This window comes from Falco peregrinus, chromosome 3 (assembly GCF_023634155.1).
Source record: "Falco peregrinus isolate bFalPer1 chromosome 3, bFalPer1.pri, whole genome shotgun sequence".
In the NCBI taxonomy this organism is placed as follows: domain Eukaryota; kingdom Metazoa; phylum Chordata; class Aves; order Falconiformes; family Falconidae; genus Falco; species Falco peregrinus.
This window is the reverse complement of record NC_073723.1, coordinates 19,270,952-19,414,612: the sequence shown is the minus strand read 5'-3', so window position 1 is coordinate 19,414,612 and position 143,661 is coordinate 19,270,952. Positions and strand designations below refer to the sequence as shown.

Sequence of the window (143,661 nt, the reverse complement as noted above, 5' to 3'; positions counted from 1 at the left end):
ATATTTTTTTAGTAAGCGTACGAAGGGAAATAATCAGTTTTGCTTGCGTATAACACAACCGCCCTGCTCTGAATCATAAGTACAGCATTGTTCAAAGGAACAGCTGGTACCAACTCCAAAAGTTTAAGCATTCCCCTCCAAACAAAAAGCTCCGTTGAGTCTGTTAGTCATCATCTCCCACAGGTATTGATTCAAGGCTACAGTTCTGCCTATTTCTGCCATGGCTAAAAAGATTAGTTGCGAGGTTTTCGGAAAGGAACATTTTCATGCACAAGCAAACATACAACTATTTCTTTCTTGTCTGCTAATCTCCATGATTATTGTACCTTTTTGAAACTTTTTTAACCACATACAGGGCAATCACACTTTAACTACAACAATGGAGCACTAAGTAGTTGTTTCTGCAGAAGTGGATTTACAAAGACAGTTTTGCCCTCAGGACCTTAAACTACCTCAACACACAACTTTGCTGTAAATCTGACTCAATTCTGCCAGCTTTTTCTACCAGGAAACACAAATGTAGGGGTAGGATCTGTTTAAAATATACTATCAGGAACTGAACTATTGCGCCAGACTTTCAAAGCAAGCTTCATACAGGTCGCCTCCTCATTTCCAGGAGTCCAGCTTTATTGCTCCCTCCAAGCCATGCCAGAGATGGGAGCTCTAAAAAGCACTTCAACCACTTTGGGGACTATGTTTAGATTGTGCTTTCAGCTAACCACCAAATGGTAAACACTGAACTTCTTTGGCAGTTTTCTAGGACATCTCCTTGACAGTCAATTTTCAAATAAAATTTGCATTCAGTTATAGTTCACATTGCCTTCGTTCATATCACAGCCCATCTTGCCCTGGGATATGCAGGTATTTCCCAAGATTCCTTTCAAGCAGAGCAGTTTAAATAAACATCTCTCCATAGCCTGTGGACTGGTGGTTTGAGCCTAGATACCAGAGTAATCTAACTCCTTCAATTCAGCACAGGAACCTCCAAGACTAGAAAGAAATCAAGTAGAAAATGAGGACTTAGATGCCAGGCATATGTGGCCTGGATTTGGTGTGACCAGAATACTTCATCTGTAGCTGAAAACCAGAAGCTGTAAGGGACTGGGAGCTTTAGGAAAAGATTTTGAGGTCTAGCCACCTTGCTGCAAATGGGATATTGCCTAGAGAAAGTGGAAGAAGAATTATTGCTGGTAGATATAGGAAAGTTGGGGATGCCCAAATCTTTTCAGTCAGGGAGTTTTATTTGTAGACTATGTCTGGACTTGAAAAAAAGTATCCTTAGGTCACTGCCGGTCCATCCTAATGTAAAATAACAGACAAATAAATGGAAAGAGGTTTCAAATGTGCATTTGTCACATGTCAGTCTCAGGATCATCCAGACCTTTTCTCCTCAGCGAGAAGAATACTCCTTCATTACCATGAGACCCAATATCAAGTGCTGCCTCTCTCACACTGTGGAGCATGGAGGTTTACTGCCTGGCCCTGCCACTGGGTAGCTCTGGGGATGGCTGCAGGACACCATGTCATTCAACACCACAGCACCACGACATAATCAGAGAAAACTCATCCCTGAATGCTGCATTTCTCTGACTCTTCAGCAGCCAGTACAAAACCTGTGTGTGGTTTCAAACACCATGCTGATCAGCATGGTACAGGCAGAGGAATAATGTGTGACTATCCTTCAAGGGGACTGAGTTTCCAAGGTCCACATCATCCTCACTGACCTCTCCTCTGAGAGACTCATGCCAGAGGCTGAGGATCATCACAGCTTAAGTTGTACCAACTATGAGCATGGTGATTCACAAGTGATAGAAAATGGGTTCAGACTTCCAAAGTCTGAGCATTCTGGGCCAGATCCAGGAAAATACTTATACACACGTTTACACCTTATTCACGTGGAATCAATGGGACAAAAAATGCTGTGTAAGTTAAAGCACATTTCACAACACGGGCAGAGTGTCTTGGAGGATCAGACTTTTACAGCCAAGCCTTGCTCCTGAAGTCACAGATGTACCTTACAGTAAGGAACAGAGCAAACACAGCATGATGGTAGGATCAGGGTCAAAATCTGGGGACAAAACCTCCAGGATAAGATGAAGGGACATGGAAACAATGTTGCTCCCACAGAGCTGGGGCCAAAGAGGGGTGATAGCCTATCATCCTCACCAGAAACACTTTTTGCTGTCTTCTGAAAATACAACAACCAACCATGGCTCCAGGAACTCACTTTTCCAAAATTACACACAAAGAATGAGGAAGCATCAGAACACCTTTGGTACTAATAGAGGCTAGCAATTAAAGCAAATGCAAAATTGCTACAAACCAATAAACCTGACTCTACCACATACAAGAATTAGACTTAGAATGCTAATTCTGTTGTCTAAGTCTTTCCTCTCAATGTTGAGAAATTTGCAACCTTCTAAAATATGTTACCTTAAAATAGGTCTAACCAAATTAGTCTGACTGAATCTGACTTTAGCTGAGTGCCTTTATATGAAAAATGAATGTGGAACAGTTTTATAAAACTAATCTGCAGATAACTGCAGTTCCTCTGGAGGACAATTTACTGGACATTTCAAGGAGGTTTAACCATTTGATCCAGATAATTTGATCTTTCGAGGAATGACAGTGCTAGAAGCTCTCTGAATGTCCTCCTCTGCCGTTAGGTGCAACTTGTGCTTCCTTTTACTCCAAGAAGACCCCGCTCTGTTCAAAGGTAAAGCTGCTATACAACTGCATTTATAACATGAAATTCAGAGACATAAGTTTAGTATGCCTATTACAATCAAAGAATAAACAAAATCTACCCAACAGTAATTCTGAGCTCTATTTGAAACCAGCTTCCAAAGCTTGCGCCTTGAAACACCAGCAGCAGAATATGAATTCATTTTATCTAAAATATAAAAGATTTATAACCACTGCAGTTATTTGGTGCAGCAAATCTTCACAATAAATTTATTTACAGCCATATTCAACTTACTAGTTATTCCAGTGCAAATCCAGAATACTTCCATGTTTTCATAGAAGTGGACGGAGATAAAAAATGGTAGGGTTTCTGTGGAAGTAATGTGGGTTTATACTGAAATAGCAAAGCAGAATCTGGTCTGGAGAACAAAATTCCCATCAAAATCTTTTTGACAAATTCAGAAGGGCTATAGTTTACATGTTGAGTATAGGTTGATCAGAAATGGTATAAGTGCTGAAGCAGTGGTAAGCAGAATCTTGGACTAATTTATCCTCCAGTGACTGCAAAAAAAAGGGTAATGTACATGTTGAGGAACACGAAGTAGAAACTAAACTGAGAGATGAAGAGAAAGCAAGCCATTCTGCTCTCTTGGCTGAAATTCCTCTTATTCTTCCGATGAGGAGCTATTGACTTCATTACAGAGACTGAGCCTTTTCTCATTCCGCACTGTTCAGCAGCGATGGTGGTATATGAAGGGAAACTGATGTCTAGCACAGTAAAAACAGCTTCATTGTCTCAGAGTCCCATTACTCTCCACGTATGAGAAGCAAGCAGAGGGTAGGACTTTCTGGCAGGGATTTCAGCTGCAAGAGCAACTCATCCACTGGGAGAAAAATAAAAGAATCCTATGTAAACCTTTATCAAGGGCAATACTTCCAAAAATGGGGGAGACCATCAAAATGTGAACATTTCTACTTATAAAGGGAGATCAGAAGGACAGAAAATTGGAAGAATATTGTGTAGTCTTACCAGTAATTCATTTCTTAAGGAGAAAGCTGGGTGAGCTCTCCCCCTTCCCTTCTCAGTCTCAACTATGCCTGGTTCTCTGGTTTAAAATTCAGTTCAGTGCCTCCCAGACAGGGAATATTTCCTCCCTTCTTTCTAGATTTCTCTGGTTTGCATTACCATTCAATAAATATATTACTAAATGTTATTTGCCTCTGTCCACAGCTTTTGAGTTGTTGCAGTGATCTTAAAGATATCACAAATTAAATTACTTCATCCCACTCTGAACTCATCAGGACACATTGGAGGAGAGAAAAATCGAGCAACCCTGTTGCATCTGGTACTCAGCGTTTATGCATTTCAGCAACACATGTTCCATTGTGCTAATACCCTTCTGGAAAAGCATCAGTGAAGAAGAAACTGTCTGGTTAACTGCAAGGACCAGTGCTGTTCTCCTAGCCAGCCTGCCTGTCAGCAGGGACTTTAATATACACAGACATGGTTTTGGTTTGGTGACCTTCATTTTTAGCAGGAACTTCTGAAGTCAGGCAAGGTAAATGACCAGAATCTGAAATGAAATCTAAGAAATGTATGCATTACTTGTATCCAAGATCAGAAGTGAATTCAAAGCAGGGTAGCTGGAAAAAAGGGATAGCCTCACAAAGGAGTGTATTTGTAGGGCTAAGTGTATCCTGCAGAAGCAAATAGAAAAAATCAATTTGGTATTTATTGTCAGCAGGCACTGAGGAGCAGCACTGACTGCTCACAAACCATGCAGCTGTTGAACTAACTCTAATGAGGCAGTTTGGGCATCAGATCACCCGCTAAATAACACCAAAAAAACCCCAAAAGTGTCCCCTGTAGCAACATTCCCTTACTGGGCTCGTGTTTCCACCACAGTGCAGCTACTCTGGGGCCAGGACCACATGAGCTGGCGGAAACACTCCTGACCAGGATGAGCATGAGTCTGAAAGCAGCATGAGCACATCAGAGAGGAACCCTCCCAAGCCAGTGATGGCAGGCCTAGGGGCAGGCAGCCACACGCCTCAGCTCTCACACACGGGGTGTCCCTACACGGGGACTCACAGGGCCAACTATGTGAAGGTGTAGGCATGGTCCTTTGGCTCTGACTTTGTCTTGAGCTCTCCCAATGGGCAGTGGCACTGGCAGCAACCCCACACAAAGAGCTCTGTCCCCTGAATCTACCCCGTAAAGGTGCTGACTGACACATCCTCCTGGCTGTAGACTGTGGAAATAGGAATCAGACCTCAGCACCCTTCCGGTGGCTTCTGAATCTTCCTGCTCCATGGGAAACACGTGCACTAGCAAGTGGTGAAAACTGCTAAAAATACATGGATATTAGAGTAGTGTTGGAAGCAAATCCACTGCTATAACCACCTGTGTATCTTCAGGGAAGTGTAGACGTCTATTCAGACTCTACCATTTCACCCAGCTTTCCAATAACTCATCCCAAGGCTGGGATGGGAATGTGAAATATGAAAATTATTATTGGAGAGCAATCTGAAATATTTGAAAACTAATAATTTTTCTTGGAATGGGCTTTCATGACATCTATGCAGATAGATTCACTGACTTAACAGAACTTCTCAGGAGTCTCAGGGACTGCATCAAGTGATCTCCCTGGCTAGGGCTCAGGTTTAAGAGACCAAGACCTTATTCCTGGTTCTCTGAGGGGACTCCATGTCTGACTGTACTCGCTGCCAAGTAATCTAATCAAGAAAAGAGATATGTACCTCTTTATTCAAACATTTTTTGACCAGCTGCGTAAGAGGACCACCTAATTTTAAAAGCAAGAAAAAAAACCAGAATCTGTAAAAATTAATATTTTTACCTATTTTCTACTTATAACCAACAAGGCTTTTAATACCACATGCTGAAATCTGACATTGGAATACCATTCCAGATTACCTCTAATTATGGGAAATAATTTATTGTCCAGATTGTCCATAAAAGTGACAATACATCTGGGCTGCAGCAAAAATTAAAGTTTTACCAACTGTGCCAACTTTTCATGAGTTAGATGACAGTGAGCAGCATTGTGCAGCCAGAAAGTGAGCAGGAAAGTGTTCATGGCCCCTCCAGAAAAAGGTGGTTACATAGGACGGAGAATCACAGCAAATATGTCCCCTGCAGTGCCCTCATGTTAGCTGCTTCTCTGCATTGGCTTTCCTTCGCTCAGCAGAGAGCTGCAAATACTAAAGAAAATCATGTCTTAGGAACTGACAGGAGTTTAGGGACACTGTGCAAAAAATGGAAACATCTGAGTGTGATAATTTTTTCTCTAATCTGCTAAAAAGATGCTTTGGAAAAACCAAGTGAGCAAAAAAAACCCACCTCAGCCAACAGAGTATAGGGTTTGCCAGAGGTGTCTCTGCCTGTTGGTTTGGTGGCTTATTTCTGACAGGACATATTGGCATCTCTCAAGGGTTTTATTGAGGCCTGATATTTATCCTCAGATAACACTGGGATCCTTTTCCTAGGACTAGCACCAAAAACCCAAGCTGTATAAATTAAAAGGGGGCCAGTGGGATTTTTTTTCTGCTATGTTCAGCTACATTTGTTTATTTCTGGGAGTCCATTCAAAACACAGTCGATAAGAGCATCTTACTTCATCCTATTGTTCTTCTCTTGTTTCCTCATCAAACAGAAGCTTTCTCTCCTTGCTTGAAAAGTCCTTCTAAACATTGTCATGTTCTGTCAACCCAATCCATTACTGCAAGGTCAACCAACACCCAGGCTTTGCCAATGGCAACAGCCCCATCACCCTTTTCTCCAGGAAACCCTTTAGTGAGCCAATGTAGAGGAATGAAGCTGGGTTAATTAACATTGATAACATACAGCTGTGGGCTGGCTTCAGGGGCGGCGGGTTGGCTGATGTAGACAAGGTGCAGCTGTGGGTGGTTCTGTTAAGTGGTTGGGCAGCCAATGGAGGGAGAGAAGCCAAGGAAGAAGCAAAGAGAAGATGTGCTCTGGATGAGGAGGGGCTAGGAGAAGGCAGCAGAGGGACTGGTATGAAGAATATGCTAGTATGTGATTATAAATAGACCTTGTTGTAGCTTGATAGTTTTGAGAGTGCTGTGACAAGCCAATATATTTAGCTGCTCAGAACCACTAGCCATAATGGTTCTATTTGTATGCAAAGGCGAGAAAAAGAATTTTGTACCATTTGGGCCATAAACTCTGTATCTTGCTTACTCTTCCACCCTGTCATCAAAGAGCAGGGAAAGTTTCCAATCAACATGTGTAACGCAACCCCCAGCAATCCCTCTAGCATGCACCCAGGAGCCCTTAACCTGGTAAGCAGAAGTGCAGAGAGCTGTGGAAAAGAAGTGCTATTTAAGCAGTGAGAGTCTTGTGCATCCTGTTGGGCTTACCTACCAATTTGTGTCCCAAACCCCAGGCCAGACACCTTGCTTGATCCAGCTATTACAATTAGTATTTTGGGCTGGAAAGCCTCTGTGACGGCATTTGACAGCACCAGCACAAGTAGACTTGCTTGACTGTGTATGGTTTAAATCCCAGACAGTAACTAAGTCTCAGCCACTCACCCGCTCCCCCCACAGGGGGATGGGGGAAAGAGTCAGAAGGGTAAAAGTGAGAAAACTCATGGGTTGAGATACAGACGGTTTAATAGGTAAAGCAAAAGCTGCACCTGCAAGAAAAGCAAGGAATTCATTCACCACTCACCATCGGCAGGCAGGTGTTCAGCCATCCCCAGGAAAGCAGGGCTCCATCATGTGTAATGGTTAATGTGGAAGACAAATGCTGTCGCTTTGAACATCCACCTCTTCTTCCTTCTTCCTCCAGCTTATATACTCAGCATGATGTTCAATGGTATGGAATATGGTATGGTTTGGCTAGTTTGGGTCAGCTGTCCTGGCTGTGTCCCCTCCCAGTTTCCCGTGCCCCTCCTGCCCTCTCTCTGGCAGGGCCCAAGAAACTGAAGAGCCTTTGTCTTAGTAAACATTACTTAGCAACAACTACAAGCATCAGTGTGTTATTAACATTGTTCTCACACCTAATCCAAAACACAGCAACAGGGCACTGCACCAGCTACTAAGAAAATTAACTTCATCCCAGCTGAAACCAGGACAGACCAAAATCTTAATGCACCATCAGAATACATAGGATCGTAATCTTACAGGAGACTTTGTGTTGGAAGGGACCTTAGCAGGTCCCTAACCCAACCTCCTGCTCAACGCAGGGACACTCATAAGACCAGAACAGGTCTTATACTGGTCTAAAGCACTAAAGCTCAGGGCTTTATCCAGTTGGGTCTTGAAAAAACCTCCCAGGATGGATATGGCACAACCTCTCCAGGCAACCGGCTCCTGTGCCTGACTGTCCTCATGCTTAAAATGTTTTCCCCTTATTCAAGTCCGAATCTCACTGTTTCAATTTCAGGGTGTGTTTAATCAGAATAAATATGGTATTGATATATAATTATTATTTGTAAGAATTAACATTAAGTAATGATGCAGGGCTTTTCACTCAGCCTTTCCCTCAAAACGGAAGTGGTAGATAAATTTGTATGCCCGTTTTAAAACTACACCAGCTGTTGTTTGTTTATTGTCTTGGGGAACAACTAGTATACATTCAAAGCTATTCTATAACTAGATATGATATCTTGTATTTCAATGTCCTTTACAGTTAAAAAGACCCCCCAAGCACTTAAACATATATCACATAACCCTGCATTAACTGGAGGTTGCTACTTTGGTAAAGCCTGGCAGCTGTTTAACCACAAACAGAAAATAAGGAAAAAAATAGTTCACGATAAGACATGGGAAGTATCGCAGGAATTTGGCTTATCCTTCTGTGGTGATGTTTCACTGGGAAGAGCCGTCGTCAGCGTTTCTTTCAGAAAAGGTTGTCTGGAAACAAACTCCTAATTGACTTCAGTACACCTAAATAGCAAAGCTCAGCAACTCCCAGTGATGTTACTAGAAACTCTTAGTTCCTTGGTCTGACTGAGAAGCAGACAAAATTGCTTAATTGCTTTTAGTTAATGAAATCTAGATTTCAAGACTTCATACAAAGCTCCTGTAATTCAAAATTTTCATTTACCGTTGTCAGTCCTGCCCACCATTGCACAACTCTAAACTAAACAGGGGCTACACAGCAAAGGAAAATGCAGTGAGACATGACATGCGTCTTGAACTGGGGCCTGAACTGATGTCCTTTACAATATGCCTCAGGATATCTTCATTGTCCAAGAGTAAAGAAGAACACGGCCCCACACTACCTTGAAGGCACTCACATGCCCTACACAGGGTCAGAGCTAAGATGTTTTAATCTGGTAATGACCCATCAGAAGCAAGGATTGCTCTTTGCCCATCTGCACAGCATGTTCAGGTGCTTGCCTTGGAAATGCTACTTTCCAGTGCTTGCTAAACTATGTGTCCCTACCTGTGCTAAAGGAAAAGAATAGGGACACCAGATGGTACAAACCTCAAGCTCTGGTTCACCTCCACAATATATTTGGATGAGTGACAACCACGAAGATGATGTTTTGCAGGGTTTTTTTTCTAGGATTGTTCAGTTTCACAGATTTTAGTTTACATTTTCCGGCAAACTGTTCAGCTGCAATTGAGCACATTGTAAACCAGAACAGATGATCTACAATTTGTCGGTACCTTTCTCTACTATGCCTAGCCAGTGTGCTGGAAGAGGAAATCAGTGTAATGCATTTGAGTGGTTTTATTTCTTCCTTTTAATGCACAATTTCTCACAATGAAGAAGACTGGGAAATAGAAGCAATTAACAACAGCTTTCATAATTAACACAGCAAATCAACCTGGTGACAGGATTAGCTGAGAGGCTCTGATGATTTTGCTTTGACATTCCAGGTTAATTTCTCTCCAAGGGTGGATTTTCTGTCTTCAGAGCAATTTGCAGCACTCATGAAATAATACAATAACCTCAGCATGTTGCCAATATCTTTCACAAGTGAACGCATGTTCCCCACCAAATGCATCAGCACCACTGAAGCAACTGTGAGAAAGAATCCATTGTCCATGGCAGAAGGACTTCTCTGACCCACCTTCAGGAGGCTGGGCCATCAATTACAGCAACAGAGTGGAGGAAAATTCAGGTTCTCCCACAACTCTTGCACCTGCGAGATGAGACCTCCCCGTGCTTGTTCAAGGTGCTTTGAGTCTCCTGCTATCACTGATGTGAAATGTTCACAAAAATCTTTGCCAAAATTCTCTGACTTCCTAAAGGACAAAATGCCACATGACATCTGTCAGACAAGCCAGTTTACTTTCATAAATACCAGGAAAGAGAAAATTCCTCAGCCGTTTGGGGTTTTTTCCTTCATTGGACAAAGCAAACTTGCAAACTTAGATTTTTGTGTCTGGGTGGCAAACATAGGCTTTTGAAGCCAGTAATGATAATTAGGATAAATGGATATGCTATATTAAGCACACAGTGGACAATGTTTCTTGCTGGGAAGACATGCACCAATCCAGCAGTGACATACAGAAACTGATTTCAGGGAAGTCCTGAACAGGTTTATCTCCCCACCCCACTACATCCTAGACTTGTTATCCTGAAAACAACCTGCGAACAGGAAAGTTGGTGACAAGGTAAGCATACAATGCCAGTAGCCTTTATAGGGACATTCGGGAGGAGTCCCAAATACTCATTACAGGGGTCAGAGATTTTTTTTCAAAACAGATTTTCAGGTAGGATAGAGAGAGATCCGCCAGAGCATTTGAATAGCAGATTTGTCCCTTCAGTTTAAAAACATTGCAGTTCTTTCCTGTCTCCCATAACTAATTTTTTCCTCCTCTCTGCTTGATGCAGACTAGTGTTTCACAAATAAAAAGTTCCTTAGTGCCAAAGTTAAATCTTATTATCAGAAAATCAGAAGAGAAATCTCAGTAGGCAAAAAGCTAATTCTGCTAATACCCCATGAATGAAATTTTAGCTGTCAATTAAAGCAGAAATGCTTCCTCTTCTTTTTAATGCTGGAGAGCAGAATTAATGCCACAGCCCAATTTCTATCATACAATGTAATAACACAATTATGAAGCTGAGAAAATCCTAAAACTTATTTTGCTTGGCCTCCAGCCTGACAATTTTCAGAACTGTGTGCAATGCATGGATATGTTTCCCATTAAAAAATTATTTGTTAAGCTCCATTCATTCAAGATGCAGGAAGAGACAATTCAATGGCTTATCAATTTCATCTGAACATCACTTTATTTTTCTGCTTGGCCTGCACTCACATTACAGTTTCCCTAGGTAGTTGCAACAGCCCATATTCAAAGTGTCTCATACCAGATGACAATGAATTATAGGACTGTCAAGTCTCTTGTGCCAAGCATGGGACTCCCACAGCTTCCCCTCCACAGCTGGGCTGTTCCATCAGACATTTTCTGTGCAGCATCATACCAAGCTGGCCCGGTCTGTGCCCTGCTAATCTGCTTCATCTAGCACAAACAGGGAGATCCAGCTCCAAGCCAAAACACCTGAAGATCAGTGCCCTCATGTGACTACACGTGCACTAGATCTCTGAGTTTCAGTTAGTAATGATCTAGGGCTCAGCCTGGTGCCATCAGAAATGCCCTGGGAGAGCCCACATGGCCTTCAGGCACCATTCCAGAACAGCCTGAGTCTCTTCTAGGACCATGTTTTGCAGATCCATCCAAATACGTTGACTGCTAAAGAAAGTATCTCACAAGTTACGAAACTGACCCCTGGCCTTTACCTTCACTTAATCCCACCAGGAGGGGTGGAGGACCAAAGCTTTTCAGCTGGAGAAGGAATCCAGCCTGCACCTGGCAGTGTTTTCCTTGCAGCAAAGTGTGAGATTCACTGCACCTCGTTGGACTGTATTTATACACACACAAAGAAAGAAAGAGAAAAGTAAAAAAAGAAAAAAGAAAAAGAAAAAAGGGAGCTTATGCTGTAAGTTAGTCACAGTCAGAGCTGGTTTGAGATTTGAAACACTTCAAGATTGAGGACTCTGTGCATCTGGGATACTACCTCCTTCCCCTTCTCTTTCCAAAAGATGGGGTCTTTTGGAAAATTAGAAATTAGATGTAGATTCATAATATAGTTAATATTGTGGGAATGTTGGAATATAAGGGTTGGGTCAGGCCTGTTTCCCAGTATTAGAAAAATATTTGAAGGAGAATTCATAAACAGAAAAATCTGTTCAATGAAGTGTATAGAAAATGAGTAATAATAAATCAGCTGCTGTATTTGAAATGGCTCATTTTTTTTTTCCTAAAAGTTGTTCAGTTTATCTCCATTTTCGCTGCTGTGCAGCCCCATTAGTGTGATTTTTGATTAAAGCTGCTTGTGGTATTTGTCTTGAGTCCAATGCTTCTAGTGTGGCCATTTATAGTACAACTTATTTTAACTGCCACAAGGACCCCAACACTAGTTTAAACCAACCAGACAGAAAGCTTGCAAGAGCTCATTAGCAAGGATTTTAATTGGCGAAGCAGGGTAGGTTGTGGGGAAAAGTTGCGATCAGGCTGCAGCACCAGGCATCAGGCACCTCCATGGGGCCAAGGCCATGTTGGGGTATCTGGCCACAGGTTGGGGTTCAGGACCAGGACCAGGACCAGTGAGGTAAACCAGGGCCAGACACAGCTCTGGAATGGCTGAGCAGGGCCACAGGGACTGGAATGGGCTACATGGGGCCCATGGCTGGGCAGGGCAGTGCTGTAGCAGAGCTGGAGGCTGGAGACCAACATCCTATAGCATTGCTGTAGGATCAGCCAATATCTAGGCCTCAGCAGAGATGCCTACACATAGGGATCTTGTGATAAGAAAGTGGCTGTGGAATACGAAATATCTCCAAACTGCTAGCAGAGGTGGTATTGGGCCAACAGTGGGCAGGCAGATAGAGACCTGGAGTAACTCCTCAAAGTATCTAGTGTCTTTCAGGAGCTGTGTATGAGCCTCTAGAGACAGCTCCTGACAACGTGCTTGGTTGAACAATTCGGTTCACCAAGCAGTGGGTGCCTAATTTAAGGTAAACTGGATCAGTTTCACAGAGCATACTGGCTCCTGGAGAAGGAATATCCCCTGAAAGCTAGAATGAGGTGACACCTGAGCTCAGCTGGACAATCAGGGTCACAGGAAAACGCGTTAATCAAAAGAAAACAGTACATGGCAATTCTGTTTAAGGAGGCCTGGTCTACCACGGAGGCGAGTGGACGTCAGAAAAGAGAGGATGTGAAGACAAGGCAGAAGCTGGACATGGTAGAACAGGTAGGCACAAGGCCCATGATGCTGGGCTGAAGGAGAAGAAACACCAGGGGGTATCCAAAGAATTTTACAAGTGGCAGCCAGAAGACTCCTGGAGCTGATATGAAGGCATAAAAGCTCTGGCACCAGAAGTCTAGGCTGTTATTTCTTTTTCCCCTTCTCCACCACTCCCATGGATTTTCCTGAATAAATCATAGTGGCGGCTTGCTGACTGCTCGGTACACAGCCACAGTCACGAATGATGTCTTGGTGTCTTTCATTAACTCTTTTAAGAAGGCAACGCTCTCCAAACATATTATGCAACCACAGACTGGTGGATGATACTTTCTAGCAGTTGTTTTTTGTTTCTCTTCTGGTTTGCATTTGGCCTAATTAATATTCAATCTGAGGAGTTCACTTTCCACTTACTCAGATAAATGCAGAATTCAGAGCAGAGCTTTTTGGATGCATCCAATGATCAACCTTCAAGTGCACATGTCCTGCTATCTCAGGTGAGAGATGGCTTGTGTGTCAATAGTGAGGGCGCTCAGGTGAGAGATGGCTCATGTGTTAATAGTGAGGGCGTGAAGTACCAGCACTTCTGAGTCCATTGTAAGGTGGGCTATGGACCATTTTTTGAAAGGAAGGATTCACTTTCCAAGGAAAGGCAAGGGAAAATCTGGGAATTTGGCCTCAATTCCCAGCTCTGCTGCACTACGGTGGGGATGGAGCTGCAGTTCTTCCATTTCTAGCACCTCAGTTTCTCTTCGCCCATACATGTCCATAGGCTAAGGTTCTCTGTGCCAGTTTTGCTATGTATTGCATTTAAATTCTCTAACAAAAGAAGAGTATTGGGGATTCAAGTTATGGGGGTTCCAGTGTGTCACTGGCTTGGAGGCTGAGGTAGCGGAGGGACACTACTGACATGAACGGAGGCAGAAGCCAAATATATTCTTTGGCCCAGAGTTGGAACAGTTCTTAGTGACTCTGTGTACCATAGCACCTAAGGATTAGGAAGCTGTGCCCAAGTGGGTGACTCAGATCACCAGAGTTGAGACCAAACTCTGGAGAGAAACAGCTACCCCAAAAAGCAGTTTAGAAATCCTGTACTTCAAGCAAGAATATGTCCAGATTTGGACACGAGGAAATGTTAGGCCTATCTAAAGACTGCCCTCCATGTTTTAGTCCTTGCTGAGCAGTCCTTGATGCAGGGTCAGCAACACAGTTGCTCTCAGATCCATGATACTGACCTGAGCAGACTTGCCACCTTGACACATGGATAACACCAGAAATCAGCCCCAGTGCTCCCTTCTCCCCTTCTGTATTCCATCACTCTGGGATGAGGGAAGCTCAGTTTTCGGTTTGCTCAAGCAGCAGGAAGATCCAAGTCCCAGGATCCCATCTCCTGGCAAACAACCAGCCAGCTCTTACAGGAACAGCAGGGCCACTTCCTCGCCCTCTGGAAAGCTGGGTTCAGTGTCACATAGGAGCTCAGAGGCTAGGCAAGAATCCAGCTCTTCAGGGTGGTATTTGACTGCACTGAACATTAGGCCACACTTTCTCTTTCTGACATGCCTTTATTTTCTCCCTCCACACTTTCCAAATTTTGCAGCTAATGAGCTGGGACCCTATAGACAATAGCCTTAGTCCCACACCATCTCAATTAACATTTTTCACCCGACGTACTGCATGTAAAAAGGATTCTGTGAAATAAATAAAAAATGATGGAGTAGAATCTTTTTCTGCTAGCTATCCCTATCCCAAGATGGATTAGTTTTCCTTTATTATGGGTCTTTTGTCAACCAGCCCAGAGAACTATAGCCTTATTACTGTGAGTTTAAATAATTATGTATGTCTACCCTAATAAAAGAAAACACGGTTTGAATTTTGTAACAGATGATCTTGAGGATTTCAAGCCTGCTATGTCACTGTAGTTGGCCATAACTGTCAAACTGACTACTTTTATTGTAAATTTAAATTATGAAAATCTCATTAAGTTCTGAGCTTTCACTGTGACACATGCATCATACAGATCTTATTTACTTGTTATTCACATTTCTGTGGTGCTAATCGTCAAAATATCCTCCTGATGAAAGACCATGCCATCATTCTGGGTAGGAAAGCATTGCAGTACCAGGAGAAACTTTAACAATCCAAACATACTTCCTAGGTTGGAGGAAAGAGAACGCCTCCTGCATCAGCCAAAAACTGGCAACATTATCGCCAAGCTGGTACTTCCTTCAGAGTTAAGAGGTCAGCTGTCACAGAGGCAGATTAGACTCTTCTTACTCTACTGAAATATGGGAAACTCATCTGCCAATGTCTGGACCAGGCTGGAAGATTAGTACCTTTAAAGTGATTTAATGACTACATCAGTCTATGGAAATTTCTGGACAAATAGGCAGTAGACATGCAACGCTGCGTCAAGCTAAGCATGCAGAGCTAAACCTAACACATTTGGGTTGAACCTACTGCTTTTAGCTGGGCCATTGTCAGGAGAAGAAAGTAATGGATGTGTGGATGTGAAAACTGGGATATTTTCAGAACTTTGGACGTACTTGTGAGCTGAGTAGAGACCTGAACTATTGTTGTTGAATCTCATTTCTCTTTGGTACTTTGTAATTGGGTGATTGCAAAGGTTTACAGTAACCAACATATTGTAGCACAATACAAGGCTATAAAATTGCTTTATTTTCCTGCCAGTTATGTGGTGAGAAATATATGGCTGACATGTCTTGCCACATAGGGGAAGAAAAATCATTTCCCAATTATCTTTGTATATTTTTGGCTAAGAAGTTTTCTCATGAGTCACAAATCATTTTCTCATGGCATCAGTAGCCTTATTACATATGCAACTAATTTTGTTCCATAATCTAAAGCAGCAACAAAATGAAAATTTCTGATATCTCTCCTGGCATTCAGTTATGAGAAGCTGTAATAATTTTTCCCTGTCTACAAATAGCAGTAGGTACAAAGGATCTCAAGAACAGGAATACCATTGTGCTTTCAGTTGGCAATAAGGAATATAATGAATGGCATATACAATGATCCTGACCTCAGTGCATCAGTCACCATTGACTATTTTCTTGTCAGAGCTCCAAAACAATGCCAGCTCAAAAAATCATTTTCATAGCACTCTTCTTTTACTTACTTATCACATGGAATTAATATTGGCCCCACCCTACTCTCAGTGAGATCAAGAGAGTTCAAAACTGGTTTCAACAAAAGAGAAAGATTCCTTTTTCATTTGCTGACCTTTGAAAAAGAGAGAATACCAGTAACCACATTAAATAAAAACCAATGTAAGTACTTGGCAATCAACAGCATTATAAATAAAAACTGTTTCATTTTGATGAACATTAGAAAACCTAAATGTAGTGATTCCTGCTTGTTTGTTTCTTCTTGATTTACCTACTTACCCCAAGAAGGGGTCTTGCTCTCCTTTGTGAGAGACTATTCACTGTGAAAATGGTGAGGCTTCCCATAACATACACATTTTCTGAAAGAAAACCACTTGAAAACGGAGCTTGTGTTGCTAGCTGCCTACTTTAATGTTGAAGTCTTTGTCCTGAGAGTGTCTTGAGTTGCTCTTTCTAGGGTCCAGTTGTTTTGAATCTTCCCTGCTGTAAAAAGATGTCTGATGCAGTCTAGATCTTATTTTTAAAAAACAGCCAGATTCCTGTCCACGACAAAAATGCTCCATAATGTCAAACCAATCACAGGTATGTTTAAGTTGGCATACTAAACCTTCAAAGATATATTATCTAGAGTTTTGAGACAAAGGTAAGTTATCCTACGAATCTCAGAAAACTTCCCACTGCAGCCCGCAAATGAAACAGCAGCATGACTATTTCACCACAGGCATGAAAATTACTCCAAAGATATAACTCATAACATGGACCTAAGTAGGAATAATTCACCTCAAGCCTTCCAAGCCTTCAAACATCTCCATACACTCTGCTTTCAGCAGAAATATTTGAGTGGATTAGGAATAAGTGTTTTCCTCTCTGCTTCTGAGATGCTACAGAAGGCTGGAGATATGACGTCTCAGATACTGTGTTCAGAGTGAAGAGCAGGCACCACCAAAGCCAGAGAGGAGCCCTGCCTTGTCAATTTGTACTACATTGTATAGGAGGCCACAACCTCTGCTGTCAACTTGTACATCCAGTACTTCTGTCAGCCTCTATACATTTTCGTGCATAAAAACTCACCCATAGGTCACACCAAGTGAGTTCTGCAGATTGACTTTCTTGCATGTCTGTCAGCACTGTTTTAGCAAGGATCAGTGATGGGTGATCAATGAGGTGCAGACTCTTTCCATAATCCCACCTGGGTTTATGCTGACCCAGCAATGGCACAGATGCCAGGCTGGTTGTGTGCAGTGAAGGCTTCTGCATGGCCATGGCTCTTGAGAAGAACTTGTCTCTTGCCTCTTTAAAAATGGAGGGGTTTTTCCTTTTCGCTTTTGGACACTGCTCTCCTTTGTACAGTATCTAGAGACTGCAAAGACAATCACCAGCACCATCAGTTCCTCTTGCTTTTTCTCCTGCCTGGGTTAGCAAAGCTGGTAGTGGGCACCTGCCAGCTGAGGACAGGAGCTGAGACAGTCCAGCTGCAAGGGAAGTGTTTTGCTGTAAGATCAGGCAAAAGCAGCCCCAGCACACTAGCTAGGACTCTGCCAGTACCCAGCTGTGCCAGACTGACTCCAATACCAAACAGATCTGCAGATCTAGGAGGGGATCATTAGGATTATGAACCTGATCCCAAAACCACTAATGACTTGCTTGGTTTTACTGGTGAGGAATCAGTCTGCCTATACTGCCACGACTGCCGAGTTCAGTTTCTTCTGCAAACTAGAATATTTTCATAAATAAAAAAAATGAAAAATTAACAGAGATGGGAGCCAGTTTTAAGGCAGGCATGCCCCAAAAGGAGAGTTCACTCTTGTCACTTAAAGGTATTTCAGCTCTGCCAGTCTGTTGCAAACCCCTGACTGCTCGGGATGCACCAAGCTCACCTGGCTTCCAGATACTGGTGAGCTTCAAGCAGGAGCATGTCGCAAATCAAACGGTTTTCTTGTCAAACATCCACCCAAGTCCATATCGTAGCACTTGCAGTCACTGATGGCTCAGCCTCAAGCAGTGGCAAAGCTGAGGGCCTGTTACATCTTAACCAGCTCACACTGACTAGCTTTAACTACCTCTTATAGATTGGTCTTACAGCTCTCCAATTGTACTTTTCCTGCCAAGATTGTTCGTTTCGGTGTTTTTCTTTCAAGCGTCTCAAGAGCACAGTTCATATGACTCCATATAAATCTCCGAATTTACAGCATGTCTAAGTTATACACAAAAATGGTCAGGAAATTATGCCTAATAGAAAACTGTCAGCAGCAGATTATGAGAGAAGTGTGTGGGACAGGTAACGATAAGGCAGGAGAGAAATACAAAGACCTGCAGGAAAACAAAAGAAGGAGCAGTAAGTCTGGGTACAGAGGCCAGATCACCAGTTAGTGTTTTTGCCAGCTTAATCAAATCAACTGGTGGTGTTATTTTTACAGCATTTCTCTATTGGCAAAAGTCCTAGCAATCTTACCAGCATAAAAACATTAGACCTTTCTTAGCTCCAGGAATTCAGGAAAATTGCACAAACCCTAAATACCTGTTTTGTTGGTTCAGTCTGCCTCTGGTTCCAAAATTTAGTAAATCAGCCACCCCATCCGTCCTTCCCTGATGCAGTGATAGGGTCTGGGTGTCAGCACCAGAAAAAGAGCAGGGGCTGTGTGAAGGCACTGTCTACTTCCTCCCTCTGACTGTTCCAGCACTCTTCAGTCTGAGTTTGCCCATGGGTGAGGACAACATGGCAGGTGAAATTGGGCATGGTGGACCCATGCCTGACCATAAGGTAGATGTGCCTGAGCCCCTGCCACCCCCTCTCTCCCTTTCCAGACTCTGCACCATTGGTTCCAGGACCAGCATGCTCCTCCTCTTCACTTGCCGTTCCCATCTGAGCTGATTTCTCTGTCCTGCCAAGATGGACAGAAAAGAAGGTTGGCTTTAATAACGTGGCAGAGAGGAAGAACAGAGGACCTATTTCTGGCAGTCTTTGACACCTTCTGCTTTTAACCTCGATAAGGGGTGAGCAGAAGAGAAGTGAGTGGCTGGGTTGCAAGGCTCTTGCTGAAGGAGCGCAGGAGGAAACCTGTCAGTGACAGAAGAGTAAGAAAGGGACAGATAGGAGCCTGGAATTTCAGAAAGCAAATCAAGAGGGACACAACAAACCACCAGTGCCAATAGTCAGTGCTTAAAAGTCCAGCTGCCTGCTCTCCTCCCATCCTGCCTTCTCGAGTCACTGATCATTAAGCCCAGCCATCCCAGAATGTTTTGGTCCCAGCCACCTCCAGTAAAATTAAGCCTATTTCTGAGCAGCATCATGTGCTAAGGGAAAGCACTGAGCAGTCTTGCTGGACCAGGACAAACTGTCACAGCTTTTTGCAGCCAAACTGATTGTGCAGCTCAGGCAGTGGTAAATCTTTGTTCCTCTAAAAAACACTTCTGTAGTCAGAAGACATTCAAGGCTGGGTTTTGGTAGACCTAGTGCGTGCATAAGATTAAGTCACACTCATGTGTTTAGCTATTTCTTTTTCCAAGTGAAAAAAAAAGAAAAAAAAGGGAGAAACCAGTTTTTAATAAAGTTTTTGTCCCAGCCTCCCCCAGTATCTAGCTCAGATTTGGTTTTCCAGGCAGGACATTTACTCAGCTGACCTTAAGCTAATCAGCAGTGTTTTGAAGTTAAAGCAGCCTTTGTAAGTGAGTCTTGTTGAGGACAGGTTTGGGTGGGGGGAGAAATGTTTAATCTTACACTTTTTCCACTCTGAAACCCAAAAAACGTCAGCTACTGTCTTTTTCCCTTCAGCTCTTTTTTCCTTTGCCTCTCTTTCCAAAGGACCAGGATAGAAGATCCAGATCCCCATCCCTCCGAGCTTTTGTTTCTAATAGGTTTCAAACACTCAGTGAAGAGCTGTGATTTTTTCCCTCCCTCCTCTCAGTCAGCTGAAACAGAAACCATGTTCTGCTGTCATCTGGCAGAAAAGAGCAGTGTCAGGGAGCCACAGAAAACAAGTCACCAGTAAAATGGACATGGAAAATGAAATATGCACTGCCCACAAAAGGAAACACTTTGGTTAATGGTCAAGGCTTGTCTTTGGCTTGCAGATATTTTAGCTATTAATATCTGAGATATTTAAGCCTTGAAAATTGGTTCTGAAATAGGGATCCCAGGTCTTAGTTTGAAGTCTCCAAGTATTTCCACCTCGAACTCAATGAATGGTGAATCAGGTCCTTAATACAACTACTACGAGGGAGAAAATACTGCCCTTCATTTAACGCTAATATACTTGACCCCACACACACTTTTCCCCAGCCGGTAAATTAGAGCTTTTATTTGGATTTGGGTCCCTCTAGTGGAAAAAGGAAGAAGCCCGAAGATCGCTGCAAAACTTGCATGCGGTGTGCTTCATTACAGATCTGCACAATTTGCAGCCGAAGGCTTTTCTGCACCTTTGCTTCACCATTTAACACCGGGTCATGCCGCAGCTTGATATAGACTAAGCTGTTAGGGTGATAGAAGCCAAATAGCAGTCCCCCATGCTCTGAGGGACATCACTCCTCCTGGCCTCCTCATCACCTTCGTACCAGGATATTCCACAGTTTTTCCATCATTCAGGTGTGCTGGGATGGAGCAGTCCCATGCAGCTGTACAGACTGGGAGACAGCTGTCTTGGGAGCAGCTTTGCAGAAGAAGACCCGGGGTCCTGATGGACACCAAGTGAACCCAAGTCAGCAGTGCACCCTTCCCAACTTCAGGCTGAGCTGTAGCAAGACTGAAGCCACCAGATCAAGGGAGAGATCATTCCCCTCTCTTCAGCGCTGGTGTAGCCACAGATGGAAAACTGTGGCCAGCTTTGGGCTTCCAAACACAATACAGACTGATGGACCAGGTTAAGTCCCACAGAGGGCCACCAAGGTGGTTGGGGGCTAGAGCACACAATGTAGGAGGAAAAGCTGAGCAGGACAGCCTTGTTCAGCCTGGAGAAGAAACAGCTCAGGGGAGATCTTACTGCTGTCTACATTTAATGGCAGGACACAAAGAAGGTGAAGTCCATCTCTTCTCAGAGGTGGATAGTAAAGACACAAGGCAATAGACATAAGCTAGAACAAGGGACATTCTGAAGAGAAGCAAGGAAAAACTATTTGACTGTGAGCAAAGTTCAGCAGTGGAAAAAGCACTCAGAAAGCGTGGGGAATCTCCAAAGCTGGAGATATTCAGGGCTTAATCAGACAAGGCCCTGGGCGATATGTCCTGATTTCAAAGTCAAGTCTGCTTTGAGCAGAAGGTTGGGCCAAGTGAAGTCTAGAAGGGTCTCCCAATCCAAATTTTTCTGTTTTGCATCTCTCATCCACTGAATCGCTCATCTGGGCCCTCGCTTTAGTGAAGATGATTTTGAAAAGGAGCAGTAACTGTATGAAAAATTAGCCAAACAGACCAGTGCAACACCTAAGATTGTGGAACAGAGCCAATATCTGGACCACTGCCAGTATGCATTTGTCCCACCTAACCCCAGGTACCTGCATTAGGAGTATGGCTATCTGATCCTGACCTATTCTGAATCATCCTCTATGTCTCCATCACTGAAGAAAGAAAGTCAAATGCAGAAGAATTCAGTGACACATTCTCATCAGCAATTCAGCAGCTCCAGAGAACAATCCCTATGTGCTTCAAATCAAGGCACACTGCTGTTTGGGCATGAAATAATCGAATTTGGGGTGGATGGAGGGAGGGAGTTACTGTTTTTCTCATTGCAGCCAGAGTGGCAAAATGGTTATATTCATTTGGAAAAAAAAAATGCTGGCAAACCTGCTTGACACAAGGGTGGTTTCTGTGTTTATTTTTTTTTTGCTGGTTATTTCTTCATTCTTCTTTATTTTATGACTACATGGTGTTGGTAGAAATTACAGGCCTGGTTTTGCTCCTGCTGAAATAAATGGAAAACTCACTGATTCGTCTACTGCCAAACTGAGATTTTTATGACCCAACACAGGCTGGCTTCCACAGCGGTCAGCCCAGCGCATGGACACCCTTTCTCCAGGACAAGGTAACGACTGTCCTCAACAGGAGGCTACACGGGTATTTCCTTTCTTAGGCAAGGGGTAAGCAAGGGACATACAACTGAGCAATCTCTGCCAAACCTTCCAAAAAATATTCAACCTGGAGCAGGAGGTCCCAGTGAAAAGTTGTGGCTCCAAGGGTTAAAACCCAACCAAGCTGTGAGCCAAAAGAAGTAATTGGTAACATTACTGTGTACAACACTGTGAGCTGCTCCACATTCCTCTGGGCAGCATTAGCACTGCCTTTGCAGGGCTGTGGAGCAAGCGTTGGGCAATCAATAGGAAAGCATACGGCACTAGGAGCATTCCTTCTGGTTGCAAGTTGTTCAAATACCATTTGAGGGTTACACTGGAACAGGAAAACTGCAGTATTTGACACAAGAATCTGCTTAGCTCCAGGCAGAAAGAGAAAAATGTTCTATCTCCCTCTTAGACCAAAACCACAAACCAGAAACTGACCAAAGAATATGGGAAGTGATGGGACAGGAGCTCCTTACCCAGGTCATCCTGAATCAGTGATGTGAGCTGATGACATACCCTTGAAAGAGAAGTTTTCTGCCATGGAATAAAAAAATGCCAGCGTGAATCAAATTAACACCACACACACACACACACCCCTCCCCCATCTGTTTTGGGGGTGGGAGAATACCCGTCTGACACTGCTGAGCAGCTGAGCACCTGCTTCCAGTGCATTTGCCGCACCAGACTAGCAGGTGAATTGCAGTCCTTCAAATCATAAAATTACCCAAAGCATCACACAGCTCCCTGAGCCATTATATTTGAGAGTTCAAAACAGTGTGAAAAGTGAAGAACTAAGAACAAAATGCATAGAGGAATCTCAGTTCCAAGGGTTTCCTTACCTATGTAATTAAGTGCCTTTAATACTACACATGTGTATCATGGCATGTGGAGAGTCCATAGCTGGTTAGGAGAGATGAGCCACCTTCCTTCCTCTACCCCAGTAATGTCCATGTCCAGTCACGTTTTCCTTCACGTGGACCCCAGGGAGAAGGGAAGGTGTCTCACACTGAGGGAGCACAAATGCTTGGCTGAGCATGCAGTTGAGTTTAAGCCCCCAAGTCCAGTAACACACAGCAGCCTCAGCAGACCTTTTCCACCTCTCTCTGCCTTGACTCAGGATGTGACTAAGCAACAGATTATGAAGACAGGAGAAATCATAGAAAGGATGAGAATAAAACACAGAAGCCAAGTATTAGGGGAACAGGTACCAGATCTTTGCATAAGCAAGTCTGTTGCCAAACACTTTACTGGACAGAGAAGCTGTGGTACACCTTGAGCACAGTCTCCCCATCCAAAGAGTTTGGATTTTAAGATAATTCTTCTGGCTAAAAGCTTGCCATGAGGCTCTGATCCCTTCAGCTCCATGGCAAGGGGTGTAAGACAGCACATGGACCTTGGTGGTAACTGCACCATGATACTGGTTTCGAACACTATTATGACCCCCAGTTAGAGAGGTGTGCCTGGGTGATGTCCATCTCTCTGATTTCTTGGCAGCTATATGTCCATGTGGTAGTTCTCCAACACACCTATTCCACAGCAGCCACCTTCTTGCTTACCTCCTGCCCACAATTAACGTACATCGGGTTCACACTGTAGACCCCTAGCTGATCAGGACAACTTTGCATCCTCGCTTGCAGGATATCTTCCCTGACAGGACTTTCCCAGCCCAAGGCTTTGATGTCTGGCAGAAACTGGTCCATCCCTCAACCTCTGCTAGTGCCTGTCTCTGTGGGATCTCCACACCAGTTGCGCTGCTTTTGCCCATGATGGTGAGTTATCTGGTAAGGCTCAGCAGTGTCTGCTCCTTTCAGGGGATTAATTCTCCTCTCTTCCCTATGCATGAGAGAGCAGCCAGCATGGCTGGGAGTGTCCCTGGCAAAAACCTCCTGGGTAAAGGAGCCGACTGGCATGCTGGAGCTGTGCAGTCAGTCCTTATGGCCCAGGGGTGCCGTCAGATAGGGTAAAGTATAAAGGAAACCTGTGTTTAACAGTGCCAGGTTCTGCCAAAGGGGTGCTGAGCCCAGGGGTCTGAGGCCGAGCTAAATACCCTGTTGCTTGCCCTGCGAGGGAACTGCTCACAGCTAACCCTTACTGACAGAGACACCACCTCCCAGGCAGCAAAAACCAAGATGCCATAGTGGGGAGCTGTGGAGATGTCTTAGCTAGGCTGGGACAGGGACTTCAACACTATCTGCCTGTTAGCAGGGAGCTCTTCTCTTCTATGCAGAGCTGTCTGCTACTCTGCCAGTGGGTTTTGGAAATAATCACCAACAATAGGGGTGTTTCAGGACTATTTTACACCAAGATCTACAAGCTGTGTCCAAAAGGTTATAAAATTTCATGTCTTTCATTCCTCTGTGTCTGCTAATTAGTAAAAACTGAAAGGTTGGGCTCTGCAGAGCCCTAACAAGCTCAGAGGGTTGGAAAAGCAGCAGATATTGAAATAAATAAAAAATTATACTTTCATCACATTTGGCTATAATTCTTAGGAACAAATAAAGACAAACCATGATGTTAAGATGACTTTACTGTGCAATTTTAGGTGCTTGCTCCCAATACTAAAAGTAAACACAATTGTCAGCAAAACAATTTCAAGAAAACTTTGATGTGAACAAAGCAGTACTTCACCCCCAAATTCAGCCTGGAATTGGCTGAAAGTTTCTTCCAAAAATCATGGTCCAAGGAAGCAGGAGAATGGATGAACTTCAGCTGAAGCATTTTAAGCTTTAAGGGGTTTCAAGTGAGAAAAGCAGGTCTTATAGTGGAAAAATATGTGTCGATAAAGGCATAGCAATTGCTACCAGCTCCACCTGTAATATGGTCCAATTAGTGTACCCTGCAGAGTCCATAGTAAAAAGTAAATTAGTGAGGCCAAGTGTTTCCATTATTATTTGCACTGATACTTGCCATGAGAACAGCAATGTTTCAACTATGAACAAAAGCATCTCTGCCACTACATATAAAACTTCCCTTTTCTCCCACATGTTAACATGGAGATTCACAGGCAACATGCCAAGAGGACCGGAGAAACTAAATTCACTGTATAAATAATTCAGGATCAAAACCACTGGTGGTAAATCTGGAAAGTCACCATCTGACCTACCATATGTGGTTACTATGGAAATAGCTTTCTCCTTTAACTTAATGTACTCAGTAGTGGGAACCATTTCCTTATGATTCACATGAATCTCTGGCACGTGCTCCACCGCTAAGTGCCAGTGAAAAGCTGTTTGTTGCAGTGATATTATAATACCTTGACAGGACTATAGGACTGAAAACTGCCACAAACTGGGTCTGAGCTAAGCAGAGTGAAGTTAGAATACCTGTCAGCACCAGCAGATCAGAAGAGGACCTGGCACCCAGTATTGCTATGTGGTCATGCTGAATGCCAGTGATATCAGTCCCAAATAAATAATAAAACCGTAGCTCACAATGAATAGGCACAGCTTGTTTCCAACCCAGAGATGAGGTTCGTGGCCACCTGCTTATAAAATGTGCTCTTGATTGGATTAAAAAGGGCAGGCTTGTGATTTGAAGGATTAAGCACAGTGTAAAGATCTGAGAACCCAGGACTTCTTACCTGCCCCAGCTACTGCTGCATTGGCCATGGAAGCCATTTCACCTGTCTATGACTGTAAAATTTAAATACTTACATATTCCTGTGTATACATCAAGGTGTTCTAACAGATTTGATAACCTGGTGATTCTAGCATCAGTCAGGAAGAAAAGAAAAAAGTCTTGAGATTAAATCTATTGCAGGGATAGGGGAAAGGAAACAAGGGTCAAGTACTGATATAATTCCCCAGAATTTTAGCAAAAACAAGAACACCACACTAGTGGTGTTAAAAATCAGCCCATTTTGAGTACTACTGGGAAGCAACATGGGAAACTGAAGAGGAAAGGAGGGAACAGAATGGGCAGGTTATTGTAACGTTAGTAGTTTTTCCAAAGCCTTCACTTCATCTATGAGCTAAATAGCATGTTTTGCTACATAGCAAAAAATATTTAAATTTGTGTAATGCCTCTGCAGTAGCAAATCAAAATTATTTTTTATATCCATGCACTCTGGCTTTACAAGGCTGCTAAAATGAAGCCACCTCTGTGATGAAGTGCAGCAGTTATTACACTCTATCCAAGGGCAGCAGCAGAGGATACTAATTTATTTAATATTTTTCAAATCAAAGCCATGTACAGCCCCTTGTTATTTACCAGTGCTCTGCAGAGCAGAGCCCCTTTCATGGGCCAGCAGAGATTCCCATCCTTTGCAAGGACTTAAAAATTCCTAGTCAGTTGTTACATGCTCAATAGGAGAAAGGTGCACAGCTCTTTAATTTGAAAGGGAAAGGGCAGGAAAGCTCTCCTCTAGGAATGCTGGGATCCATCAGGCCTTGAAAAGCAGTCCACGGGGCAATGGGCAGGCACACTCACTGCCTGTGGAAAGCAGAAAGGCACATCCAGCGGGCTCAGGAGCTCCCATTGCCTATATCTCTCTGTGGGTGACATAGCCTTCCCACTCCTTTTTGCAATACACGAGTCTGCAGTCAGATGTGGCAAATATGACCTTTGGAGAGTCATTGGGCATTTGGCACTGTGATAATTCCTGATTCACTCTGACTTCTTGCTGCACACACATCCACACACCCTTTCCTCTTTTTATCATGGAGCAAGAACAATGGCTTTCAAATACCACCAAGGCTGACAAAACAAAAAGTACAAAATATAAGTCCTTTTTGACATCTTGGGAACAACAGTGAGCACAACACTGGTGTAATTTAGGATACCATTTGTAACTCCAAATTAGTTATTTGATATCCACTGACATGGAAGAATCATCGTTTGTGGCAGCTGGGTCACACTGGTACGTACAAACACGATAGCCACTGTCTACACCCAGATATATTACAGACTGAGCCATTAAGATGCTCTAATCCTTTTGTAGACAGAACTCAAAAGTTTATTTACTTTTGGACTGATGTAACACTGAAATGTAGTCATCATTCAGGTACTCAGCCATCCCACTAGTCAAGTGATGCATGTTTCAGTGCTTCTGGCAGAGCTCATTAATGATTCACAGACACTAGCACAGGTTCCCACCACAGCTTCATGGAACAACGTGAAATGGCCAGCTGCACAGCTGCTGTGTTCAGTTTTAGGCCCTTCACTACAAGAAAGTCATTGAGGTGCTGAAGACTGTCCAGAGAAGGGCAGTGAAGCTGGAGAAGGATCTGGAGCGCAAGTCCCATGAGGAGCAGCTGAGGGAACTGGGGGTGTTTAGCCTGGATAAAAGGAGGTTGAGGGGGGACCTCACCGCTCCCTACAACTACCTGAGAGGGGCTGTAGGCAGGTGGATGTTGTCTCTTTTCCCAAGTAAAAAGTGATAGGATGAGCCGAAAAGGCCTTAGGTTGCACCAGGGGAGGTTTAGGTTGGATAATAGGAAAAATGTCTTCACCAAAAGGGCTGTCAAACATTGGAACAGGCTGCCCAGGGAGGCGGTTGAGTCACCATCCCTGGAGGTAGATGTGTAGACATGGAGTATAAGGGCATGGCTTAGTGGTGGACTTGGCAGTGCTAGGTTTACGGTTGGACTTTCCAATTTAAATGAAGATATGATTCCATACAGGCAGAAATACTCATCAAAAGTGCAAAGCTCGATGCCACTGTGTGGCTCCCTAGAGATAATTTTGCATAAAACCTTCCTCACTGGTATTTGAGACAGAGGTGGTGTTTGGATCCACCATCATTTCATTTTCTATGTGCAAGGAGGAGAGGACTAACAGCTGGGCAACCCTAACTCTCCCCAGCTTTTGTTTTGGGTTGGTGCCATCTGCCAGTGAAAGCACATCCCTGGGAAGCAAGCGACTTCAGACCTCCTTGTCCAGCCTCCCAGCTCTCCCCCGTCTCCTGTTCAGATGGTCTGGGTCTCTCCCTGCTGCGAGGGGCCCCGGTCAGCTGAAGGACAGAGGTGTGCTGTCAAAGGAATAGCAGGCAGTGCTGAGGCAAGGGGGGGAGCTGGCAATGCTCTCCTCCTTCCCAAGAGGAGGGCTGGGAACCTCAGGGTCAGGAGAACAGAACAGTCAGCAAAGCCATCCCTTTGCAACGCATCTGTAGGAGAAAAAAGTATCCTTTGCTGGAGGTGGGGTTTTTTAAAGCAACCAGTTGTGGAACCAGCTGTTTAACAGCTGGTTGCACTGCCTAATTTAGGCAGCCATGACCAGACAATTCTTGCAATCTTGCAAGAGGCTTCCACAGTTGACAAGCTCCTGCAGAGAAGCCTTACCTGGCCCAGATGTGGGTACAACTTTCTGGTCCTTCCAACAGCTGTTTGTAGAAATCCATGTCTAGCACATTGCAATGGGCGAGGACTCAACCTGATGTGAACTGTGAACCTCCAGATGAGAAGGTGTTGGGGGGCTGTAACTCTCAGGAATCAATACAGCTCTAGAATGACAGCAGCCCTGATTCTCCTTAGTTTTAATAAACACTGTTCGTTATTAGTTTATTTGTTCAGATGCCTCAGTTGTGGCCTAAATGGGGAGCAATACTGCCTTTTACAGTTATTGGGAGATTTAAGTACTCTTCAAGATCTTTCATGTCTAGATATGATGAACTGTAACATGCTTTTTTCCTAAATTCAAAATATTTTCCCCTAACAGCCAGATAGTCATGATAGAGATTAAAAAGCTAGCAAATGGGTCACTAGTTTTTTTACAGAGCCTGCCCCATCTCTGTACTACAGAGACCATCACCGTCTACAAATTTACATCCCATTACCCATGGCACCGATGTGCATTTTTCAGACTCGGGCAAATGGATTTTGATCACATCTGTTAAAACAGTATCAGCAAAACATGCATCAAGAAGTAACAAAAAGCCTTTCATTGTGGATAACAGTGACAAGAAAGCTTTTGATTTGGTGTCACCCCAGCATTGCCCTTTCCCAAAATGCAAGATATAACACACTCTTCTTTGGAGGCAGCATGCAGATTCCCTGCACCTATCCTCAAAACAACATTTATTAAGTGATAGCAAGGGTACTGTGTGCTATCGACATTTATTGGGCATTAGCCTGGCTGTAAGAGGCAATGCAGAGCTCACACTGTCAAGAGGGAGAGATCATGGCAGAGGACCCTGGAAAGGCACTTTGCTCTTCACCTCCACGCCTGGAGCAGCTCAGCTGCTCCACTCCCCCAGAGCAGCATAGGTGAAGGACAGTTCCAAAGTGCTGTCTAAATCTCCTAAAGGGAAAGGTGCCCCCTTCACACACATAGCAGCTGCAGTGGGGACAAGGCTCAGAGCTAGACCATCTGCAACTGCCTCGGTCTGGTCAGGTGCATTAAATGGCTGTTCTGCTCAATCAGTCATTACAAAGATATATAATTAGTCAAGTGAGCTGTGCAAATCTGAAGCTGTAAACTTGCAGCTATGTTTGTGCTAAGGTACAATAGGTCTGTAGTCATAGAAATAAAATTTTTAATTTTCTAGGGCAGGTAGTCACAGGTACTGCCTCAGGTACGTGGGTGTAATCTTGACCTCGGACATAGCCCTCAGCCTGAGCAGTACATCAAATCCAAGACTATAGAGACTCACCTGGCACCTGATAAGTCAGGCGCACCTCCCTGAGCCAAGGCAGCATGGCTGTCCTTGCACCTCAGACCCTCAAGCTCTGCCTTGCTAACTCACATGGCTCTGGGGTGCCTGTGTCTGGTCCTGCCTCGTCCTCCTGGTGCACTGGAGAGCACACAGGGAGTCCGACAGCAGCGCTTCCAGAGCTCATCAGCTGTGGCTCTGCACGGGGCACACACAGCTAACCTGCTTCCCAGATGGACTCAAACCCACAGACACCATCCCCAGGTTCACACAGCCCTGCTCTTGACATTAGTAAGTTCTACCAGTCCCGTCTCTCTGGTCCAGTTAACCACGAGCCACCTGAGCTCTCCATGAATGATGGAGCAGGAATGGCATTGCGCTACCTGGGCCGGGCAATCTGTCTCAGCACTTTGGATGCCAAAGACCTTTCCCTACCAGGCAGGCAGATAGACCTCTGGTAATTAAGTAATGAGCCCCAGCACCTTTCATTACCTTGCAATCAGGTACTATTATACTGACTCTCCTTACCTTCCTTAACTTTCATGTGAGAACCACTCATATACTTAATTCTGAAACTGATGGATGATCTTGAAATGGGCAAAGAATCTCAATTTCCTCACATGTGATTAGAATTATCGGGTCCAGACAGACCTGTGCTGCATATCTGAGAGCTCTGCATGTAACGCTCTGCCTTCCCACGTCCCACTGAGATTCAAAATCCATCTCAACATGTCCAAAATGTAAAAGACACAACTGAGCATTTTTGCACCATGTTTTAAGGTCTTTACAGCACCCAAAGCAAATATTTTAGTAAAAGAATGTGTCTGATTAGCAATTGTTGGTGTCAGGCAAAGTCTGAACTCACAGTTGTTGCTAGGTTATTTGTTTGCATGACCCTGTCCTCCCATTTCTGTAGAGGATGCACAAGAATTTGCATTATTAGGACAGCCAAATGTTTGCACTCTCACAAATAGACCAGTGAAAGATTATTTTGTTTTGCACAAAAAGATTCAGGCTTCATCCACTGAAAAAAGGGAAATCTTTGGCCCTCAACCCAATTCACAGACAAAAACATTTGTGCCTTCAGTTATCATGAACTAAACAGAAATAATTATTTGGCTTTTACATTGTTTTGTTTGTTTGTTCATTTCAATAAAACCAGGATTATTCCACATAAGTTTTTATTTTGACAATTAAGTGATTTCTTTTCAAGCAGTATTTCCAAAGGAATATTCCAACTGGCTTTAGCTGCTCATATTTTTGTCCAGTAAAGAAAGGGAAAATGTCAGTGCAAGAAACAAAAGCTGCGGAGTCATACAAGGATGAGCGATCATGAGGAGTGCATTTTACTTGGTTATTTCCAAAAATCTGTTCCTTAGTAAATAATAATTCTGAGTTCTTGTTAATCTACCGATCTCAAATAACATTTCTAGGAGAAGCCTTTTTCCTCAAAATAAAAATTCACTTCTTTCAGATTCTTTTCAGAAAAGGGATGTACATACACTTCACATGCAAAATTATTTCTAGCCACCCACACTAGCTTCAGTAACCACATATTCCAATTTCCATAACCCATTTTCTTCCCCACACTTTCTCCGCACTGAACTGTCAAATCCTTCGTTGCACTGTAATCTCTTTTTCCATACAATTTCCTTTCAAGAACCTCATTTATTTTCAGGTGCTATCAAATAAATAACCATTTTCTAAATTGATCATCAAAGCTAAAATCTGGGCTTGCTGCTGTTGTCATTCTACGTGTAGTTCAGTCACATACACACGCGTGCACAGACATGAAGAAAATCAGGAAAAGTCTGGCACTGAAATAAAAAAACTCAAAGGATTAAAGGAGCTATGGCCTTCGATTTTATGTACTCCTAAGGCTATATTAATGCTTGAAGCAGCAGAGACTCACTCTATTTCACAAAAAGAAGTAGTCAAGTTGCATGCTTCCATCTTACAGTTTCAGCCTACCCAAAACGCCATATCCAACAGAGTCCTGACCGTATTCATCCAGGTGACTCAAATCCCCATTTTCCTGTCTCCCGGGCTCACGCTGGCTTATGACATGCAGTTTGAGGTAGCTGATAATAAAATCCATGTGAGAAGTTATACAGACAGAGCATCATATATTACATGCAATATCACAATAAAAGACACAGTATACTCTACTGGAAACTGAATTATTCATTTTCTCATTTAACTTTTCTACCTCCATTCTTCAATATAAATGAAGATGCTATAGAATCCCTACTCCACTGCAGGCATACGAGTTGGTTCAGGAAGTTACAAGAGGGAACTGGAGAACGACAATTCCAAAAAGCAAAAATTGAAAAGGAGGATCCAGCCTTCACAGCAGCTGAACCCCCTTTAAAACAGTGGGTTTTTTCCAAAGTATCCTGGTTGTATGTAACTGCTACTGTTTACTTACTTTGACTTCAGGATTAGACTCTCCAGGTGCATTTGGCAAGCCTGTTCCAGAAGATCTGTCTGGATGTTCAGTCCAAGGGTACACTTACAGTAGCATCTGGTTGGAAAGATTTCATTAAGGTATTTTGGGGGCCAAAAAAAAAAAATCTGTTTTTGTCGTAATTTATAATTTTCAAACATCTGTTCATTCTGATAGCATTTGCCCTAGAAATTGAATGACACATTGTGAAGTTTATGTACCTCATTTTGCCCTTTTGGAATGGCAGTTTGGATTTTCTTTCTCCTGAAATGGACTTTCAAAACAAAATTCAGTTACAAAAGAATGAAATTAAGACCAAACATTTTGTCTTATTTATCTACTTTCCTGGAATTTCACTTACTTGGAAAGGGTAGTTTTTCCTTTCCAGTTGGGAATGGAAAATCAGAGTTTCCTTGAAACAGAAGATCTAGTCTCCACCCATACAATTTGCCATCAAATGTGCTTATAAATGCTAGGAAAGGATTTTCAGATAATCAAAACCATATCAAAAATTGCTCAGAGCTTCATCTGTGTTACGCAGAGGAAACAGTGTTGTGGTCACTGTGGTCAAAGTCCTACAGTGGACCATGTCGATCCAAATGGTAGGTCTTTTGCAGTGCCTTTCTCCATTAGCAGATCCCCAGATCAACCAACACATCCAAAAGTAACACCCAGTTTTCACAGTTAGACACCAAAGGATTGATTGCACCCAACAGTGGCAGAAGGGGATAGCAACTTCTGCAAATAGTTGGTATTGGTGAGTTTTAATGAAGGTTTGAACCAGAACACTAAAGAACCTCTCAAAGCAGAGTGGCTGGATTGTCCCTGGATCGGGAGACACTGGTCTGGTTTTGCTTTTATGTGATGAAACTCTGGCTTGTCTCAGGACACACTTAGGAAATTCACTCTTACCGGAACCTTGAAAGTATAATTGCTAGAGATATCACTTCTAAAACCAGATAGGATAGAAGGTTGGATCCATTGCATAAATAAGTGAATGAACTCGCTGACACCAATAGACTTCAGATCACACAGTGCCAAAACTCTGCGGTTTCAATCTTCCCTTTACTCAGTCGGTAAGGGGTTGTCCTACTAGATGACATATTCGGAATTTTTTTTCCCATCCCCAAATAATTACAAGGAAGATGAAAATTCTCCCCTGGGAGAAGATTAATGAGTGTGTAAGTACACAGGGAACTGAGGGGGTTGTTGCCACACCCAAAGCAAATGAGTCACAGGAGAAGGCTTTGAAGAATGTCCCATTTTATGAAAGAAAATTCCCACATTATTTTGGAGCGGTTTAGGACAAGAAAGAAGTACCTGTGATGTCACCAGGCCAGTTGGGTACTTCCAATTTGTGCTTGTGCTGCCAAGTATTCCTGGAGCGGTGGTTTAATTTTGGCTGTGTCACTACTGCTATGTCAGCTGTGCTGCTGCGAATGCAGCTCTCGTGTCGTTCCAGCTAGGCTGTCGCTGTCTTTCAAAATCCCCGTCATGTGTGACACTACAAATGGACAAGTCAGCAAGGTAATAGTTGCACTCATAAATTCTAATTGTGCATATGGGTAAGCTCAATAATGCATTACTACAGGTAGCAGTTGTTATGGGGCCAAGTCCAAGAGTAACAAAACTAAACAGCAGCCTGAATAAAATGAGCTTTTTGCAGACTCACGCTACCCAGATGTGTAAACATTTGCCTGCTCCCAACCTTGGCAGAGTGGCTGGATGAGGAAAGGCCGTCGGTGGGTACTTTGCCTGGGAGAATGGGTCTTCTGTCCTGGTGTGAATCCTCCTAACCCGGAGAAAAGCTTATTTCTCTGCAGTTCACTTCAGCAATTAAAAAAACGACCAAAAATTACCCCTTGTCATGTGATGTGCACAGAAATGCTCAAGTTTGCCAGCTCCTCATTTAAGCAGGATCAGGGTCGTTCTCTCTTGGTAGTTCCAGTAGATGGAGCAGCTCCCGGGGCTCTCCGCTGCAGCCATCTCCCTAGCTCTGGACTTTTCATCCTCCTGAGCTTTGCAAGCACACTGTGACAGTCCCTCAGGCCTCCAGGGGCATTTTGGAAGAAAAATGAGGAACAAACAGGTAGCATTCCTTCTGAAAGACCAATATATAATCAAGTCAAACATAAAATTACAAATTGAGAATTAGAAGCAGTGCTGGAAAGAAAGCAGTTTGCCAATGAAACCAAAGAGGAGCCATGTGGATGGAGGCACAGCCGCCCCATGGAAGAGTCCCCTTTCATCTACTTGATAGCTCTTTCCCTGCAGGGACATGTGAAAACTTAACCACTGGCCATGCAGTAAGCTGACACCCATTTTTTAGCTCACACAAATCATCTGACATCATTCAGCTCCCTGTTGGGTGAAATGGAGCCAGAGTACGAATCCCACAGAGGCAGGACCCCAAGACCCCATCCTAGCAGCTCACATTGCAGCCTGTCATTGATACAGGGGTCTGGACCAGCCAGACTAGCACTAAGCCAGGACCTGCTGTCCCACCTCCATGCCACAATGCAGACACAGCTCCTGGGGTCCCCCGGGGACAGATCTTCACCTTCCCAAGACTCCAGAATACAGACCATTTAATGATAGATAGCATGTTGCCATGTCCAGCTGAGCTGATCTAAGTGTCTGCGTGCACAGCCCACAGAGGGTGCTGTACACAGTTCAAGTTCGCTTTGCCTTCATTAATCTTTTCCAGCAGCAGACAGACTCCCAAGCAGCAGAAAACTGCCATATCAAACACAGGTCTCTTCCATTCTCTCACTGTACTGGGGAAACTGGTGTCCAGAAAGAAGGAACCAGAAGCAGCAGCCTCCAGCTCATTCCTCCCCTACAGTTAGTGGAAACAGAAGGTCGCACAAGGCAGAAACCACCACATGATAAGCCAAGAGCAAGAAAATATCCTGATGAGGAAAAGGTGGAAGATCTCACTAGGAACAGAAATATCAAATGCATAGCCACCAAAGCACGCTGAGGGTCAATCCACCGCTTATACACTGACCTTACACAAGTAAAGTCAACAGGTATTTCTCCATTGACTAAAATGTCAGTATAAACTCTTTCTAGCCTAAAGTGACCCATTTACGTGGCAGTAGTAGAGACAAATCTGACTGTGAATTTATCTGTTGGTGAAATGCAAAGATAGGAAAGCTATGCTTTAGCTATCTTCTGATGACTACGGGGCATGCTTGTCTGTAGGACATAAGTTGGCCCATTTTGGGTGACATGCACAACGTATAACTGGGAAAGATATGAAAAGCACACAAATAAGAAGCTAAACCAATTAAAGAAATTGTGATAGACCCATAATGTAATACAGGTAACCAACCAGATGATAGTGAAAATGTAACCATCCAACATACAAAAGGCAAACCAGAATGAGTGCTGTTGCAGCCAGACTGCTACGTAGCATGTTTTATTGACAGGATGGCTTGTTACTCACTGTGTCTCCTAAGTAAATGAACTAGAAGGGCAAACCCATTCTTGAACTGAGGCTGCGGTCAAAGATGACGAAGTGAGGCAGAGTGCCCTGGCTGCAGATGGCAAAGACTGTCAAACAATCAATATTAACATAGGAAGAGCCAGTCCTGACATAGTCAAAAGCTTATTATTGTCACTGACTGCAGGATTCTTCTTCTGCAGTCAGTGATTTTTCTGATTAGACTGGAGGGACAGTGGTTTTCCCTCTGGATAATTTCAAGGATATTTCCCCTGTCCCAGAATTTTAGTAGATTAAAATTCATGTCCTTGGGGAGACTACCAGAAGGTCTCTGGAGCTACAAGATGACAAATTCCTTCACTACTGCAGTCTGCTTCTAAACTGATCCTGGATGGACTTTCCTCTTGCTCTTCGCAAGTGCTCAAGGAGGCTCTTTCACAAGCTTCGATCAGGGCAACTCACTGATTTCATTTCCTGAGGAGAATTAGCTAGATCACCATTTTTAATTACTCTAAGTTTTTAGAGCAAAGAAAATGGTTTTAAATGAGTCAAAGCAAGTTCCATCACCCCTTCAGCACTGTGCACATTTCTCTCTACTCTGTAATCTCATCCTTGGAAATTCCAGCAAAAAAATCAAAGCAAAACTGAGAGTCCCAAGGAATAATGAAATAAAACAAAATATTCAGTGTTACATCCAGCACAACTTAGGAATTATTTAAAAACTAAAGTGGACCTTCTACAAAACCCTGAGGAAGTTTTACACTTTGTAGTGTCAGTAAAGCAGGAATAACCATCCTTTCCTCCACAGAAATTCAAAGAGCTATAAACACCTGCAATAAATCTAAGGCTTGTGACCACTTCTTAAATTGAATGTGTTGGAGGGGTTTTGTTGCAAATCCCAAGGTACTCTCAGTAATTATTATACTTTATTATACTACTTAAATAAGCTTTAAAATTTATATGCTGGACTAGATATATTAACTTCCATGGTAGCTGTAATCTAGTTGTGGTGGCTTGACCCTGGGTGGATGCCAGGTGGCCACCAAAACTGCTCTGTCACTGCCCTCCTCAACCGGACAGGGGAGAGAAAATATGGCAAAAGGCCCATGGGTCGAGGTGAGGACATGGAGATCACCCAGCAATTACTGTCACAGGCAAAACAGACCCGATTTGGGGGAAAACGGTTTAATTTATTTGTTTAGTTCAAATCAGAAAAACACCTTCTGGTCACCTCTCCCTTCTTGCTGAGCTTAACTTAATTCCCAGTTTCTCTGCCTCCCTGTTCCTCCCACGGGACACAGTCCCCCATGGGCTTCTCCAACGGGAGCCCTGCCCAGGGGCTGCAGTTCTTCACAGACTGCCCCGGCGTGGGGCCCTGCACGGGCTGCAGGTGGGGATCTGCTCCCCCGCCACCCTCCATGGGCTGAGGGGCACAGCCTGCCTCAGCGGGGGCTGCACCACGGGCTGGGGGGGAACCTCTGCTCCGGCGCCTGGGGCACCTCCTGCCTCCTGCGCTGACCTGGCGGTCGGCAGGGCTGTTCCTCTCACACAGCCTCACTCCTCTCTCCAGCTGGCACAGAGATTTCTTTCCCCCATCTTAATACACAATCCCAGAGGTGCTACCACCGTGGCTGATGGGCTTAGCCTTGGCCAGCGGCAGATCCATCTTGGAGCCGGCCTGGCATCAGCTCCACGGGACATGGGGGCAGCTTCTGGCATCTTCTCACAGAAGCCAAACCTGTAGCACCCTGATACCAAAACTTTGCCATGCAAGCCCACTACACCAGTAAAGACTTTACAAAAGAAAAAAAGTCAGTAGATTTATTTATGTGGCTTTACATTTAAATATAAGAGCCAATATTGATTGTTTTAGCCTTGGTATCAAGCCCTAGATTAAAAAGTCTGTGACAACAATTCCCTGATTTTCTAGGAGTGGTAAGAAAAAAGCTAAGTTCTTTTATGTGAATGGATAGCTGAAATAATAGCCACCTCCCGCCTGAACAGGGCACATGCCATCACCTAAAAGAGAAGCATGTACGAGAGGCAAAAGGTTTTACTTGCTGTTCTTCTGTGAACATGCATATTTTAAGCAGACAAACAGGGAGATGAAAGGAAACAGAAATGCAAAGGATACAACTTGAAAAAAACATCACCAGGATGACAAGGCAAAAGAGAAAGCAGAAGTGCTGGGGACAGGGCACACAGCTTGCAGAGAAAAGTCACTGCCTCTTGTCACCTGAGTCTTTCGAAGTTCAGAAAAAATGGATTTTGTACGTTGCTTAAAAATAAGCACCCCTGCCTGAGAAGGGGACTACATTCATTCCTCAGTTTCTCCTCTACACAAGAGCCCACCGCTGCTAGCCAACACATGCCTGGAGATGCCCACATGCAGGCAGGTCCACGTGAAGTCAGTGTGTCCCCAGAGGCAGAAGAATCCATACGCAAAGCTCAGACCATGAAGTCAAAACGTTTGCAGGCTCAGCACGCAATTCCTGTCAGCTCCCAGGGTGCTCAATATTAAACAGTCCTGCTGAAATCAATGGGTCTGCTCACATTTGCACTCTTATTCACAGCTCGTCTAGATGTTGCATGCTTGTGTTTTAATTTTAAAAGCAAAAAAAGCCATCATCGGTGTGTGGCTTCACATCACAGAAGTGTGATGTGAAGAGAAAGTGGTGTAAAAAGGAAGAGTTAGAGGAGCATACTGAAGTGTTAGTACAAGCGGGTATTGAAAAATACCAACAGCATGCTACCGTAAAACTTCAAGTCCAATGGCAGTAAAATGAAAGCAAATTTAATGTTCAAGTCAATTATTGTTCATTAAACATTGAGATCGTGATAGGACTTAGAAACTGACTGTGTTGGCCTTCACTAAGTTATCAGTCTGGGGGCTCCACCAGCACCGAATACCCCAATTTAAAGAAACATTGCAGGTCAAAAACCCTTGCAGACTGCACAGTCACTCTTGCAGAGAGACCTTGGCAACCCAGGAGATGCAACACTGAAGCAAAAGCAATCCTGTCTAAGAAGCCTCCCAGCTCATCTTTCTCTGACCTATTTGTGGAAATTCCCCAATGAAGGAAGCTCCACAAGCTCCCTGGGTAGCCTGTTTCACTGTTCTTGCAGGGGTCTTCCATCCAAATCAATTGCCTCTGCATGCTTTACAGCATCCCACATCAGCTGCAGTGTGTCATGATCCTATTAAACATGGATTTTGGCTGGTGTATGAGGCTTTATTTTTAATGTTATAGAAGTTAGCATGAAAAAAATTATCAGGTGAAACTGAGTAAATACACTGATTAGTTTTATTCTCCACTCCCTTTTATTTAAGAAGTTTTTGTTTATTAGCATATTAATGGAAGTATCTAATAATTTAGAAGGTTTGTCTGGAGAGTAACAGTTAATTTACTAACTTGTTCTGTTACTTCCATCTCTTGGGTGTCTATTTAATTGGAGTCACCATGGTGTCTCTCCTTCAACCCATACCTTACTTTGAAAGGTCATCCATAGCAGCGTAAGACCCCATGCAAACAGCTGTAAATCAGATGAAGAGGATATTAGTCTTCTCCTGTGCCAGCCAAAGGGACAAACAGACTACAGAGCCATATATAAGTCACATTTTTAGATTAAGCTATAGTTGTAATATACAAAGGAGTTCAGAGGGCTGGTCAAAAATTGTCCTAGAGCTGCTGTCCTGGATGAGAGAAATGATCCATCTAGCTCACTATCCTGTTTTTTTAGCACAGCAAGTCTCATGTACTTCAGAAGAAACCTTTTAAAATATCACACAATAGTCAGATACAGATTGAACTAAGATTTGCATTAAATCTCGGTGTTAAACCTGATCTTTAAAGATTGGATTATCCCAAAAAGAGCAAGTTTTAGTAAAAAACTGCTAAAACCTCAGAGAGAAAAGAAATGTAAAAATAGCTTTAATGTAGAAACTAATTTAGTAGTGATGGATAAAGACAGTATTAGAGGGAGATAGGTAGGCTCCAGCTGTCATCCTTTATGATCTCAGATTCAGATCCAAAGAAGCATTTGCATTACTAGCTGCTCTGTAGATACATAAACCTCAGTGAAATCAGCAGGATCTCAGCACACAGAGTCCAGTTCAGTATAATCATATAATCAGAATCACAGGACAGCTGATGTTGGAAGGAACCTCTGGGGCTCATCTGTCCAACCCTCCTGCTCAAGTGGGGCTACCTAGAGTCTTGTCCCTCTGGTTTCACTGAGATCTCTTCCCAGGGATGAAGCTTAATTATTCACGTGTACCTTTGTGTTTAAGAGCCTTCAGCAGATCCTAAGGGAGGATCCTAAGATGTTTAATTCCAAATCTTTACATTAGAACAGACAGTCTCAGCTGTGGTAATTCAGAGATTTTGGTGAGTCACCACACATGAATGACTGCAGGCATCTCTCCTGAGGAAAGGGTGTCAGCAACACTACACTGTACTAAGCTCTACTAGCTGACAGACACTTTCTGAAGCCAGATCAATGAGAGGTTCTCATTTCTACCTGCCCCTGAATACTAACCATCTGTGACAAAGATTGGAAATTAGAAGTACTGAACTTTTGGGGTGGAATTCAGCTCCAGATTCATAGGCAGAAACTTAGCTGTCCACTAGTAGTATAAACTCACATTGCAGTCAGCTCCAGGCCTTGATTTTGTTGAACAAAAATAACTGTCTAATGTTGTTTGATATGTTCTAGGGGATCCAGGATCTCCTGGATCCACACAGGGCTGGATGACATGGCACTGCGCCCATGAAATGTCCAGTTCCTCCCTGAGCAGCATCAGAGGTCAAGTGTGATCCCCTAAGCTGATATCTCAGAACGCCTTGGACCATGTCTATGCAGGTGGTCCTGTTTCAGTCACCTAACACAGGCACCTAGTGCCACCTGAGGTGCCTGTCTCCAGCTATAGTTCCAGAAGGGGACAGGTGCCCTTTAGCTGCTGCACTAAATTTGCCAGCCCCATGCAAGTGTGTCAAACACACTACAGCATCTCAAATAGCACTCAATGCATATATGTGGACAAATTATATCCCTTTATGGTCACTTGAGGAAAACAGCAGTTCACACTAACTACATAGTTTCTTTGGGATGACATGAATCGCATTTTGGACACATCTAATGCTATTTATTGGGTATAAAGAGGTTCTAGATGATGAGCTCAGATACAGACTTTACTGCTGCACGCATCTTCATCTGATCAGATAAGAAACGGTCCAAGGAGCACGCTTCCTCATATTACACAGTTTTTCCTAGGGCGTTTCATTCTCCCTATAAAAAACCAACAATGGTAATTTTTGCATAGCTGGTTTAAACTTTAATATACTTAATCATAAAGAAGTTTTTAATATCCCTCATTCAGCAGAATGCTTTCTTACCAGTAAAGAATACAGCAGCTCATTTCAGGAGTGGAAGTCTTCTATTTTTTCACAAAATATAACATGAAAATTTACTAAGTTAAGTTAAAATCGCAGGTGAAAGTTGGAATTACTAGATCCCTTAAACTGAAGAAATAGATAAAGGGATGGACAGATATAGAATTACGTGCCTCCTCACAGCCTCTGCCAATGAATATTCTATCCAATCAAAGTGAACACAAGCTTGATAGGATCAGGCAAAAAAATGAGCAGGGTGGCTAATTATTGAATGGAAGGTTGGCAGTGGAACAAATAATGGCATCTCATCACTAACTCATCAAAATGGGTAAGCCAATGTTGAACTGAAACTTGTGAATAAACAATTTAAGACACTTTAACAAATTCTATAGTTCAGGAAGTGAATTCATTGTTTATTGCAAGACCCACTTTTATGTCTTTGCGAATGGAAGGTGTTTTAAGAGGAACAGTTCTTCGGTCATTAAGAGTATCACGAAAGCAGTTCACACTATGCCTTCCTTGATTTAACTTTGGCACGGGCCGTTATATACTACAAATGAGTGTGTTTATGTATGCCTAAGGGGCAAGAGATTATTACCGAGGAGAATGGCAAGTTAATGATTGTTTAAATGTAATGAATAGCATTAATTTTACTAGGCAGAACAACAACAAAAAATAGAGAGATTCTTCTAAAATTTCTAAAGCAGGAAGATGCAAACTTATCATACCAAATTAAGCCAAACACAATTCCCTAAATATATGGAATCAAATAAGACTTTTGCTTGCAGTTTTCATATCAGATTATAGTCCACAAATTTCACTAGTGTATGGGAGTAGCGAAAGGTTTCTCAATGCATAGAAATGTACTGGTTTTAGCCATGTTCCTATAGAAAAATGGGAAATAATTTAATCGTTCCCAGAGAACTAGATTATCTAGTCCAAACCCCCCCTGCCATGGGGTGTCTCTCAGAGTCCCAGCAGCACATGCACAACCAGTTGCCACAGTTTAGCTAAGAGTGGCAATTTCCATGTAGTGACCAATTCCATCATCAACTGGACAGTGATGGGACCCAGCTGAAAAGGACCCAAGGGATATGGTGGACACCATCTGACTAAGCCAGCAATGTATTAGCACAGGGAAAAAAGGTAAGCTGCACTATTATGTTTGGAGCAGCAAGGCTCCCAATCAAAGGAAGTAATTATCCTGCTGTTGGGTGTTGGATTGCTGGGTCTGGTTTTTGGCCCCCCAACAGAAAAGGCATGGAGCTTAGGGAACAAGACCTAGGAGGAGATGCTGAGGGAGATGAGCTTGTTCAGTTTGATCAAAAGGAGTCTAAGGAATGAACTAACAGAGGTCAACAGCTACCGCATGAATAGTTACAAGGGTGACAGGCTTGGGACGATCAGGTTGGACTATGTTTCACAGTAGACAGCATGATGGGAGAATGCAGCCCAGAGAGATTGTGGCACCTCTGTCCTTGGAGGTTTTCAAGATTCAGACAGGCAAAGCCACAGCTGACCTAGACTACAGTTGTCCTGCTTTGAGAAGAAGCTTGGACTTCTTCTAGAAGTTCATGTTATCAACTTGCCTGTGACCCCTTGCTTCAGTGGCTGCACAGCCAGTTCATTCTTCCAGCCTGATCCTCTACCCAGATCAATAGTTGCCTGATGCCCATGGGGATGAGGGCAGGAGCACTAGTATCTCTGAAGGAAAAACCTCCCCGGATAGATCCAGGTTTCCCTCTGTACTGGGAAAGGTGGTAACAATTCTCTCTGCATCAACAGCTTCCCTAAATTAACATACACAGAAATAAAAGCCATACCACCCTTCTTAAGTCATTTGTCTCATTGGTTGCAAGTAATAGGAGCTTGTAATATTTGTTTGTTTTTTTTCAGGAAGAAAAAGCAGAGGAAGGACTAGCAACCAGAGAAATAGCTGTTCTGGCATCAGTGGGAAGGCACCCTATAGCTTCAGTCTTTTCAGCAAATTGGCCTTCCTAAGAAAGTGTACCTAGTGACAGCTTGAAATTACGTCTTTGAAAGGGAGAAGTAACTTTAAGTGACACGAGGACAAGAACAATTAAACACTGTTCTTGCCTCATTCACACTTGCAAAATGCTCACAGAAATAACTTTGCTCTTTCCCCTTCCTCATGTGAAATGTCTCCAGATGCATATTAAAGCACAGTGTTCTCACATGCCTGCTGCAAGACTCGGAGCAGAGAGCAGACAGTTTCCAGTGTTCAGAAAACCTTACCCTTTGGGTATCTGGCCCTTCTGATTTAGTGCTCCCTTAATCGATGCTCAAAAGTGAATGGAAAATGAGGCACATGGCATGTGCAGAGCTCACAGTGTGCCCCAGTTATTTTGTAGGTGCACACATTTCAGACCAGGTGATGATAAAAATCATCCAATCCAACTTGTAGCATTGCAAAAAAAATCAGGAATCTCCTCGCTGTTCCTGTGGCATGTCGGCCAGTGGAGCTCTGTGACAGCCCCTGCTTTCTTTTGAGTGTAGAAAGAGAAAGCACCAGCAATGCGCAATTACTGGAGAGTAGTAAGTGCTCTGTTCTTAATCTCCCCCATATGTACGAGAAAGTATAAAGGAAGCCGAGTAAAGAAAATGGGACACAGAGGACCATATTTTCAAAGTGCAGCTCTTAAGCTGTCACCCATTACAAGCCCCGTGCACATTAGACCCATTTATGTCACATTTGCACTTGCAGATTGAAGGCCCCTGGTGCAATAACTGTTCATTTTACACCAGCAGAGCACTGACACCTGAGGCCAACGCAGCTCTGAAAGGAGCAGAGGCAGCTCTGCAAAAGCTGGGTTTGCTTTCGCAATAATTAAACTAGACCCCACTCTCCATCAGACATGTGTATGAGAAGATCATCTGTGCATCAGAAAAACAACCCCTGCAGCTCTGGTGGGTCAGGTGGCTGCTGGGTCAGTAGGTTTTTCCCCTCCTGCAGCTGTGGCACATGCAGTGAAGAACAGGCAGCTGCATTGGAGGGGTGGGGAAGAAGCAGGACCGCCTCTCCTGGTGGCGAACATGAACAGTCCTAACATGAAGCTCCAGCAGCTGTTTCACAAGCTGCTGAGAAAGAATTACCACTATTCGCTACATAAGGTATTACAATAAAATGGCTTCAATTTCGGGAATCTTTAGTACATCAGGCTGTAATTCATGGCAGTTCAACTGCTACTGCATGTATGGCTGAGTGGTCCCTGCAAAAAGTGATGGGAGTCATGCCAACCATTTGAAAATAAGCCGGACACCAGAAGGGCTAGCTCTGCCCTATCCCAAAAAGCCATGGTGAAACATCTTCCTGCACAAATTCACATTTCAGACACAGAAAGTGACTGGGGAAAAAAAGAATGAGAGATTTCTATTCACAAACAAAAGAAAAAAAGTAACAATCATGATCAGATTTACCCCGTCTGTACATGTCCCAGATGGTAGAAGGCACAGCCTCTCTGTGTTACAGGAAAAAGTGCTTAGAGTACAGATATTTTTAGTTGAAAACTTATGCTATGGAAGTAATAGTCTTGGCCATATTTTGCCCATTAAGCTCAGTGAAGTGCTCTGGAATAAAGGAAATGAATGAGAGAATCCCTGGCCAGATTCCACCTTGGCTTCTATCTGCTGCAACCAACTTCACGGCTAATTCTTGTGCACCCCTCGCTTCTTCAGAGCATTTACTACGTAACTTTAAGTACATAATTATCACCCTTCCATTTAGGCATTAAACAAACACTCGAGTTTCGCTGGAGCAGGGCTCCTAGTAAGAAAGAATAATCATGGATATAGCAGTAGCCACCCAAATCAATACCTGATTCTTTGCAGCAGGGCCCCTTGCACGAAGGACTCCTGTTCAGGGGGAAACCAGGAGCACAGTTCGCTGAGACCTCACCAAGCTCTCAGGCACTGTGGTGCGATTCAGTTCACCTAAAGGCAAATACTTCCAATGCAGATGCTGACACCTGCTCATCACCTTCAACTCCTCTTACAGGAAGTAGAGAGAAATAATGTGTTCTTGAACTGCTCCTCACCTGATCTCTCTAGAGGTCTGTCTGGGGAATTCATCATACAACTCATTGAGCAGTATTCAGTTGACTATATAGGGGTCAGCTCAGGGTAGACACATTGTCTTTAGGTCATGAATTCTTCTACCTATCTGCAAAAGGCAGGGACTGTCCATCCCCACAGGCCCTTAAAGAGGAGCTGAGACCCAACCCAGCTGTGAGGGTCAATGAGGGGCCCTGGCCTGAGCCAGTAAAACTAGGGCTGTCACACTGCTTTCTGGGGAGCAACCTGAGCAAAAATCCCTGCCTCTCCATAAAATTCACTCTGAAATTCAAGAGAAGCCTGTGAACCCTGTTGCAAATGGGAGCTAATCCTGTCCCTGGATGTGCAAGGCAACTGCTCCACAAGAGAGCCCCCAGACAACAGCAGAGCCTGGGAGACACCTCTGACCCCTTGTACTGCCCACCCAGCACTGAGATGGAGACTCCCCTCCCCATCTCCTTTCCCCAGCCCTTGGCCCTGTGGCAGTCCCAGAAAACATCTCCCCTAGTCCAGTTTGATAGAGAAACAAGAGATGCCACCATGTGTCACAGCCCTGCATTTTGGTGTCCACAACCTGAGGAGGTGCTGGGATGGCCTTGTATCAGTAACTTCCCACAGAGGAGATAGGGAAAGGACACCTCGAGAGCACTGAGTCAGTAATGGTGATTTCAGTGACCTCCTCCTGAGGACACCCACACCTGAAGATAGCCCCTGAGACAGAGCGATGAACAACGCACCAGTGCCATTCATTAGTGGGGGTGCAGTGCCTGGTGCAATGCCCATGCCTGGAGAGAGGATGCAAAAGCCAGTCAAGAAAAGAACTGTTTAGCCATGGCTTTCCTACGGCACAAGGATTGCCTCTGTGTTTACCAGGGCTCCAGGCTGGAGATGAATGAGCCAGCTGTGCATATCCACAGCTTGGGTGGCAGCTCGACTGAAGGATGTGCCCCAATGGAAATTGCTTGACAGTCCTAAAAAGATGTATCTTTAATGTTGGCGATGCTGTGGTTTTAGTCCATCAAACTCTTGTTCAGCCCATACTTTCAGGTGAATTTATTCTATTCTAACTCTTGTACCTACCTCTATCTACTGAAGTTGTTTTATTCTAAGATGGTTTAACTTGCTTGCAGCTTCTGTCCCTGGAGTAAGACTTATATCTCCTTGGGTATGGTAAGATGCCCATTGTTAAAGTCAAAATGCTAACAGCTACGGCAGAGAACACTAGTCCTCTCTTCTCTTACGGTTGGAGAGCTGAGCTCCAAAGAGACCAGCTAGCCAATGTCACACATGAAGTCTATAGCAGCAGACATAATCCATTCCTCCCGAGCTTTATCCTTGCAGCATCCTAACTGGAACAAGGGCTGCCACCCAGCTGGCTTCTACTCGGCTTGCAAGGTTTTGTGGTTGATGGTGAAAGTGTTGAATTTCCTGGTGGGAGCTCTGATACCAGCTTGGGCTGCCTTGGAGTTATGGTGCTTTAATCAGATGTGGCTACACTGTGTCCACTAGAAACTGGTTTCTAGTGCGTCCCAGCCTGATTATAAGATTCTTCGTGAAGTCATGCTGAACACCCACAGTGCAGATTATTTAATAGCTGCTGGGTTTAGATGTAGTCTAGCTCAGAGGCTGCAGAGGTACTGTCCAAGATGTTCATGAAGTTCGTGCAGGGAAGCAGATACTGTGTTTTCCTCGGGTCAGTGCAGAATTCACTCCTCATCCCAAGCAGCTGCAAACAGAGGTGGTGAAAGGCTTCTGGAGACCAAGTGCTCCACTGACGACTTCCAGGTATTTCCCCAGTGAGCAGGGAGGCCCATATCAAGCATCAAGAGCACATGCAAACAGCTGCCATGGGAGGAAACCGCTCAAGTTATGAGGTTTGTTTTCAATTCTTTCCCCAAACTCAGCTCCATATGTTGCTACATTTTTCCAGCCTCTGCGAAGTGATTCATGTGGCATGTTGCCTAACACTGCACGAAGTGTGCCCATATGAGGCCTCGCGAGTGCATGGGAAGGCCTTGGCACTAAGGCAGGTCCCACCTCTGCAAGGGCAGGCAGGACTAACATCACTGCTCATGATGCTCCTGCCCTTCTTCAGCTAAATACGGGAATTCCACAGAGCTCCTGCACTTCCTAGCCTGCGGTGCCTCAGGGCAAACCCTGTTTTAAGTTCCCATCCCTTCTGCAGCTCTGGTCATGCTGTTGCATCCAGTTGAGGGAAGGCAGTGTAACTCTGGCAACGAACTCTGTCCTCTCAGTCATAAATGTCCTGCAAATAACCTTCTGGTGCCTTTGGCCCAGCACCATGCCTGATGCTCCCACATAGATCTTTTTGTCCAAGATTTACAGAGCAACATGACGTAAACAACATCTTCTATCCGGAAACGTAATTGCAAACTCTCAATTGATTTTGTGCCAAAAAGTTATACCATAAAACTCAAGCGGGCTATTAATGAGAAAGACGTTAGCGATAAAAACTCATATAAGTCTGCACATAAACATGAGCGAGCATTATGAGAGTGGGAGACGGGCATGCAAACCCTGCATGCTGTTTGCTCCGGGTGATTTTGCTAACGTTTTGAGCTCTGGTGTAATAACCCTTCACATAAATACTGCAAGACTCCACTACATAATCATTCCATCTTGAATGTCATCATCTGTACTTTCTCCCAGAATACAAGTGGTTTGGATAACCGGAGGGAATATTTGGGACTCAATTGCTCAGCCCCAGGTTCAATTGCTTTTACAGCAGCATGAGTGTATGTCGAAGGTATGTCAGCTTCAGGGGAGGCAGTCAGACTGAACGGATCTGATCCCCACTAACACCACATCCTGGAGGCTGGAGGGAGTGCAGTGCAAATCTGGCAGAATTTGCATCTAAGTTAAACCATGCCTGAGCTAGTAAAAATCTGTTTTCTGTGATGAGGTGACTGGCTCTTTTGACAAGGAGAGGGCAGTGGATGTTTTACCCCTTAACTTTTGCAAGGCTTTTGATGCAGTCTCCCATAGCATCCTTACCATCAGATTGCTGCAAAATGGGCTGGATAAGAGGACAATAAAGTGGTTGGAAACTTGGCTGTGCCACCAGGCTGAAGGAGGTGTGACCAGCAGTGCAAAGTCCAGCTGGCAGCCAAGAACTGGTGGAATCCCTCAGACCAGCCCTGGGACCAGTACTGCTCTCGGTCTCCCCTAATGGCCTGCATGACAGGACTGACTGCAGTCTCTGCACGGCTGCAGACACCAACTCAGGGGTGGAATATGCTGGAGGGCAGGCTGCTGTCCAGAGGGACCTGGAGAGGCTGGAAATTGGGCTGACTTGTGGATCTCACAGACAAAGGGCCCTTCCCCAAGGTGCAGGTTCCCACGTGATCCCCAAAGATCCTGCCCAAGTGCTTAAACACCCCTCATCCGAAGTCTTAACTGTCTCGTGTGCCAAAGTCCTTCCCTCCCAAGCACAACATCCGTCCTTCATCTCAGGCATTGGGAGTCTAAATAACTTTGAGGGTCTCAGGCTGAGATCCTTGACCTGAGGCCCCTTGGTTTCAACTGGCATGAGTGCTGAAATCAGGGCAGCCCTCCGTGGAGCAGGTGGAAGGATCGGGCCCTCACTGAACAGTTACAGAAAAAGAAAAAGAGTGAAAAAACATTGGGAAGAGGGAAATCAAGAGGCTATTCTGTACCTGCAAGCAACTCTGAGCCTCTCTATTTTCTCCCTCACCTGGGAAAGTAATTTTGGGCTTAAACTTGTAAGAAATGAGAGCTTCTTGCCTACTTGTTTTAACGGTGATGTCTAACATTCAGGCATTCCTAGCACTCACTCATCCTTTGCCTTGGCTGAAGCACTCAGCCTCTAAATAGCCTCAAAATTGACATGTAGCTCCATAGGCGACTTTCAGACCAGAAGTTTCCCTCACTTTTTGCATTTGCAAGGGTCAGTTTGGCAGGAGACAAAATGCCGTGTGCAGGCAGGTGGAGGTCATGGAGCCATCCAGCCTCAGCCTGGAAACCAAGGCTACCACTAAACCTGCCCTGCAGCCCTGCCGGTTGGTGTCTACCGTGGGGATGGAGTTGAGGCAGACAAGAAGAAATGAGAACCAGAGTCCTCATGCATCAGTGGAGCACCCAGCGCATGGCAGAAGAAAGGGCTGAGCCCTTCCCCACGACAGCTAGGAGCTGCTAGAAGAAAAAGGCTTCCCATAAGAGAATGCCACTCAACATCTCAGCGTTTCCCACCACCTGGGCAGACATCTGCAAATCCCAGCCTTGGGTTCCCATGCCCACCGTGAATTCCCAGATGAGAGCTGTGAGTTCACAGGAGAGCAGGTCAGCTAAAAACAAGGCTCGCAGGTACACAGTGATGCAGCATTTGACCTGTGGTGTTGAACGTGAAGACTTCTGTCTTGATGCATCCATCTGTAAAGGGGGACTACGATATTCACTCCCCTCCATAAAGCTCATGAGAGAACATGAGGCTTGATGTCAGGGAAGGCTACCCACATCACCCCACATCACCCCCACATATGAGGCAGTAGGTCCTGCTAAGGGAATGCGGGAGTTTTAGATGCTGAATCAAGATTAGGAGGAAGGAAAGTAAAGTCTCTCCCTTTGCCCTCTCCAGAATACAGCATTCGTTTGTTGGGGTTTTTTGTTCATTGGTGAATTCTCAGAGAAACTACCTGTTTAAGGCAACAAGCTGAGGCATTTAATTACAGTGATGACATTCATAATGTGACAGTTAAGCATCTGTTGGCTTTTATAGTATAATCTTTATTCTACACCAAGAAAAAAAATAAATCTTGGGGCTAATCTGTGTGAAGAACCCTGACCCCAGAGCCCAGGAACAGCAAATCCCTCTCTCCAGTAACTCAGATTTGTCCTCTTTGTACCACATATGGTTTGCATGATCTTCCACAGCTCTGAGAGTCCTGTAGGGTAAGTCAAACACAAAGGAAACCCTCATTACATATCACTTCTTTTTCCTCACATCTGGCGATTTAGGCCATATCGTAATGACAGCCTAATCCAAGGTTTTCCAAACTTCCTGTACAACTTGACATTCAAGTTGCTTCACTCAACCCCACCCACTGCTTGCACTGCCATGGGCTTTCTCATCTCAGCTTTTCTCAGCCTTTCAATGGGAAATGGTTAAAAGTGACGTGGTTCTGCAGATTAGCTGGAGCCCTTACAATGGTCTTACAAAGGGATCCAAGCACAGTTTAAGAACATTAAATGGGTGCCAAGAACAAACTGTATAGACAGCCATAGCTCTCAAATGTCCCTGTGTTTCCACCACACCCTCCTGCCCCTGTTGAATACTTTCAGAAAGAAGCTCTGAGAGGATAATAGTTGCAAAAGTCACCCAATGTACTGCACTGTGAGACTCCATGGATAACGTTTTCATGAAGCATCAAAATCTCCTGAAATCAGCTGCTTCACTGTGCAGGTAAGAGAAGTCGCAAACCAAGCAGAGAGCTGGCATAGACCTCCATCGTGTGGCTCGCCAGGCGTACCACGGAGCCCTGTCCACCAGCTATCAAGCTCTGCCTTGGAACCTGCCTGGTAAATGTTCACAACCTCTTGCTCTTCCAGACAGGTAGGATCTATGTGACTCCTGGCTCCAGGGCAGGGTGGCACAGCAGCTTCAGAAACACCAGTGGCAGTCCAGTATGGCACACCCCCGCTGTCTTCAGTCCCCACCTGAATAATTGGGTAGCAAGATAAGTGATTTGCCAAAAAAAAAAAATGAGGTAAGGTTATTTTTGCAGCCCAGGTTCTCCAAGGTCCTGTTCCAACACTTCATCTTCACTGTTAAGCTTCAAAGGAAGATAAAAAGTCACTAAACTCCACCAGCTCTATCCCTACACCACCACCACCATTACAGACATGCAAAAAGAGTATTGTCCTTTAATAAGCAATTTTCCCCTGACCAATTAAAAATACCTATTTGTGAGATACGTCTTCAAACCCAGGTATTTTTAGTATCTTCTAGAAGGATGTGCTCAAGCTGTAGTGTGATCTGAAAGTTTATAGAGCTGCAAACAAGAGAGATATCAAATCTGCTCCTCAAAATCAAGCAGCAAAAGACAACTGGGTTCACCACTGCTCCCTGGGACTGTGCATGGCTCGCAGGGGCCAGAATTTCACTCTCAGCAGCAGAACAGCTTAGCAAACATACCCTCTGGGAAACATGCACTGAAAAGTCCCAGTCAAAGTTCAGCTATTTTGGAATTGTTAATGTGAAAAATAATACTTTATTATAGGAAAAATCCTAGGGGACTTCCTCACACGCATTCATCACTCAGAGCAGCTACGAGGAGGTTATTCAAACTTTCCATCCTCACATTAATGGTAGCAGCACCTTGGAGTCCCAGCAAGAAGGAAAGCCAGCCTGCGGCGGGCACTCTGCACGTATACAATAGAGACGGTCTGTTCTCTAGGAGTTTACAATGAAGCAGATAGCAGAAATAAATAGATCAGCTTTGAAAGAGCAAGCAACATGGAAAGCATCAGGCAGAATTATAACACATTAAGCTGTGAATGCATGGAAATTGCTTTCTAATTGACATTTTTCTGAAACCCAAACTATACTGTTTGCCTTCAAGTGGACAGAGCAGTAGCGCGAAAACCCTCAATACATTCAGCACAAGCTCAACAGCTACCAATTAGCCCAAGCATTAACTGAACAGTTCAGGGGAAGAAAAAGGGCCAGAGCATCATGATCCCCACCATTATTGTGCTGATTAAAACCTCTATAAATTACGGTTAGGTCACCTGTAACAGTCTTCTTGCCTGCTGTTTAAAGTTTCTTTGCTGTTTTTCAGTTGTAAGAGAAAAATCTTCTGGTGGCATTAGAATTTTAAAAGATAAATCTTTCTTTTTCAGTAACGCACAAGAGGCTCTCCAGCTCACACATAACAGCAAAACAAAGCAGGTTTGGAGAACAGGCATCTGCTTTTATGCCATTTGCTCTACTGAGATGAGGCTTGCATTCACCTCCTGAGGTCAATGAGAGCTCTCAGATGGGTCTCACTTCACACAGCTTTATAAAGCAATGGTGTCTTCAGTCTTAGCTTTGAAAAAATCTGTATTGCTGAGTCCTGGATTCACTTCTGTCACACTGATTTCTATATCCACATGCAAAGCTTTGCATGCAAGTTCTCCAGCTCATGAAGAGCAGTTATGAAGACCTGGCTACAGACTGCGCCTGCACTCTCATCAGGAGAAGGCATCGTAAGAAAGAAGGGGGAGATGATTAGAGAAGAATCCACATCCCTCTATTTTATTTTGTAGATCTACAGAAAACAGAGGAAGAGGAGAAACTTGAAAGGAAAAGATCAATTTCAGAAGAAGAGGATATTTCTCGGAGAAAGAGTAGAGGTATTCAGGACGGCAGAAGGGAGTGAGAAGCGGGCATGCAGCACAGAGGACCAGGGTACCTCTCCTGAGCTGACTGCCCATCCCACAACAGGTCTATGAGGTGGCACGCAGTGCACTCCAGAGCATGTCCTGGGTGCTCCCCATGGGTACCAGCTGAGTATCCAAAGAACCATACCCAAGAGTGTTCCAGCAGTAGGAAGTCCAGAGTCAACATGCTTATTCTCAACACTCACTCTTTTCTACCTTGTAAATACATCCAGTCATGCCAGAAAAAGAGGTCCAACAAGGTGAATGTAACATGATCTGGGACTGCTCATCGAGGTGGTGGGTGTAATACTACCAGCTTGGTTCACTGGGAGAAGCCCATAAAATACAGACGAGGAAAATGATGTTGGGAGCTTATGGATTAGCATCCATTGCATTATTTCCAGAAGTGCTACACATTCACCACCATCACCAGATTTCAAAGGGAACTGACAGCTCTAAGTACTTTCTAAAAATCACAGCATAGGATTTTAACATGTTTTTCCCAATTCAAAGCATGTGAAGATCCCTCATCGTTACACGGTTGGGGAAGAGATTGCTACTTTTTTAATGTTTTGGCAGAAAAACAGAAATCTAGATTAAAAGATATAAATCAAGACTTTATTAGAAAAGAAAGTTTTCAGTATGAAACCCCCAAAACTGTTTCATTTTAGAGAAGCTGGTCACTAGGAAAGGGCATTGTTTTCTTTCTTTCTTTTTTTAAGCACATTAAAAATGGATGAAATTGAGCGCACAGCCCTCCAGCAGCTCCCAGCCTGCTCACCCTCTGGGGTTCAGTTGGAAAATTGTGCTTGGAAAACATCTACAAAAAATGTTGGCAACTGTATATCAGCTTTTCCCCAAAAGACCTAACAGGCTTTTATTATCCAAACAGATCAGATGGCTCGGAAAATCCACATCTGTACTGAGCTGCTGAATGGGAAATGAGATCAAAATGTGAAACTAAGAACTTCCGATAGCTCCTTCGTAAGTGACATTAAAACCAGGCAGAGGAGAAGAGGTTTGGCTCCTCCGTTCCCCCACATTCCCCCAGCTCCTGAAGCCCCAGCAGAAGGATGTTGTTAGTGACGGAGCAGCTCCCCACGGGCCTGGTGAGCCCCTTCCCAGCTGGTTGCACAGGGGAGGAATGAAGGGCTCTGGTTTCCGGGGGCCAGCCCTTGTGATGGCTTCAGCTACCAGCATTATGCTTGAACAGGCAAATCAATCCTTGCAGTCCAGAGAGAGAGAAAAATACAAATGAGGGCACTTTCCACCAGCGTTTTTTTAACCTGAGACAATACTTTTAATATAAGGCCTGTTTTCACCAATTTAGAGATGCCTTTTTTAAATACAATACGGGGGCTTATTAGAAGGAATGTTAAGATTCAAGTCAGCACACAAGTTTCTCTGCTTGTCGTCTTTCCCCCTCTGGACAACACAAAAAGGATTGCACACTTCCTTTTTTTTTGCTCTGGCAGTAACTGCTGCTGTTACTATTTTCCTCCCTCTCTGCTGATGCTGCCAGTTGAGCATGGAAAGACACCCGAATGGAGAAAATCAACAGGAGAAAAGGCTTTCGGAGTGAAGGTCGCCTTCCATCACTTAAAGTCACTAGGATTAGCTCATCTGAACTCCTATGGTGTTGGGAGATGTGGTGTTTGGAGGTTTTCCTTCAGTGATATGGTTCAAACTGAATGCCCCAAAATGTAACCAGAGACACTATTTCTGGGATACAAAAATGGATTAGAGATATGCAGCCTAGGGCAATAAAAATAATGTGAAGCAGGAGTAGTTTTTCTGTGCAAACAACGGACTATTCAGATGGAAAGCCTAATTAAAGAAATATAAAACTTATAACTAATCAGAGCCACATAATTATTCAGATGTGCAAAAGCCAAGACAGTCCTGAGATAAGATTTCTGTATAGTTCTCTGATGTGTAGCTGTGATAAAGCACCCAGACTGAATCATCACTTTATTCCCAGAGCCAGATAATGGGACGTACCACTGCACAAATATTTATCTTCACCCAGTTATCAGCATCAAAGTGAACAAACTCTTGATGCATTCTTCATCCCCCTCTCCTGGAGTCTGGGTTTTTTAGGGAATGTTAATAGCAACTGGCAGGCTCGCAGCCCAGCTATAGCAACAGTACAAATGTGGTACCTTGTACCTCACGCCAATGCCAGAGGGTGCTTGGGCAAAGAGGGAACATCTTGTAGGTGTAAAACTTGTCTATTAAAATCCAGGCAGACACATCCGACCCGCACCGTGGAGACAACAGACAGCATTTAATCAGGCTGGATCTGTATCTGGGCTGAGCTACACAAGGCTCCTCAGCCTTATCCATCCCCTTAGTGATCTAAAGATAAGCTGCATCAACCTACAAATTGTACTCCTGTGCTTTATACAGAAAACGTGGCTTTCCCATGACCTCGGTATTGTCTTTATATGACTTCTGGGCACGTAAGTTCAGAGAATAACCAGTGCATGGGGCTTTCCCATCATTCTATCTGAGAATCAGCTCTCGTCCCATTGGAGCCAACGAGATATTTGCCATTGTGCTTCACTGGGATTAGGATTTCAGGCAAAGTGCTTAGGAAAGTAGGCAGTAGTTTGGAAGAGAGGGAAAAAGTGTCATCTGGACAGCCCAGGACCTACCTGTTTACTGGCAATAAAGGAGAGCTGTAACTCTTGTGTTACAATCATAGCTGAAATTACTAAGCTCTGAGGGTAGAAACTGCTGTCCTTCATCTCACAAAACCTCAGTGTTTCCCCCTTTCTCCCATGCCCTATGCAGGTGCTGCAGGCTTCATACAGAGAGAATGCTACAGATGACACTTTGCTGATATGGTCACAATGAGCGGTGGTCCTCAGATGAAAATACCACTCGAGTTTCTGGTAGGACTCAGGTCAGGTGTAGCTGGAGCGGTGACGCCCTTCACACCCATCCACGTGTGTTTCCAGCACCCGGCACACTCAGATCCGCTTTCTCCAAACCTGCAAGGTGAGAACCTGCTAGTGGTGAACAAGTCAAGACTGGGCAGGAGCACTGCCAGGGATCCTCCTCAAACTTCTCACACACGTCCATGCACAGAAAACATTTCTTCTAACCCTGGCACACATCACTAGCTAAACCAACAGGAAATTCACTCTTAACCATCCTGTCGTTTCTTATCTTTAGCATCTGTTTCATCATCTTCTCCAGTTAATTTCTCTTCAGTAACCGATTCACAAAAATCCACTTTGACATCAGCTTTGATGTTTTGATTGTCCAAAGTTTAGATGAAATTCAGGAGCACCTTCTCAGCCTGCAAGATCCACTGCGGCACTCTCGGTGCTTTCCCTGTCTGTGTTGTGTCAGATGAAGGAAACCAAAGGTCTCACCACTGCCTGCACTTCTTACCAGCTGGTTCACTGGGTTTTTTTTCTGTAGCCTGGGTTTTTCATCATGGTTTGTTAGCTCAAGTGCAGGCTCACACTAAAGTGGTTACACAGTTTTCAAACGATGGTGAACCCATGCATGGCCAGCTTGGTGCCCAGGTGGAGAGAGCTTGCGTCCACCCACAACCTGCTGAGCAAGCATTGCTGCAACCCAAGGAAACCCCTCCCCGAACTCAGCTCTGACTTCAGCTGGGGCTTCTGGGCCTTCTCATAAGACACATATTTCTCCGTGTAAGATCCACTAGGATCACAAATGAAGGTGGGCTGGCTGCATTAGGCATCTGTTTTCCATTGCAATCAGGCTGTTTTGAAATCGCTTGTCTTTATTGCTGAAGCATTAGTGTGTTACCATCAGCTTCAATGGGAATGGCTATGCCAGAGAAGCAGATGAGGCAGTCCACCACCCTGCCCCCCTTTTTTTTTTTTTTTTAATTTCACAGCACACACAAATATTAACATATCATCCTGATAAAGCTTTGTTTATTGGCGCAGCGCCAACCCCTCTGCAATGCCTCCTGCTCAGCAGCCTAATCTCCTGAAGTTCGAGGGATGCAGTCCAAATCTCTTAGCAACATTAAATCTCATTCAATTAACTTTGTTGGGGGACAAAGTTATTTTGTTACCACCGTTTGCCAGTCTGCTGCGTAGAATATGCCATCCAGCAGCTAGGCCATTCACACTTGAGATACGGCCAGGAGATGCAGCAGGCTCCAGCGCAGGAGCTCTGGCTAGTCTGGGCGTCCTGAGCTGCAAAACAACCCATTAGCCAAAAACTCCACCAAGCCCTCCGAAAGGTCCACAGTGGCAACAGGTCTGAGCCACAGCCTGTGTTTTAATGCCTTCTATTGGTGCCATTTGTGGTCTGCACCCAGCAGAGACAGCTGCTCTAAGGCATCATTGCTCCCTCTTTGGATTCATGTGGCATCCCCAGCTTGAGAGATGCTGGTGCAGCAACCACCGAAGAGATGTACCAACACAGCGTGGCCCTGAATCTTGGCTGGTCAAGTGCCCTGCCCTCACAAAGCACATGAGTGTACGTCTCCATCTGGCACCACTCTATGAATCGAAGGCCATTATTGCCTCCAAGGGGTTTTATTTTGTACCCGTAACAAAACAGGAAAATGTAAGAGGATGTATTCCAGGTCCCCAAAGAAGAAAAGGAAACTACTACTGAACTCAGCTAGAAGACGTTGGGTGCTGTACCCTCTGGGAAGTGGTGGGCTAACATCGTAGGCCTCTCCTGTGTGTGATTTTACACAGTATTTATGCTTAGTTGCAACATGTGAATCTTTAATTACAAATATAAGACATTAAAGGGAAATAAGTTTCATCAAAATTCCTTTTCTTTCCAGAACTCGTCAAAAACAACCAAAGAAGCAGTAATTTGTTTTCACCACACAGCAGGTGGCATTATATCCTTCATTAAATCGTAGAGATATGACTAATATTAATCTTCATTTCTATCACCAGCCATCAAATCCAGTATCCATCACACCATTCTTAGGATACCATTTATTTTTAAATGTATTTCATTAATGCATTAAGACATAGGTAAAAGCAGTGAGTAGGACTTGAACAGAAAGTGACCTTTCTTCCCCCTCCCCTATGGACGGTAGATTCCAGCATTCCTCTGAAAAAACTGCACCAATATTATAGCATCGAGGAAATCATTAAGAAAATCTGCACTTATTTTTCATTCTGTTGCTGACCTCCAAAAACTGTTGCAAATAAATTCAACTGGTTGGGGAAAAGGATCCTTTATCTTCAAATGTTTTAATATTGAAAAGAGTAGCTCTGAAAGCAGGTAGTAATTTACAGTTCATAGCCAGCAAAATGCATGTCCAGGCCCTTATAAAGGTATATGCCTTTATCAGTTACCCCGCTGATGTGTCCCCTCTCTGCCTTTTCCAAGCTACCCTCTGCATTGCCACCCATCTATGGCAAATTCTAGTTCCCATCCCATCTGCTTAGACCTGGATGAAACACAGTTGTTGGCAGCATGATGTTAAATTTAATTGTGTCTTGTAATGTAAATGCACCCAGAGGTTGAAGCAACAGGCACATGGTTTTCATAAATCAAAGTTTATGTACAGTATCATTTTTTTCCCCCAGACACTCTCAGAGTGCAGGAAAATCAGTATTTTACAGGCAGCACATGAGTTCAGTTTAACCATCTCTGTTGAAAAATGTCACCATAGATTTGTCACCGAACCAGGGTGACATTTAAGGTGGCTACTGTGACAAAATATTTTGCACACTTTCTGGGGTTTTCAAGATTGGGGGGAAAAAAGAACATTTCCCCTTAGCTGTAGCAAAGACACATAGCCTAACCTGTAATTTAGCATGTTCTCCAGCAGCTAGCTTTGCAAATCCAGCTTTCCAAAACTTACAGGAGTTATTACTAGCATGGTCTTGCAACAAAACAGAAACCGGGAGCTACCCCAGCATGCAAGGAAAATCTATGTGCCGAGGATCTAAAGGGCAGGTCTCTTACTAAGAAGATGATATAAAATCTTGGCTAAGCCCTGGTAGGATAAAGGCTCCGATTTGTTTCTGTGAGCACTGTGGTGCTACTTTTGTATTTCTGATAATGGTACAGGTACATCCTTCTGTGAAAGGAGGAAAATTCCTACTGCCGCTGCTGAGATCCCGCTCAGTTTTATAAATATTTACCACAAGGCGTAGCAAGCCAAACTGAGCCTTCCTGCTGGGGTCAGAGATGGGCAGCAGAGTTCAGTCAATGGGTCTAGACTCAGGGGATCTGGCTGTGCCACAGGTTCTTTGCGTGGAGTCAGAAAAAGTGGCAAGAGCCCCACTGCTGGTATTGATTTTTATGAACGCTTGGCCACAGCCAAAGCTGCTGGAGAGCTTGATCTCCAGTTTCCCCAAGCCCCAGTATCCCACTGGTAAATTGGGATAACCATAGGGACTGATAATATGAGTGTGCTGTAAAGCTTATGAAGTTAATCTTCCAAGCACCCTGAGACCCTGGTATGGACAAAGCTACAGAAGTATTGCTATTTTTGAGCACGCACAGCCAAAGACCAGTAAACTGATCAAGTTCACCTTCAGAAAAGCGAATATTTTAATTTTCTCACATTAAACCTGCCCAGGGTAAACATGCTTCTATCCTCCTGCTGTTAAAATATGTTGCCATAAGTGTTTAGTGTAACATTTGACCTGTTTCTCTTGAATCTTCCTCGATTAAGGTCAAACAATTTGCACTTCAATAGTTTGGGGGCTGCGCTGCATTTTCTGGGGTTGGAAGATAGCTTAGCTGTAAAAACTTGCCGGGGGTTGTAAAATGGCATCATGAGGCTGAGGCAAGGAGTACTTTATAAACGAGTTTTGGAGGGAGAAAGTCATTATACTTGATTCCTCCCCCCCTAGGCTGTAAGCCTAAAAAATGATGGAGGTCTTCAAGGCTGTCTCCCTAAAACGGCTCTAAGACAAAGCTGCAGCAACTATTTGCCAGCTTTCTTATCCAACAGGTATAGCAGAGAGCCATCTGCGCAAAATGAAATGGCCTGGTTAGTAATACACTGGGGTGATATTGATTATATATGTTCAAAAAGGGACAGGAGAGGAATAGATGTGTGAGGACTGCCAGCCTCATGGACCAGGCCCACCATAAGGGACAGAGGAACCTACAGCAGCTAAGGGCTGTGTGCTCTTCCATCACCATATGGACCTTGGCACAGCAGACCCACTCTGGTCCCCTAGACCTTACCATCATAGAGAAGTTGCCACAAAGTCTTAATACTTGAAAGTCTAATGCCATGAAAATCTAGTATTTCCCCTCTGCACAGTGACACTTGAGGAACTGCATCATTTTTCCCAGATTCTCTCCTCCCCTTCCCGAAACACCTCTCAGCTTTGTTAACACACACCATTTAATAGGCATATTATTGTTTAAGTCCTCATAAACAGTACATCTATCCAGCAACAAGTAAAATAGCCAAGCCAGGCTGCCTGTTAACTTTCCAGCTCACCAGAGAGGTTGGAAATTGTACCACCAGCCCCTCTAGAACTGCCAAACAGCCCCATCAGTTCTGTTTGCGCCACCACTTTAAAGATGCTATATTCTAGTCCAAGGGACAGATAAAGACACGTTCTGAAATACATACTAAAGTACAGATAAATATACAAGCTGTCTCGGTGAATTAGTTACATGTGCAAATAGCTTCCTGGAAGAACAGGCTCAGTTTGACGGTTAAAATCTGATCCAAAATCCACAGGAATCACACACACACACAAAAAAAAAAAAAAAAATCCCCTACTTTGAACCAGGGGCTCTGAACCAGGTTTGGTTCATTGGGAACGGATAACACTGGATAAGACACCTGCTGGGCAGTCTTTGGTCACTAATCCACTCCAGTTGTCCACAAAGGCTTGCGACAGTTGTCACCCTTCATGCCAGGCTCAGCGGGGAGGTGAGAGATGAATGCCTGGGAAAGCCAAACCATTCACCCCCAACCTTGTTATCTTCTGGATGGGGTCTGGGCAAAGCCGCAGGGGAGCATAGGTGAAGTATGCATTGCCACTGGCCATGCAGTACCTGCCTCCCAACAGGAAGAAGAGAGTTTGGTCTCCAGCACTTTCAATCTGTGGATACACAAGGGGAGAGGAAAAAAAGGAAAACAGTCTTAAAAATTCCAAGGATTTCTATTCAAGTAGTATTACAAACTGATGGAAAATTTTTCTCAAAGAAAGCAACTTCCCCTAAGGAGAGAAGAGCATGATTTCTAAAGTGGATGCCCCCACAGTCCGAGCACTGAAGTCCTGTAAAAAGCTCCAGGGAGGGCTTTAGCCTGTTTGCTCCAGGACAAATCCCCTCGGTTTGTAGCAGGCATCCCACTTTAGTTAATACAGAAGCTGCTTTTCATTCCTCCTGCCAAAGCAGCCTGGCCTGCCCAGTCCCGCAGTGAGGTCATAACTCAGGGTTGATCACATCACAGCACGTTGCCATGGCGATGCTTGAACTGTCACAAAGGATGTACGCTGTGATTTCACAGCAGATGGGCTGTGAGGGAGGAAGCCCTCATTTAAATTTTAAAAATTGCTTTAGTAATTAGCAAGAGCAATAGAAAAAAACATTCAAAAGAAAAGAAAAATCCCCAAACTGCCACTCTCAGCAAAGGTTACAGGATTCACGTGGGATCTGCAGGCCATCCGCAGGGGAGGTCTGCCAAGCTGCTGCTCCAAGTTCACCCAGCTCTTGGGGTCACTGATGGGTCCAAAAAAGCCTGGGGCTCACCCAGCTGCAGGAGGCCCAGAGCATCGGTGGGCGAGCGAAGCCCCTCTGGGCATCAGAGCATTTCAAAGCACGCCAGCGCTGGGCCAGCTGCCCTTCGCAAGAACCTGGTCAGAATGAATGGCAGAGGCAGGCGGAGGTCCCGCAGACTTTATTAAGACATGAACTGCCCAACAGAATGGGAGATGTAATGGCCTGGTTTCAGAAATTTTTAACAAGGAGCTGGCTTGGGTACTTCCATGACCCCCTTTAACACAGCATGTGAGGAGCCTAGAGTCACATGGATGTCCACGCACTTGCATCCTCCCATGGACATGGTGAAATGTTACCTCTCAGAGATGAGAATGAAAGCCCTTGGTCTCCTAATTCTCACAGCCCCACAGCTCTGACCCCCACAGCAGTCTACGCTGGCCTTGCCCTGCATCCTCAGCATCCCTCTCAGAAAGCCATAACCCAATTCCACCTATTGCCCCTCCGCTTGGGAACCAAGATCAACAGCAAACGATGGAGGCAGAGCAGAAGGTGTTAAGCTTTCCAGATAGCCATGGTACAGCGCTGCTTCCTCCTCAGGCTTCTCCATCCCCAGCAGAGGTGACCTTGAGGAAGCAAAGCCTCAGGTCCCCATCCTTGCAGCCACCACGGCTTGTTGCAGAGATGCCGGCATCCCCTCTCTTGCCACAGCAGCTCTCTTCCACATCACAGCAGCTCAGCAACCTCAAGGCAGAATTAAATCTCTCTCCCCTCCGCCTGCAGCAGGCAATGCACGTGGTGTTTCAGAGACCTTGGGCTGAGTCCTCATATTTAATGGGGAGAGCAGACTTCAATGCAGCATGTTCCTCATTTGTTCAGTGACTAACTGTTGATCTCTCTAAGAATAAGCCAGATGGTTCCCGTGATAAGTGATCAGCTCTCCTGGAGTTTTTGAAACAGAAAAAGACAGATGCCTGCGTGCCTCTTGCCAGGACCCATCTTAAGCTCAGGCGACGAGTGCAAATGCTTAGGGAGGTTGTGTTCAGGGGATTCTCTCCATCCAGGCTTAGCAATTAATCTTCCCCATCAGCCCTGTGTCCTGAAGGGGAAGCATCTTGCCTTCTGACAGCTTCCCCCGGCTTAAGGGTGCTACAAATCATAAGGTCAGCCCTTATAATTGGATCAGACCTTGATATTGCTTTGCTCTTCCGCACATTTATATTAACATCTCATTTTGCAGACAGCGCATCTGATCAGTGCTTCCTACCTCAGCTTGCATTTACACACCCTGGCGACTGAGAACACTGGTAGGACTGACAAAGTGTTTTAACAAAGGAGAAAGCATGATTTGGGGCGCTGTTTTGCTGGGGTTAAAAAAGAACCACACACACACGCAGGTTGGGGAATGAGTGGCAAACACATGAGGCAAAAGAGCTTTGTTCCTTGGCCACTGGTCTGCACAAGGTGTGCTGACCACCAGCCAAGCACTGCTCTCTGCCTTCAGCACAGGCATCAAGATTTCCACAAGGGGCGGGGGGGGCGCAGGGGAAAGGAGCGGTGTTTATCTGCTGACTTCTTTTTAATTTGTTTTTACCTTGATTTCTATTGCTGACTCTCTAGAAACTCCACTGCTGAGTTGTCATTAAAAACATCAAGTGAGAGCTGGGGAATGGCCATACCTGTGCAGGGTAAGGAGAATGGGGTGGAAGAGGACTTAGCAGCAAGGTGTAAAATTAGCGATTGAAGCTGAGCTTGGTTCTCCCTGAAACCATCTTTAAGGCCACAGATTGGCTTGCCAGCCTAGGGCTGGTTCACACTACCTGGGAGAAGCAAATGCATCCCAAAGCTCACTGCCCACCCATGTGCTGCTGCATCCTGCAGGCAAAACTCCACTTGTTCTTACACTGTTAGGCCAGCGTGAAAATGGGCAAGACGTAGCCACACACTCAACAGAAAATGACTCTTCAGTTCCTTTATTCACATGCCTCTATTTTGGCTCTTAAAGGATGCACATTCCCTTCGAGCATATTTATGCAGTCTCTTCAGAGCGAAATTCTGAGCTGTACCTCCGAGAGAGGGAATCAGATCTGTAATGCTGACTCAGCCTGCAATTTCACAGGATTAAACAGTCAGAAAGAAACCATTAAGCTGAAAAAGATTGAAACGTATGTGACAATACATATGTCAGACACTCATCTCCTCATCATAAAAAAAAAATATCTATATCTCGGTACACAGTTCATTATCTCTGACCAAGGTATTATTTCACAGGCAAGCTTGCAACTTCATCTGAGGACTTTATGAGGCAGATGTCACTTTAAATCTAGAGAAAGTGCACAGAGGAAATGGAGAGGGCACTAGATTTAAAGCAAGCAAGTGCTCTGCCCTCACTTTCCTGGGAAATTGTGCATGCATGTTCACTGTGCTTTGTAATCAGTGTTGCTTCCATTGTATTATTAATTAAAAACAGAGAGGCTTTATGCAAAAGAAATTTAAAAATGCAGATTTCCTTTTTGCATATTCTGTAAGAGCCATTTCCATTTTGTTATGTTACCCTGCATCATTTTAATGTTAGATTTCTAAAACTGAGTTACACAACAAGACTTAGCATGAGTATTCACCTCACATTCATCACTGATACTTGTTTGCCTGATTTCCCAAGGAATCAAAGCTTTTGTAATTATAAACTCTAATCATAAACAGTTCTCCCATCCCCTCGTAAACTTTTGATCCTTTCACTTAACTTCAGTTAAATTTGACAGAATCAGAGCTAACCGACTAACCTCAAGTTTCCTAAAAGGCAGCATGTGGGTAGCGGTGCCACACAGACTGTTGGTCCCACTGCTCAAGATTCAGAGGAGGAATTTGATGACCGAGTTGAAAACCGTTCACAAAACAGACCTCCACGCACTATATTTTGCACTTCGATGTGGGAAAATGCAAAGTCGCACACAAGCAGGTATCCTTAGACTTACCTGCAGGGTCTGAGCAGCTTCTCTAGCAGTAACATTAAACACACTGTGTTCAAAAAGTTGTCCTTAGTTTGTTCCTTTAGGACAGCACTAGCAATCGCCACGATTTTAAACCCACATTCCCCTCACCTTAAATACAGTGAGTTATGCCCCATTTTTAATGTCCTTTCAGCTCCTTGTTTGTGTGACATCACCCAGGGTTTGGGGGAAGGCAGACGAGCCACACTAGGAGCCTTCCTTTGTGCAGGGATGGCTGTGACCTCAGGTTGGAACTCTCTTCGTGCCAACCCGGGCTTCAGGTCTGAAACCCCGGGCACGGCTCCCATTGACAGCCCTTTTTTGCACTTGAAAGGCAGTATTAGCTGCCGTATCACCCTATCCATCAAAGAGCCTTTCGCATTTGGCAAGGTAAAAGAAGTTAAAGAGGCCTTAAAGTAAAGTTGTCAATTAGGATGAGAGCAAGCAGATGATTTTTCGCCTGCTTTCCCGTTGATGCACCCTTTCAAGAACACTTTATATTCATAAGCACAGTAGTCTTATTTAAACTTTGGCTTTTCTCTTTTTCCAAATCATAGAAAAAGAATTTGAGACAGTAGGGAAAAAAAGTGTATCCTGGGGGGAAATATTTTTGCCTCCTAAAATATCTTTTTTTTTTTCCTCCCAGGCATTCAGAATTCAGAAATATTTCCAGAGCTGAACAGCTGCCGAACACTTAAACAAAATAAGAAAAAAGGCATTTCCACTTTTTTTTTAAAAACAAAAACAAAAAAAACCCACCAACCCTCTAGGGAGGAAAACCAGAGTTCAATGAGCATCCACAAGCTCTAATGGTCATCTACCGTGCCCCCAGCAAGCGCGGAGGGGATGGCTAGGCTTGTCCCTGATCGATCTAGCTTCGATCTAGAAAGAAGTGGGAAAGTTAGCAGGAATCTGGGAGCTGGTGGCAGCGAGGAAGGAGGAATCCATTCTGTTATCAAATACTCGCAGAGACGGTACTCAATCAGGCAGGCAGAAACACGCCTACTCAGAGAAGGGTATCCCTGCACAGAAATCTCTTGACACTGCTTTGACATATTTACGTTCTTCCTCGATTATTCACTTGCAATAACTTCGAGCTCCTCTTCTGACACTAATACCAGCCAGTCCCCAGCCCTCCACGGGGAAGGGAAAGAAAAATGTTCCCTGAGGAAGCTCTGCAGCCGGGATAGGGGCTGCAGCCCTGCGAGCCCCAGCGCCGGTGCTGCGGGGCAGGGCGAGAGCCGGAGCAAGCGGAGATTTAAAGCCTTGGGGGGTTTAAGTATACAATTAAAATACTAATTTAACGCGATCTAATCAAAGGTACGGCATGGTAGATAGCACACCCCTGGAGTTACAGTGAGATTACGCTACTCCTACGTCCTATTAGCCTGGACTTGTTGGAAGATGTGCTATCTAGAAGAAAGATACAATCGGTAATTTTTTTCTTTTAATTAATCCATTGAAGTAAACAGAAAATAGCCCGGGCCCTATCTGTCTGCATCTCTGTGGGAGAAAGGCAAAGAGGCGCAAGAGTTCAACGACAGTTTTAAACTGGGGGGACGGATCCCGGCGATGCAGCAGCGGAGCAGAGATTCCAGCAGCATCCCTCGGGAATACACACCACCTCCTGCAAAGCGATAAATAACCACCGCCTGAAGCCCCCCTAAAATCGGGTGGCTCGGAAAACCTCCGTGGCAAGGCGAGGATGGAGGAACGCTCCCCCACCGGCCCCGGTAACCCGCCGCGTCTCGGAGGGGGCAGCCTGGCGGCATAGCTTCGGCCAGCCCCCAGCATCCCACCACCCGCCCCACAGCGGGGGTCCGGCACCCCCGGCGGGGGTCTAACCTCGCCGTCCCTATAGCGGGGCTCCGGCCCCCGCCGTCCCTATAGCAGGGGGTACCCCCCCGCCACGCCAAGGTGGGGGTCCCGTCCCCACGTCCTAGAACGGAGGTGCAGCCTCTGCCATCCCCACGCGGGATCCCGGACCGAGGGTCCTTACCCCCCGCCCCAATGCCAACGGTCCGCACACCCCTGGCGCCGCCACGGCTCGCACCGCCCGGGGTGGGCGTGGGAGGCCCGCCGCGAACCCCCGGATCCGCCCGGGGGATGGGGGTGCCGGGGGGGGCGGGGGGCCGTGACGTTCCACCCGTGGAGCGGGACGGGGGGGGACACCAGAGATGCCACCGGCCGGGCCGGGCACGGACCGGCGGTGCCGCCGCACGGGCTGCGGAGCGCGCGGCGGAGCCCACGCGCGCGGCGCGCGGGGCGGGTGGCGGGGGGGGGGGGGGGGATGCGCGGCAGAGCCGCGGGGCTGAGCCGCGGGAGGCGCGGGGGGCCGGGCGCGAGGCGGCGGGGGGGCACGGCCCCGCTCGCAACTTTCCGCCGCGCCGAGGGACCCCGGCGGCCGCGCCGGCGGTGGTATCGTATGCAAATACGCACGCTGACGTCAGAGATCATGTGGGTTTTGGCGTAGATCCCCACCGATCGAGGGCTCTTTTTTTTTTTCCCTTTTTTTTTTCTCCTTTTTTTTTCCTCTACCCCCCCTCCTTTTTTTTTTTTTTTTTCCCGCGGCGGGGACGGGGCGGCGCGCGTGTGCGTGCGTGCGCGCGTGGCGGGGCGCGCGTGTCTCCCCGCGGGCCGGCGCGGCGCGGCGGGGGCGGGGGCGGGGGGCGCGGGGTCCCGCGGCCGCGGGCTGCCGCGGCGGAGCCCCGGTGCCGCTCCGCCCGGGACAGTCGGTGCCGCCGCCTTGGGCGCAGGTAGGAAACTTCCCAGGCGGGCTCCCCCCCCCCCCCCTCCCAACCCCAACCCCCCCCCGGACCCCGGCGGCGCGGCGCCCCCCTCCCCGGCCGCCCCCTCCCTGCACACGGGCACTCGCCGCCGCTCCCGCCCCGGCCGCTTCGCACCCAACTTTTCCTCCCGCAAAAACTGTCCGGTTCCCGGGACCCGGGAGGGGGGGGCGGGGGAGACCGCCGCGGGGTGGGAGCCGGGGGGGGGGGGGGAAGTGTTTGGGGTGGGCTTTTTAATTATTTTTAGCTATATTTTTAATTTTTTCGCCATGCAGCCTCCTTCCCCCGCGCCCTCCTCCCCGCTCCCCGCGCCGCCTCCCGATCGCAAGTTTGGGTGAAGGGGGGAAGGCAGGAGAAGGGGGGGGGGGGGGGGGAGGAAAAAACATGTCTACGTTTGTCTATGTCGACATCAGCAACACAAAATATGGCGTCCGCTTTCGACAGGGCGTTACGTAGAGGCGAGCAGGGCGATTTTGTCAGTGCGGTCTCTAAAAAGGAGCCGCTGGCTGGCAGGGCGGGGGGCAGCCGCCCCGGGGGGGCTGCAGGCGCGGGGGGGTCCGGGCGCCGCCGCCACGCGTGTCTCCGCGCCCGCGGCCGCACTTGGCAGCGCTTTCTGCTGGTTTAATTTTTGATTAATTGTTTTTTTCCCTGCCCCCCCCCCCCTCCGCCGCTGTGAGCCTCCCCGTGACGGCGGGGCCGTGGCGCGGGGGTCGCTGCCGGTGGCCGCGGAGCGCGGCGGGGCGGGGCGGAGCGGAGCGGCCGGCACCGAGCCCGGAGCGCGGCGGGGCAGAGCCGGGCGCCCGCTCCATCCCTCCCGCAGCCTCGGCGAAAGTCTCTGCCTGCCTCTGGCATTTGTGTTTTCCCCGGGATGGGGAGATTTGGGGAAGCTCGGCCTTTGGCATGTTGCATCCACTTTTTTTTTTTCTTTTCCCTTTTTTTTTTTAGGAGAGGTGACTTTCCCTTTTGTTTTAGCTGATTTCCAAAGCCATCACACAACCGTCTCCTTCTCCCCCCCCCCCCCCCTTCTCTCTCTCCCTCTGGGATGAGGGAGACAGCAAATGACAGAATTTTCTCCCCTCTTTGCTAGGAGTAAAACTTGGAAGTGGAGTTGGAATGTGCCTGCCTGACTTTGGGGTATCCCTTTGCCCAGCTCTTTCCCGAGCCCTTTTGTTCCCTTTTTCCTGGGATTCCCTCCTGTGGGAGACAGCTTGGTGGGAGGGCATGGCCCCGATGCCCTCCCGCTTTGGGCTGCCCAGGCACCTCTCTGATGGAGGCTCTCCATCCTCTCAGAGCAGGTGCTCCCATTAAATCCTGGGAGCTTGCAAGGACCCTGCCCTGCAGGGCAACTCGGCAAAAAGTTTTAGGCTGGAAGGTGGAGAGCAGAAAGGGGGGAAAGCATCCAAAGGAGAAGGAATTGGAGGGAAGAGGAGGGATCTTGCTGGGTGGGAAGGTGACTGGGTGGTCAGGATTGCTGGGTGTCAGCACCTCCTCCCAGCTGGGTGCTGGGTGGGCCGTGGGGAGCAGCAGGTGAGGGTGCTGGAGCCTGCGGTGCCTGGTGAGGCTGCAACTCTGGCAGCACAGGGGCTCCCTCGAGGGGGTCACAGCCGAAGGCTGTCTGCTAGGCAAAACTGGTCTTTCCTATTGGATTTTTTTGTCCCACGGGTGTCAAGGTCCCAGTTCAGGAAGGGATCGTAGCACATCCTTTAGTGGAGCAATGTTAGTCATCCCAAAAATAAACTTTCCAAATTGAGGCTGAGAACTAAAATGTCAAATGTCTCAACGTAATTCTTTTACAGCAAATGAGGGTAAATGGTTGCCGCTCTCTGATTTGTCATCCAGCTCACCTAAAATAATCCACATGTAGTTGGTCAATAAGTTGTCTTTTAAAAAAAAAACACCTCCAGATTAAACTTTGCATGGAGCTCGTCCCTTCTAGCCAGGGCTGGGATATTTGTGCAGGCACAGGTGTGACTAGCAGGGGTCTCATGGCTCTAGCAGAAACCTTTTGCATGTGGCCTTACTGGGAAATGCCATGTGAAGTAACACTGCTGTGTGTAGCTGTGGTTTTATTAGACCGGTAGAAGAGTAATTTTGTTGTTCAAGAGGTATCTGTGACCGGAGTGCTTTGCCAGTGTAATATATTCCTGTCCCGGTAAAGCCTTTTTAATGTAGATGTGGCTTCAGTCTGTTGTATGAACTCAACAGCTCTTTGAAACACAGAATTGCAAATTGATCTCCAGGTCAGGGAAAGCAAGGTACTGGCCAGCAGTTGGGGAGAATATAAATGCCCATGCATTTATATCCTTCTTAGCCCATGCATTTTTAAAGTTGTTGGCCAGTCCTTACTTTACTTCAGCAGCTGTGTGCATGTTTATCCCCTTCCAGCCTTCTGCAGAAATGAATGACCAAGAGCTGTCCTGTGTTCGTCCTCTCTTCTGATACCTGTGATGAACTCAGTGCTGGAAAGCGCTTAGAGATGTGTACAGCTCAGTTATCAGCCTGGACCCTGTGTGATTACTCACCTTTATAAAATGACATTTTTCTGCCTGCTCCCCCCCCAGAAGTTCTCCAGTTTCATCCCACTGGACATCTCTGCTGTCAGTGTTTGAAAGGAGCACGCTCCTTCCAACTGCTTTCTCTCCAAGTACCACTTTTTTTCCCCTTTTTACCCTGGTTACAGGGTACAACAATTTCTAGACAGTGTCTGTAAAATCAATAATCCATTGTATGAGGCAGCCCAAGTTGGCAGCATCATGTTTTGGTTCTTTTTGTTAGGGAGGCAAATTTTATTGTGTTTTTATTAAAAGTCAAAAAAAGAAAGCTAGCATTAAATATAGCAAAGTTACTTGCTGCTTTTTACATTTTCAAACCAGTTTCAAACTGCTGCAGGCTGGAACGAGAACACAGCAGGTTTTGCTCATCCTCGTACAAGGTGAAGATTTTAATGCCAGGCATGACATCACTGTATTTGCATGTGTGACATCTTTGGGTTTTACTCCTTTTAGCTTTGCTCTAACTCGGATGATCCTCAGCAATATTATTCGGAGTGTCTTCTGGTTGGGATGTTTTGACTCACGTATAGATTGTTTTCCTGTGCGTCCACTTAAGGAATGAAAACATCCACTGAAAATAAACCAAAATAGTATTTTGATTACAATTTGTTTAGAAATGGACAGTGGCACAACTGACTTCCTTGGGATTTTAGCATGGCTGTCAGGCTGCAGTTAAAGCTGCATTTGCTTTTTGTGTGGAGAGAGTGTAATTGTAGTTTTGGCTTTCATGTGTGAGGATAATTCAGCAAGTGTGTTCTTTCCTTAAAAGTTACTTGCAAACTGAGGTTGTAACATGCACAGCTGGATGTCGGTATCTATTCATATTGAAAGTAAGTAATAAACAAAAGGAGGCATTGAAATAATCTATAAAGGCATCAATTTAAAGCCATTAAAGTAATTGCTGGTCTTCTGTCAAGGTGTGTTTACATGTGTCACGTCAGCTGGAACTAATATTTGTGGTGTTAGTTTATTTTATCAACCCTTCAAGAACAGATGGGTCTGAAGTTTACTGCCATGGTATGGATCAGTCCTGGGGTAGCGATAAGTTTGGGTTTTTTCTGAAGAAGCCAGAAGAGCTGTTGATTTCCAGAACATTACAAATACTTTTCATACAGGGTAGTAGTTGAGAGTTTGGTTTGCAACGGTGTAGCAAAATGGGAATGAAATGAATTGGCCCTTGGAAGATGAAGGAAAGAGAGCTCAATTCCAGCCTTGCCATCCGGAGGCAGTTCAGACATTACCAACACCACCCCCCCCCCCCCCAAAAAAAAACCCCAAAAAACCCTGCCATGCTTTTGCAAATCAGGAGGGTGGGTTGTTTGATTGTTTTGTTTTAAGAAAGATGAACTTGGGGTTGTTTCAAGAAACTCTGTGGGACTGGATATAAGACAATGCGCTTGGCAAGCCTTTCACAGAACCATGGGGCCCAAAACCAGTTTCGGAAGTGAAACCTGAATTTTCCATAAGCTGAGTTCATGTAAGATGACCAGTATTGTGAGTCGGCTGGTGAAACCGGGAGATCCAGTCAAACTGAGGGAGATGTGTGAAATGATTTTGTGTATTTAGCACTGAACAAGCCTCAAATGGCTGTTTTTTGTTAGCGAGCAGAGGGAGGACGGCGCAGGCAAGCAGAGGAGGTTTTGGCATCGGTAACTGAGAGGGGACTTAAAGTCCCCTTGGTGTGGGGGTATTCTGGTAGCCGAGGACATGGGTTATGGTGCAGTATCCCCTTGAATTCGCGGATGAGATGGCATGTGCCCGAGCTGCCTGCAGCAGGCAATGCCCTGAGCGGGGCTGGCAGTGGGAAGGCTCATGTCGGCGCTTGGCAGAGGGGAGCACTTGCCATCTGGAGGGCTGACGGGGAAGGGAGGAAGGGTTGGGAAGCGAATGGGGAAGAAGGTGATCTGTAACGCCTGTGTGGTTAGAAATCGCACATCGGGAGTGGAGCGGGGGGGATTTCAGTGAGTTTTGACAACCTTTTCTGAATTGGCCTGGTGTGCAGGGTACATGCTGGGTGGTGAAAGCAGGGCGCGTGCAAGGAATGCAGTGTCACTCTGGCAACGAGCCTCCCCAGATACATCTACAGTTTATATCTTCTCCAGCTTGTGGCCCTCGAGCAGACTTGCCAGCCGAGACCTTATCTAGCGAAGCGAAGCTCGTTCACCACTTTCTTGCCTCTCAAATTAACTTTTGCAGACGTTTTGGGAGGAATTTGCAGATGCCCAGCCGGGCTGCCCCATAGACTGCAGATTAAGCAGGGTTGTGGTCCAGGCTCACCCCTGGGCTCAGTTGCCATCTACACCATTCACAAGCTCCAAAGTGATATAGGTCATCTCCATCTCGTGCTGCCCCTCATCTCACAGCCGGGGGAGACCTTCTGGCTGCCCACCTCCTGGGGCTCTGGCTCCAAGGGCAACCCCAGCATCCATAAGATCATAGAACTATAGGAGGGTTTGGGTTGAAAGATCATCTCATCCAACATCCCCTGTGATGGGCAGGAAATGGCTCAAATCCCCATCCAGCCTGACCATGAACACTACTAATGGTGGAGCATCCACAGCTTTGCTGGGCAACTTGTTCCAGTGGGTCACCACCCTCACTGTAAAAAATTTCTTCCTTAATGTCCAATCTTAACTACCCTCTTTAAAACTTTTGCCTCTTGTCCTATCACTACAGTAAATCACTACTTCTTACAGGGAAAAAGTAAGCATGTATGTATTTCAGACTACATAATATCTCATTACACAGGGTACCCAACACCTAGGAGTGCATGAGCGCTTTGGTGGGGTCAGCATCCTACGACCATGCCAAGAAATTGCTCCTTGGGTGAATTTTCTGGTTGTGACTTTATCCTCCCAACCCCGTGCGATGAGTTTGGTAAGTGGCATCAGCAAGAAATGCCCCTTTGCTGGTGTAACAGCCTTTCTGCTGGCAGGTTTTGCTAGTGCAGCTACCTCAGTGACGTGTCCTGCCCTGGCTGATTGAACCGCATGGTAAGTGTTAGCGGTACACACTGACATGAGATGTTCCCATGCAGAGATGTCTGTGTCATGTGCTTGTTCAGCTCTTGATGCCTGCACATCAACACCCCTCTCTGGGAAACCCTTTTTACTGCTTGAGTTAAGCCCCAGTTAAGCCCAGTCCTCCCTGCAGGAGCGGGTGTTGGAAGCTCTGGGGGACAGGAGCAGACGCATCCTGGCTGAGACACAAGTGGCTCTGTGCACGTCCTGGGGTTTTCTCCAGACAAGTGTTACCTGACCACAGCATAGTTCAGTTCGCTTGGGAGACTCCTCCACTTCCTGAAATTCAACCTCTCCTGGAAAAATGTGGCAAAGCTGAAAACAAAGTTACTTCCCTTGTGTTACTCCATTCGCTTTCCCCTTATCTGTGGGCTTGCATGGAAACAGTTTTGGTCAGAAGCAACTCTCTGTGGCACTCCCTCCTTTCTTAAGTGATATATATATAGATATAGATATATAGATATATATATGTAAAAGTATTATTTTTTAGCTTGCAGCATATTGATGGTGTGATTTACGGTGTGGTCCCAGTTGGCACCAACGGAGGGGATAATTAACTTCATGCGAGCCGTCAGAGAGGTGGGGTGGGAATTTCTCACAGTAGTTTCCATACCCCACCATGGCCCTGAAGTCTTAGTTTTCCTTGCCTCTCATTTTTCCCCATTCTTCCCGTCCTGACCTTATTTCCCCTCTTAAATGCTAAATATTTTTTTAAATCTGCAACCTCAAATTACCTGTTGATTTTGGCTTCTCTTTTGTCATTGTCTGTTGTTCCCACAATTTTCTAGTAAGTGTTAAAACTGCATATTTCACTCGCTGGAGCTTAAAAAAAGAAAAAAAGCACAAACAAGTGGAAAGGGATTTTCTTGTTTGTTTTGAGTCAAGAACCATAACTAAGGAAGCTTCAAGTTCAGGGTTATTTAACCTGTTGTCCGGTCTGATGAGTGGAGGAAGAAGTCCTGTGAGCAAAGCTGTATAGGGAAGAATGCATCTCCTTTCTTTTGAAGCAGAATCTTGTGGTTTGTGCGTTTTTTTTAAATAGCACCCAAAAAAAGCAGGTTCTGGGCTGCTGCTAAAGGCACCCTCAGAAGGGTTTAATAAAATGGCAGTGTTTTTCAAGAACTCTGTGCCCCTTCCCTTGCCTCCGATGTATGTGTTTCTTTTTCTCACCCTGCAAGCTTTGGATGTTTTTTTTTAATATCTCTCAACCTAATTTCATGCTTATTAGTTTCAGTTACTTTACGTTACACTTAGATAGCAGGAGTGGGAAAATACTTGTTCTTTTTAAAAATCTTATTTGCTGGAAGAAAATTCCAGAGTAAACAGTTGGAGGTAGTAAGTTTTGTTGGATTTCAAAGAGTGCTGGGACAGAGGCCCTGGGAAGCGATGTGGGGAGGTTTTGTGTCCTCTCCTGCAGGGAGAAGCCAGTACGAAGCAGACAGCGCCGGCATCTCCGAGCTTTGCTGCCGGGCTGGCGGAGTGCTGCTGATTCACTCTCACACGAAATAAAGGAAAGTCCTGATGGTTCTGGCCTGAAGTGTTTTTGAGGAGATGCCTTCCCCACCCGTCTTCCTGCCTCCCACCTCTAAAGCAAATATGTTTTGTTGTGGTTTTTTGGTTTTTTGTCAGCATCCTCTTCAGCACGAACTGTCAGGCACCGCAGGGAGTTTTTCCTTGTCTTTTGTCTCTCCAGAAACTGATTTATTTAAATGATATGCTAGGAGCACACTGCTGTTACAGGCTTTGGTGCTTGTCATCTGCTGAGCTTAGGTACAGTTTCTGTGAAAATTGGGGAAGATTGGGTTATGCCAGAGGATCATGGTCCCCCCAGAGCTGAGGTTTTTCTGCATTTTTCCAAAGATTCCCCTTCCTGGTCTTCTGAGAAGAGTGGTGTTTGGTTGGACCTCTTTATTTCCAAGTGACTGAAAGGCAAGGAAGTTGCTTGACTGCTCAGCTCCCTCCTGGGGAGAGCGCTTGGTGTTTTCCACCAACCTGGTGGTTGTTCGCACTGCTATCGCTGCTCCCACCTGTGGGACCACTGCACCAACACCCTCCTTTTGCTCAGCAAAAGGTGGTTACAGGTCCTTTATCACTCATTTATTTCATTGTCACTGTCCGGCATCCCCATGACATCGCTTGCAGCCTGTCACAAATGTGATGCTGCTTTTCATTACTGTCATGTAATGCATGGTACCAGGAGTCATCGTGACCTGGCAGCTGCAGAATTTTGAGATCTGTTCCTCATCTCTCAGGACTGGGCAGCCAGGTTGTTTTGAGAGCCGGAAACCCTTTTACCTGGGCTTTAACCGAAGGCACAGGTCTACCCAGCCTGTGCTCAGGTACAAGCATCTTGCCAGGAAGGCACCAGCTCCACTGTGTTACATTTTTGAGAGTTAGGTTTCATTTTATTTGAGAAGCTGGCAGTGATAAGATGCTGAAAAAGCCTTGTGTGGGGTTTTTGAACCAGGGAAAGTGCCTGGGGATGCTGTGTGGGAGCGCTAGCAAACACAGCAGAGCCCCCAGCACAATCATGCTGGATGGCTGTGTGCAGGGGTCAGTGGCTGCTGAGGACCTGCAAGATTTTGCCCAGCTGCTGCGAGTGGGAAGTTTCCAGGTGCAACTGGTGCTGAATAAATTCAGAGGACACTGCTGCCTTAGGAAACCTTTACTTCCCTCTGCCTATCTGGGATCATCCAGCACAAGGAAAGAGTAGGCTCCACACGTGGTTTAAAGCAATAGGAGGGACGAGGAAGAACAATGTCTTCGGAGAGAACTGTTTTCTTAACTGCTCTTTGCTTGGCATCTTCTGTTTCTTTAGAGTTAGAGCATCCTCACAATTTTACTGTTGCCTAAACAGTTTTTACAGAATGCCCCTCCTCTGCCTATCTGCTGGCATCTTGTCTGCCTGTCTTGCGGTTATGTTGAAGGGATGAGGTGATTTGGGAAATACTGCTCAGGGCAAACACAAGTTTCAAAATTCACAGTTAATCTGATACAGGGGAAAAAATGTTAGCTCTAAAGTATTTTGCTTTCAAGCCTAAATATACTTGAAGTGCCTTAAGTGGTGCTTGCTTGTCCTGTTATCCTCGATCTTAATCTTGCCTATAAGTACCTTATTTTCATGTTTTACCGTATTTTTCCATGTTCACTGTCTGTGTGACGGTCCAGGAGAAGTGTGCAAACACTCAGTGCATGTCTGAGCCAGGAGAGGAGTGTCACAAGGTATTATTTATGCCAAAAAGAGCTCATGCATAGGGATGATCTTAGCTCCGGCCCCATCACTTCTGCAGCAGCAGATCGGAGTGCCGAGTTGGTGGATTTAAAGTTAATCTCCTGAAATCTGAACTCCTTTTTGTTTGCTCTGCTCTTGTTTCTTGGCAAGCAGCGGATGGTCTTGTTCTCTCCGCAATCAAGAGCGGGTGCTTTCAGCCTCAGGGTCTGCAGCTCTGGGGAGCAGGGGGTGACCAGGCAGCAGCACACCCCTCGCCAGCTGGCCCCGATTCCCTGCTGAGCCCTCTACACCTTTCCCACAGCATTTCTAAGGGACTTAAATATGGTGTGGTGTTTGGTTTTTTTTTTTTAAATTAAGAAAAAAAGGGACAAACCTCTGTCTGCACCCTCTGCCCAGTTGGGGAGGAAGTACATTGTAAAGTGCGTGTTTTGCATTTTTGATTTCTTTGTAGTACCCTCTTCCTTGCCCTCTTCCCTCACCTGCCTGTTTCCACCCTGCCATCACTTTGGAGAGCTCTGTCTGCATCCCAGCAGGGAGCCTGCTGCGCTAGGGTGCTCGCAGGGCAGGGAAAGTTCCTTTCCATCCACAGGCAAAAGAGCTTTTGTGGTGCTTGGTGGAGTGAGGGACCTGCTTTGAAATGCGCTATTAAATCTGAAGCACCCCCTGAAATGTGAGCGAGGTGCTTTGAGAGGAGGGTATTGGATATTTAACATCAGCACTGCTGCATCCCAGTATTGGTGGTGATGTAAACAGTATGCAGTACTGTAGGGCAACGAGCTTGTGGCTCTTTGCAGGCTGTGTTACTCACAGAAGGTCACGGGCAGCAAGAGGGGATGGGGATTACCAGTGTCCCTGCCGTGCTTTTAACTTTTCTTTTTGATGTTTTGTGTGTGACGGCATGAGGTGTAGTTTGCTGCCTTTTGGAAACAGTGTACTTGCACAGGAAAGCTGCATTCGTACCTGAGCCTCCTCTCTGTATCGATTTCTTTCAGCCAGTGTTGGAATTTGATCACATTTTTCAGTTAGCTGCCCTGGACCCATTGCATCCTTTCCTGTTTCCCTCTCCCTGGCAGAAGCAGTACCCCACAGCCGGTGCAGCTCTCACAGGACCGCTCAGACTGGCTTGTGTTTTCGTCTAACCTGCTTCTGTTATTTTATTTTATTTTTGAATCTGCCTGTGTTTTGTTCATGCCACTGTAGATGGGGATTTTATTTGTTCCTTCTCGCTCTTGTCGTGACCTTTTTGCTGTACCTCAGGGTGGAGGCTGCTACCATGTGTCACTGTCATGTTGGGTTTGGTTTGTGCATCTAGGCACTGCCGTAGCATCCTCCAGAAGAGTTCCCACACCAAGCCTGTGGCACAGATCAGCCAGGAGACCCTTCTTGTGCTCAAATTTGTGATTGCTGGTCTGCACTACAGCAGAGAAGGTCTGTGATTTGTCACCATTTATTATTGGTCTTTTACATGTAGGTACTCATCTTGAAACACTCTTCACATTTTGCTGTGGCCGCTTGGCTTGGTTGGGGCTGCAGCTTGATTAATTTTTCGCTAGTGCATGAGTGGCCCTTGTCCCTTTGTTGTGTTTTAAAGTCAGTAAAAAGTACTCAGAAAGTTGGGAACAGCAAGTTTGACACATACTTAGTACTGAAACTTCTACAGTGTAGCTAGAGAAGGAAAAATACCAGGAATCTTACTACATTTTTTTCTTTTTTTTTTTTTTAATTTAAACTGGAAGCTATGTAGGAAGCTGATTAAGAAACATTTGAAGTTGGGTGGGTTTTTTTGGTCATGAAACTTCTTTTTTACTTGTCTGTGGTTTTAAAATATCCATTCTTAAATTATGTGAAATAAACGGTATGAGGGTGAGGCACAGGCCAATGCACATCTGGGTTTGGCAGGGTTCTTCATACATGAAGTTTCATCCTTAATGTGATTTAAATAGTTCAGGGTATTAAAGCCTTTAAATCAAGGTTTATAACGACTTTAAGATGCTCCCCACTTAAAGCATGAAGGAGTGTTACATGCTGTGGGTTTTAAAAGGAAGCACTATACATTAATTGCTAATTACGTACTTAATTATTAAGTTCAAATAGTGATATTGTTTTTCCAAGGCATGTTTGGCAAATGATGGTTTTTAATCAAATTACAGAATAAAATAATTACTTGAAATTTAACATCATAAACTTATTTTATAGGTATTAATACAGTGAGGATCTATTAAGGTCACCTTTGATCTGCATTGAAAGCAGGCAGGCAGAGTCTTGTTTGAAGGCAAGGAAAGCCAAGGACCAGTTTTGTTAAAACTAGAAGACGAACATCCCAGAAGGTGCTTGTTGGGAGCCCACTCTTCAGGTGAGAGCGGGGTGTTGATATAGAAGTTTTTTGTTTCTTCAGAGAGTATCTGCAGATAGATTAGTCAAATGGTAGTTAATGATTTAACAAAGGGCACAATGTTGCAGTTGCCTTTGACTCCGGCACTGCTTAACAACTCTGGATTGGAGGGTGGAATTAACACCGTAACTTTGAAATTAAGCTTTTCTTTTCCTTTTCTTCTTCCCAGTGAATGCCAGGCTTTTGACTGCCAGCTTTTAGCATCACGGCCTGAAGTGTAAACTTTTGCACTCTGTGCTAAGGACACGTACATAAAAGGTAGAGATTCAGGTTGCATCCAAACCCCACTTGGTTCATGAGCTTGCTGTTGAAGAAGAAGGGTCTGTGCTCTCCCTATCCACCTGAGGGTCTTCAGGGAGTCTCTGCTAGCAATCCTTGCTTTTTCTGCAGACCCCTGTCGGTTGTTGAGCAGAAAAAGCTTCATGTGTGACAAGCCAGATGTGATGTGAGCGGAAATCCGGGAGACCGATTATTTCTCGGGCCAGTGGGACCAATGCACACTGCTTTCCAGCGTGTTTGGCTCGTGAGATTGAATTCATGTGTGCCCCAGGAGAGGTGTCAGTAACCCCTCTCCACTTCTGGCAGTTGTGATGGGGATCTCTCTTCCACACCCTGTCTGTTTTCAGGGAGTGGTAGGAAGTTACTGTCTTCCAAGATTTTCCCTTCTGTCAAATGTGACAGACGTTAGCCAGCAAGTAAAAAAAAAAATTTAGTACTGGGGCTGGTAGACCCACAGACACACAGACACGGAGGCAGGCAGAAACTGACCTCACAGATCCCTTAAACGTCAGCAATACCAGCAGGAATAAAAAGAAGGAAGTGGAGTTTGGCGATGTCTGAACTTTTACCCAGTTCTTCTTGCTACCCCCCTTCATTTTGCCCCTGCCCAGGCTGGCAGGCTGCAGCCGCTGGGTGCCCATCCTCAGTAACACTCCCGGCAAGTGGGGTTACCGAAAGGCAATGTGCTTTCCCCGCTGCAAACGTAACGGGCGAGGTGATGTCAGTGCAGAGGTATGAAAGAGTAAGCACAGCAAAAATACCTTTTCTCCGGAGTCCTCAATGAAATCACAGGGGCTGGTTCTTTGAAGTTGGCTGCCTGATGATATTGTGTACTTAGCTTTCAGGGTACAGCTTTGAACAAGCAGCGGAGACCCTTAAAAGGCCCAAGCCCCCACTCTTTTTATCAGCATTTTTACATACGTGCAGCTACAGCGTGCACACATGCATTGCATGGTCCTGCCTGTGTGAGTATTTGGGACATTGCGCTCATCTTGAAGTAAGATGCAGCATGGATGTCTTTCCACCCCCACGGATATGCCCAGAGCATCGGGATGGTGGTTTCAGGCCATTTGCAGCAGTCTCCATCCCAGCTGGGTGACAGCAGTGGGGCAGGGGGAGCTGGGTGCGGTTCTGCTGGAGAGGGCCTGTGATCAGCTCCTGGGTGTTGCCGTGATGGGGAGGATTTGATAAAAGGATCAGGCTTTCCCTGGCATTATCACGTTCTAGTGAATGGGCAAACACTGCTCTTCTGGTCTTGCCTCTACCTCTGAGATCACCAGCAGCTGCTTCATTAACTATTAATGGCCTGCTCATTAATGCTGTAAAAGGCTAGGACCAATCTTGCAGATTTTCTGGACTCTTCCCCTGAAATATTTATGACTTGTTCACTGTGCAAAAGGGCAGGAGCAGCAGCAGAGAACATGCCTCCAAGTTTTGTTGAGCATTATTAAAGAGCTCATGAATATGAAGGAGCTGGCAACTTCTCTTTTTTTTTTTTTTTTTTTGGCTTTCCAAGCTAACGCTGCATGTCTGGCTGTAGGAGCCGAGCAGGCTGGTGGTTTGCTGAAGCATTGGTGGTTAAGTTGGTCCCCTGGTGAGCCGTTACTCCAGGCAACCCCCTGTAACACCTCAGATTTGTAAACAGACTTACCTAGTCTAGTGTCTGGTGCTCTGCCTTCTTAGCAGCATCTTGGCTGCTTCGCTGATGACCTGTAGTTCCTGTAGTGCTTTCCTTTGCATCACACTGTATGAGCACCAAGGCATAAATGCTACCTCCAGGGGAGGTTTTACTACTCTTGTTTAACAGCTGGGGAAACTGAGGCACAAAAGTTGAACAGTTTGCCTGGAGCCAAGCAATGGGAAACCAGCAGAAGATGGAAATGATTTTGCCCAGAACTGTAAGGCTACTTTTGATTAAAGTTTAGTTAGTATGAAAGAGGGTGACACACACCAAGCCTCATCTGAAGCCACTGCTACAGGTTGTTCCCATCCCATCCCAAACAGAGCTCCCTCGTGATCGCAGAGAGGAGCACTGAGTAGTGCTTTCCCTGGGAAGGTGCCAGTTATTTTTGCTCCCTTCAGTACCAAGAAGCAGCAGGAAAGCTATTATCTCCCCTCCACCCAGATTCTGGAGATAAAACTGTTCTTCCTGTCACTTATATTTACCAGCAATAAAGAGTCTGTCCACTAAATCGCTACTGTAGCTCGGCTGGTGGTGCTCCAAGCAGATTAAAATCTATTTTTCTTTCCCACAGCCATCTGCACAGCTAACACTAGTGTAAATACGTGTGGGAGTTTTGGTTTTTTTTGGTGAAGTAGAGAAATATGCTTTAAAGATAACAGGTATGACTCCAGGAGTCAGGACCGGTCTGTACAAAGTTTAACGTCTTTTCCATATGCAGCTAGCCTTTAGAGCTGAAAGGCTTCTGTGTGCTTGGAAGATGCAGGGTATATCAAGAATGGCCAGTCTTTGATGCTGTTTGAGCTTCAGGGCTCGCGGGTAGTGCCGGACTGGAGCCAGGCAGCAAAATAGATCCGTATCAGAAGCATTCTCTGGTACAACTTTCTCATTATTATTTCTCACAAGAGTGTGAATATTTTATCCCGCATCGTATCAAATTACAAGGGATGCTTGGTTTCTCTCCTGGAGCCATTCCTTGTAGTTGATGGAGCAAAGTTACGGTGGATGTAGGGTAGAATTTCAAAGTCCTGTTCTTCACCAAAGCAGCATTTAAGGGTTTATCTTAACAGCTTAATTTCATACTGCTAGGACAAGATGAAGAGCCTGCTCAGGTAGCCAGGTGGTTGCCACAGCGTAGTGCTAGAACATGGCCGTATTGTACCCTGTATGATTGCGGCAGGCCCTGGTGGGACTTCGTTGTCATCTCCGGGAATATCCCGGCAGCATGCTGAGTGCCATCTGCTTTTGCCCTCAAAACTAGCATGTCTCTGGGGAAGACTTCTGGGACTCTGCTGCTGCAAGAACAGCATCCAAATCTTGAGCGACTCTTGTCAGTCTTGATTGAAGCAGTTCCTCCAAAAGCTAGAGAAGGGGTGGATGGAGGAATCAAGTCCCTGTCCCTTGGCTGGTGTAGCTCTTCCAGAGCCAGCTGCAGTGGAGGCTGCAGAGCAGATCATCGTCATTTGTTTAGTTACCAGTGGTGCCGTTACCTCTCCATCTGTAGAGCTGCTCTCTTTCTCATGGAAGGTCTGCCCCCTCATCCCAGCAAGGGCATGAAGCTGCATCTGAGTTTTGGGAGCCCTTTCCTTGCTTGTTCCTTTGTAGTTAGGGGGAGTCTGCCCAAAACAGACCTTGTTCCTCCTCTCTGAGTATGGGATTGAATCACAGGTGAGGGATGTTGCTAAATCTCTGTTCCTGAGCAGAGGGAAGACCAGTGTAATTCAAAGTGCTGGGGGCTGTGTCTTACCTCTGCCATGTATTAATAATGTGAGAAAATACAGCGATAATTAACACCTTCAGTAAGTAGAAACTTGGTGTATCCTATGAAATAATTGGAAGAGGGAGGGGTTCTCTGTAGAAACACCAGCTTTCAGTTCTTAGTGTCATAACAGGAACTAAAAGAGCTGCTGGCAGCAGAGAAATTCCAGATGTGTTTTCTGCATGCTGCTCAGCTGTGGGTTACATTTCTCAAAAGCATGTCTGTTCGCACTCTTGGCCAGATTCCTGATTTCAACACTTGCGGACTAAGGACTGGACCATGCTTTGGAGGATGCTGCAACTCATTAATTTTTTCTTTTCTGCCAGTGTAGTCATGTCAAGATACAAATGATTGCTCACAGTTATGAATCGTGGTTTCTAAAGTCTAGCCTTTAAAGTGATGTCTTGGCATCTAAGTGATCAGTGGGGTGCCAGCAGTTCATTGGGAGTTGTGGGTCTCCATTTTTCATAGAAAACATCTGTTCGTTATCTATATCTGTGTTCGCCTTGTGTCCTCAGGGGTGGGGGGGTACCCAGGTTTGGTATTGTCAGCGTAAATTCTCATGTGTGTTTAGATTGGTGGGTGTTCCAGCTGGCAGCCTCTTTAGTTCATGGTAAATTCTGACTCAGGAAAGTGTTATCTAAGCCTAAAATTAAAAGGAAGAATGGGCAAAACTGGCCTTATAGCTATAGGTAGAAATGGAGGAACAGGTCAGCCAGCCAAATAAAATGCCTCCTGGTTGAGTCTGTCCTGGGGTGAAGCTGTCCGGCAAGAACTGCTAAACTTGGCCTTTTCAGAAGAGTTTAATCATCCTTTGAGCTGTGCTAGTTTCTCATTTTTGCCGCTGATGCTGTTGGTGCATTGTGCTTGCCTTGGCTTAAGGAGCGCAAATTCACCCTGTGACCACCATGCTTGTGTAGTTGGGTCCTTCTGCACTAACGTGACATGCTGGAGCCCCAGCCAGTGCTTAGCTGGACTTTGCATATCAATGGAAACTGTCCTGTTAGGCTTTTTAGAAAACCATTTCTTTCATGGCATCAGCACCTTGACTCTTACTTGACAGTGTCCGATGGTCCCCACCTCCAGCAGACGGAGCAGCTCTGTGTGGAGAGGCCCAGAGGCTGAATTCGGCATTACGACGCAGGTTTAATGTGTGCTGGGGAAGGCAGCTCACATTTCACCTTTTTCTGAAAACAGCTTGGGGTTAAGCCGTGCCTACACTACAGGCTTCTGCCGGCAAAGCTGTACTGGCCAAAAAGCATGGAGAGGTGTGACTGTCGTGACGCAGCCCTGAGGCTGCATGTGCTGGGGAAGCTGCCCCTTCTCCAGCCTGCGGAGGACTCGTCCTGGGCTCCTGGAGTCCTGCCTAGAGATGGGGCTTTGCTGCCATAGCCCTATCTGCCGTGCAGTGTTTTGGCAAGGTTATGTGGGTGTTCATCTGCTGCTGGAGTGCTTCGGGGGTCTTCGTTCCTGTACATTTTCAAAGGGGTGTTTTCAGATCCTCCTCAGTAAAACAGAGTTGGAAGGCCTATTTTAATGTCACGGGTCCTCTGTCATCGTCCGTTGCGGGGTGGTTCTGGTGTTCCTGCAACACTCCGGAGCGGGGCACGGTGGCTGTTATCCTAGCTATGTGCCGTCTAATGCTGGATAGTGTTGCAAGATCCAAAAATAAGAAGTGGGAAAATACACAGACAGAGGAAACAAGGCACAACTTTACCTCTTGGGCAGAGCAGTAATTCACCCTCTTCCTAGCACATTTTCATCCCCTGGGTGTCAAAAGATGGGTAACTCCATTGGGTTTTTACCACCTACTCTGTCTTTCCACACCAAGCTTTAATCCTTGGCTCCCCTCAAGAGCTGATGTAGCTACACTTCTGCTGCAGGTCCTTTGGTGAAATGCTACTCCTCTCTTCCTCCCCAGCCTTTTAGAGTTGCACATTTCTTTGCTTGAGAAAAACACCTCAAGGTGTACCCCCAGCCTCATTGGAGAGGCAGAGAAGAGAGCGGTTTATCGGTGCTTATTTAATCTCATCCCTCTTAAAATACAAGCATCTGGTATCTGCTTGCATATTTTCCATCCCAGCATTTGCAACACAGAAAAGTTTCATTAATAAGAATTACGTGTAGAAGTGCTGAGGAATGAAAATGGTTTGCACAGGGTGAAGTGGAGAATGAAAACCTCCTCTCCTGTAGCTTGGCTGGGACCAGACCCTCTTGCCTCTCCTTTTCCTCTAGTGCACTCGTGTCCCTGGGTTGTGCTTTGCTGCCTGAATAGCTCAGCTTCTCAGTACAGTACAGGACACACCAATTTCCAAATGGGTCCCCAAGGATGTGCCAGGTGAGAGCCACAGATGGCAAAGGCCACAGCAGACTTGCAAGTCTCTTATTTATCTGTTTGCTTGTATGTTTAAAGTTACTTATTGCCTTTGGCAAAACTAGTGCAATTGTTCGGTCTATTGGAGTTGCCCAATTAAGTCTCAAATCAGATAAAAGTCTATTGAGATGTGATTGTCAACAAGAAACCATCAAGATGGCCAACTTGGCCTCCATGAGGAACATGGGTTCTGACTTGCAACAAATATGTGGCAAGGCTTTGGTTTCAGCTTGGGTTTTCTCCCAGAATAAAAATGGGAAGTGTCTCATCTTTCATAGCAGTCTTTTACCTGTGCCCCCCACCCCACCCTCACCCCTCTTGGCATTTTTTCTTCCTGCAAAGGGGACCCTGAAAATTATTTTGGTAGAGCAGGGTCCAGTCAGGACAGAAACATGCTATGGAGGGGCCGAGCCTGAAATGTTACTGCTCTCCAGCAAGTTTCTTGTATCTGTATGTATCTATGTGCCAGTTCTCTTCATAACCATGGAGAGCAGGGATGCCTGGCTTCCCAGGGCATGAAGCGCTTCTGTTTAGCCTCTTCCAGTGGGTCACAGGTGATGGGACCTGTGTGTAATGTCCTTAATAACATCTTGATTCCCTGTTCCTCCTCTACCATGCTCTCCCTGCAGCTGGGAACTCACCATTACTGTAGGAAATCACACCAGCGTCCCAATGTTCAGGAACAACACTCTTTTTTTTTTTACCTGTTGATTGGGTGGGGTTTTTTTAGAGGCAAAATGCTGAAGGCAAAAAAGTCAATAAGCAAAGCATTTAGATGAACGTGCAGTCATTATAACTGATACCTGGGCGAAGGAATGCAAACAGGCCAGTCTGTGGCTTGATTCCTTCAGCTCCTGTCCCTCTCTTTTGTTTTTAATTGTGAGCACAGGAAGGGGCCAGTGTATGACCATATGCTTAGAAAATGCTGGTTACACATGTCTTCCAAACAATGTTGTCATAGTTAGATGTCACGTATGTGACACATTTTGTCACGCTGTGAATGTACCTGTGTGACTCTGTGTTTCCTTCTCTTGTTCTTTGTCACCAGTAGTAACAACTGTTTCCAGTCAACTTCTGCATCCATTCTCAATAAATGGGGAATGTGATTTCACATCATTCAGTGCCGGTGGGAAATTCATACCCTAGGAAATTTGCAAGGGTATTGCAGGGAAAATGTTAAGCACATGCTTAAGCGTTATTGCTGTTGATCAAATTAAGTTTTGCTCTTAAGCCTTAGGAGCTGTTGCTTCTTTCCCAGCGTTGATCTTAATGGAGGGTTCTGAAAGAAGGGGGATTGATCCCCACTTGCAAGACCCTGAAGATGGAAGTGCACCTTGAGGGAAGGAATAAGCAGCAGAAGTTGATGCTGATATTGCTGTGAACATTATCTTGGTCATAGCTTTTCATTTTCCGAAGATCCTTTCAGCATGATATAAAGATTCCTTCAGTTTTCAAAAGTTGGGTGGTTTTTTTCCTCCCCTTGTGATTTGTTTTCCCTTATTTTTCTTGTCATATAATCACCTTCGCAGTTTTAACAAGGTTTTGTTGTTAACACTACTTTGAGGCAGCGATATCTAGGCTAAAGAGGTTCGCACCTCTTTGGTGTGAGCAGGTTCTTGTGAACTCTGGGGAGGGAGGTCTTGTGACGAGAATGTGGAGGAGCAAGGGCTCAAGGCTCCTAGGTCCAGATCCAATCTCTGTGGCTTTCCCTCCTATGAGCTTTTGACAAATGGGAGATGAATGCAGACTCCATATAACCATCTTTAAGATAGATCTCCCTTGGGGAGAGTATGGGTTAATTAACATTTCAGAGGCGCTTTGAGTTCCTTTGATAGGTGTTACAGAAATGCAGAAGGGTTTTGGTTTTTTCTTGCTAGACGTAGGCTCTCTGAAGGACAGATTTTAATGATGTTGGTTTACCTCCTAAGAGCTTTTTTTCAAATGGAAGACTATTTAACTTCTCATGTATGTACCGATATGGTGGTTTACTGCCAGTTTAAGCCAAATAAAATATTCAGCTCCTGGACCAAGACTGGATTTGGTACCTTCACATCGTGAAAGCTCATGCTGATAATTTGCCAGTAGCCTCAGGGCTCTGATAGTAATTTGCCAGATGCTATACTGAACCTAATTTGCATGTGTATTTACATAAATGCTTTAATTAAAATTATATGCACCAACCTGAGATAGATGAGCAGCACTGTCTGCTGTCTGTTTACATTCCCTGACAATAAAACTCTGCCTCGGCTGCTTCTTGCCGATGGTACAACTTGACAGGGCTATTTGAGGTGTGGACTAGCAACTTGACAGATTTTTAGTCAGGCTGTGCTGCAAACTGCAGGGCAACCTTAAGCTTCCAGGACCAAACTCTGCCTTTATTTTAGCAGCAGATTTGAGCATCTTGCTTCTAGAGGTCAGATTTGGTCTGTGGATGCTCTAGATTTAGGGTAGTTTTGTGCAATCAGGGTTTTAGCTACTTACAGACAATGTCTGCTTTGTCACATATGCAAAATGTGAAACCCCACTGAGGACAGCAAAAAAACGTTTTAAATTCAGCTTCCACCAAGAATAAAATTTCTGAGCACTGTTCATCTTTGAACGGAGCATGACAGAGCCCCTTGTAGGGCAGAGAGCTCTAAATCAAAGGGATTTCGGGGCCCAAGGGCCCAAGTGGAGCCCTGGCTGTTTCACTGGGACGTGTGAGAGCTCATGGCGGAGTTTGGATGAAGGCAGTGGAGGCTCTGGCTGAGGCTTTCGCTTAGACCACACATTTGATCTGGAAAATGCAAGCATATGAATACAAATGGAATCCAAGCTGTGCACTTTGCTGTTGGACAGCGGAGGATGTTATGGTTGACGTTGCTGTACTGCTTCCCAGTTATTGGGAAGCTGTCATAAAGTGTTGCAAAGGAATCGATGGCAAAGTTATGACCAGTTTCACAGACCTCTCTGAAGATACATGAAGGACAGGCTAGAAGAGAGCCATAACTACCCTGCCTGGATTTGGAGGGTTACTGAGCTTTATTTAAAGGTGTTTACTTAGCTTACTCTATATGAGACACTTCAAAGCTGCTGCATACCTCACTGAGCAGAGGTTGTATATATGTTGGGGGTTGGACTAGATGACCTTTAAAGGTCCCTTCCAGCCCAAACTGTTGTATGATTCTGTACAAATCTGAGCATTTCCAGTCGCTTTCTCCAGTGACCTCTGACTATATTTGCCCACTGTCATTTCTGAATCCAGTGTGATAGAGTCCATTCCCTTTCAGCATAACCATACATTGACCTGTTTGCCTGATAGCTCTGTGGAAGAGGATAAATTGCCCCATGTATTACAACCTACTGTGGGACAGGTAGCCAAAACCTCTTCATTCAAGTCTGCATGCAAAAGCACAGGCACAAAAGCATCTACATTTGTTGCAAAGGGGCTTAAATATTTAAATTAGGAGGTCTTAGTAAGCAGGGTGAAACACATGTATGGAGTGAGTGACAGTACAGAGTGGTGTGGTGGAAAGGGGAGCTGGAGCCCATCCTGCACCCACGGGCGTTGCAGCCCCCGATGCTTGCAGGGGTGATGTGCTGCTGGGGCCACCGTTTGCCCAGCAGCTGGGTCAGCCGGGGGGTCGTAGCCAGGCAGCACTTGGTACTGCTGGGACATGGTGGTCTCCGTCGAGTCATGGGCATGGCAAAGCCAGATTGGCAGTCTTGTGAAGCCACAGCCTTGATTTAAGCTGAAATAACATAAATAAATCCAAACTATCAGTCTTGCTCTTGTCTCATCCATAATAAGAGTATGAAAACACTTCCCATATTAAATTCCTTATGGCGAGGGGCTGCTCTGATACTTGATAGGAAGGTGGGGAAGGCAACTGAAGGAAAGGAGCCCTTGTTTCTCCCTGGTGTGAGGGAGAGGAGGGGAAGGTACGTGCTAGTTACTCAGTGCTGCTTTTTAGGGTCACTAACTGGAGTGAGGAGTCTGGAGGAATAACAAGGAACTTCTCCACTAACAAAGGTTTTTCAGTGTGAGGGGAGCAGCTGAAGGAGAGGGCCTGGGATGTGGCACACAGAGGGAAAAACATTCCCCCAGGGAAAGTGTCCTGTTAGGGTGGGATATGTGCTTTTGTTAACATCTGCTCTGCAGTTGCCTCCTGCAGCAGGGAGGTGCATTGGCCGGTTGTCCCTGCTCAGGCTCCCACGTCCCTTGCTGCCATCCATGCCGCATCTCCCAGCCAGGCTGGCACCACCACCCGGCCCCTGGGGAAGGAGCAGTATGGCACAGGAGCCCTGGCAAGTTGGGGTTTGCAACCCACTTCAGCGCTGAAGCATCCACGAGGTTTGAATTCAGAGCAACACCCAAGGTGTTGGTACCGCTGTTGCTACTGAGTTTGGTACCTCTGGCTTTCCCAAGGTCACCTCTCGGTGTGCTTTGAGGTGGGAGAGCCAGCCAGGGAGGGGGTTCAGTGGGCAGCCCTGGGTTTGGAGAAGGTTGCTTTCAAAAGTCATTGTGTCTGTTCGATCTTAAAATTCACTGCTAATGCTTTAAGTGTAGCGAGTGCTGTAAGCTAGCCTTTAATCAGCCTGTGCGTATTTTAAGAATTGTGCCAACTGTTACTGCCTCAGAGATACCTGGAGATTTGGTCAGGAGAAGCCTGGCCTAGTTTTTTGGGGTAGCTAGCAATGCCTTTTCATTTCCCTATTTAACATGAGCCTCCCCGGTCTATTTTTCAAGGCATTTTCTTTGAAAGGTTGGAAAGCTCCAAGCAACCAGTTAATGCATGGGGGAAGAGAGAAGCCAGGGTGTAGTAGAAAAATAATTATTGCAATTAGAAGTATATTAAGAACTGCACTTCAGCCGTGGGTGGAGTACAGCATGGTGGGGTGCTGGAAGGAGGGTCACCCTTGGCCGAGGGGACCTCTGTCCCTGCCGCGGTGAGGGCAGTTCACTTGTCTGTGGCTCTTTGGTTATAGAGGTGTGATGCTGGAGGCAGCATCCATCAGCCTAGTGCAGGACTGGCGTGGTGTCCCTAATGAAGGCAAGGCTTACTTGGCTAAAATCTTGGCAATAAAATGCTGGGGTTTAATGATTTGCGTATCAGAAATCTGCTAGGCTGCAGGTTTTGTTTGTGTTGCACAACTGGTGTGGTGGAAACAGTTACTCATCTTTCCATCCCAGATCTTCAGACTGGGAAAATGGAATATAAAAAAGGATCTGTCCTGACGATTCTCTGGATCTTGAATGTGCCAGATGGGTGTCCCAGAGCCAGGAAAGAGATGCTGGGCTTAGTCAGACCCCTCTTGAGCTCTGACTTGGAAGTGCACATGCAAATGGCCCCGCTCACCATGTGCCCAAGTCCCTGTGAAATGAGGGCTGGCCAAAGCGAGTGCCTGGCTCCCAGCAGAAGCACACTTGCTAATCAGGCTCTTGGGCAATGTGGTGTTATTCTCAGCATCACATCACCACCAACATACGCAAAAAGCACCTCTCAGAAGTAAAAGCACTCCATCCTGGAAAAGCACTTGAGAGCCAGTTCATTACCTCTTTGCTTCCACCAAAAGTTAATTGCTTTTTTATTTTTTTATTTTTTCTGCTGTCATCTAGAGTTGCAAGTGAATTTTCTGAGTCACTCCTACTACAGACTGTCACCTGTTGGTAGGCATCCTCCTAGAAGTGTCCTTTCTCCATTTCCCACCTGTGTACAGATAAAGTTGGTATGAGACCTTCAAGATGTCTGCAACAAGTCATCTTCTCCTAAAACATGGTCCGACCTTTTGCCACACAAGGCCAGTTCTTATTTATTATTTCTGTTTCAGAGCACCTCAAGATACACATCGGGTTGACGAAATGACATAGAGCAAAGCCGGAGGCTGTGCCAAATAGTTCATAACTGTGGAGGAAAACTTGGCAGAGGGGCAGAGAAGGAGAGGGATGAATTAATGGTAAAACATCTGTGTGAGTGTTTTTAATGTGTTTGTCTCACGTTAGCTTTCTTATACGTTGTCAGCTAAGTTTTGTACACCTAATGGCAAAGACATTAAATAGTATTTAATAAAAATAGAAGCAGGGTATTTAGAAATCAATCCAGATGCTCTTTCACTGTTAATTAGACTTTATTATTAAAAAAAATCCTACCTTTTTGATTCGGAGTCACCCAACAAAACTAATTCTTGGCTCAGATGGATGTTTGACTTAAGTTCGAATGTTCTCTTTCTCTTCTTTTTAAACTAAAAAACCTTAGCTTTTAAAAAATGATATGGTATTTGCAGAATCAATAGAAAAGCTGACCCAGATAAAAGTGCGCAAAAATTGGTTTCATGCCCTAGAACTTTTCCTGCATGCTTTTTGATGCAAGGTATCTGATCCTTCAAAAAGGAGGTAACATACAGTGATCTCAGCAGCTTTGAAGAATTGTTCTGGAAGAATAACAAGGAACACTGGAGAAAGGGGTGTGCACATGTACCTTTTTTTCCCCCTCATTAAATACATTGTGAGATGGAAGAAATTAATGTCATGTTGCTGGTTATATGGAAGGACAGGATAAATTTTTTATGAAATCTGGTTTTGTCTGAGTTTTAAAGGGTGAAAGTGCATTTCTCCTGAACAGCTCTTCACAGTAGGATGCGAATTGCATTTTGTCTTCCCTGATTCAAACCTGCTTCTGCTGGAGCGAGGGGCAAGGTTGTATCCAAATAGTATCAGGATTTGCTCTCAGGAATGTAATTATGCCCTCCATCCTGAATCAGATAGAAAGCTGTAAAAAGTATCTGCTGCTACAGATGTATTCCAGTTTAAGCAGGATCCAAATCTTAATTTGATTCCACAACAGCGCTTAGATCTGAGGGAATCAGACATTCAGCGTCTGAACCTGTATTGCTTTGGCTTCCAAAACCATCCCAGGCTGCTCAGGGCTGTGGACCCGGAGGCATAACAGATCAGCCTCCAATGCAGGCATCCCTGCAGTGAAGGTGATGAATTGATAGGACAGATTTGTGGGACCGAAAGACTGGCCAGCTGTAAGGAGAAAGTTTCATTCCATCCCTTTGTCTTCACAGCCTTAAAAAAAAAAAAAAAAAGAAGAAAGTCTAGCTGGAGGGGAAGGATGGGCTCAAAGTTACTGATTCTTAACGGAATAAGCAGACGCAGTGCCCAGGCTGCGCTGGCTATCCCCAGGATAGGGAGAAAAGGCCACAAAAGCAACTTCTTTGTGGGGATTTCCACAAGCCTTTCCAGTCCTTGGGGTTGGATGCTGTTATTCAGTGCTTGGTGTATGCAGACTTGCGGCTGCGTTTGCTGGAGCACGGCGGGTACTGAAGTGCCAGCACTGGAGCAAGTGCAGCAGGCAGGCGGGTGCCCTGGGAGGTGCTTGCCTCAGGTGGGCTGCGCCGGGGGTCTGCAGCGAGGAGAGCAGCTGAAGCTCAACACTGAGCAGGACCATATAGCAACATGCAGTGGACTCCAGGCAACCTTTCCTGTGGTCGCTTTGTGGCTCCTTGAAAATAGCTGAAAATAAGTCACCTGGCACGAACGTAGGGGCGTCTGACCCAGGTGCATCTCAGTTAACTTCCCAGATACAGGCACATGGATGCTCTTACTGGAAATAAGAAACTCAACAACACCTAACAGTGCTGGTCTTCACGAGCGAATGAAGCACAGCCACAGTTATTTGAAAGGAGCAAAGTGATTTCTTGATTTATATTTACACCCTGTGCTCATTTCATTTCTTGTACCACTTTTGCACTGACGGCTGCTGTGTTTGGCAGGAATTTGCAAACACATCAGTGCTTGCAGCCAAAAGCAGGAATGGTGTAAACAGCTGGAAAAGGGAAACCCCTTCCTCTTGTATTTATTTTTATAACAGCAAAATGTAGTTGCTGGCTGACCTGGATCAGTCTTGTCTTTTTTTTTTTTTTTTTTTTTTACCTTTTAAGCTTGGTTGGGTTTTTTTCTCCGTTTCAGCTTGGGGGTTGAGGGAAACAAAAGAGGGAATGAATTAAGAGCAGGAGAAGAGTGTCTGCTGCTGGGCTGTGTCGTGTGGTGGGGAAATCAGGCTGAAACTGGAGAGACCGGGCCAAACCCAGCAGCAGCACTGGGAGGCTTTAAATTGTGTCACTGACAGCGGATCTAGGTGGTGCAAGTAGCTAGCGATGTTTATGGCTGCAGTTCAGGTTAAATAGTGTGCACACATGAAGTGGTGCTGCTGGGCTGCTGCTCACATCACTTGCCCTACCTGCCTGCATGGTACCTCTTAGAGGCAGTCTCCAATGATGACCCCCCATCCTTTCCAAAGTGGCACATGAGTTTAGGCTGTGGGGACTGATGTGGGTTAGCACGTTTTTGTACTGTTTGATTAATTTCTGTCTTTCTCTGTGTTGTTTTTTTCCTCTGTAGCACTGCTGTTGTGAGCTTAGGCGTTTGGGAGTGGGGTGGGGGGAGAGGAAGGACAATGTGATTCTTGGCTGTGTCCCCAGTGTACAACATACACCACGTCTCTTCAGCAAACTTGTATGATGACACCTGTGTGGATCTGAATGCAGGGACTGCAACGCTACAGGCTTGGGGAAGTGACTGGAAAACTGCCTGGTGGAAAAGGACCTGGGGGTGCTGGCTGACGGCCGGCTGGGCATGAGCCAGCTGTGTGCCCAGGTGGCCCAGAAGGCCAACAGCATCCTGGTTTGTATCTGAAACAGTGTGGCCAGCAGGACCAGGGCAGTGACTGTCCCCCTGTACTTGGCACTGGTGAGGCTGCGCCTTGAATGCTGTGTTCAGTGTTTGGCCCCTCACTTCAAGAGGGACACTGATGTGGTGGAGCATGTCCAGAGACAGGCAATGGAGCTGGGGAAGGGTCTGGAGCACAAGTCTGATGAGGAGCGGCTGAGGGAACTGAAGTGGTTTAGCCTGGAGAGCAGACCTTATCGCTCCCTACTACCTGAGAGGGACTGTAGGCAGGTGGGGGTCGATCTCTTCTCCCAGGTTACAAGTGATGGGATGAAACAGCCTCAGGTTGCACCAGGGGAGATTCAGGTTGGATATTAGAAAAAAATTCTTCACCAAAAGGGTAGTCAAGCATTGGAACAGGCTGCCTAGGGAGGTGGTTGAGTCACCATCCCTGGAGGTTAGGGACATGGTTTAGTGGTGGACTTGGCAGTGCTAGGTTAGCGGATGATCTTAAAGGTCTTTTCCAACCTAAATGATTTTATGATCTGTGACTGGACATCCCCTGGTGTTGAAAATTAGTTAGCAGATGACCAGTCTGCAGGTCAGTTGTTTAAAAATAAAATAAAAGTTATTGCTGTACATATGTTGGGCAGCAGAAGCATCCTACAACAGTGCTACTGTAGCAACTGCTGTGTTGGAAAACAGTTATCAATCATGGTTCTGGCAGAGGAGTGTCTGACAACTGTTTTCCAACATGTTTATTACTGTGGGCAAATAGGTAACTAACCAGAGGGTGACAGTCTGAAATGCAAGGTTTAAGAGGAATAATGTGAAATAGTTAACTCTTTTAAAAGCCAAATAAATTAATGATGAACTTTCTGTCGGCCAGAACCCTGCAGGACATCGCTTGCTCTCTGGTTGAATTTTCTTAGGCGATCAAACATTCTTCTTGCTTTAAAGCTCTTGCTGCCAATTTAAAATAGTATACGAGACTGGGATTTCTCACCCTTCAAGAAAACACTTTGATTTGTTGAAGGAAGGTAGGAACGGTTAAGGAGGTAGGAAAGAAAGTGATACACCTTTCTCTGTGCTGACATCCACAGCTGGGGGATGTGTTGAGAAGTAAATATAATCTACTTTGAGCAATGCTTTCCCATTCTCTTTCATTTTGGTTCGGTGCTCTGGTTCCTAATCAATTAGACGTAATGAATGGAAGTGAGGTGCAGCAAGGCTGTACAAACTCAGCAGAGATGCAGGGGATCATCCCTCCACGCTGGGGCCCTTGGGGTTAATGATTGTTTGCATATTTTTTAAGAAAGTGTTGAGATGCGACGTGGCAGAGGGTTGCTGTCCATCTGTCCACTGCCAGGGAAGCCAGGACCCTCACGAGCCCCTGCCTCACCCTGCAGCCAAGGCCAGCCACGGCTGCTGCCGGCAGCCAAACCACGGTCTTCTTACTGGCTTCAAGCACAACTATGGATGGGCACATCTTGGTCCCGAGCAGCCTGTGGCCGAGAGGTCGGAGCTGTCCCCTGGGAGGGGGTGGTTGGGTGAAGGTGGCCTTGGTGGCTGCCCAGGCTGTCTGGCTCAGCTGCCCACTGCCCTGAAGCATCACTCTCATGCTTCTCCCTGGTGAGATGTAAGAAGATTTATTCCATCCTGATAGAGAGCATGTTTTCTGAAATCTTCTAAAGCTCTAAGGATGGGGGAATAGTTTCTTTGACAGTGCTGCCATAACTGTGAAAATCTACCTAAACCTACAGAACTTTTTCCTTTTTTTTTTTTCCCAAGACAGCTTACTTCCTTTTTGCTCTTATTTACTTTTATTTTGTTGTTATTTGCTCTTTGCTTCTTTATGCTTCTGAATAGTTCCAAAAGCAGGTGGTAACGTAAAGAAGGCATTGCAAAAAGGGGTTGGGTCCATTCCCGTGGTTTATAGAAGTTTTCCTGGGGGAAGCAAGGGCTGGAGAGCCACAGCATGCTGTAGCCCTTGAGTGATTCCCTGGGACACCTTCTGCTCACAGGTGCCTACAAATGGTGCAGCGTGGATTAAGACCTCATGCGAGCAATTGTCACACTGCTGAGATGAAGAAAAGAACCCTTGACAGGAGCCTCCTACACTGTGCTTTCCAGGTTGGGGCCGGTGGTTTTCCTGGGAAGTGCCAGAGCTGCTGGCAGCAGCTGCTGCGGGGTAGAAATATCCATCCGCATTTCAGCTTCATTCAAAAGGCTGGAGAAAGGTGGCTGAGAGCCATGTGGGGTAGGGATAAGACTGCTGGGGATGGATATCCCAGGGCCTGTCTGAGCATCACAGCGTGCATGTGCTTATGCAGAGATCTCAGAGCACTTCAGGGGTTTTTAGTGCCTTTTTCATCACTATTCAGGTATTTGATGGAAACTCTGGAGTGTGCTTTATGCGTTTATCTTGGGGATGGGGGCAGGAATGGGATAATTTTATTAGCTTTATAAGATGTTGAAGTGAAGGATGCTCACAATGAGCGTGTTACTCCCTTGCACTGAAGTCTGCCAGGTTCAATGAACGTTTATTGAGGACCACCCCAGCAGCCAGGAGGTGTTGGGGTGCTTGGGATCCATCAGGATCACTGGGAATTTCAGCGTGTGGAGACAGACAACTTTCAGGAACACTTGCATCTGCTAGTCACACGGCAAGAACAGTCTGCAATCTACAGGCTGGAACCACCCCATTTCCAACAGAGCTGTGCATATTTAATTCAACAGAAGCATTTCTAGCCTAGTGTTAGAAGTAATTCAGATCACTAAGGTGGCGGTTTTGTCATGGTAGTTTTTAGGGAAATCTAGATTTATAAGCTAGACTGAAAAATTAATAAATGCCTAGTACGGTACAAACACCAGGGGGTGAGGGGTGGGGACATGGTGGGCGGCTGTCAGTGCCCCAGCCTGCACCCCAGCCTCATCGTACCCCTGCCCTGCTGAGCCAGCAGCAGAGGACGGCAGCATCCTGGGGCTTGTTAGCTTGATGAAGAAGGTTTGCCCTGACCTGTTGCCTGTGCCACCAAATTTTGGGCATTGGGGCTGGCGGGCTGTGGGGATGGGTCGCCAGCAGTGCCAAGGTTGGGTACCAAAGCCTAGCGGGGCTGCAGAGGGTTGGCATGACCATGGTGATGCTTTTGGCTGACCACAGGGTTTAAGCCACCGAGTTGGCATCTTTCAGGAAAAGAAATAGGGAGGAGTTTGGGGTTTTATTTTTCTTTATCTCAAACACAGCTGGGGAAAGAAAGCAAGTGCTTTCAGGGCTCCCAACTCCACTTCTCTCTGTAAAATGTTCCTTTGCAAAATCGATCATTTCTGTAGGTTGAGAGAGTCTCAAAGGAACTTTTCTGTAAGGCATCAACAAAGTACTGTTATTTCTCTTCCCTGCCCTAACAGCAGCTCGAGATTTACATTTCAGCTCACTAAAGATATCTCAACAATCTGTTTTTTGTGAGAAATTCCATGGCAGACAAAGGAAACTAATCCCATTTTCAGGTGGTTAGCGCTGTAGTGTTTGGGTTGCAGGAGCAGCGCGGAGCTCTGGTGTTTATCAAGTTACATACTTTAAAAGGGTAATTTAAAAATATTTGTGTTTGCTTTGTTTTGTTTTGCCATAAGATGTTACTTTTTTCGGAAGGCATCTAGAATAATGAAGCAGCTGGTGGCTGAGTCTCCTGCTTGGTGTGCAGAGAATGAAGGATGGCTGGGGTAGCTGAAGTTTACCCTCTGCCTTCTGTGGGCTGCATGTATGTACATACGTGTATGTACGTACACGTATGTACACACACACACACACACTGTGAACTAGGCAATGTGTGGTAACTCGTAAACCACCATCACCTGTTTTGTACGTGTACTCACTGGGACACGGCGCAGGAGCCGGCAGACACGGATCTCCCTGGCTCTTGTCCGTGACTGCAGGGGTGTTTCCATGGCATGGCTCATGTAGGTAAGGAGATGATGCCAGTGTGAATGCCCTCCTGTGGAGTGGGGAGGTCTGTCTGAGTTTGCCTGATAGCGGAGTAGTGTTGCATTTCAGGGAAATGATGCTTTCATGCCAAGGAGAGCTGCTTTCCCTGCCTTGAGCTGGATTGGGGTAAGCGTGCCCCTGTGGGAGGCTGCTCAAGAGCTGCTCACACAGGGATGCTCAGGATGAACAAACTTGGGCAAGAGTTTTCTTTTCATTAGTAATTACCTACCTGTTGCAAAAGATTTGACGTTTCTGCCTGAAATGTGGTTGTGACTTCATTTCACTATTGCCTGACTCCAGGTTTTCAAAAGCAGTAGCAGATCTCCCAGAACCGTAACATTGTTTAAAATATCTGAAATATGTATGTATATCTATGTATATACATATATTACCAACTCGTTTGTGAGCTGTTATGTTAAACCCAAATCGTATTCTCGTAGCCACAAGGAGTAGAAACTTTTTGCATGCTTTCTGAGGAGGATTGTGCGATACAAGTACAACAGCAAGGGACTGGATTTAATAACCCTAGAGATTTCTTCCCGCTTTATGTTTCCAAAAGCGGGGATCCTCACAGAAACTTCACCAGCTGGGTCTTTAGGAAAAGCACCAAAAATTGTGAGGCTCATTATACAGTCCTAAGAAGTGACAGCACCATACATATGTATTTATTTTAATTAACTTTCTAAGCAGAGGTTAGAGGGGAAAGACAAGGCTGGGTTGCACTATAGGCGACTCTGTTGTTCTTTAGAAGTGTTTTATTCATAGGGGTGATTTTGGTCCTGTTGGCAAGATGTAGGGTCGCTTGTGTGTGTGTTGGACACAGCACTGGAAAGGCAAGGTTTCAGATAGTGGTTTTGGTGTAAGATAACTGAACTAAGCCCATTAAATGCAGAAACAGCTCAGCCCCAGGCTTGCAGCCTGCTATAGGTGAATGGAGGATTTGACCCAGAAGAGGGAGGGAGGGCAGCAGAAGGTGGCCTGCTGAGTCCAAAAGTGGTGGAGGTGTAAGTAGCACAAAATCTGTGGCTGTCCTGTATGTTTATTTCTCTTCTACAATTCAGTGAAACTGGCATTTTTTTGCCTTACTCTGAGATGGAGCAAAGCAGGAAGCAACTTCCCTTTTATCTATGAATAAACATGCAGTTTTCTATTCTAAGCTCTTAAAAAATGGTTCTGGTTGTGTAAGAGCTCCTGGCCTCCCAGCTCTTTCAGTAGCCATGATGCTCTTTCAGGAAATCAAGTCATGTATTCCTTTGAAAAGAGCCAAAAAAAAATTAATATTCTTCCTAACCTGCTGGGAAGGAGCAAAAGATTCCGAGTGATTTCTGTTGGGTTTGCCATCTGACCTTCCTCTGGCCAGATCACAAGAGCCTGAAGTTTCAAACTCAAATACTTCAGCTTGAACTGAAAATGCAGGTTGTGCTTTTGGTGCTGCTGAAGCAATCAACAAGCTTCTGCCTCTTCTTTGGAGAAGACTAGCAGGGTGTTTTGCTGTGTGTATTTCTTTTACTCAGGAGTGGTGCCATGACTATTTATTTTCTCTTTACCTCTTCTTTGCAGACCTGCAGGCATGGTGTTTCTCAGGTGTGCACACAGCCACTGCCAAACGGGAAATTCTTTATATCAGTTCTGTTGTTGCAGCTGCTAAAGCTAAACCTTCCTCTCCCATTTCTTTTGGGGAAAAAAATAAAAAAGCAAAATTAAGGAAAGCCAACTTTAGCTTTGGGACGCAGCAGGTGAGCCCCTTTAAGGAGGAGAAAGGCAATTTGGATGGCATTTTGTTGAAGTTCCCAGTAGCCAAACAGAGCTTGTTATGGTACGTGTCAGCTGCAGCAGATGTTCTGTGGGTATTTCCAGCCCGAACCGCAGCCGCAGTATCTTAGGACATCAGTGTGTGAGGGCTCTCCACTGTCTGCCTGGCTTAAGAAATGTGGATTTTTTTATTTTTTTCCCCCAAGAGGCCCCCAAGGTTTGTTGTGTTACTGTAATGGGTCTGGAGGACCAAATCATTCAAATTCTGCTTCTGTCAGTGGTGGTCAGTGGAAAAGGGAATTGCTGCAATTCCTGTCAGTCAGCATTCCCGGGTGCTGGTGAAAAAAACTAAATTACCAGTCAGATAGTGGAAGGGATGGCTGCTATTTTCTCCTTTTTTTTTCCTTCCCTCTGACTTACATAGCTTTTCCTCTTTTGTAGGTATTAAAAGTTCTGCTCTCCGTCAGAGGGGTATAAGTACTGAGACTCCCAGGATGTAAGAAATACAGTGCTGTGAGTAGCATTTTTCTTTTCTATTTTCCTTTAAATGAGAAACCCAAGCTTGCTCAAACAGAAGGAAGACTTTTTTTTTTTTTTTACAGACACTTTAAGAAATGTTTACAACAAGCAAATCCCGTCTTTTGGAACCAGTTGTGTGCCTTTGGCACCTCTTCGCAACCCACAAAATAAAGTCAGCATTGTATTACCACATAGGCTGAATAATTATCTCACTGCAGATATGAACCACATGAATGCATTTAACTGAGAATATGGTCAGCAGAATGGATCATTAGCACCATCTGAAGCTTGTTTGTTGTTTCCAAGCTTTACCAGCCATTGAGAGACAAAAATCTTGCTGGAGAGTTGAGGCAAGGCATCAGGAAGAAAGCCTGTGTCTTTTCAAAGGGGGGAAGAGCACAGATTGGCTGTGTGGTTATTTTTGTGCCTGTGCACAGCATCCCACCCCTTGTTATCAAAACAGAAAACTATCCAATATTTAGCTCTTCCCTGATAAAATAACTTTGGAGGAACTTTTATGCCACAGGAGACCCCTGAGTGCTTGGGTCCCTCCCTAGCTCCAAAGCAGCTTAGCCAGGACCTGTTTTTTACATAAATATATGCATAAAAAAAAGCCTATATATTTAAGGAGCAGCTTCACTATGGCTTTTTCCTCTGCTGCTGAAGGGCCAGGGCTGAGGTTTCCCAACAGCTGGGGCTGGTTTGCAGCTCTCCAGGTGGACCAGCTGGGGCTGCACTGGCCTGACCTGGGCAAGCCCTGTCTGGAGCTCTTGGCTACATGCCCGGTACGGCGTGGGCTCCTGGGGCAGCTCCTCTGGGCTGGCTAACAGGGCTGATATTTGGACTGGAGGTTTGGATGCCGTTGCTCTGGGCTTCGCTGCTTTTCTGTAAGTAAGTTTTCTTAGCAGGGGGGGTTCAATAAGGGTGTGGGTTTTTTGAGATTTTTAAAATCAGCCCAACTCCTGTCCCATTTTTACCCTGTTCTGCGGTGATGGAAATCTATGGTTACTTGGAAATCAGCAGAGTTTTGTTTCCATTTTTATTTCAGTGGCTTGCAGCCTGTTTTCTGTTACAGCAACACAAATCTATTTGGGTTAGAGGAGAATAAAACCCCAAATTGAAATCAGCCTGAAAAAAGAAAGGGCTGTGTTGTTGTTAACAGGAAAGCAACTGAGTCCACCAGTGTTTGGTAAAGACATGGTAGAAATTCCTTCATAAATCCCTAACAAGTACTGAGGAACTGGTAACCAAAAAAAGACTGAACAGGGAATCCTGCTTTTAGCCTTTTGTGAAGGATACTGGCAATGAGTGCAGTTACTGGGAGAAAAAGGAAAAATTCTGGCAATATTTTGTATTGATCCTCCTTCAGTAAGGTCTGTAGTTCGTATTCTCCCTTCAAATTGCCAGCATTTTCTCTTAACTCCTTGGTATTTAACCTGTCACGTGAGAGCTGCTTAATCAAGCTGTGGGGTTTATTTTTTGTCGGTTGCTTACAAAGTATGGGGTGGGCTCTGGCCTCTTTTTTTACAGCTGTGTTGGCTCTGGACTGGTGGAAAGAGTAGATACTTACTTAGATGAAGAAAATTCAGCAGAAAGATGCTGTGACTACCTTTTGCTTCTCTCAAAGCATATCCATACACTAGAAGTGCTCTTTGCTCATCTGGAAAGTAAAGTTTGCTGGTTTGTCTGTTAAGCAGGCACCATTGAAATTCGGGAAGTGCTTCTGGGGTCCTGTCCTGGTCCTGGCTGGGACAGAGTTGGTTTTCTTCTTGGTGGCTGTTGCAGTGCCGTGTTTGGGCTTTGGTGTGAGAGCAGTGTTGATTAACACACTGATGGTTTTGGTTGTTGTTGGGTGATGTTTATACTGGGCCAAGGACTCTTAAGTTTCTGGGGCCCTGCCAGCGAGAGGGCTGGAGGGGCACGGGAAACTGGGAGGGGACATGGCTGGGACAGCTGACCTGAACTAGCCAAAGGGGTATTCCGTACCATTGACTGTTATGCTGGGTATATAAGCTGGGGGAAGAAGGAAAGGGGGGAATGTTTGGTGTTATGGGGTTTGTCTTCCCGAATAACCATTATATTATAATATAATAATAACCAAGCAATAACCTGCTTTCCTGGGGATGGCCAAGCACCTGCCTGCCGATGGCAAGTGCTGAATGAATTCCTTGCTTTGCTTTGCTTGTAGGCACAGCTTTTGCTTTATCTATTAAACTGTCTGTATCTCAACCCACGAATTTTCTCACTTTTACCTTTTGGATTCTCTCCCCCATCCCACTGTGGGGGGAGTGAGCGAGCGGCTGCGCGGGGCTTGGTGGCCAGCCAGGGTTAAACCGTGACAGGTCCCAATGAATCTGTGTGCTAATGCACCACTGTGGTGGTTGCTTCCAAAAAAAGGAATGAAGAAGAGGGACCTGCGCCTGCTCTTCAAATGTGGACTGCTAGTCCCAGGTAGAAGTTGTCTGTGTTGTTAAGTCAAAGTAAAGCAGCAATGCTGAGGGCTGCATGCTGTCTGCGGGTGCCTCTGATGTATCGTAGCTGTGTTATAAGGGGGTGAGAGGGAAGGGTGCCCAGGTAACTTGTGTACAGCTCTGAAATAATTGCAGCAAGGTGTAGTTGTTGCTCAGCAGTGAAAGGAGACTGTAAATTCCCCTTTACCTGTCTCCTACTACACTGGCTGTGTGGCAGCAGCCTGGGTGTGGAACGGGGAGTGCGAGGTGGCTGCAGCGGGGCAGTGCTAGCTGAGGAACTGGTCCTCCTCAGAAGCTCAGGGAGAAACCAGAGCTGGAAGAGCTTGATTCCTGTACATCTGTTCTCTGTATCCTCTTCGAATATTGTCCTGCAGAATGTTTTGGGATCAAGTGTTCAGCATGAGATTTAATGGAGAGAGGGGAAAGGAGGTTTGTTTGCCATTTCCCTTTGTCCCTTGGCCCCCCAGCACCCAAAGGCGGAATGTGCCTGTGGCTGCTCCCAGAGGTGCCGTCCCCAGCAAGAAGCAGCAGTGCGGGATGCAGCAGCAGTGCGGGATGGCTCTGCCTGATGCCCATGCAGAGGGAACCTAGACTAAGTGCTGATACACTGCATGATGAGCGTTCAGGGATGTTTGTTTGGGGAGCTCCTGTCGCTTCCAGTGGGCTTGGGGACATTGGTGAGCGAGAAGAGGCAGGGCAGGGAGCTGTGAACGGTGGTTGCTTCACCTCTTTGGCTTTAATCGACCTCCCCTTTGTAAGACAGCATCTCTGTTCTGCTATTTAAAAGCAGTGCCAACTGTTTTTATGGGCAGGATCCCCCTGATGGAGTTTTCTTCTCTGGGCGCCCAGGGCAGGTGCAGTGTTGGGCTGTGGAGGCACTGCAGGTCTGGCAGGAGAGCACGGAGGGCAGAGAAGCACTTCTCATGTGTTGGAAAAACTTGGGGAAAAGTAACTTGGAAAAACTTAAGTCGTTTACATCAAGGCTTCTGGATGCGCAGCTATGGAGGAGATCACTTGTGGTGGTGCATTGTTCCCTACCACATTAGGTTTAGATGAGGTTGGGAACTTCAGGCTGGTTTTTTTGTTACTTGGCACTTGAGCAGTGAATTTGCAAATGTTTCCCGTCAAAGCAAAGAAAGGCTTTGACAGTAGTGTGTCCTGTGAGCACCAGCACTGTGTACAGCAGTGGCTTTGCAAAATGCAGCAGCGGTGCTGCTTCCTTGTCCTTACATGGGACAGGAGGCTGGGCTCCAGCTGGGGAGCTCAGAGGCTGAAATCATTGCTTGTACTTGTCACCAGAAAAGCCACCTCTCTGAACTGTGAGCTCCTCACAAAATCAGTACACACTTCCCCTGTGCTTGGTCAGGTGACTGTCCAGAAATGTTAGACAGACCCCCTTTTATTTTTAAAAAAGATGGTGGAGGCAGGAAGACTGCTAGAACTGAGGATTAGAGATGTGGAGGAGAAGCTGGTTGGAGAGCAGGAGAAACTTAGTCAGGATAGATGAGGCTTAGCCAAAGGCCTCCGCTGCTCCCTCTGTCTCAGGCCTGGAAGCCAGGCTTAGGCTTTGGATCATGCTGGTGGCTCCCAGCTGGGAAGGGGTGACGAGATTTCTTCCATATGACTGCAAACTCTTAGTTCATCCCACAGCTGGAGGGGGGATGAGGGCAGGTTTTCCCAAGTGCTTATCACTTCTTGGGTTTTGGTAAGGATGGGGTTGCTGCCGCCTGGCTCTCCAGCAGCTCCAGTGTGGTATTCCTTCAGGACCTTGCTCCATAGACAGGAGTTAATGGCACCGGAAGAGGTGAAAGCAGGTTTTGTTTTGTTCTTCTTATTTTTGGTAGTGCCTCTTCTTCCTTTTCTTTTCCGTTAAGCATGATGTCACAAATGACATCAGTCCAATAACTGCTTGTGGTTGTCATAGTCACAGCCTGTGACACCCAAACAAAGCAGCAGGAAACTGAAGCTGGCATACAAATGCTGTAATATTCATCACATTCCTTGTGCTTAATAACTGTGGGGTTAAGTATTTATTTTCCTTCGGGGGGGCGGGTGTGGGGTGTGGGGTGTGAAGGAAGGGGGGTTAAAAGCACAAAACCAAGTCATTGAGGGGAAGGAAGGTGGTCCCCAATCCATCCGAACAACACAGCTGCATTTCTCCCTCCTGGTCCTCTTCGCCCCAGCCACTGTTACTCTGGACCTCAGCTGCTTGACTCCCTCCTGCAGCAGCTCCCATCGTTGCAGACCGTATGGTGATGCTGTGGCATGGATGAAGGGAGACGTCCCGCTGCCTCTAACCCAAGCTGTGTTCCAAGGCAAAAGCCGCCCAAGGGCTGGCAGCAAGTGATGGCAGCAGCTCTGGGGCGGCTGGCTTTGCTGGGTGGCTAAGGTTGCCATCCTCATAGTGCATGGACAGAGAGTGTAGAAGGGTTTTTTTCAGCTTGGTTGGGGATGAGATATGATTGGGAAGGGTGTTGGGGGGCTTTTTGCTTTTTTTATTTATTTAAATCTGTAAAATAAGCTATTCTGGGTGAGTGGCAAGCTGGTTTGCCCTTACAAGGTTTAATTCCACTCCTTTGGAGTTTTGCACAGTTGGTTTGATGGAAGGCACCTGCTGCAAGAAATAATTCCAGTAATGTAAAAAAAAAGTATTTTTTTACAGAAATAGACCTAGTGTGAGCACCACATTTGAGAGATAAGCGCTGGAGGTGGGTGGTCGGGGCTTGCTGGGAAGAAGCTGCCTAAGCCCCTTGCCATCACAGGCGCGTGGGGAGCTGCCATCCTTGTGCCCCTCGCCAAAACCTCCCCTTGCCCAGCACAGTCCTCCTTGGTACATCCCTGTGGGGGCACAGGCTCCAAGCGCTCCAGTGTGGCCTCCCCAAAATATTTGGGCACGTGATTCCTGGGCTGGGCCTGGATAACTCCCCATCCCTGCTGGAGCGAGGGACCCACGGAGGGCAGAGCCGGCAGTGAGCGCTGCCTGGCTCGGGGGCTGCGGGTTTGGGTGCTTGCAGGGGGTGCTCATTATATAATAGCTGGTGGTTGATTAATATGCTGTGAGTCAGAAACGCCAGGGTATTTTAGCTTTCTCTAGTTGCTATGGCAACATTATTTTAACAAATAGCTTTTTAATATTTAATTAAAACTCAGCTTTTGGCAAGCTGGAGTAAGAACTATTACAATTACTACTACAAAGGTTTAGCAGTGAAGTGTATTTCAGAGCCACGTATTTTTTTGGTTGGGTTTTTTTCCTCACCCCTCCGCCCCGACTGTCAGCTTCCAAAAAATAAAGGGGGGGGGGGGGATCACTAATCTATTAATTGTCAGAAACATATGCTTGTTCCCAAGACACAAAGCAAATGTAATGTAAATCTGCAGTTACTCTTCGCAACTGAAGGTTGTCGCTTCTTTATAGTGCCAAGCCAGCTCTGTAAGGACGGAGCGGTATGATGGCATTTATTAATCGGTGCTTTGTCACTGGTGTTCCTTCTCTACCTTTGCCTCCTGGATGAGATCATTCCCATTTTGTTTGCTTCGTGTTCCCTCTGTGTCAGGTTGGATGCTTTCCCCTCGCCAGCTTGTAGAGGAGGCTGGTGCTGTGTCCGGATCAGGCTCTGGACTGGTTCCTAGTCTTTTTTTAGGTGAGTTCCTCTGCTCCCTGATACCAAATGATTCTGCAGTGGAGACAAATGAACGGAGAACTCGGTCTCCAGAGAAAAATAAATATTTAACAGCTCTCTTTGTAAATACCCTTTATTTATAGAACAGTTGCAGGTTCTATCATGCTTGGTAAATGGGGATGCTTTTTATGCAAGAATTCTGCCTTGAGGGACTTGGTGGATACTTAATGTCATCCGTGATATAATAATGAAATAAATGTGTTGCTCTCCTGGGATTCCCTCCCAGTCCCTCTTTTCTGTGATTAACTTCAGTATTGCACACTTTGTCTCTATGCACATCGCATTCCTTATTATTGTACTGAAACCTTATTTGGAAGTTAACACCTTTATTTCCTGAGGGGAAGGGAAGGTTGTTGAGTGTTTTGACTTATGCAGAGGAGCCTGAGACTATATGTACCTCTGTCACATATCGCCATGGTGTCTTGCCAGGTTGTTGGGATTGACACGCTCAGCCCCTCGCTGTCCCGGAGGCTGGGGTGGTGCTGATATCCCATCTTGTACATGGGGGAAGGCACACCTGGGGAGATGGACTGAGACGTGTTTCATGCCAGCTGTCTGTAAGTCAAGCGGCTATTCTGTAGTAGCTGTCTAACCATTTCTGGCATCAGTTGAGAGACTGAGCTGTTTGAAGACTGTTTCACCCTGCTTTAGGACAAATGTTGGAGGCAGGTCACAGGTATAATCCTCAGAGCTGTCTGTCTCTTCCCAGTCACTCTGAGCCATAAACTAGATGGGGAAAATTAGGCAAGAGAAGTGCCATCCTGCGCCAAAGATCTTCTATACCCATTTCTGTAGGTGGTCTGTAATGGCATTTCAAGCTGGAGGATGTTCTCACTCATTACACTGCTCTGGTCACACAGTGTTGCATCCCTCTTCCAAAGCGGCACAGCTGATCTGTGCTGAACGTTGCTCACCAGTGAGCATCCAGGGTTAAACCGCTCAAAAGGAGATGCAAACCCGGTCCCTAAGCATGTAAGCTAAGGTGCAAATGATTTGCCTGAGCTCTCCTAGCAAGCCAGGAAGAGAACTAAGGCTTTCCTTCCTATTATGCTGAAGGTGTGCTGTTGCAACTGAAATTACAGTGATAAGGTTATTGCTGCAGTAATATTGCAAACAGTATGTGTGTGTTAGGGAGTTCTTTAAAGCATCCTTCTGAGTTGCATCACATACTTCTTAGTATGCTAAGTCTTTTGATCCCTGTTTAAACCCCGCTGACAGCAACCTCAAGGAGGCCAAAGGTGATCCCTGGATGTGGTGGGAGCTATGATGGGAGCAGGGTCTCTGGCTGGACAGTGGCAACTGCAGAGCAGCACATGCTCACAGCTACCCATGTCAGCTGCTGGTTCCTGAAAGTTCTGGGAAGGAATCCTTTCTGTTTCCTACCAGCAAGGAACTAAAACGTACTGCAAAAAATCAATTTTGCCTGGTTGCATAACAAACATGGGTCTCCGTGAGGCTTGCAAGGCAGCAGCCAGGACAGGCTTTGCAGACGGGTGGCGGGAGGTCCTGCTGTGCTGGAGGGGCAGTGCGGAGGGACAGGCGGTGACTGTTGTGGGGGAAGCTGACAAGCAGATGGATGGAGCTGGCATTGCCGGTGGAGCGGAGGAGGTGAGTGCTGCTGTGTTATTGAATGCGATCAGGCAACTGCAGAGGGACAAGGGGGGCTGAGAGGTTTGAACCAAATGCCCTGACCATGGGGAGCCTGCAGAACCATTCCCTGGGAGGAGGTGGGATGGGTTTGGTGAAGGTGGCTAGCAGGGGGTCTGAGCAGCAATAGTTTTGAATATCATAGGGTGGAGGATTAAGTAGCTGAAATGGGGATGTGGTGAGAAGGCAGAGCGATAATGTTTCTACCTGGAATTTTCATTATGCAGCCAAATTTTAGGAAGAACACAGAGAAAAATGCTGCAGGATAACAGTCCTCCTTGGGCTATGTGCTAGGTTGTGAACAGAAATGCCCCCAGGTTACAGGTGAGAGAGATGTGGCCGATGGCCAAAATACGGATAGTAGAGCAGATGGGAAAACAGGGAAGGTCAGGAGCACCACCGTCCTGGAGCGGAGGTGGCATGGAGGCGAGCAGCAGGCCGTTGGGGAGGGATGGCAGTGCCAGGAGCCTGTGTGGTGGAGCAGACCCAGCAGCAAGCAATTTGGGGAATCCCTGATGCTTATTGCTCCCAAGTGCTGTGATGGGTGGCAGGTCTGGATGGTCGGATCTGCCCTGGAAAATGTTCCCAAGGAGGGAAATCAGGTTAGTCAGGAGGGAAAAAAGTAGAGGACAAGAGGCTGTATTTTCATTTGGGTAGATGATAACACTGGAGTTGTACTAGAAAAGCTGAAATGTGATTTGCCAGGGGCAATAAAAGCTCCTGTCTGCAAACAAAGACTGGTGTAAAAGATTTTACATACTGGGTCCTTGGCTCAGCCTCAGCTACTCAGCCTCTCTGTATGGGTGTAATGTGCTATATAGATTTTCAGTTCATAGCAATCTGGGACTGGCAAGTCGTCTGGAGAGGCACAACATGCACTCTGGCAGGTCTGACTTTCCCCACCCCTGAGGATAAGGGTGGATCCAAGCTGGCAAAACGCACTGCATGGGAGTGAAAGGCACATCTCTCCCCAGTGAGTGCTCAGAGATAGTGCAGTAACGAGGACACTCAAAAATGAAGCCCAAGGGCGCTTTTTTTTTTTTTTTTTCATGATGGTTTGGGATCTGTGCATGCACCTTCTGTTGCAAGTCAGTGATCTGTCGCAAATCTCCATGTAACTGGAGTATGGGGTCTCTTCCCCTCACTCAAACCCTCACTCCTTACTTACGCTTAGAGCTAACCCAGGCATTGCTAGCTTTTCTCTTTGATGGTCCCAGTTGATTAAAAACATGCACTGCTACTTCTGTGTCTGCCTGGTAAGAAAGAACATCAAGGGATGGGATAGTCAGGTGAATTAAGAGGAAGAGAGACTGGAAGTGACAAAAGTGGCAGTGAATTTTCCTGGAGTTTTTCCATCTTCACCTGTCCCAGACCTTTCTGTTAACTTCTGCTGCTGTTGGTAGTTTTTAGTAGTGCCTTCCCAGTGCCTGCTCGCTTGCTGGGGTGTCTGTTGGACATCAGGAGGTTGACATACTTGAAGCAGGAGCACTTGAACCTGCAAGTAGTCTGCTCATGTATTGGAGATTATGCTCCTGTCTCCTCACCCAGCAAATGCAGTGTGTGGGGGGGTATATCACGTGCTTTGCATCACAAATAGTTTCACACAATGCAACCGTGATATTTGCATGAGTAATGTGTGCTTAGTCTCAGTTTTACTGTTTGGTGGAGTTAGGGTAGAGCATTGTAAGGCACCGAGCGCTGTAGTGGTCTCTGAGTTGTCTGGGTTTTTCACTGTCAACATTAGTCATGACTCAGGTATAAACAATCTGGCATGTTTCCTGTCTGCACTTCTCCAAGTACGGTCTTCTGCTTGCACACCTCAAACCAGACTGTAACTGTGTTTGCCATGCTCTGAAATCCAGCCAGGCTTGCTACGGATGAATCAAACCCCGCAGCGCTCAGGGCGGCTGGGTTTGATGCTGCCGTGAGTGTGTGTAGGAAGGATGAGGAGTGAATACGGTGCTCAGGATTTACTATAGGAGGAGGCTCAAGTCCCATTAGGGTGGGGAATGGTCTGGCATTTATTATTATTTGTTATGACATGATAAGAAAATATATTTTATATTTGTGTAATAATCACTAGATAGTTATATAAATAGTTATGCATTCATTATCATAAATATGAAGAGGAACTGCATGGCTGGGGGGGGGGTTAGCTCTGTTGTAAAGTATTCGGTGGATTGCCATCTCGATGTAACCTTGCTCTCCAGTGGTTTTGTCTTAAGTAATAGAGCCCACTGAGTGGCCACGGGCAGGTCATCCCTTTGATCTTGGAGGAGTGCAAAGGAGGAGCAACTTTCTTCTTTGTTCTTGCTTCTGCTGGAGTCAGTAGCAAAATTTCAGAGGACTTCAACAAGCTAGGATCAGCCTCTCTGCAAATACTCCCAAGGTACTTGGAGAAAGCACTTGCAAATAGGTGCAAAGCAGCTCATATGTGCCTGTGGTGCGGAAGGGAGCGCACCCTTAATAGGTGTTGCTTCATTATGAACACGTTCCCATTCCTTTTGGGGTGTGTTACCAAAAGGAAGAAACTTGGGCAGTGATAGTGTGATGTGTAATGCTGCAACAGGCAGCGCTAAGTTTTGGGCCGTTAGTATAAAAAGTGGCACAGCTTCTGTAAGAGAAGATCCAAAAGTGCCTTTACTGTCAGTGAAAACCTGAAGGCCATATTTCACGGGTGTCGTGAGGATCTCTGACCATCTCTTTCCAGCCAAGTTGGGCTGAGTAATTGTGTCATTTGGGTGAACTCCTGACTGCATACGTTAGCCTCGTGCTAGCCCTGACCACCAGAGGTGGCTGTGAAATCAGAGGTATGCCCAGCGTGTGAAAAGTGGTGTAAAGCTTCCAGAGCTTGCCATTAATGTACATCACGTTTGGGGATCCTGGAGAGGGGGGTTGAGTGTCAGAAACAGGGCAGGCTGGGGATCAGGTTTGCATCCCCAGCATGCGGGGTGTGCACTGCCGTCCCCTTGGGCTGCCCATGCCACCACTGTGGGCACATCTCCCACCCCAGCAGGGAATTGCTCCAATGTGTCCTTAAGCCTGAGACCAACCAGATGGAAAAGTATCCTGTGCTCAGCCCCTGAGGTGGCCCCAGCACCACACTGCAGTCGTGGTGTATCTGGTCCATGCAGAGCTGTGCACTCAGGGACATGATAGATAGAGGGGAGGGAGATGGTGACCTCCAAACAGCTGCTGTGGTGGCAGTGGGGAAGGGAAGAGTGTGTTAGCTGCCCTTGGTTTTGGGAGAGGGGTAGGTGGCTCCAAAAGAGCCTTTAAATAGCAAAGCAAGTAGCAAGGAATTTGGAGGGTTTCATAAGCTAGTTGCAAAAGGAATAAATGTGGAAAAAAGAAAAAATCTCATTTGTGAGGGTGGGGAGTTTCTAGGCTGCAGCTCTGAGCAGCATCCCTGGGTTAGGAGTGCTGCGTAGCACAGCACTTGCAGGCGATGGAGCCATGTGATCCTTGCAGTATGTTGGCTTGCTTCAGCCTCGTGGAGGCTTGGCTCCATACCTGCCTAGCACTGCTCTGCTGGTTTGTACGTGCACTCCTCACCCAGAGGTGCCATGTCTGTGGGAGGGGGCTTACTGTGCCACCACCAGTGGCTGGGGCTTCCCAGTTAGCAAATATAAAAAAACCCCAACTAGTAGGTTTAGCTGGTGAATTACCCCTGCAAATCGCCATCTCTGCATCTGACACCTGGCTTCTGCAACATGTCACTTTGTGTTCCAGCAAATATACGCTGTGCCCATCAGGTCTCTGGCCAGTCATAGCTATGTGTTGAAGCTGTTGCTTCTCCTAAAAACCTCAGGCTATTTACTGTGCTCTGGGATATGTCAGTGGGATGGGGCACTGGGCTCAGGTGTCGTGTCCTCTTCTGTGGCTGCCTGAAACATATGCCTGTAAATTTAGCAGTGGTAACATCAATGTAATGAGCTCTGAGTGCTGTGTGGCAGCGTTAGTGTGACAGCTGCTGGAAAATTGCAGCATCCCTTTCCAAGACCCCTTCCCAACACCCTGAGCACCAAGGTGATGCCATGCCAACCACCCACTGGCTATTAAAGCCTCCCTTAAAGTGTGCTGCTTTTGTGCTGCTTCCAAACCCCAGAATTTTGCAATAAATGATGATTTCAAAATGCATCAGTTCTTGCCCCATGCGGTGCATGTCTGTGGCCTTGCCTGCTCCCAGTGTCGTGTCCGCTCAGGTGGAGGCTCCTGGGAGCATTGAGCGTGACAGCGTGCTCAGGTTCTGTGCTGTTGTCATGGCTGACCAGCACCAGGTGTGTTTTGGGGGAGAAATGACCCTCTTTTGTGCAGCACCATCAGTTGCTATCAGTCAACTCGCTTTGCTTTTCAGGAGGCTCCAGCAGGATTAATCTGGCTGGCACTGTCCAACACTGCTTGGTGCCTGTGCTCTTCCTTGAGACCTCTAAAAGGAGGGACAGTCCCCAGTGTCACCTCTCAGGAAATACTTGATGTTCAAAGAGTTCATATAATTAGCTGTACTTTTCTTCGTGGATACCACCTAATCTACTTGAGTGAATGAGCCATCTATCCATTCCGTTTGCTTCAGCAAGACCGGCTGGGGCATTATGTACAGACCTCGGTGTGTGTTTTGCTGCTTTCCCTGGCTCTTCCTGCCGGTGGGAGCCTCGGCTGGGATGGCAGTGCAGACCCAGATAACATCATAACTGGCATATTTGCTGGGGAAAAAAGCACTCAAGACCTAACAAGAAGCTTAATATTCTCAAGTTGCTGTAAGAACTGTGTCACGCTAGTGACTGTGTCAGACACCTGTATGAAATGTGTACCATTTTTTTCCAGGATACTGAACTCCTAGGGTCCCATTAAATTGTTTGGAAATTCAGGTACTGGACACATCTGAAAATTAGTCTGTGGCTGCTTTACAAAGCCTGGATTTTATTCCAGGCAATTGGAAGGTCAGGGAAGGGGCTTTATATTCCTGTAAGTGAATTTGGTGGATTTTTTTTCTTATTTAGTCAAAAAGATGACTGATAGCATTGCTAGATTCATGCACGCTGCCAGCCTGTGCATCCTTTCCTCTGTGGGTTACTGGGGGTGACTGGTGTTCCTCTGCTGCTCCTTATCCCTTTATCCAAGACCCCCTTCAGCAGAAGCTGGGTGCCAGGTTGCTCTGTGCGCCTTCACCACAGCAGTGGATAACCCAAGGTGAGCCACGTTCCATAAGAAGTCCGGGGTGGTGGTCCCCCCTTTGCAAAGGTTGACGTCATTCTGGTGGGCACCACTCGCTCTTTGCCCTCTGCAGGGCAGGAGCATGCCCAGCCCTTTGCCTGAAGGGGTTGAACAAAATCTGTCTGACTGCACGAGTTGAAATTTGTTCGGTTTAACCTTAAAACAAATTTGCCTGCAAGGGGCTATTGTCAAGAGACAGTAATGCTTGGTGTTGCTTGTTGTTCCTGAGCCACTGATTGTAGAGCATCTAGCTTATTGCAAAATTGCTATTTTTATCATAGCATAAAATGGTTAGTAGAGAGTTTTGAAGCGTATGTGTTGACTCATGGAGACAGCAATATTTAACACTTTTTTTTTTTTTCTTTTTTTTACGTTCAAAGCAATTTACAGCTAATAATCCTCCTAACTCCCCTTTGTATAGGGAAATAGTGTTTGAACTCTTTGGGACAGATATTGGGGCTTGTTTGGTTTTGCAGCGCTGAAGTTGTGATTGGGGAAAAACTGATGATCTGGGAGAATCCTGCCTAGTAATAATACAGAGAAACCACTTTACATGAATAGCTCAAAAATGCTGGAGAAGGTATTGGGATTGGGATGTTTCTAGTGCTAACAGTTAAACCATATCCTGTCTTTCTCAAATTTATGAGAAGCAGTTTTATCTGTCTCCAGAGGTTTTCTTTTGTTGTTTAAAGTTCCATAAATCTACATGGGAGATCTTAAAATTGGATGAGAACTGTGTGACTGAGGCCCTTCTGAGTTAAATTGTAACTTGAAGCATAAGAAAATAAAGGTTCTCTTGGCGTGTTGCATTAGTGGGATATATTTGAACCAGTGTGTTGCATGTCATTAAACATATGGTGAATCACATCTGACATACATGCCAAAAAGACTCTTGAGATAATGGGACCAAAATGTCGTGCAGTAACAATGTTCACATAACAGAGTAATTTCCTGGAATATAATCCCCAGGGAATGTAAAATTAAATTTGAAAATGTATCCCCATCTCTATCTTGCCCCTTGTAAAGTAAAACCACTGGAAATTGTTAACTCCTTGGTTGTTCTTACGGCAACTTGTGAATATTAAGCTTTTTGTTGGGTCTTGAGTGCTTTTTTGCCTACCCCAACTTCACCTGCCCAAGGACAAAGTGAATCCATGCATCATTCATCTGTAGCATCGCTACACTCGTGCTGCCTGTGATGGAGGTTCCCCATAGAGACAGGGATGTCTTCTGCTTTGTTCTTTGTGTCTGCCACTGTTCTTCAGGCCTTCAGGTTTCCTGAAAGAGTGACCACTTTGGGTAATACCACTGCCGTGTGTAATGTGATGGGCAGAAAAAGATTTTCTGGGCTTGTTTGGGGTTTATAGGACGTACTCAACTAAAAGGCATTGTGTGTAGTTAAGCGTATTTTGTGCAGTTAAGTATATAGTGGATCGGTGCTGGCACAAACAGTGGTGTTCTCCAGGGATCTTTTACACCTTAAGAGAAAGTATAACCTGGTCCAATTATGGTGACCTGAAACTGCGGTAATTAAACTTAAGATGTTACTAAGGCTGTAGGGTAGGGATTTCGGAAAGCTAGCTTCCAAACCTGCTCCATCTGTCCTTAGTCTGAGCTTTAAACATAGACTTTAACTTCTAGCTATTCTTCCTTAACTTCCACTGTGTTAGTCAAGCAGCTTAATTCACTGGGAACTCTTACAGGCTCTGGTGTGTTTACACAGTCCTTATTAAATTAGATTGGAACAAGCACTGTGGAATTTGAAAGAAAAGCAGAATGTGGATTCGTGATCTTTCTTTGTTTTGTAGCCTTTTTGAAGGAGGAGGCTTGGGGTGCCTTTGTTTATGTGTAGATAGAAATCGCTAGCAAAACAGAGCAAAAAATGTGGTTTATCATTGCTGCCTCGGCCAACATGCTGAATTGAGATGGGCATTCCTGTAGGTTGGGCTAAAATTGGGTGGGAACGAGGGGACGTTGCAGCTCCTGTGCGTTTGGCATGGGAGAGGAAATCCTGGAGCGCTGACCAGGGCTCTGCTGGTGGAGGGAAGGTGGGAAGTTTTTTTGTATTTATTCTCCTCTTCCCTTCTGTCCAAGCCCTTGTAGCCCTTTGCTGTTGCCTGTTCCTTTCTCTCCCCCTTGTCAGCATCCCAACACCTGCTGTTTTCATCATCTGCCTACAGATCACCCTTCTTCCCCTCAGGAAAACCCTCTGCTATTATCCATGTGCGAGTGCACACACACACACACAAAATAAACTTATGGTCCCACCAGGATAAATATTCTGTTAAAATCACACATGTAACATCATCAAAGCTCTGGTTTAAGCAGGGCAGATGGAAAATGCCCTGCTGACCTAATGCCCATTAAAAAAAATTATCTGTAGCTGGTGTCAATGGGCTGCTTTCTTCTTTTCCTTTCTTTCTCTTTCTTATCATTTCTGTGCTTTCTCTTCAGAAGAACTTCAGTGCTGCATTAAAGAGGTTACAGGTGCTTTTCATCTTTACCTTTTTTTTTTTTTTTTAATCCGCAATTTTACTTCTTCCCAGCAAGCCTCAGGGTTTTTTGTTGTTTTTTATTTTAAAGCAATTGATTCATAGCTCTCCTACCTGCTGGGAAAGATTGACCCTCTATTGAGCATCTTCAGACAGCCCTTCTTTTGAGTCACTCGGGACTGGAAGCGAGCAGAGGGCCAAGGCTGAAAGGTGTTTCTTTCCTAGTGCTGTTTGCACCCTAAGGAAACAGCGATGTATGCACTGTTTTTGTATAGCTTCATATACATCATGTGTGTATATGCCCCCATCTTGAAATGGGGTTATCCAAGGAGGAAAGGCTTTTTTTTTTTTCCCCACTAATATCCTCTTGATTTTTTACTTCAGATCTGAGTGAAATCTCATTGCACTTGGCCCCCCTCCCATAGTATGTTTTTGGTGGGTTTCTGCTGTGTGGTTTTGGGGCTGGTGATGGTGGTTTTGTTTTCTCAAACCTCAGGTAGTGCTTTGGGTCCTCTGAACCATGAGGCGTGGATCCTATCTGAAGCCCCTTCCAGTGGGTTAAATAATTTGTGGTTCCGCTCCCACTTTGTTGCCCTGGTCTTCCCCTGCATGTCAGGGGCAGGAGACACAGGGCAAGCAGCAGTGCTGAGCCACCATGCTAAGTGAACAGGGAAGGGCGCCTTCCACATCGCTTCACTGCAAGCTTGATGGACCACAGGGGCTTTCCCATTGTTCAGCATTTGAAGCCCTGAGAAGATAACCTCAGGGCAGGCTGGAAGAGGTTCATGGTGGATTTTTTTTGGTGGGTTTTTTGTTGTTGTTGTTTTGTTTTCGGTGCCTGCCATCTGATACCAACGCTAAATTGTTTCGCCCTTCAAAGGAACAAACTCGACGTGCTGGGTTGGCTGTTCTTCGTCCTTTCTAAAGGATGAATCAGCCAGCACCGAATTTCCTCAGCAGAGTCTTCTGCTTTTATGCATTGGTCTGAAAACACTGACCTCAGCAGTTAGGCTGATTTATTCCACAAAAGGAGTAAAATCTGTCTGTCCTTGTTTGACTTGAGTTTTGAAGGAATAAGATTGAGAATTAAAAGCAAATGAAGATAAGAAAACAAGAGAGACCCTTTTTTTAACTTGCTTTCCTATACATAATATTGAGGCTCCTTTCTCACTCACTCGTGCATCAGCTAAACCAAGTTCCATGGACATCACCCTTGAACTCTTTTTATTTAGTGCCACCTTTCATCGTTAGGAAATGGCTAGAGATGCCGCGTTTGAACCTTGGCAAGTGACAGAGACCAGCAAAGATTTAGACACTGCCCCTGCTCTGAAGATGAATCAAACACGGGGTGACCCGTCCTGTCTTGTCTCTCCCGTCCCTTCTTGCCCAGGGCTGGTTTGAATGCAGCTCGCCGATGTGAGCCACCAGTATTTGGAGAGGAGGGGTTTGGGAGCCGATTGCAGCAGCCGGATCCAATTTCTCAGCAGCGTTGTATGCAATTGGCCTGTGTTTCATCATATTTGCTTTATTTTAATAAGTGTTACGAGAGGACTGCTCAGTGACTGAGTAAGGATTTTCCATTACAGGCTCTGCAGCTTTTTCCACGCTCCCTGGCTCTTCCCCGCTCTTGCGGTACCACGCGCTGGATAACTTTGCTTTAGAAATTATTTTTTTGTAATTTTTTTTTCCCCAAAATGAAAGCAGAGGCCCATGGACTGCATGAGCAGGATGGGATGTTAAGGCTTTCTTGCTCCCTCTCTTTCTCGCCTCTGACTTATTTTTTTAACCCTTTAATTTACTGCTGTGAGGCCACAGGAGACAGCAGGGGAACTGAGTGTATTGGGTAATACTGGGTCTGATTCCTCCCCAAGGCAGGAGCAGCCCTCCTCTGCAGGAACTGCTTCTCAGGAGCATTTCTAGAGGCCACACAAATCAGGAGCTATGTGAGCAGCTTGTCTGGTTTCTTCTGCCCAAGCTTCCTTCACGCCCTAAACACTTGGTGGGGTTGGAAGAGCCAGAAGGCATTGGAGGAGAAGCAGATTACCTCCACGGTGCAAAGAAATCATGAAGATGAGGAATTTGGGGGAGGAAAGACAAAAGTAATTCTAGAATTCCATTGTTTTTTTCTGGCTTTTGTTTTTCCTTGGTTCCTCTTTCAGGTGAGGAGCATGCACTAAGTCTTGATCTAGTTTCCTGAATATCACAGGAGTTGCTTCAGGAAACATTCATCATCACATGTTTCCATGTCAGCAGGCAGCTGGCCTGCTAGAACTGAAGTTCTACACAGAAATGTGTGTTTTGCCAATGCTTTTGTTGGGAAAGAGGCCTGAAGCCCAGGCTGAATTTGAGAGAGGTGATGGCTGATGAATGTTCCTCTGAGATATGATTTCAGGTCTCTGCCCTCTCCAGCCTTACTGATGCGACTATTCTCTCTCCCCTTCCTCCCTTCTTATTTGGATTTTGTGGTCAGGAGACTACAGATAATAGCATCAGCTCTTTCTGTGGAACGTGGGTTTTCCTAAACCTCTGAAACTGTTGTGCAACTAAACTTTCACATAAAGCCGCAGGAGAAATTACCCAGACTGGAGCGGTCCAGGCTTATCGTGGTGCTTAAGGCAGAGTCTTGCAGGTGATAAGACAGGAGGGAATGCTGCTGGGAAGAGGGGAAGGGGTGCGAAATCCTTGGAAGCTGGCTTGTGTGTCAGTTTTGGATCCCAGTTAGTTACACAAAGGGTTTGACTACGTGGCTAGGCAAGCTTGAGAGCCTAGCCCATGTTTAGTTGGTGCCGCAGCAATAGCGGCTTGGTCCTAGCAGGACATCAGGCACAGCATCCAGCGATGGCTAGCGGAGGTGGGGGGGGGGAGCTGGTGAGCACCCTGCCTGCCTGCCCTCCATACTGGCTGGGGCTGCCCATGGCAGTGGTGACCCCAGCATGGTTGTCCTGCCAGTGCTGGGAGCAACACGAGCTTCTGCCTGTCCTCCAAAAGGAGATGTCCCCCAGCGAGCATCCCGCTGTTAGATGTAGAGACCATCTGAGAACATGGCCCTGTTGCCTTAATTCCACTCCTGTCTAGTACAGAAAACAATTTGGGGACTACAAAGGTAATTTTCCGTGCTGTTTAGGAAACAAAATACGTTGACTGTGCTTTACAAAGCAAGCAAACCAACCAACCTGCAAATGACCGAGCAGCTGGTTGACAGTTGGAGCTAAGATGCATTCCTCGGCAGTGAGGCGGTGGGAGTGCTGCCGTTCCCCAGTGCCTCTGCTTCCCTGGGGTGACAGGGTTGCCAGGCTGAAGCCGACAGCCAGAGCTTTTCAGCAGGCTCTTTCCCTGCCTTCCTTTGCTGTGCAGCGAAGTCCGTGTAGAACAGCAGGCTGGGTGCTGGTGGGTTGCCATGGAAAGAGCTGCCACATCACACGGAGTTCATAGTGGGGTGTTTGGTGGCTTTTTCATTTTGAGAGAGAAATTTTCACTGTAAAACTGGGAGATGTAAACGCTGTAAACTGGGAGATGAACTAAATTAATGCAAGCCGGTCACAAAATCAGTGGTTCTTGAAATTATATCATTAAGGATCTTTTTTTTTTTTTTTCCTCCTCTTCCCTTGGAAGGAGAACACATGTGTTTTGGCAAACAAATATTGAATATTAGTGTAATGCCGGATTTTGATGACTGGTTGGTTGGAGCCTGTTTTGCAGTGCAGGGGAGAGAGTAGGAAGGAGGAGATTTTGCTGGAGCGGGTGGGAGCGAGCGTAAGCCCTGGGCACGCTGCTGCAGACCTGGTCCTGGCCTCCCAGAAACTGAAGGAGAAGAAACCCCGTTTAAAATAATCATAATAAAAAACATCTAAAAAAAATAAAAAGGATTTAGATAAATACCCTTCAGTGAGAAAATGTTTTAAGGAGCAATTCTCCTCTTTTTCTGCATTTCTCAAGTATTGCTCAAGCATCATTGTTACAGTTTGTTCATCTGGACATGCTATGAAGTAGCCCTGGGGGAATCCAGGCACCAGAGAGACAAAGAAGCCGATGCCTGCGATGACTCGGCCCCGCATGGGGAATAGGGACTACGCCTGGATGAAAATGCATGGGAGGAGATGGGAGGAGGCAACCACCAAAGCATACTTTGTCATGCTTTAAGGTGTTCTAATGGCAAATGCTTCTGCTGGTAAGAAATAAATGAATGGGAGGTTTCGCCAATTCGTTTGTTTGTTTGTTTGTTTGTTTTCCTTGGCTGTTTATTCTTCAGCATAGTAATAATCTGGGTGAAACGTGGTCCCTTTGTGGTTTGGGAATGTAAGGGGTGTTCCAGGCAGGCACCAAAGCGTCAAGGCTTTGGATGGTCCAGATCAAACTCAGTTTTGGAAGTAGGAACTGGTTTGTTCTGCATCCCTTGATGTTTAAGAATAGAAGTGGAAGAAACAAAACGTGTGCTTCTTTGTGGCACGCTCTGTGGCAGAAGCCTGCAAAGGCACGGCTTGTGCTGGACTGATTGTATTTATGAGTGTGTCAGTTAATTATTTTTTTTTTAATAACTGGTTTCAGAAGACCCGATTAGGTATTTCCAAAGATTCCTTTCACTCTTTTCCACTGCGTGTTTCCAAAAGAAGCATTGTTTCTTTTGATTTGGGATATTTAATCATTTGTGCGATCCAGTAATCTTCTCCTCTTTGTATTTCCCGGGTAAAATGAAAACGCAGACATTCGCATCCTGCTACATCCCACTCCTTTTCCAGTGTCATTGTGTCAGGGTGTACTCGCCCTCAGTCCCCTGCCACCCGTATCAGCATCCTTTCCCAGAGCTCCTGGGTGCTGGCAGCTCCTATCCTGGCCCGGGGACCCTCATTGCAATGGCCAGATGAGGGAAAGGTGGGACAGGCTGGGTTCAAAGCAGTGCCCCAGAGCTGTTGTGCTGAAATAAATTATATATATATATATATACACAGAGGCTGGCAGATTAAACACAGTGGGGAAACATGGCACAAAGGAATCACATGTTGTTAGATCAGATCTATCTGCAAAGTTTCTGGCCTCCTGAGGACGAGAATATACCTGGAAATTGGAGAGCCTTATATTCAGGTGGTCTTTTAGTATCCAGGTAGCAAAAGTCCTGCGAGGAGGCTGAGGGCAGAGCTCCGGCAGTCACTCAGACCCATCTCTGCTGCAAGTCCAGTTAGAGTTCGCAGGAATGAAAGCCCCAAAAAGCAGTGACTGCTCCCCTCTGTCCTGCGGGGCCTGACATGGGAAAGAGTTTGTGTTGGGGAGGGGGACGGTGTTTGGGCTGGTGGGTGGCAGTTGTCGGGGAGCGTTTCTAACTCAGCTATGGAAACCCAACTCTGTGTGACAAGGGGGAAGGATTGCATTGTGTGTCCAACTTCTGGCACGAACAAAGGTCCTTTGTGGCCATGCCAAATTCTCCCAACAGCAAAACTGTTAGTGTGCACAGAGGGCAGCCGCTCTGCCCTGTGACTAATCGCAGCAGCAGCAGCAGCAGCGGGTGCTGCTGGGAGGAAGAGGAAGCTCCTTGGATCCCGTGATCCCCAGGGGCAAAATGCATTTGTTTGCCTGCCTAATTAATGCCTGTAGGGATGCTTAATAAACTATGCACACCCACCCGAAATCTCAGCATACCGCGTGGCAAGGCGGGCCTTTTCCCTATAAGCCAGTGTAGTTTTGAAAGCCTTTCTAACTCTTCCTTTTTTTTTTTTTTTTTTTTTTTTAATTTAAAAATTCTATGTATAGTCTATGATCTTCCTATGGAACATAAGTACTTGATTAGGAGCATATTTGTTGGATGACAGAAGAAATTAGAACAGTGTTACTTTGTGAATAACTTCAGCTCCAAGCAACTGTTAATTTTGAGCTTCAGATGGTGTAGACATCTGGAACATAAGTGATGTTTCAGCTGGCTTCTGGTTTCCAATGATGGGCAATAGCTGGTGGCTTTTGGTCTTGTATTAGATGTCTTAAATGCACAGTCAGCTGGGGGAAGTGACCTGCAGTGAAGGGAAAGCATGCAAATGTTTTAGAGGACCTTGCTATTCATTGTCTCTCTGCCTCTTCTGCTGAACATGTGGTAGGTCTTCTGTCACACAGTTTATAGGATTATACTAAAGCAAAGTGTTTTGTATGGGCTTGAGGTCTGGGTTCTTACTAGGAGAAGGAGAAATAATTAAATATGCTTTGCAAACAAAGTACCGAGATAAAATTTGAAGGCAGTAAGGGGAAAATGATGTGTGCAGGTGATCTAAGTGGGAATTGCAGGAGATGAAGTACAGCAGATGTAATAAAACAACTTCAACAGGCACAGCATGTGATTAGGATGATGGAAAACAGAGTAGCTAAGCATCTTTTAGAGGGTCATTTTCAGTGTTTGACCTCAGAGCTGACAGAGGAACTGATGAAAGGATAATGTGAAGTATGCTAGGAACACTCAGCTTGCATTACCAGCTATAGGAAAAAAATACATCTTGGACTGAAAGAGGTGTGGATCAACTCTTCTGGGGCCTCCAGAGCCAGAGAGAGAAGAAAACAGCTGTATTGATGGTGCCCACAGACTTTGGATGAGATGGGGTTGTCATGAGAAGGTCTTCATTGCACAGGAACCATCTCTAAACTACTGGATTTTTGCAGAATTTAGGCCAAAAAATGGAAGGGGGAAGAGTTCTTGAACTGTAGGGTTCAAGCAAGGGAAGATGGAGGGAATTGGTGCAGCTCTGCTTGTGATGTGTTCTGCTGCAGCTGCAGAGGAGGGTAGCTTTTAGCTTGTGTAAGGGTAGAGAAGCTTTGGCACTGTGGGAAGCAGACGGGCTTTTTTGCTGCATACGTGCACCTGGCCCGATGAGTGATTTCTGGGGGAAGGCAGATAGTTCAGACCTTTGATCTTCAGACTTTTGCTTCCTCCCATGAGCCTGCTGGTGAGAGTTGTGGTGGCAGTGTGACTTGGGTGCTTGTTTGTTGAGACCTCATCTAAGAGTACCAGTTCCTTTTGCAGGGGCTGTTAAATATTTTTCGGCTCGTGAGGCAGGAGGATAACCTGAGTTTAGCGGAGGATGGAGCAGTAGCCTGTAGCACAGAAAACCTGGATGCAGTTTCCAGCACTGGTGAAGATCTTGGGTAAGGCGTAATTTTTGCACTGTCGCTACCCCATGCCTTTTGGTGGCAGCAAGCTGTAAATTGACTTGGCCGTGTAACGAAGCCTCAGCCACGCTCTCTTCATGCCTTAATTGCCCGTCTGAGCAACAGGGATAATATGAGCGCCTTAATTCACAGGCCTGCTGTGAGGATAGATGTCTTAACAGCTGTAAAGCCTCTTGAATACTGGGCTAGTGGGATCCTCTGATCACCAGAGGTCGTTAACTAAGGCGGACTTCTACATGAGGGGAAAGGACCCAGAAAAGATACCTATTTTATGTCGTTGGTGGAAGTTGTCATTGCTTTTAGAGAAGAAAAGCCTCCAAATGTGGAACTACGTTTTTCATGGGCTGATAGAAGGCCACTTTTGAAACAGCCTTCCCTTTAAGCAAGTCGAACACAGTGAAGTTTAATACAAAATGCAACAAGATGAGAGTGCATGCTGTTTACACCAAGATACTTGCAAAGCCCCTCAGCAGAACCAGATCTGCTTATCACTGGGGCCCAAGGGAGCTGAGGAGGTCAGACTGCAGCAGAGCACTGCATAGGCACATACTCTTTCTTCCAAGCACCTCGTTCCTGTTAAGCAGCAGCAGCCACCTTTCCTGTGTGCTGGGACAGCAGAGATGCGGCCTGTGGACATCTGGTTTTTTGTCTGTCTTGGCTGGGAGGGTGGGCACCAGCTACGGTTGGGAAAAAAATTGTGTCAGGTTTGAGGAAGATGTATTTTCCCAGCAATACAGGGGTTCATCTGTGTCACAGGAGTCTCCTAGAGATCCAGGTTAGGAAACACGTGTGCCTCATCTGCCAGCAGTTTGGGGTCATTCATCTGAACTTGGCTAGCAAGCAGGAGACCTGACCTGGCTATGGGCACAGGCAGCACGGGTGTTCGCAAGCATGTTCCCCCGAGCCAGCAGGGCTACGTGCACTGGGGGTCTGTTCGCACCCCCAGACAGAAATGTGGTATTTTTGGCATGGAATGCCTGAGGTTTGCCTCCTTGGTTCAGGGTATTGAACCATGTGAGGTAGGCCAACAGCTGACTGTTCATGTCCTTAAAACTGGAGCTGTCCTGAAGTGCCTTGGACATCAGATTGGTTTGGTGTCCTCTGGCTGAGTTTGGAGGACGCTGGGTGTCCAGCTCCTGTGAACATCCATTTGGCAGTTTCCAGGGGTGGTATGGTTCCAAAGGAGGTGTGTTGGAATTCCTGCTTCTGGAAATGTAGAGGTGAATGTTTCTGTTGCATCTGGTGGGCTCAGAGGTGCTGCTATGTACCCCGAACGCAGCTTTTGGGCTTCCTCCCAGTAGCGCCTGGCACTGTAGCTCAAGGCTTCCCATTCAGGAAGTGATTATTTTTAGTTGTCGCAATTGTAAGTCAGACCTAATGTTTTAAAAGGGGAAATTATTGTGTACTGAAGCTTTTCCCCGTGGTGTAGAGGTTCAGGCTGTGTAAGCAGTGTCTATCTGGATGACTTGAAGTGATAGCCCTCGAGTTCACCGGGGCGTAGACGAGCGGAGAGGAAAATGGGGGCAGGAGGGAAGAATAGCAGTGTTTGGGGGGCAGAGTTAAAAACCATCCCGTGGGAGGGAGATGTTACGCTAGGCTGCTTCTAGTGTTTTATCCTCTTGTCTGTACTCTTCATCAGGGAACGTGAAGATACACAGAGAAGCCCTTGGAGGAGGGGGGGGAAGAGGTACAGTGACTCATCAGCTTTATAAATCACAAACCATCTGCATTTTTCTAACACATCATGAATGAGTCAAAGGGGGAGGTGTGCAGCTACAGACACACACAGGTTACTAATGTTTTCTGTTAATTACTGAGCTCTTTCCTCTCTTCTGGGAGCTCCGTAAACTCCTTCAGTGCTGTTGTTGTGTTGGATGAGGCTGATGCAAAGTCTGCTTCCCGTATTGGACAGGGTTGGCCGGGCATCCCAGAAGTCTGCACGTATCGCCTGTCTTGTTCAGACATGACCTAGATTTCTCTTCCTTTCTTTCCCTCAAATCTAAACCCTTCTAGGAAGTGGTCACCAAATCATCTCCTGACCTCAGCCCTCGCTCCTTCCCCCCAGTCAGGTCCTCTGGGCACTTGTTGTGAGGCTTTAGGGGTTGCTTCCTGAGAATTGAAAGCTTCTTTTTCTTTTTTTCTTTTTTTTTTTCTTTTTTGAGAAATTTGGAACTTATTTCTACCCTGCAGTCATGCAAGAGGGATGCCCAGAATGTGTGTGTGATTTTCATTTTGTTTTCCCCTTTGCAGTTCACCTACAAAAGTGTAAGTGCCTTGATAATTTTACTTTTCAAAAAAAGACACTCAGCTGACTAGAGGCAGGGTGCTGTGGTTCCCAGAGCAGAAAAATTTGCCAAGGGACACAACTGGTGTGAGAAGCACTAAACCAGAAAAACTTGCATACTGTTGCTTAAGTTTTGTAAGCACGTGGAGTAAAGAAATACAGTGTTTTGATTCTGTCATAGCCCATTTTCTTTCTGCTTTGGAGGCATTTAACTGATAGCGTCCCTGTAACAACAATAAATCTGAAGAGAGAGAATACGTAATAATATATAAAATATAGTGATGTAGGAAAGGTATGCAGCTGTACCATGTCTAGGTGGCAGTGTTGTGGAATGATGGATGGCATGAAGGAGAAAGGGGACCAGACATTGTTGTTAAGGTGTTTGATCTTAAAAAATGGGAAGTGATTACTAAAAGTTAAGCCAAGGATACTTCTTTTAACAACACACACGCGCGCCCCCTTCCTCAGAAAAAACCTGCTCTTTAAAATCGTGCCTGAAAAGAAATGAAGCTGAATATTCAAACAGAGTATTTTTTTTTTCCTGAATAAAATCAAAGATGGATACATCCAGGTTTTACCCACGTAGCTGAGGATAGCGTCTACAAATAATTCTTGTTTTGTGTCTGAGAGTCTCGTCCGCCCACCACATGGTGCTGGATGAAAACTCAATATGAAGCATTACTTAAATCCAGAGACTTTAATCCAGTCCAATGATGAAGATTCAATGAGCTGCGCAGACAAGTAATTAAACTAATTAGAATGAATGCTTCTATAATGTTTCTGTTTCTCTCTTAAGAAATCTGTTGGTCTGTATTTCTCTCTTCCGACCGTGCAAGTACCCACCCTAGGAGTAAACACACCACCGATTAAAGCAGGTAATTTTGGCAGGGTGTGTGACTAATCTTTGGAGCTCGCTGCCCCTGGAAGCCACCGACAGAAGGCATTGAACAGAGGTGCAGCCCCCCTGCAGCTATGAAGAACATCTGCTCATGTTCTGTATCTTGCATGGGTGGTTCGTGCATCCTCTTGTTTGCAAGAGGTCAGTTCATATTTTTCCTTCCCAAAGGAGAAAGCGAGGCCCCAGCAGTGCACCCACCAGCACCTTTTGGGTTTTGAGCATGCAGAGTCGTAGGTGCCACTGGGATTTTGGGTCCCTCTCTGCCCCTGAGCATCTGTGATTGGTGGAGGTCACTGGCTACGCCATGTGTTCAGCAGGACACGAAAGCAGATTCCTCTGGCATAAGCCCACACTACAAGGGAAAAAGGTTTCCCCAGACTGCACCAACTTCAGAAACCCAGTGGGAGCTGCAGCCCTTGTGTGCCAGTCATGGTTGCACATGTGCCCCGTCTCGTGTGCGTGCTCTGGATTGGTTCTCCTGTGGAGGAGAAAGCAGTGACTGGGAAGCAAGGAAACATGGATTTTGTCCCCACCTTGGCACTCTGGTGCTTGCCCCATCCGCTCTGGTGTGTGCCCTCCTGGAGAGAGGCCATCTTCTGCCTAGCCCAAGCTGTCTTGGGTGGGACAAGTGACCGTTACTACAATATCAATATTGTTTCAGGGCACGGGCCAGTCTGTAAAGTGCTGGTTTTCATCCCAAGTAATTATTCTATCATTTTCCTAGAGAGTGAAGAAGCTAAAATCAGCCTAATCTGGTTTTTAGCAACTGAACTTAAGCCTGCATTTTAAAAAGGGGGAAAAAAAATACAAGCCAGTGATTGCAGTTGAATACTTATAATAGAAAATTCACAGCCCACGATGCTCAACTTTCCCTTTTCTGGGAAGGGCTTGGCCTCTTGTGTTCATATAGCATGCAGCACAGAAAAAACACCTTTTTTCCCCATGTCTTTGGTTTTGCAGCAGCACGAATGAGAACATTTTGGTTCAAAAGAGCAGCCTGTGAGCAGTGTACTCTGAAATACCCCTATTGCGCAGTACTGCCTGGTACAACCTATTCTGGTAAAGCCTATGGGGTTGAGGTAGGGGGTGGTCCAGGATATCTGCATTTCCCAGAATAAGGTTCTTGATCTCTATGCAGTGGTCACCTTGCAGCTGAGCTGTTAATGTAAAGAGGCAGCTTTCACATGGATTGCTTTAGGCACACAGTTCTCCAGGGTTTTCTACTACTGTTGGTGTCTTTTGAAGCCCCATTTCATACTACCCTCAGCTCATCTCCACCAAAACCCCTCATTTTTGTTTTATCTATGTATTTTTACAGAGTCTCTGTGTGACCACCCTGTAGGGTTGCGAGACAGAAGCAGGATGTGTGCTGGGTTTGCTTCTGCCTCTGTTCACAGGCGTGCTGACATCCACTTTCATAGGACATGTTGGGGGAGTCAGGAGTCCTGGAGGCAGCTTGGTTTGCTGATCACCTTTGAAAGGTGTGAGCCTCTGGTCCTTAAAAGAAAGAAAATTATCAAGTGATGCTTCTGCGTAGGCAAAAATTCACAGCCATTGCACCCTGCTACAAACATCCACGTGGGGTTTTTATTCTAATTAGAAATGTCTACACTGACATACGCACATTGAAAATGTATAGCACTTTCAAATTTATTTTTTCACGTCTGCGAAAATTACTGCTGTAACTATCTGTACACCTCCCCATTAATTGTGTTTTATTCAGCTTACAAAGAACCACAGAAGTACCGGACCTCTGGGCAGCTCTGGCTTAAATGCTCTTTTAAAAGCTCTGCTCTAGTTCACAAAACCTGCCTTTCTTTCTGTGATTTTCTTCTGTAAATCATTACGGTCCAAATCCATCATGCAGGAATTATTTGCCCTGGTTTGCTTCTGCTTATTCTCCTGCATATAATTAAGCAATGTTTTTAAGTGTTTTATCACAGTGGAGAGCAACAGCATTTTTTTTTGCTGTGCTAGCTGATGTGCTTTTTGATATTACTGTAGCAGCTGCGTGCTAAAAACAGTTGTAAGGAAGGAAAAACATCACCCTAGGCATGTGCCTTTTTTGCACCGTGAAATGTGTATCTCGCCTCTCATCTTTGGATTCGTAGGAGAATAATATTACGGCAACATTAATGAACGTGAGTTCAGCATCTCTGACACGGCGCAGGATGATAGCTCTGCTCTATGCCACGTGTGTTAGCGTGGATGCAGCCTTTGTGGGTGAAGAGTAGGTGGTCGCTGGGGGGGGGGGATGATGTTGTCAAGTAATATCAATTCATTTCTGCTTTGCACTAAACTCTGTGGGCATGACTTCTAGGCAGCCACGCAGGTTGGAGTCAGAAGCAGAGATGCTCACAGGGAAATGCGTTTTTGAGTCCTGGGGAGTCAGGGGTGCACAGGCTCGGAGGGTTATGAGGAGGAAAGCACATAGCTGACGCTAGCCAAGAAACGGACAGACCCACTGAGGTCCATCACGGTGTGGTTGGTCACACGTTCTGCGAGGGATGGCAAATTCTTTAGCTCAGGAAAAAAGTGGTGCAGGTGGTGTCTCTGCTTTAAAAGCAATCTGGGGTGTTTGAAAGGCGGTGGGCAGCAGCGCCTGACTGGCATCCGAGGGCAGCGTGTGGCATCCGCCTTGAGGTTTGCTGAGTGATGTTACTGCGTGACAAAGTGGGGTAGTATCCCAAAAAACCTAGGGACTGAAAGACTTCTGTCTGACGAGTCCTGGCTAGCGAGCTGTGGTTGGTGCTGTGCTGTGCAGTTCTTCTGCTACTCCTGCTTTGTCCCCAAGCTGGGAAAGGGGCATGAGAAGGCTGTAAGGAGGAGCTGGTACCTTTGTGATGTTAAACATCATGTTCAGACACAGGGGAGGGTTGTGTTGTGTTTTGGTTTGCATGGGGGTTTTGGGGGGGTTGGTTTGGGTCGGTTGTTTGTTGGTTGGTTGGGTTTTGGTGGATGGTTGTTTGGGGTTTTTTGTTGGGTTTTTTTTTGGGGGGGGGGGGGAGTTAAATAGTTAAATTACAAGAGTGTAATTTGCTGTTGCTTGTCCTGCATAGCAGAGAGGATGCTGTTTGTAGAGACTCTATTCCTAGGCAGTAAAGCAATAAAATGCTTCCGCCCTTTTTAAACATCAGCTGGCCCTTGCAAACGAAACCCCCTATATTCCTGCGTTTGTTTGCAGGTAACCTCGTAGTGGTGGTTTTCCCACTGTTAGTTTTTGGATGAGGCCAGGTGCTGGGAACACTCTGCTAGCACAGGGCAAAGCAAACAATGCAGTGAGATGAAAAATATTATTGACAAAATCACACAAGTGTTGCTAGAGTGTTTTTTCTTTCTGGTTGTTTTTGGTTGGTTGGGGTTTTTTTTCTTAAAAAAAAAAAAGGCAAGGTATATCTGTGAAAAGTAAAGATCCACTTGCATTGGGTGGGGGGTTCAACCTGTTTTACCCTCTGTTGTATTATTTGCTTCTAGTCCTTGTTTGGAAGCAGGATGCAGCACAAAATGGTGACATTTGTGGTGAACTTTCCCTTTCTGCCAAAGTTAAGCTTTTCCCTGTTTTTTAATTCAATATCCCATCAAATTTGGTTGTCTTTGAACAGCCTTTTTCAGGCTTACTCATGTTTTGGGATACAAGAGCAGACAGACAGCATCTCAGCCTGTCTCTCCACTGCCCTGCCACTTCCCCAGCTGTGGCTTGCAGGGTTTTGGCTGATGCTTTGTGTGACCGGGCTGTGTTCCAGCTGCCATGGAAAATTCCCACTCTGCCACCACCTCAGAGGAGCCCATGTGGCAATGGTAGTGCAGAAAAGAAGTTCAGTCTCTACCCAAATATTTGCTGATTTTATTTTTTTTTGAAGGGGAGCGGGTGTTAAACTGTCTATGTGCTCAAGGAAAAGATGGGAGAGTGAACAGATTTCAGTGTTCAACAAAAGAAAGCTTTTTAATATATTTTTTTTCTTTCTCCATCCCTTTGCTTGAACTGTACTGTTAATCTTTTGCTGCTGGAAGGTAGCATTGCTGCAGAGACAAACATTTTCTAGTGCCAGCCAGACCTAAAAGCATGGTTTATTTTCCCTGTGCAGTTCTCCACGGTTTTCCAAGTCTGGGGCCAGGCAACCAGGTAGGAAATGTGATGTTTCCACAGTTGTGCACAGAGTCACCAAATGAGGTCCGAATTCATTCTCACCTTGGATGCTCTGGAGCTGTTTTAACAAGTGTTTAGAAGATCAGAGGACTGTGGCTGGGTTATTTTGTTAATTAAACAAATGAAACAAATTTCAGAAACTAAAGAAAACCAGACTAAGGGCCTTACTCGTAACTGCTGTGGCATGCTTTTGGGGAGGTAGATTTAAAAGAATGTGTTGCTTCTGACCGGTGTGCCTCTGTCCTGGATGGCTTTGCCAAAGCAAAGCAGACTGAAAGCTCTTGTTCCTGCACACAGGCTCTCTGTGGCTTGGTTTGGATCTCATTCACCACGGCAGCTGTCTGCTCGAAGCCAGGTCCTTTTGTTTTTCACCTGGTTGCCTTTTGCTGCTTTGTGCATTTGCTCATTAAAAAAAAAAAAAAAAAAAAAGATGGTTTTATTTTTCCAACCACCCACAGCATTGCAAGACGAGCAGGAGATATGGCAGGTGAGCTGGAGGAGTGAGGGCTGCCTTCCCTCCCCGTGTCTGGGGGGACTGGCTGCTCACAAGGCAACCACTGCCAGCACCCCGTGCCTGTGGGCAACCCACAGTGGCAGCAGCCCAAAAACCGGGAGGTCAGTTGTCTGGTGTCCTGTCTGTAACAAACCAGTAGGGTGAACCAAGCCAACTTTAGGATTAGAGGTTGACCTGTCTGTGGTGCAGCCCTATTCATTAAGCACCAGATGTGAATTTTGCCCCTCAAAGCGATGTGCAGTGGGCACGGCTCGGGTGATGAAGTGTCACGTGGGTTCTGATCAGGATGTCCTGGTTGCTAAGCCTGGGTTGTCGGTAAAAGGGAATCTTCTCTCTTCCCTTCCTCCTCCCCCCTACCCCCCCCCCCCCCCCCAAAAAAAAAAAAGAATAAGAAATTGGTAGCTGTCACTAGCTGGAGGAACAGCCATCTGCAGGTGAAATCCAGAGGTTTGTGAGGTCAGGTTTGCATTTTCTCCTGCCCACCTCCCACATCAGAGGAGCTGAAGCAGCATCATTTAGCAGCTTTGTCAGGAGCAACACCATGTATTTAAAGCTCTCCGCTGGGGCTTTGATGTTCTGGTGAGCAGCTCATGTTTCAAAGCTGTGAGATGCTTCTGGTGCTCTCTGACGTCCTGTGATTAGACATGGCAGCCCTGCAAACTTACAGAGACGTGACATCCTTACCGAGGTCCTGGAGGGGCCATGGCTTGGAGGTCTGAATAAACTCTCCTTGCTCATGCAAGCATTGGGTCTTGTTTCCTTCCCTTCTTTCAGGGTGCAGGTTGAGGGGACAGAGATGGTCTCTGGATGGTTGTGACTGGCCCAAGCTGACCATCTTGGACAGTAACAAAACCAAATGAGTTTCAGACCTCCAAAAAGAAGCATTTCACTTGGGCTTGATTTCTGCAGTGAATAGCGACTCTTGTGTGGCAGAAAAAGTATTAGAAGTGTAGACTTGGCAAACCAGCAATTAGACATGCAGAAAACCACTCTCTGGGATAGTAGGTGGGAAAGAAGTAACAATCTGTACAATTTTCTAGTAAAACTGTAGCAGACAGAATTTTTCGTCTGTCCACCCAGTTATATATGCTTTGGAGGGACCTTGGCCCTTCCTCTGTATCAGAGCATCTTTGCTTGGGGCTGATTTTCATGTCCTTGTGAGAGGTGAGAGCTCAGCACAGCAGAGAGCTTGCTGAGCTTCCAGAGACTGGGGAATTCAAAACATTTAGCCTGGCTTTTAAGAAACCTTTGATTGATTCAAAGTTGTAACCTAGCTGTTTCTCATCCTCCATCTTTCACTTCCACCCCATTCCTTTATCTTTTTGTTCTTAACTCCTTCTTCCCTCCCTTTTTTATTTTTTTTTTTTTTCTGGGGGGGGGGGGGGGGGCGCAGGTATTCAGTGAAACATAAATAAGCCCTGCTCTGTCTTTGATGTCTTTTGAATTTTCTTCCTTTTGCCACATGAATTTTGCAGAAAGTCATATATCAGAAAAAGAGCGGTCTGTTAAGTGCAGCTGTGTGGTCTGGGGGGAGAAGTGAGCCACAGAAGAGCATCCTGGGAGCCATGACTCCATCCTCATCTCCACCACACTGTCCCAGGGCACTGCCTTGCACCTCCCTTCCCTCATCTCTGAAAATCAGTGTCGTGAATGTGGTGGGATCTGCAGGGCAGAGCAAGGTGACCTAGGTACCTTCATTCTGTTTCCAGCAGCAGCTAGGCATGCAGAGCCCGTTCTGCTCCCTTCTCTCACCTTTTGGCCATGTTTCAGTCAGACTGGGTACAAGGGAAGAAGCTTCAGAGATAATTAATTTTGTGCAAGCATCATTAAAAACGGGTGGCCAGGAAGATGAGTGCTTGGACAGTTGCATGTTTGTCTCTACCTTCTGATCCTGTCTGCCATGGGATGCAGCAAGCCACAGATCCCAGCCAAAATACTTAGCAGGAGGACAATTGTGAGGAGCAGTAGAGGGAATTTTGAAGCAATATGTGGAAATAATGGAAAATGTTCAGTGTAAAACAGTTTAAATGTCAGTCAGCACAAATCTGTAGAAAACCAGGCATAATTTCTTCCACTGTTCATCTGATTGTTCATTATTAAAAGGCAGAAGGAAAAAAATGAAACAGGAAAGGAGATGTTGGCTCAGAAGTGCTAATGGTTTGGGGAATGGCAATGTCAACACTGGTAATCCTGGGTTGGAGGGAAATGGCACTGTGTCATCCTGAGCAAGGCAGAGTCTTAAGCCTGCAGGCAACCCCATCCCTGTTTCACAGAGCTGGGCAAAGATGCTCCATTTCCCAGGGAAGCACCCAGAGCTTAAATGCACCCTTGAAAGTCAAGCAGATGCTCCAGTGCTTCACCGAATGGAAGCGAGCGTGCGGAACCATCCCTGGTCTCTGTCAGGGCTGGGAGGTGTGGCAGTGGCTGTGAACGCAGAGCACCATGTGGTTGGGCTGGGGCATCCACAGTGTAACAAATAGCGTCTCTGCACAGCATCTTCTCAGTGGAGTACGTTTAGTGTTTCACAGCTCGTGTTTAGTGAGAGCCTGGTCTGCAAGGGTGCTTCATGGAGAATTTGTGTATGGACTGCTTCGTGTATGGAGAATTGCTTTACACTGGGTTTTGAGTACATGGAGCTGGAAGCTGCCATCCCTGCTCTTATCCCCAGCTGGAGCTGCTTCCTCTGGCAGTATATAATTTTGAGTTTCCATACGTATAGGAGTGGTATGGTCTGTGAGAGGCAGAGTAGCAGAAATATGCTCTAGAGACCTGCAAAGTATTCATCAGCTGCAAACAGAACCAAGAAGTTAGCAGCTGCTTTTACAGCCACTATTTCTGGCTCTTGTGCCAATGCATAAGCAGGAGGAGCAGGTTCAGGGGCAGCACCGAGGTGGTTATAAACCGTCCGTCGATGTTGGGTATGTGCCAATGTAACTGTAGTGGGATTTTACCTTGTTTGGTCTTCGTGTCTGCTGCGTGTTGGATGCATCTTGGCATTTACAGGCTTCAAAATGAGAAAATCTGCATTTGGTTAGACGTGAGATCATAGAATCACAGAACGGTTTAGGTTGGAAAAGACCTTTAAAGATCGTCTAGTCCACCCACCCCTGCCATGAGCCAGCACATCTTTCATTAGATTTCTAGTTCAGATTTTCCATTTAATATACTTATACAAAAGTCAGTGCAGGTCTTACCCACTATGCAAATCTGCACTTTCCATTCTCTTCCAGCTTGTAAACCCTAGTGCCTCCCCCACCCCATCCCAAAGACTCCTTGATTGTAAAAGATGAGTTTTCCATTGGGACTGGAAGTATTATGAATTCAGAGCCTTATCTGATCAGGAAGAGTAGCAAGTTGGAGTCAAGGATTGATTAGAAGAAGCATCTTGTCAAATAGGAGAATGGCGCTTTTTTTTCTTTTTTTTTTTTTTCCTTTCTACTTAATGAAACTCTTCTGACAACTAAATTCCCCTCCTTCCCTCCACCCACTCCTGATGACTGTGGGTAGATTCTAAAACAACTGGTGTAGTTTTTCTTTGTGGTTGTTCTGACTGATGTTGACCTCAGATCCTTTGAAAAATATGTTTTACGGAATTCTTGCATTTGGGAACTTCCAAAACCGCTTTGACATATGAATCATGCTTAAAAATGCAATTGTTTTTTTAATTCTGTAGGGAGTGAAGTGCACAAATTAGGGCTTGATGAGAGTATCAGTGGGGTCACAGGAAGGCACCCTGTTTGAAAGTAATCTAAGGGCTTCTGTGACCTTTTGCCAGCTACTTCTGTTGATATTGAGTGAAAAAAAAGGTGTTTCAAGGAAATTTTTGTTCCAGAAAAGACTTGTTATGCCTCCATAGATCTGCTTCAGTTTCTTTGAACCCACCTTTCATCAAGACGCAAACCTTTGAAAGTGTTGATTTGCATTAACTCTTCCTTCTGCCTTTACTTCTACAACAAGGCAGTCCCTATAGCTTTATTTAGAAATCACCCATCATTAGTAACTGCAATCATTTTGTAGACATATTTACAAGGTAAGTGACAGTGGGAAGTAATTAAGTTTAATATAAATTGCACTCAATTTCAAATCTGCAGGCTCCAAAATAATAATTAATAGAAACTGCAGCTTCTATAAAAAGATGCAATATTTATAGCTGTATCTTCTTTCTTTTCCAGCTAAACACATTGAGTATAGTGGAAATTAAGATCCCCTGTCTGTTCAGTCTTACTTGTTTCAAAGCGGTTTTCTTCCTGTGGTGCACTTCACTGCAAATTTACCTGCTGCTTTTATTCATGGTGGGGAGATTTTTGACTTTTAAGTTAACGATGGAGGGTAGGAACAGTTCGGCATTGTCCAAAAGTCCTTGCAAATGCACGTAACTTGAGCTGTGGCTTTCTGCTGAACCTGTGTTTTGTAGATCAGTGCCTAACAACGGTGCTTTGTTTCATAGGTGTCATGCAGCTGACAGGTCTACTGGCAGAGCTGATGGTCACAGCCGGGGCGGAAATTCTTCATTAAAACAAAAAACCAGAGTAAAGTAATTGAGGAAGGTTGGAGCCACTTGTAAGATTTATTGAATTGATTGCTCACCCTGTCAAAAAAAAAAAAAAAAAAAAAAGGTCATCGTTTGGGACGACAGCACGCTGCCAGCAGGTGCCATGGCTAGCAAAAGAAAGTCGACGACTCCCTGTATGGTGCGAACCTCTGAAGTCGTGGAGCAGGAAGGCACTGAGGGCGTAGAGGCTCCCAAAGAGAAGGGGGCTGGCACACCGCAGCAGGACTCTAAAAAAACCTGGCCTTCAGAAAGCTCAGTCAAGGACTGCGAAGTGGTTGAGGCAAAGCCCCCAGCTGAAAACCAGTCTAAGAAACCGCAGGGTGGTTATGAGTGTAAATACTGCCCTTACTCAACGCAAAACTTAAATGAATTCACAGAGCATGTTGACACTCAGCATCCAAACGTCATTCTCAACCCTCTGTACGTCTGTGCTGAATGCAACTTCACAACCAAAAAATATGATTCTTTATCTGACCACAACGCGAAATACCACCCAGGAGAGACCAACTTTAAACTGAAATTAATTAAACGCAATAATCAGACTGTTCTAGAGCAATCCATTGAGACCACCACTAACGATGTCGCTGTCACAAGCAGTGGCATAGAAAATGCAGAGTGTGAGGATTCACTTCACGGGGGAATTAGTGCCAGTAAAACACCAATGATGAAACTGGGGAAGCCTAAAGGGGAAACCAAGAAGGGACCTAAAAAGCCAGAAGAGGGAGTCGCGGAAAACCACGTGGATGGCACTCTCCCCCGCATCATAACTGAAGCCACTGAAGCTATTGCCTGTATAAATGGAGACCTTCTCCATGACGTGTTAGCCCACGTTATGCCCTCTGTACAGCTGCCACCAAATATTAACCTTGTCCCCAAGGTGCCGGTACCTCTGAACAGTACCAAATACAACTCTGCACTGGACACTAACGCAACCATGATCAACTCCTTTAATAAATTCCCTTACCCAACGCAAGCAGAGTTGTCTTGGTTGACAGCAGCATCAAAACACCCGGAAGAACAAATCCGAATCTGGTTTGCTACGCAGCGCTTGAAGCATGGTATAAGTTGGTCTCCTGAAGAAGTGGAAGAGGCAAGAAAGAAGATGTTCAACGGTACTATCCAGGCGGTTCCCCAAACCATCACTGTCCTGCCAGCTCCTTTGACAACTGCAAAAATGCCCCAGCCCATCATCCAGACGGCTTTGCCTTGTCAGATACTGGGCCAGACCGGTCTGGTTTTGACTCCCGTGTCAAATGGTTCAACTGTTTCCTGTTCACCAATTACACTTGCTGTTGCCCCCAACCAGGGGCAAAAGAGGACGATACAGACCTTATCAAGTGCCCCAGAGGCCAAGCGTCCTCATGTAGTTCAGGTGCCTGAAATTCCTGCCAAGCTGACGGCCGTACCCCTGACGCCAGCCAGCGAGCGAAAAAAGACCAAGGAGCAGATAGCGGAGCTGAAGGCTAGTTTCATGGCAAGCCAGTTTCCCGACGATGCAGAGGTCTACCGGCTGATACAGGCGACGGGTCTCTCCAGGAGCGAGATCAAGAAGTGGTTCAGTGACCACAGGTACAGAAGTCAAAGGGGCATTGTGCATATTCCTGGCGATCCTTTAGGGAAAGATCAAATAGCACCTTCAGCTGGTCGGCACGGCCGTTCGTTCCACCCATACACAGATTTTACTCCCCAGAGGTTCAAAGAGAAAACACAGGAGCAGCTTAGGGCCCTTGAGGAGAGTTTCCTAAGATGCTCTTTTCCTACCCAAGGAGAATTGGACAGGCTTCGAGTAGAGACTAAGCTGAGTAGGAGGGAGATAGATTCCTGGTTTTCTGAGCGGAGAAAGATAAGGGACAGCATGGAGCAAGCTGTCTTGGACTCAATGGGATCATACAGAAAAATTAAAGAACAAGGAACTCCCAATGGTGCAATAAGCCAGGCAGAACTGCTGAGTAGCTCTCAGCTCCCTGGTGCTTTATCTGGATCCTCCACCACACTGAAGAAAACCCAGGAGCAGATTCATCTCCTGAAAAGCACGTTTGCAAGGACCCAGTGGCCGTCACCCCAGGAGTACGACCAGTTAGCATCTCAGACTGGGCTCACAAGAACTGAAATAGTTCGCTGGTTCAAGGAAAACCGGTCTTCACTAAGAATGGGGTCGCTTAAATGGATTGACCAGTACCAGCAGCAGTATGCTGCTGATGGACATAACGACCAAAGCCAGAAAAAGGGCTCAAAACACTTTGAGAGTTCAAAGAACAGTAGTGAGGTGTCTCGGCAGCATTACCAGGAGCATAAAAAGCTGAATGAAGAGAATGGGGGGAAACTAGTGGTGAGAGCAAAAAGAGACTGTGAACCGCTGAAAGACTCTTTGTTGGGGAATCAAGCGGAGGGTATGGACAGGTTGGAGTGCAACAGCCACGACGGCCACGGCAGCGAGGAGAACGAGGAGCCAGCGGAGGTCAGTTGGGTGGAGGTGACAGTGGGTGAGGATGACGCTGCATCGGACTGTACAGACAGCTGGAGCCAAACGGCACCCGAAGGCCAGGCAGAGCTGGCGGACTTTGACTCTGAAAGTATATCTGGAGACAATTCCCACGTATAGACAGGTAATGCTGATGGTGCCCTGTTTCTCTGAGCCTGCCTCTGTCTGGGTGTGCTTCCAGCATCCTGTAGCCCCTCTTCGGTATAAATCCCTGGAGCCCATCCCTGCCGGATCCTTGTGCCTGCTGGATGCCTGAACAAAAGGGAGATCCTTCCTGCTTGTAAATTAAAGCAACTGCTTGGTAGGGGAGGGGTTAGTGCTGTTTGCCTTGTTTCTTGTCTCCTTGTGGGTCAAGTCCTGGATAAGGGAGATATTTTTTTTTATTATTTTTATTCTTTCTTGGTTTTGTGGCAATAAGTGACTAAACCTTTAACTTTCTGCCTTTGGGTGACATATGTCACCTCCGCAGCACTTGGTGTGAAAAGTACCAGCAGAGCTACACAAAGAAATAGTGACACTAGTTACTAATATGCCCCTTGCTAACACATCATTGATCTCCCATGAATAGATCCTGTGACCGTTTTTGCACCTTGGGTCCTTCCTTTGCAGCATCCTGCCCTGCTCAGAATAAAAGGTCACTGGGGGAAGGGCCCAGGACAGATACTGTTCTTTATGCAACAGCGAGGGGAAAAAAAAAAAAAAAAAAAAAAAAAGTTGTGGGGATTAAAGTGGCTCATGCAAATGTGCTCTCTTCCTCTTGCAGGTGAGAAGGTCTCCAACCTGGCTTTGTTCTGCCTGCTCACTCTAGAGGCTTAGGAAGTGCCCCAGACTAAGTTGTGTGGGTGTTTTAGCAGCTATTCTTCACAGGATCTTGAATTTAAAAGCAAGCTGCAGGGCTTTTCTTTAAGGGGGTTTTATGCAATCTTTCACCACGTGAAAGGATATGTTATTTGGAGACCTGAAGCCTGTTTCTGATCACAGTTGCACAGGTATAAATCTGGAGCAAGCACCGTCAGCATTTCTTGACTCACATGGTAAATTGAGTTCATTGGAGCCTGTAACATTTTGTGCTCAGTATAACTGAGCCTGTCTCTCCCAAAACGGAGTCTCCTTAAGCTAGAACATCATGCATTAACAACCACAGTGAGAAAGCACCTGGTTGAGAAAGAGTAGTCTTCTGGTGTGTAATAAGTATAATGTACTTTAGCTTTTTTTTTTTTTAAAAAAAAAAAGTATAAACATTAGATAATAAGAAAATACAAAAGCCAGGGCTGATGGAAGTCCCTCCACGCTTGTACTGAAGACTTTTACTGTTGCAGCTCCTATCTGGTGCAGAGGTGCAGTTTTCCTTAGCAAGCCCTGCTGGCTAGCCAGGAGCCTTCCATTTTTTTCCTGTGCAGTACTTGTCCAGAAGTATTCTGGACAGTTTCTCATGAGTTGAAAAGGGAAATCCTGCAGTGGTTTTATTTTGAACTATGAATTGTGTCAGCTAACTTTGAGAACTGTTTACACACCATCTGTATCGCGGAGTATCTTAACGCTCCAGACTGCAGTGCAAGGCACTGTCCTGCATTGTGCTTACACAAGTTGGTGATTAGGGATGTTGATGAGCAGGTTGTGTTAAAAGGCAGAGATTAAAGGGGGAAGGACATGGGAACATCAGCTGGAGGCAGGCACGCTGCAGTGCCACTGTTGTACAGCCACATCAGAAAGGAGAGCCAGGATCTGATCTGCCTTTTAAAATCAAATGCACAATGAATAAATGCATTGTGGAATTTTAATTTTTTTTTTCCCCAGGGTTGTTATTCCAGATCATTTCCCCTGTCTGGCTATAAATGTTCATATTGAGGAGAGGGAACAGACCAGGTGCTAGGAGAGGGAATGGGGAGGAGGGTGGGAGAGGGAGGATTGCCTGAAATCACTGTTTCTTACAAACCTTTTGTACCATGAAACCAAGCTCTGCAACAACCATCTTCCAGCAGCCTAGGTTTGGCGCCTGCATTTTTGTGCTTGTGAGCAGTGTTGGGCACATTGGTGTGCCCCTCCTTCCTCTGTGCGCTGAGATGCTGACCGTAAAGCCCCAGGGCTGTGGAGGTGCTCAAGTGTTATCAGAGAGGAATTTTAGTAAGAACTTTGATGTCAGTTAAACTTCTGCTGTGTTATCCTCCTGATGAGGAGCTTTCCAGTGGCTAGTCGTAAAATACACCTACTGAGAAGAGATGAGCTGGAGCAGGGCTTTTGCTGCGAAGACCATGCAGGAAGATCAGAGGACCGTTTTGTCCCCTGCTCTTTGCCCATTTCTCAGCATGCTGGCCTGGGGACTTGACAAAAGCCCAAAGTCTTTTTCATTTTCATCTGTTCTCCCTGTAAGTCTCAGCCCAGAAATGCAAGTGCCTGCTCTCTGGTGCCGGTGTGAAAGCTGTGTCACAGGTGTGACACAAAAGCTGGAAGCTTTATACCCCACACTGCCGGGACCTGTGGAGAAGTCCCAGCTACTGGCTCCTCTTTCCTTCAGAATAAGCTTTCACTCTCATCCTTGTGAAGCCTATCTGACATAATTTTTAAATATAACTTCGGTGGTAAATTAACAAGGCATTAGTGACCTCTGGGGTATGACTCAAAAGCAAAGACTGTGCACAACCAGAAGATGCCTGTTGTCATATAAAAGTCTGATTTATTTATTTTTCTTAACGTCATACTCCTTAGTACCTTAGAGGGGTTGTGTCACTGTCTTGGCCACACGTAAGAGGTGGACAAAAGAGCTGACAAGGGTCTTCTCTTCCTCTTGACCCTCTCACAGCCACAGTTACTTGAAACTCTCACTGCTGAACTGATGGGGCAGAAGCACGCTGCTTTGATATTCATGGGGTTGCTATTTTCTCAGCTTGATGTACATAGTTTGAAGTGAATGTTTCCTGATGATTGATCTCCATACGCCTGCTGTTGACTGAATTTTTTTGCAGCTTCTGTAAAATCCGAGCTGTTGCAGGCGATGTTGGTCACTCTTTGCTCTGGTGTGTAGTTTTATGAGTTTCTGAAACTATTAAGGCGTATTTGTGTTACAGCCTTGGAAAACTGAGTTTTTCAAAACTGATTTGTGTTCAGCAGATGCTGCTGCTGCAGTTAGTGGGAGTTTGACAAGTGCCTCATCTGAGCGAGAGCAGGATTTATGCCAGGCTCTGAAATACCAACCCTGGACTAAGAAAAGTCCCTGTTACTAAGTCCATATCTGAAGCTTTTGGTAAAACCTGATTTATCCCGCAGAGCAGTCAGGTTTCCTGAACAGGGGGGCTGAGAGACCTGTAGGGTACCAGGGCCTTTGAGATGTTGGGTGGCTGTTGTGGGGTGCACTAAAGCCATCACCGAAAATGCTCCAGATGCTGTGTAATGAGCCTTGAATCCCTCTTGTAACAACACCCAACTGCTCTATCAAGAGTATTTTAGCTCCCTTTCCATCAGTAGAGATATTCCTGCCTTCCAACAGCACAGGTCAAAATCAGGTCTGTTGTTCCCATTTGCTCAAGCCTGACAAACAGAAACTGGTCTTAAATTAAATACAGCAAATCACAGCTCAGACATGAGAGCAGGACCAGAGCATGGAGAGTGGCTGGCTGCTAGTGCTGGCTTTCTTCACAGTATTGTCTCCATGTGGGGTTTTCCCAAGATCAGTGTTTCCTCAGCCCAGAGGTTTTGGGTTTGGCTTTTTTTTGTCTCAGAAGTGTGCATTTTTCCCCACCTCCACCTTCTCCACTGTAAACTTTCTTTTTTAGACTTATCTCAACCTTCATTTTAAGCCCAAACCTTGTAAGAGGTAGGCATCAAAGTCCATGGCTCACAGTGGGAGCAAGGTTGGTGGGCGCCCCAGAAGATGCAGCTCTGGCTCTTGATGGCTGTCACCACTGTGCTGTGGAGATGTGCCAAAAGAAATCTGTGTTTGTGAGTTGCACAGCAGGAAAAAAAAAATAAAAGGTCCAAAGGAAGGCACCCCAGCTTATGCTGTCTGCATTGTACTGGGCATCGGAGGTGGTCTGGGTCCTCTTGGTGTCTCCCACCCCTCTTGCACTGCTGTCGGAGCAGAGATCAGTCGGTTACTGGTGGCCCAGTGCATTCCCCTGTGTCTGAAACTGGTAAAAGTGAACAGCACTGGGGTTTCTTTCCTTTTCTGTCCAAGTTCGCATTTTTCTTGTAGTTTAGGGTTTCATCCATAAAGTTAGCTATAGTGCCCGTTGCTGTTATGGGGCTCCAAGACGCCATCCTGAAGTCGGTATGGGGTTGGCTGTTTTTGCAGAATTCGGGTCACCCTAAAGCATTTCAGGGAGTGAAGCAGAAGTACGGAGGACTTGCTGTTTCCCCCGAAACCAGGGAGGCGTGTCAGAGACCCAAGCTGTAATGCAATGAGGGACTTCAGGGGGGGAAGCAAAACCCAACACAGAAATTAAAATTTTCCAGTGGGTTAGGAGGAGCAGGGGGCTACTTGAGGAAAGATCACAAGGATGGGGAAGACTTTTGCCTTTGGTGTTGCTGCGAGCCTGTGCCTTTTCACTGGGCTCGACCCGGTATTGCGTTCTGTGTTGCTGATGCCAGACAGAGCTCGCTGCTTCTGTGGGAAATAACAGACCTGGTAGCAACATTCGTAAAAGGTATAAAATAAGGGGTTAGATCAGGTTTCAGTAAGTGCTGCTGCAGGATGGGTGAGGAGGATGCTGCAGGGAAGCCGCCTCGTGCTGCTGCATGCAGCTCCAGCCTGAGTGGGTGCTTGCACCTTTTGCACGTTTACACCTCAGTGGGGAAAAAACATGTTGAATGTAATCCCTGTCATAGAGCTCTTGCTCTGTGCTGGGAACCGGGGATATGTGTAGGCGGGTGAGTATTTGGAGGTTGGTTTTTTGGGGGTTATCTTTTAATCTCTGGTCCATGGTGCTGCAGCCTTCGTGGCACAGGAGTTGTAGCAGAGCCAGGGAGCTGCTTTGCAGAGCACAGGCACATGCAATTTTTTTCCATTGCCTTGCAGTTTGTATGATTATTTTTGAAATTGAAATTTTTTTTTTTAAAACAAAAAGTATTTAATGAGAGGATTTACTGGGGAAGAAAGACCTGGAGTCTTCTTGTCTTTAGCACCGTCTGTCCTGTGGTTGCAAAGTAGCTGCCCCCAACCCATGTGCATGTCATCTTCGAGCCAGCATGAGGATCTGCCTGAGGGGTATAGTGGTGAGGGATCAGCAGGGTCAAGGCTGGGCTGTACATCACTCTTAGAAATATACAGGGGGTTGTTAGCTGGGTATTACATACAGCAAAAATCCATTGCCCTACTGCAGCATCAAGCTGCAATAGGGATAGGCTTCAAGGTACAGTTAATACAAAATACAGTGCTGTTGTGTGTGCAGGGGTGTAAACTGGATGCTGGGTTAGTTGACAGCTCAAATAGTTGTTTGTAGTGCCTTCAAAAATAATATGCTGCTTTTATCATTTTTGCAGGGGTACTCCTCAGCTGCACTGTCCTGACGTTGAAGGGGAAATCCTGTCTGAAAATAGAAGAAAACTCTATTTTCCTGCCTGGGGTGAGATAGCGTGTTGCGACTCCAAGTCTCAGACCGCACTTGCTCTCGTGGAGCATCATCATGGGATCATTTATAGTGCCAAAGTCCTACTACTGCATTAAAAAAAAAAAAAGAAAGAGGAAAGGGTTCTTGTACATAAGTTTCTCCTCCGCTTTTCTCCCACCCACTTTCCTGCCCAACCTCTTCCTCTACTGGAACAGATTTATACAATGTGGAAATTTTGTTAACTTTTTAATAGGTGCAAGTTACTCTTGCATATGATGCCATTGCAAAATTTGGGGGTTGGTTTGGGGGAGGAAAGTGTCTTGTGGGGGAGGGAGAGGAGATTTTTTTATTATTATTATTATTTTTCTGAAGCGTTTTGAGACAGATTTGCAGTCTTTTGGAGTCTTGTTGGTGCGGATCAATGTCTGAGCCCAGATCCCCACCCCGGTTTACATTTCAGCCCACTTAAACGCATTACGGGGTTGGGAAGGGTCATTCTGGAGTGGTTGGGGTTTGTTGTTTTTTCTTCTTCTTGTTTTGACTTTTTTGTTTTGTTTTATGGCCACTTCCTACTGGTTGAAGTATTTAATTCTCTGCTTTTCCATGCTCCTACAAGGCAAGTCTTCTCTAGCTCCTGTATTTCACTTTTCACAAGCCAGCCCCAGCTGTGGGTCTCTTAAGATTTGGCAAGAATGCCTTTTTTTTTGTTGGGTTTTTTTTTTTTAGCACTTTTTGTTTAAACATGCCATACAACCCCCAGGGGGGTTGGAGTGAGGAAATTAAGATGCTTCATAGTCTGAACTCGTTTGTGTTTCTTCAGCTGGTACAATGATGGACACCATAACCACCAGTCTGCCCTCCAGCTTTAGATGTTGTAGCGCACAACAGAAATTTCTGATTAACCTCTGCCACTAAATTTTTTTAGATCAATCCTAGGTTCCCGAGTGCACTTTTTTTTTTTTCCCCCAAATACTGCTAATTGGATTTGTGTGGGGGTGTCTGTCTGTGCATGTGTGAGGAGGAGGAGGAGGGAGAGCAGGAGCGTGCGTGTGTAGACGAGCGGGTGCAAGAGCTGTCCGGTGCATTCCTCTGACGAGCTGGGTTTGGAAAACTTACCCACCTTTCAAGTACACTGCACAAAGAGGATGCTAGGGAGTTTGAATAAATCCAACTTTTCTAACTTGTTGCTCATTTGTTGTAACTCAATAAAACAAAGACTAAACATTTTGGTAACCTTTTTATAGGCTCTTTTTTTTTTAATGATGATTTTTATTTTAGTTCATTTCAAACTCAACCCCACCAGCTCTCCCTGGTGCACAAGAGCTCGGTGTCTTTAGAGCCACGATTAGGGGTTTAACTTGTTTTGCGGTAATTGGCTTGGCAAACACTAACCAGATTATTTATTTCCCCAGTGTCAGATGGCTCTTTCCCATGCAAGGGGGTCAGATAGCCCCTGAGAGTGAGGATTACGGGGATTTTGTTTGCAATCACAACTTGAATGAGTGAAT

General features: G+C 45.8%; 1 protein-coding gene across 7 annotated transcripts; it reads left to right on the top strand.

Moving 5' to 3' along the window:
- The first annotated feature begins 66,710 nt into the window (after positions 1 to 66,710).
- ZHX2 (zinc fingers and homeoboxes 2) lies at positions 66,711 to 143,386 on the top strand. Of its 7 annotated transcripts, none has more exons than XM_055798399.1 (5): positions 66,711 to 66,864; positions 84,045 to 84,147; positions 99,012 to 99,083; positions 134,024 to 136,734; positions 142,086 to 143,386. In XM_055798399.1, exon 4 carries the CDS (start codon positions 134,232 to 134,234, stop codon positions 136,728 to 136,730), a length of 2,499 nt encoding a protein of 832 aa, XP_055654374.1. In that variant the 5' UTR covers positions 66,711 to 66,864; positions 84,045 to 84,147; positions 99,012 to 99,083; positions 134,024 to 134,231; the 3' UTR covers positions 136,731 to 136,734; positions 142,086 to 143,386. The 7 variants fall into 7 exon arrangements, 6 of the variants coding, with proteins under 6 accessions (XP_055654374.1, XP_055654373.1, XP_055654372.1 ...); XM_055798398.1 differs by lacking the exon at positions 84,045 to 84,147 and adding an exon at positions 72,195 to 72,323 and having other exon boundaries at positions 66,716 to 66,864; XR_008746247.1 differs by lacking the exon at positions 84,045 to 84,147 and having other exon boundaries at positions 66,715 to 66,864; positions 134,024 to 139,624.
- Positions 143,387 to 143,661: the final 275 nt, after the last annotated feature.

What these genes read in the sequence shown, in the direction of transcription:
- ZHX2 (XM_055798399.1), top strand. Translation starts at nt 134,232, where the DNA reads ATGGCTAGCAAAAGAAAGTCGACGACTCCCTGTATGGTGCGAACCTCT.